The sequence below is a fragment of the Heptranchias perlo genome, chromosome 7, assembly GCF_035084215.1.
Source record: "Heptranchias perlo isolate sHepPer1 chromosome 7, sHepPer1.hap1, whole genome shotgun sequence".
Taxonomy (NCBI): Eukaryota; Metazoa; Chordata; class Chondrichthyes; order Hexanchiformes; family Hexanchidae; genus Heptranchias; species Heptranchias perlo.
In genome coordinates this window covers 95302603-95446781 of record NC_090331.1, presented here as the reverse complement: position 1 = coordinate 95446781, position 144179 = coordinate 95302603, and the positions used below count along the sequence as shown (strand labels likewise).

The 144179-nt window shown below is 49.1% G+C and overlaps 1 protein-coding gene across 1 annotated transcript; it reads left to right on the top strand.

Moving 5' to 3' along the window:
* The first annotated feature begins 36876 nt into the window (after positions 1-36876).
* On the top strand, positions 36877-125124 carry LOC137323413 (cytotoxic T-lymphocyte protein 4-like). The gene is made up of 4 exons (XM_067986889.1): positions 36877-37002; positions 63013-63393; positions 116515-116621; positions 123333-125124. Exons 1-4 carry the CDS (start codon positions 36939-36941, stop codon positions 123369-123371), a joined length of 591 nt encoding a protein of 196 aa, XP_067842990.1. The 5' UTR covers positions 36877-36938; the 3' UTR covers positions 123372-125124.
* Positions 125125-144179: the final 19055 nt, after the last annotated feature.

The window sequence follows — 144179 nt, the reverse complement described above, 5'->3', positions numbered from 1 at the left end:
TACCCGAAGGTCGGTGGCTGAATGTCCATGACTGCTGAAGTGCTCCCCGACTGGGAGGGAACCCTCCTCTTTTGCGATTGTTGCGCGGTGTCCGTTCATCCGTTGTCGCAGTGTCTGCATGGTCTCGCTAATGTACCATGCTCTGGGGCATCCTTTCCTGCAACGTATGAGGTAGACGACGTTGGCCGAGTCACAGGAGTATGAACCATGCACCTGGTGGGTGGTGTCCTCTCGTGTGATGGTGGTATCTGTGTCGATGATCTGGCATGTCTTGCAGAGGTTGCCGTGGCAGGGTTGTGTGGCGTCGTGGACGCTGTTCTCCTGAAAGCTAGGTAATTTGCTGCGAACGATGGTCTGTTTGAGGTTGGGTGGCTGTTTAAAGGCGAGTAGTGGAGGTGTGGGGATGGCCATAGCGAGGTGTTCGTCGTCATTGATGACATGTTGAAGGCTGCGGAGAACATGGTGTAGTTTCTCCGCTCCAGGGAAGTACTGGACGACGAAGGGTACTCTGTTGGTTGCGTCCCGTGTTAGTATTCTGAGGAGGTCTGTGCGATTTTTTGCTGTGGCCCGTCGGAACTGTCGATCGATGAGTCGAGCGTCATATCCCGTTCTTACTAGGGCGTCTTTCAGCGTCTGTAGGTGTCCATCGCGTTCCTCCTCGTCTGAGCAGACCCTGTGTATTCGCAGGGCCTGTCCATAGGGGATGGCCTCTTTGACGTGGTTAGGGTGGAAGCTGGAAAAGTGGAGCATCGTGAGGTTGTCTGTGGGCTTGCGGTAGAGTGAGGTGCTGAGGTGCCCGTCTTTGATGGAGATTCGTGTGTCCAAGAAAGAAACTGATTCTGAGGAGTAGTCCATGGTGAGCTTGATGGTGGGATGGAACTTGTTGATGTTATCGTGTAGTCTCTTCAGTGATTCTTCGCCGTGGGTCCATAGAAAGAAAATGTCGTCGATGTATCTGGTGTATAGTGTTGGTTGGAGGTCTTGTGCAGTGAAGAAGTCCTGCTCGAACTTGTGCATGAAAATGTTGGCGTATTGGGGTGCGAATTTGGTCCCCATGGCTGTTCCGTGTGTTTGGGTAAAGAACTGGTTATCGAAGGTGAAGACATTGTGATCCAGGATGAAGCGGATGAGTTGTAGGATGGCGTCCGGAGATTGGCTGTTGTTGGTGTTGAGTATTGATGCTGTCGCAGCGATGCCGTCATCGTGGGGGATACTGGTGTAGAGTGCCGAGACGTCCATCGTGGTGAGAAGTGTTCCTGGTTCAACTGGTCCGTGGGTACTGAGTTTTTGTAGGAAGTCTGTAGTGTCGCGACAGAAGCTGGGGGTTCCCTGTACGATGGGTTTCAGGATGCCCTCGATGTATCCAGAGAGGTTCTCACACAGGGTTCCGTTGCCTGATACGATAGGACGTCCGGGTGTGTTGGCTTTGTGTATCTTTGGGAGGCAGTAGAAGTCTCCCACGCGGGGAGTACGTGCGATGAGAGTGCGTAGGATGCTTTGAAGGTCTGGATCGAAGGTCTTGATCAGTTTGTTGAGCTGGTGGGTGTGTTCTTTGGTCGGGTCTGCGGGTAACCGTCTGTAGTGTTCCTGGTTGTCCAGTTGTCGGTATGCTTCTTTGCAATAGTCCGTTCTGTTCTGTATGACTATGGCTCCTCCTTTGTCCGCTGGTTTGATGACGATGTTGCGGTTGGTCTTGAGAGCGTTGATGGCGTTGCGTTGTGCTCGGGTGACATTCTGGACTGTCTTCTGAGTGCGGCTGATGAATCTGGCATTGACGCATTTCCTGACAGCTTGAGCATACATGTCCAGCTGAGGGCAGCGACCCTCCGGAGGAGTCCAGTTTGACTCTTTCCTCTTCGGTTGCTGTACTGCGGATCCCTCTGTCTGCTGTTCCGGATCGTCGATTGTCTCATTGGGTTCGCTGCTGAAATTTTGTGGTTTGTGGTAGAATTCCCGGAGCCTCATTCTCCTGATGAATTCCTCTGTGTCTGCCGCGAGACTAGTGGGGTCCATTTTTGTAGTGGGGCAGAAATTGAGCCACTACAAAAATGGACCCCACTAGTCTCGCGGCAGACACAGAGGAATTCATCAGGAGAATGAGGCTCCGGGAATTCTACCACAAACCACAAAATTTCAGCAGCGAACCCAATGAGACAATCGACGATCCGGAACAGCAGACAGAGGGATCCGCAGTACAGCAACCGAAGAGGAAAGAGTCAAACTGGACTCCTCCAGAGGGTCGCTGCCCTCAGCTTGACATGTATGCTCAAGCTGTCAGGAAATGCGTCAATGCCAGATTCATCAGCCGCACTCAGAAGACAGTCCAGAATGTCACCCGAGCACAACGCAACGCCATCAACGCTCTCAAGACCAACCGCAACGTCGTCATCAAACCAGCGGACAAAGGAGGAGCCATAGTCATACAGAACAGAACGGACTATTGCAAAGAAGCATACCGACAACTGGACAACCAGGAACACTACAGACGGTTACCCGCAGACCCGACCAAAGAACACACCCACCAGCTCAACAAACTGATCAAGACCTTCGATCCAGACCTTCAAAGCATCCTACGCACTCTCATCCCACGTACTCCCCGCGTGGGAGACTTCTACTGCCTCCCAAAGATACACAAAGCCAACACACCCGGACGTCCCATCGTATCAGGCAACGGAACCCTGTGTGAGAACCTCTCTGGATACATCGAGGGCATCCTGAAACCCATCGTACAGGGAACCCCCAGCTTCTGTCGCGACACTACAGACTTCCTACAAAAACTCAGTACCCACGGACCAGTTGAACCAGGAACACTTCTCACCACGATGGACGTCTCGGCACTCTACACCAGTATCCCCCACGATGACGGCATCGCTGCGACAGCATCAATACTCAACACCAACAACAGCCAATCTCCGGACGCCATCCTACAACTCATCCGCTTCATCCTGGATCACAATGTCTTCACCTTCGATAACCAGTTCTTTACCCAAACACACGGAACAGCCATGGGGACCAAATTCGCACCCCAATACGCCAACATTTTCATGCACAAGTTCGAGCAGGACTTCTTCACTGCACAAGACCTCCAACCAACACTATACACCAGATACATCGACGACATTTTCTTTCTATGGACCCACGGCGAAGAATCACTGAAGAGACTACACGATAACATCAACAAGTTCCATCCCACCATCAAGCTCACCATGGACTACTCCTCAGAATCAGTTTCTTTCTTGGACACACGAATCTCCATCAAAGACGGGCACCTCAGCACCTCACTCTACCGCAAGCCCACGGACAACCTCACGATGCTCCACTTTTCCAGCTTCCACCCTAACCACGTCAAAGAGGCCATCCCCTATGGACAGGCCCTGCGAATACACAGGGTCTGCTCAGACGAGGAGGAACGCGATGGACACCTACAGACGCTGAAAGACGCCCTAGTAAGAACGGGATATGACGCTCGACTCATCGATCGACAGTTCCGACGGGCCACAGCAAAAAATCGCATAGACCTCCTCAGAATACTAACACGGGACGCAACCAACAGAGTACCCTTCGTCGTCCAGTACTTCCCCGGAGCGGAGAAACTACGCCATGTTCTCCGCAGCCTTCAACATGTCATCAATGACGACGAACACCTCGCTATGGCCATCCCCACACCTCCACTACTCGCCTTTAAACAGCCACCCAACCTCAAACAGACCATCGTTCGCAGCAAATTACCTAGCTTTCAAGAGAACAGCGTCCACGACACCACACAACCCTGCCACGGTAACCTCTGCAAGACATGCCAGATCATCGACACAGATACCACCATCACACGAGAGGACACCACCCACCAGGTGCATGGTTCATACTCCTGTGACTCGGCCAACGTTGTCTACCTCATACGTTGCAGGAAAGGATGCCCCAGAGCATGGTACATTGGCGAGACCATGCAGACGCTGCGACAACGGATGAACGGACACCGCGCAACAATCGCCAAACAGGAGGGTTCCCTCCCAGTCGGGGAGCACTTCAGCAGTCAAGGACATTCAGCCACCGACCTTCGGGTAAGCGTACTCCAAGGCGGCCTTCGAGACACACGACAACGTAAAATCGTCGAGCAGAAATTGATAGCCAAGTTCCGCACCCATGAGGACGGCCTCAACCGGGATCTTGGGTTCATGTCACGCTACACGTTACCCCACCAGCGAACAAATGTTATCTGTTTTTAATATAACGGGTCAGTTGCTGTCTTTTCTATGTTTCTACCTCTCTATCTCTGTTTTTTGGTTTTTTTTTGTTTGTTGTTTTTTTTTGGTGATTTGTATATTCGGAGACCTTGCAGGTAACACCTGTCTGTCTGCACACTGATTGCCTTGGCAACGGGCAGTTGAAAAAACTGTCTGTAATCACCAAGCATTGTTCTGTGAATTATAAATGCGACTTCATTTCGAGGACTTCATTTCCACATCGTTCACCTGAGGAAGGAGGTAGCCTCCGAAAGCTTGTGAATTTAAAATAAAATTGCTGGACTATAACTTGGTGTTGTAAAATTGTTTACAATTGTTGAATAGGGCAGAGCTTGCAGTGGGGGAGGGGCTGACTGGACAGCTTCCAGCAGCTGTGCGGTTGTGCACCAGAATGACTCAAACCCCCGAGAGGAGAACCACGGTAAAGATTTACCTGAGGCCTACCAGACTAGCACTGGGTCGGGGTCGGAGGGAGGGCGCACTGGACATGAGCCTGCTGACTAGGCTGTGACACCTGCAGTGGGTTTCTGAAAGACTTGCAAGTGCTGATAGTCGACCTTGGCACACAAAGACCTCAAAGTCACCTTTGCATCTCTTTGAAGTAAAAACTAACAACAGTCGTTGCAAAGTGTGAAATGCAAGGATATGGCACCAGGCTTGTGGTTAGTTTGTTTAGAGATTGACAATCATCCAATCAAATAATCGTTCGTATCTCAAGCACAGCAACAAGCCATTGACTCATCATTTCACACCTTTCACAGTGAGCCAAGTGTCCTCACACAAAACAGCCTCAGTGGATATCTCTCTCGCCTCTGAGTCAGAGGTTTGTGGGTTCGTAGCCCCACTCCAGAGACCTGAGCATATAATCCAGGCTGACAGTGCTGCACTGTCGGAGGGGCTGTCTGTTATGATCAAATAAATGCTCAAGCTGGCAACGTAATGGCTGCTTTTGTTTCTGACTCTGGAACATTGTCCCCAAGATATCTTGGGGTTGAGATTGAGCCTGGCTGTGCCTGCCTTACGGGCTTCAAATGGGCACAATGTAGCCCAATTTTGGGGACCGATGTCTTGCACACCAAGAACGCCGAAAAATCATCCTACCCGAAACTGAGCCAGGCCCCCTCGCTGACATTGGTCTGAGGTGAGCCGGGGCCCATGTGGGGCTTCTACGCTCAGGTGTGTTCAATGACACCGATCAAAAGCATTTCTATTAATGATTTTAAGAAAAATTTCCATGGAGCCAGGAGGAGAGAGAGAGTGAGACAGAGAAAGACAGAGAGAGACACACAGAGATAGGGAGAGTGAGACAGAGAGAGACACACAGAGATAGAGAGAGTGAGACAGAGAAAGACAGAGAGAGACACACAGAGACAGAGTGAGAGAGTGAGACAGAGAAAGACAGAGAGACACACAGAGACAGAGACAGAGAGTGAGACAGAGAGAGACACACAGAGACAGAGAGAGAGCGTGAGACAGAGAGAGACACACAGAGATAGAGAGAGGGACAGAGAGAGACAGAGAGATGCACAGAGATAGAGTGAGACAGAGAGAGACACACAGACAGAGAGAGTGAGACAGAGAAAGACAGAGAGAGACAGAGAGAGAGAGAGTGAGACAGAGAACGACAGAGAGAGAGAGTGAGACAGCAAAAGACAGAGAGAGACACACAGAGATGGAAAGAGTGAGACAGAAAGACAGAGAGAGACACACAGAGACAAAGAGGGAGAGTGAGACAGAGAAAGACCGAGAGAGACACACAGAGATAGAGAGAGTGAGAGTGAGGCAGAGAAAGATAGACAGAGAGAGACTGAGACACACAGAGACAGAGATAGAGAGCGACACACAGAGATAGAGAGAGAGCGACACACAGAGACAGAGAGAGACACATCGAGACAGAGAGACACAACAGAGACAGAGAGAGTGAGAGACACATACAGACAGAGACACACAGAGACAGAGAGAGACACACAGAGACAGAGAGAGACAGAGAGAGAAACACAGACACAGAGAAAGAGTGAGACACACAGAGACAGAGAGAGATAGAGAGAGTGAGACAGAGAGAGACACAGAGAGAGAGAGAGAATGAGACAGAGAAAGACCGAGAGAGACACACAGAGATAGAGAGAGAGTGAGACAGAGACACACAGAGATAGAGAGCGTGAGACAGAGAAAGACAGAGAGAGACACACAGAGATAGAGAGAGTGAGAGTGAGACAGAGAGAGACTGAGACACACAGAGATAGAAAAAAACACAGAGACAGAGATAGAGAACGACACACAGAGATAGAGAGAGAGACACACACACGGAGACAGAGATAGACGCACACAGAGATAGAGAGAGAGCGACACACAGAGACAGAGAGAGAGAGCGACAGAGAGAAAGAAAGGGACATACACACAGACAGGAAGAGACACACCGAGACAGAGAGAGAGAGACAGAGAGAGACACACAGAGATCGAGAGAGTGAGACTGAGAAAGACAAAGAGAGACACACAGAGACAGAGAGAGAGAGTGAGACAGAGAGAAACACAGAGACAGAGAGTGAGACAGAGAGAGACACACAGAGATAGAGAAAGAGAGAGAGAGTGAGACAGAGAGAGACACACAGAGACAGACATAGAGAGTGAGACAGAGAAAGACAGAGAGAGACACACAGAGACAGAGACAGGGTGAGACAGAGAAAGACAGAGAGAGAGAGAGAGAGCGAGAGACCCACAGAGATAGAGAGAATGAGACAAAGAAAAACAGAGAGAGACACAGAGATAGAGAGAGAGAATGAGACAGAGACAGAAAGAGACACACAGAGACAGAGAGAGTGAGACAGAGAGAGACACAGAGATAGAGAGAGTGAGATAGAGAAACACAGAGAGAGACAGAGAGAGAGAGTGAGACAGCAAAAGACAGAGAGAGACTCACAGAGATAGAGAAAGTGAGACAGAAAGACAGAGAGAGACACACAGAGACAGAGAGAGTGAGACAGAGAAAGACAGAGAGAGACACAGAGATAGAGAGAGTGAGATAGAGAAACACAGAGAGAGACAGAGAGAGAGAGTGAGACAGCAAAAGACAGAGAGAGACTCACAGAGATAGAGAAATTGAGACAGAAAGACAGAGAGAGACACACAGAGACAGAGAGGGAGAGTGAGACAGAGAAAGACAGAGAGAGACACACAGAGATAGAGAGAGTGTGAGTGAGACAGAGAAAGACAGAGGGAGATAGACTGAGACACACAGAGACAGAGATAGAGAGCGACACACAGAGACAGAGAGAGATACACACAGAGATAGAGAGAGAGCGACACACAGAGACAGAGAGGGACACACAGAGACAGAGAGAGCGACATACAGAAACAGAGAGAGAGAGTGACAGAGAGACACACACTGACAGGGAGAGACACATCAAGACAGTGAGACACACAAAGAGACAGAGAGAGTGAGAGACAGAGAGAGACACACAGAAGACAGAGACAGAGAGAGAGTGAGACAGAGAGAATCAGAGAGAGACACACAGAGACAGAGACAGAGAGAGCGAGACAGAGAATGACCGAGAGACGCACACAGAGATAGAGAGACAGAGAGAGACACAGAGAGTGAGACAGAGAGAGACACACAGGGATAGAGAGAGTGAGACAGAGAGAGACACACAGAGACAGAGACAGAGAGTGAGACAGAGAAAGACAGAGAGAGACACACAGAGATAGAGAGAGAAAGTGTGACAGAGAGAGACACAGAGAGACAGAGACAGAGAGAGACACACAGAAATAGAGAGACAGAGACAGAGAAAGACAGAGAGAGAGAGACCCACAGAGATAGAGAGAATGAGACAAAGAAAAACAGAGAGAGACACAGAGATAGAGAGAGAGAATGAGACAGAGACAGAAAGAGACACACAGAGACAGAGAGAGCGAGTGAGACAGAGAAAGACAGAGAGAGACACACAGAGACAGAGAGAGAGAGTGAGACAGAGAAAGACAGAGAGTGACACACAGAGACAGAGAGGGAGAGGGAGACTTCGAAAGACAGAGAATGACACACAGAGAGGGAGAGGGAGACTTCGAAAGACAGAGAGAGACACACAGAGAGAGAGAGTGAGACAGAGAAAGACAGAGAGAGACACACAGAGAGAGAGAGTGAGACAGAGAAAGACAGAGAGAGACACAGAGAGAGAGAGAGTGAGACAGAGAAAGACAGAGAGAGACACAGAGAGAGAGAGAGAGTGAGACAGAGAAAGACAGAGAGAGACACACAGAGACAGAGGGCCCGATGTTACCAGGGCGGCGGGTTCGCGGCGGGGGGGCGATTGGGTGCGTGGGTAACGCACCCGGTGAAATCAGTCTGCCCCGCGTGCAATCGCAGGCTGATTGGATCCACTTACCTGGTCTTCCGGGTTCCCCGCTGCTGATCTGCGCGTCGGGCGGGCTGCGTATGCGCAGTAAGGTCTGTCAGCTGGAGGAGCTCTATTTAAAGGGGCAGTCCTCCACTGACTGATGCTGCAAGAAATAGGAAAAATTACAGCATGGAGCAGCCCAGGGGGAAGGCTGCTCCCAGTTTAATGATGCCTCACTCCAGGTATCATTAGATGGGGTGAGGAGGAGTGGGAGGACAGAGATCTTCCCCCCAGCGGGCGGGAGGAAGCGGCCTGCCTCTGCCACCAGGAAGGCCTGACTCGAGGTGGCAGAGGAGGTCACCTGCACCACCAACATATCGCCCACCTGCATACAGTGCAGGAGGCGCTCCAATGGCCTAAGTAGGTCAGCCAAAGTGAGTACACTTACTCATTCCCCTACACTCCGTCTGCCACATCACCGCCCCCACCCCACATCTCCTTCTGCACTGCCAACACTACTCTGTCACATCACCCCTCATACCCACTCAAAGCTCATCCTCATCTTACCTGCACTTACTCACCTCGCCAGTACTCATCCCGCCACTACCACTCAACCTAATCCTCATACAATCTCATGGCTCTATCTCATACTCACCCTCTCATGCATCTCTTTCACAGTCAGCCTCACTCAACCTGCCACTACCTGTGCTGCAGCCACAGGGCATGCATCAGATATGTGCAATGGGCAGCGTAAGGCAAACGTGTCGTGAGCATGAAGGGGATGCACAAGGGTGTTTGAGGGTTTGTCATGGTTTTTACTTCTATTGATTTCTGACCAACTCACATTACATATTATATTGGCACCACTACTGCCACGCCTTTGCGAATCTTGTCTGGTTTGTGCAATAATGCCCTTTCCTGAGGATCACAATGAAGACCCACAACTGATGCCACCCATTGTATCACTGCAGAGTGGGTGTAGGTGTATTTGCAGGGCTCTTTTGTGGAGACGTCGGCGATGTCCCCGGTGGCACCCTGGAAGGATGCGGAGGAGAAGTTGTTGAGGGCAGTGGTGACTTTGCTGCTCAGAGAGGTTCAGGAAGCTAAGCCTCGGTCTGTGGACCCTGCGGTGAGGGTAGTGCCCTCTGCGACGCATCTCTCTCTGCGGTTGCCCTCTCTCCTGCTGTACAGGTGGATGTGTCACAGCACTCTGTTGTGGAGCTCCACGTGTCAGAGGTGGCTGGCGAGGCTGGTGATGCTGTTCGCCCTCCGAGGAGGTCATGACTGCAGCTACGGCGGCCCCCATCTGCAAGATGTACATCTGAGGGGGTCCGCAAGGTAGGTACATGTCTCTGGACCCCGGGGTAAGTGTGCAAGTTGGTGAATTTTCTTGTCAGGAGGAGGGTGGTGGAGGCCAAACTTTGTCCCAAGTGACAGAGTGGCCTCCTGCAATGAGTGAGGGTCTCCCCCCTCCACCTGTCAAATGGACCTTTGCAGCTGCCACTGGCTGATGGCTGCAACACGTCCATTTGAACTGGGAGTGTTTCCCCCAGTATGGGAAACAGTCCCAATCAGTTGCAAAATCTCATCCCTGCTAAAATAACAGGTCAATCAGGTCTGTAAACAACCTGTAGTACCTGTTCAAGTACTGTAAGTGGCACCGTGCCAGCTTTAATTGCCTGCGGGAGTCCCACATGCGGGGTCTGCGCGCGCATGTCAGCGCGTCACTGGGGAACCCGGAAGTGGGCGGGTTGGAGCAGAGACAGAGAGAGAGTGAGACAGAGATGGACACAGAGAGATAGAGAGAGAGAGAGAGAGAGAATGAGACAAAGACAGAAAGAGACACACAGAGACAGGGAGAGAGTGAGACAGAGATGGACACAGAGAGATAGAGAGAGAGAGAGAGAGTGAGATAGAGAAACACAGAGAGAGACAGAGAGAGAGAGAGTGAGACAGCAAAAGACAGAGAGAGACTCACAGAGATAAAGTGAGACAGAAAGACAGAGAGAGACACACAGAGACAGAGAGGGAGAGTGAGACAGAGAAAGACAGAGAGAGACACACAGAGATAGAGAGAGTGAGAGTGAGACAGAGAAAGACAGAGAGAGACACACAGAGACAGAGACAGGGTGAGACAGAGAGAGACACACAGAGACAGAGAGAGAGAGAGTGAGACAGAGAGAGTCACTCAGAGATAGAGAGAGTGGGACAGAGAGATACGCACAGAGATAGAGTGAGACAGAGATAGACACACAGAGCAGAGAGAGTGAGACAGAGAAAGACAGAGGGAGACACAGAGAGAGAGAATGGGACAGAGAGAGACAGAGAGAGATGCACAGAGATAGAGTGAGACAGAGAGAGACACACACACAGACAGAGAGAGAGTGAGACAGAGAGAATCAGAGAGAGACACACAGAGACAGAGAGAGAGAGAGAGTGAGACAGAGAAAGACCGAGAGACACACACAGAGATAGAGAGACAGAGAGAGACACAGAGAGTGAGACAGAGAGAGATACACAGGGATAGAGAGAGTGAGACGGAGAGAGACACACAGAGACAGAGACAGAGAGTGAGACAGAGAAAGACAGAGAGAGACACACAGAGATAGAGAGAGAAAGTGAGACAGAGAGAGACACAGAGAGACAGAGACAGAGAGGGACACACAGAAATAGAGAGAGAGACAGAGAAAGACAGAGAGAGAGAGAGAGAGACCCACAGAGATAGAGAGAATGAGACAAAGTAAAACAGAGAGAGACACAGAGATAGAGAGAGAGAATGAGACAGAGACAGAAAGAGACACACAGAGACAGCGAGAGAGTGAGACAGAGAAAGACAGAGAGAGACACACAGAGATAGAGAGAGTGAGATAGAGAAACACAGAGAGAGACAGAGAGAGAGAGAGTGAGACAGCAAAAGACAGAGAGAGACTCACAGAGATAGAGAAAGTGAGACAGAAAGACAGAGAGAGACACACAGAGACAGAGAGGGAGAGTGAGACAGAGAAAGACAGAGAGAGACACACAGAGATAGAGAGAGTGAGAGTGAGACAGAGAAAGACAGAGAGAGATAGACTGAGACACACAGAGACAGAGATAGAGAGCGACACACAGAGACAGAGAGAGATACACACAGAGATAGAGAGCGACACACAGAGACAGAGAGGGACACACAGAGACAGAGAGAGCGACACACAGAGACAGAGAGAGAGAGCGACAGAGAGAGAGACACACACTGACAGAGAGAGACACATCAAGACAGTGAGACACACAAAGAGACAGAGAGAGTGAGAGACACACAGAGACAGAGAGAGACACACAGAAGACAGAGACAGAGAGAGAGTGAGACAGAGAGAATCAGAGAGAGACACACAGAGATAGAGAGAGTGAGAGTGAGACAGAGAGAGACACACAGAGATAGAGAAAGAGAGAGAGAGTGAGACAGAGAGAGACGCACAGAGACAGACAGAGAGAGTGAGACAGAGAAAGACAGAGAGAGACACACAGAGACAGAGACAGGGTGAGACAGAGAGAGACACACAGAGACAGAGAGAGAGAGAGTGAGACAGAGAGAGTCACTCAGAGATAGAGAGAGTGGGACAGAGAGATACGCACAGAGATAGAGTGAGACAGAGATAGACACACAGAGCAGAGAGAGTGAGACAGAGAAAGACAGAGGGAGACACAGAGAGAGAGAATGGGACAGAGAGAGACAGAGAGAGATGCACAGAGATAGAGTGAGACAGAGAGAGACACACACACAGACAGAGAGAGAGTGAGACAGAGAGAATCAGAGAGAGACACACAGAGACAGAGAGAGAGAGAGAGTGAGACAGAGAAAGACCGAGAGACACACACAGAGATAGAGAGACAGAGAGAGACACAGAGAGTGAGACAGAGAGAGATACACAGGGATAGAGAGAGTGAGACGGAGAGAGACACACAGAGACAGAGACAGAGAGTGAGACAGAGAAAGACAGAGAGAGACACACAGAGATAGAGAGAGAAAGTGAGACAGAGAGAGACACAGAGAGACAGAGACAGAGAGGGACACACAGAAATAGAGAGAGAGACAGAGAAAGACAGAGAGAGAGAGAGAGAGACCCACAGAGATAGAGAGAATGAGACAAAGTAAAACAGAGAGAGACACAGAGATAGAGAGAGAGAATGAGACAGAGACAGAAAGAGACACACAGAGACAGCGAGAGAGTGAGACAGAGAAAGACAGAGAGAGACACACAGAGATAGAGAGAGTGAGATAGAGAAACACAGAGAGAGACAGAGAGAGAGAGAGTGAGACAGCAAAAGACAGAGAGAGACTCACAGAGATAGAGAAAGTGAGACAGAAAGACAGAGAGAGACACACAGAGACAGAGAGGGAGAGTGAGACAGAGAAAGACAGAGAGAGACACACAGAGATAGAGAGAGTGAGAGTGAGACAGAGAAAGACAGAGAGAGATAGACTGAGACACACAGAGACAGAGATAGAGAGCGACACACAGAGACAGAGAGAGATACACACAGAGATAGAGAGCGACACACAGAGACAGAGAGGGACACACAGAGACAGAGAGAGCGACACACAGAGACAGAGAGAGAGAGCGACAGAGAGAGACACACACACTGACAGAGAGAGACACATCAAGACAGTGAGACACACAAAGAGACAGAGAGAGTGAGAGACACACAGAGACAGAGAGAGACACACAGAAGACAGAGACAGAGAGAGAGTGAGACAGAGAGAATCAGAGAGAGACACACAGAGATAGAGAGAGTGAGAGTGAGACAGAGAAAGACAGAGAGAGATAGACTGAGACACACAGAGACAGAGATAGAGAGCGACACACAGAGACAGAGAGAGATACACACAGAGATAGAGAGCGACACACAGAGACAGAGAGGGACACACAGAGACAGAGAGAGCGACACACAGAGACAGAGAGAGAGAGCGACAGAGAGAGAGACACACACTGACAGAGAGAGACACATCAAGACAGTGAGACACACAAAGAGACAGAGAGAGTGAGAGACACACAGAGACAGAGAGAGACACACAGAAGACAGAGACAGAGAGAGAGTGAGACAGAGAGAATCAGAGAGAGACACACAGAGATAGAGAGAGTGAGAGTGAGACAGAGAAAGACAGAGAGAGATAGACTGAGACACACAGAGACAGAGATAGAGAGCGACACACAGAGACAGAGAGAGATACACACAGAGATAGAGAGCGACACACAGAGACAGAGAGGGACACACAGAGACAGAGAGAGCGACACACAGAGACAGAGAGAGAGGGCGACAGAGAGAGAGACACACACTGACAGAGAGAGACACATCAAGACAGTGAGACACACAAAGAGACAGAGAGAGTGAGAGACACACAGAGACAGAGAGAGACACACAGAAGACAGAGACAGAGAGAGAGTGAGACAGAGAGTATCAGAGAGAGACACACAGAGACAGAGAGAGAGAGAGAGTGAGACAGAGAAAGACCGAGAGACACACACAGAGGTAGAGAGACAGAGAGAGACACAGAGAGTGAGACAGCGAGAGACACACAGGGATAGAGAGAGTGAGACAGAGAGAGACACACAGAGACAGAGAGTGAGACAGAGAAAGACAGAGAGAGACACACAGAGATAGAGAGAGAAAGTGAGACAGAGAGAGACACAGAGAGACAGAGACAGAGACACACAGAAATAGAGAGAGAGAGAGACAGAGAAAGACAGAGAGAGAGAGAGAGAGCGAGAGACCCACAGAGATAGAGAGAATGAGACAAAGAAAAACAGAGAGAGACACAGAGATAGAGAGAGAGAATGAGACAGAGACAGAAAGAGACACACAGAGACAGAGAGAGTGAGACAGAGAAAGACAGAGAGAGACACAGAGATAGAGAGAGTGAGATAGAGAAACACAGAGAGAGACAGAGAGAGAGAGTGAGACAGCAAAAGACAGAGAGAGACTCACAGAGATAGAGAAAGTGAGACAGAAAGACAGAGAGAGACACACAGAGACAGAGAGGGAGAGTGAGACAGAGAAAGACAGAGAGAGACACACAGAGATAGAGAGAGTGTGAGTGAGACAGAGAAAGACAGAGGGAGATAGACTGAGACACACAGAGACAGAGATAGAGAGCGACACACAGAGACAGAGAGAGATACACACAGAGATAGAGAGAGAGTGACACACAGAGACAGAGAGGGACACACAGAGACAGAGAGAGCGACATACAGAAACAGAGAGAGAGAGTGACAGAGAGACACACACTGACAGGGAGAGACACATCAAGACAGTGAGACACACAAAGAGACAGAGAGAGTGAGAGACACACAGAGACAGAGAGAGACACACAGAAGACAGAGACAGAGAGAGAGTGAGACAGAGAGAATCAGAGAGAGACACACAGAGACAGAGACAGAGAGAGCGAGACAGAGAATGACCGAGAGACGCACACAGAGATAGAGAGACAGAGAGAGACACAGAGAGTGAGACAGAGAGAGACACACAGGGATAGAGAGAGTGAGACAGAGAGAGACACACAGAGACAGAGACAGAGAGTGAGACAGAGAAAGACAGAGAGAGACACACAGAGATAGAGAGAGAAAGTGTGACAGAGAGAGACACAGAGAGACAGAGACAGAGAGAGACACACAGAAATAGAGAGACAGAGACAGAGAAAGACAGAGAGAGAGAGAGAGACCCACAGAGATAGAGAGAATGAGACAAAGAAAAACAGAGAGAGACACAGAGATAGAGAGAGAGAATGAGACAGAGACAGAAAGAGACACACAGAGACAGAGAGAGCGAGTGAGACAGAGAAAGACAGAGAGAGACACACAGAGACAGAGAGAGAGAGTGAGACAGAGAAAGACAGAGAGTGACACACAGAGACAGAGAGGGAGAGGGAGACTTCGAAAGACAGAGAATGACACACAGAGAGGGAGAGGGAGACTTCGAAAGACAGAGAGAGACACACAGAGAGAGAGAGTGAGACAGAGAAAGACAGAGAGAGACACACAGAGAGAGAGAGTGAGACAGAGAAAGACAGAGAGAGACACAGAGAGAGAGAGAGTGAGACAGAGAAAGACAGAGAGAGACACACAGAGAGAGAGAGAGTGAGACAGAGAAAGACAGAGAGAGACACACAGAGACAGAGGGCCCGATGTTACCAGGGCGGCGGGTTCCCGGCGGGGGGGCGATTGGGTGCGTGGGTAACGCACCCGGTGAAATCAGTCTGCCCCGCGTGCAATCGCAGGCTGATTGGATCCACTTACCTGGTCTTCCGGGTTCCCCGCTGCTGATCTGCGCATCGGGCGGGCTGCGCATGCGCAGTAAGGTCTGTCAGCTGGAGGAGCCCTATTTAAAGGGGCAGTCCTCCACTGACTGATGCTGCAAGAAATAGGAAAAATTACAGCATGGAGCAGCCCAGGGGGAAGGCTGCTCCCAGTTTAATGATGCCTCACTCCAGGTATCATTAGATGGGGTGAGGAGGAGTGGGAGGACAGAGATCTTCCCACCGGCGGGCGGGAGGAAGCGGCCTATCTCTGCCACCAAGAAGGCCTGGCTCGAGGTGGCAGAGGAGGTCACCTGCACCACCAACATATCGCCCACCTGCATACAGTGCAGGAGGCGCTCCAATGGCCTAAGTAGGTCAGCCAAAGTGAGTACACTTACTCATTCCCCTACACTCCGTCTGCCACATCACCGCCCCCACCCCACATCTCCTTCTGCACTGCCAACACTACTCTGTCACATCACCCCTCATACCCACTCAAAGCTCATCCTCATCTTACCTGCACTTACTCACCTCGCCAGTACTCATCCTGCCACTACCACTCAACTCAATCCTCATACAATCTCATGGCTCTATCTCATACTCACCCTCTCGTGCATCTCTTTCACAGTCAGCCTCACTCAACCTGCCACTACCTGTGCTGCAGCCACAGGGCATGCATCAGATATGTGCAATGGGCAGCGTAAGGCAAACGTGTCGTGAGCATGAAGGGGATGCACAAGGGTGTTTGAGGGTTTGTCATGGTTTTTACTTCTATTGATTTCTGACCAACTCACATTACAGATTATATTGGCACCACGACTGCCACGCCTTTGCGAATCTTGTCTGGTTTGTGCAATAATGCCCTTTCCTGAGGATCACAATGAAGACCCACAACTGATGCCACCCATTGTATCACTGCAGAGTGGGTGTAGGTGTATTTGCAGGGCTCTTTTGTGGAGACGTCGGCGATGTCCCCGGTGGCACCCTGGAAGGATGCGGAGGAGAAGTTGTTGAGGGCAGTGGTGACTTTGCTGCTCAGAGAGGTTCAGGAAGCTAAGCCTCGGTCTGTGGACCCTGCGGTGAGGGTAGTGCCCTCTGCGACGCATCTCTCTCTGCGGTTGCCCTCTCTCCTGCTGTACAGGTGGATGTGTCACAGCACTCTGTTGTGGAGCTCCACGTGTCAGAGGTGGCTGGCGAGGCTGGTGATGCTGTTTGCCCTCCGAGGAGGTCATGACTGCAGCTACGGCGGCCCCCATCTGCAAGATGTACATCTGAGGGGGTCCGCAAGGTAGGTACATGTCTCTGGACCCCGGGGTAAGTGTGCAAGTTGGTGAATTTTCTTGTCAGGAGGAGGGTGGTGGAGGCCAAACTTTGTCCCAAGTGACAGAGTGGCCTCCTGCAATGAGTGAGGGTCTCCCCCCTCCACCTGTCAAATGGACCTTTGCAGCTGCCACTGGCTGATGGCTGCAACACGTCCATTTGAACTGGGAGTGTTTCCCCCAGTATGGGAAACAGTCCCAATCAGTTGCAAAATCTCATCCCTGCTAAAATAACAGGTCAATCAGGTCTGTAAACAACCTGTAGTACCTGTTCAAGTACTGTAAGTGGCACCGTGCCAGCTTTAATTGCCTGCGGGAGTCCCACATGCGGGGTCTGCGCGCGCATGTCAGCGCGTCACTGGGGAACCCGGAAGTGGGCGGGTTGGAGCAGAGACAGAGAGAGAGTGAGACAGAGATGGACACAGAGAGATAGAGAGAGAGAGAGAGAGAGAGAGAATGAGACAAAGACAGAGACACACAGAGACAGGGAGAGAGTGAGACAGAGATGGACACAGAGAGATAGAGAGAGAGAGAGAGAGAGAATGAGACAAAGACAGACAGAGACACACAGAGACAGGGAGAGAGTGAGACAGAGATGGACACAGAGAGATAGAGAGAGAGAGAGAGAGAGAGAATGAGACAAAGACAGACAGAGACACACAGAGACAGAGAAAGAAAGTGAGACAGTGAAAGACACACAGAGACAGAGAGAGAGAGTGAGACAGAGAGAGACAGAGAGAGACACACAGAGATAGAGAGAGAGTGAGACAGAGAAAGACAGAGAGAGACACGCAGAGACAGAGAAAGACAGAGAGAGACACACGGAGACAGAGCGAGAGAGTGAGACAGAGAAAGACAGAGAGAGACACGCAGAGACAGAGCGAGAGAGTGAGACAGAGAAAGACAGAGAGAGACACGCAGAGACAGAGAGAGAGTGAGACAGAGAAAGACAGAGAGAGACACATGGAGACAGAGAGAGACACACAGAGACAGAGAGAGCGAGAGACACACACAGATAGAGAGAGACATACACAGAGAGACAAAGAGAGAGAGACACACACAGAGACAGAGGGAGACACACAGAAACAGAGAGAGACACACAGACTGAAAGAGAGACTCACAGAGACAGAAAGAGAGAGACACATAGAGGCAGAGAGAAAGATACACGGGGACAGAGAGAGGGAGACACACACACACAGACAGAGAGAGACACACAGAGACAGAGAGAGAGGCGCACACACACACAGACAGAGAGTGACAGAGAGAGAGAGAAAGACACACACAGAGACAGAGAGAGTGACACACACAGAGACAGAGAGAGTGACACACACACAGAGACAGAGAGAGCGACACACACACACAGAGACAGAGAGTGACACAGAGACAGAGAGAGCGACACACACAGAAACAGAGAGAGACACACAGACTGAAAGAGAGACTCACAGAGACGGAAAGAGAGAGACACATAGAGGCAGAGAGAAAGATACACGGGGACAGAGAGAGGGAGACACACACAGAGACAGAGAGAGACAGAGAGAGAGAGACACACACAGACAGAGAGAGTGACACACACACAGAGACAGAGAGAAAGATACACACAGAGACAGAGAGAGAAATACACACAGAGACAGAGACACACACAGAGACAGAGAGAGAGACACACACAGAGACAGAGAGAGAGACACACACATAGACAGAGAGACACACAGAAACAAAGAGAGGGATGCACAGAGACAGAGAGACAGAGAGAGACACACAGAAACAGAGACAGAGACAGACACACACACAGACAGAGAAAGTCACACAGAGACTGAGAGAGACAGAGAGAGAGACACACACAGAGACAGAGACACACACAGACAGAGAGAGAGACACACACACAGAGATATAGAGAGACACAGAGAGACAGAGAGAGACACACAGCGACAGAGAGAGACACACAGAGTCAGAGAGAAACACACAGACTGAAAGAGAGACTCACAGAGACAGAAAGAGAGAGACCCATAGAGGCAGAGAGAAAGATACACGGAGACAGAGAGAAGGAGACACACACACACACAGACGGGGAGAGACACACAGAGACAGAGAGAGAGACACACACACAGAGACAGAGAGAGACACACACACACACACAGACAGAGAGTGACACACAAAGAGGGAGACACACACACAGAGACTGAGAGAGAGAGACACACACAGACAAAGAGACACACAGATCGGCCATGATCTTGTTGAATGGCGGAGCAGGCTCGAGGGGCCGATTGGCCCACTCCTGCTCCTATTTCTTATGTTCACAGAGACAAACAGAGAGAAGCACAGAGACAGAGAGAGACACACAGACTAAAAGAGAGACACACAGAGACAGAAAGAGAGAGACACATAGAGACAGAGAGAAAGATACACAGAGACAGAGAGAGAGAGAGAGACATACAGAGACAGAGAGAGGCACACAGACAGAAAGAGAGAGACAGAGGCACACAATGACAGCGAGACACACAGAGACGGAGAGAGAGAAAGAGACAGACAGAGAGAGAGAGAGGGAGGGAAAGGGAAAGAGAGGGACAGAGGGAAACGGAGAGGGAAGAAACCTCAGAAAAGCGTCTCCTGTGCCAGGTGGAGGGAGGTGGCAGTGAGGTCTACTCTCTGACTCCCAGGTCTACAGTCCAGTATCAGAAAACGTTCAGCGATGTGATGAGGGCTGGCAAGGTGACACAGCGGCCACTCTCCCTAACGGTCCTTGAGCGCCATGAGGGGAGAGTAGGTTGGCTGATGACCATTTTGGAGCTCCTAGCATTGAAGAAAATTGCTGTCACTCATTTGATGTATTTACAGGCTGCAGACTGGCTGGTCTGACAGACATTCCCTGTGGAGGATCGGAAGGACCCATTAGCACAAACATTTAATAATGTGGTGGCCCTCCCAGCCACGGGACGAGGGACGGCCAGTCTACGGTCTGGAGCAAAGGCACAGCTGAGTGACGAGCCTCTCGCCTCAGGTGGTGAAGGTCCCTCAGGCATGGGGAGGTAGGATTGTTGGGGTCTATAAATGCAGGTCCTTTGGTATTGACTGGTTTGGACATAATAAGGGGAGAAATTCGACTTGCCCCCAAAACCAAAGGCAAGTAGGCAGAGCCATTACTCCGTGCGCTGGTCTGTGCTGGCCTGAGGCCTGAGCCAAATTCGCCATCGGTCTTCATTTCAAGGGACGCAGGCAGCCGCAGGTTGAAGGAAACGGTTCAATTCGTGATATTAACTTATCTTTTAAAAGAGTTTCTGTTAGCAATGTCCAGTTAGTAAAAGGGATTTCAATCAGACCGTGTTTTAGCTGATAAGAGGCCACAAAACTGTCTTTGTTTGCTCAGCCTTGAGAGGTACTATAGTTCTCTCAGCAGTGAAATATTGAGAGCTACACCAAATCTCTCAGCAATCAGATAAGAACATAAGAAATAGGAGCAGGAGTAGGCCATTCGGCCCCTCGAGCCTGCTCCGCCATTCACTAAGATCATGGCTGATCTTCAACCTCAACTCCACTTTCCTGCCCGATCCCCATATCCCTTGATTCTCCTAAAATCCAAAATTCTATCGATCTCAATCTTGAATACACTCAATGACTCAGCATCCACAGCCCTCTGGGGTAGAGAATTCCAAAGATTCACAACCCTCTGAGTGAAGAAATTCCTCCTCATCTCAATCTTGAATGGCCGACCCCTTATCCTGTGGCTGTGCCCTCTAGTTCTAGACTCTCCAGTCAGGGGAAACAATCTCTCAGCATCTACCCTGTCAAGCCCCCTCATAATCTTATATGTTTCAATGAGATCACCTCTCATTCTTCTAAACTCCAGAGAAAATAGGCCCATTCTACTCAATCTCTCTTCATAAGATAACCCTCTCATCCCAGGAATCAATCTAGTGAACTTTCGTTGCACCGCCTCCAAGGCAAGTATATCCTTCCTTAGATAAGGAGAACAAAATTTTCAATAATACTTCAGGTGAGGTCTCACCAAAGCCCTGTACAATTGTAGTAAGACTTCCTTACTCTTGTACTCCAACCTCCTTGCATTAAAGGCCAACATGCCATTTGCCTTCCTAATTGCTTGCTATACCTGCAGACTAACTTTTTGTATTTCTTGTACCAGGACACCCGAGTCTCTCTGGACACCAACATTTAATAGTTTCTCACCATCTAAAAAATATTCTGTTTTTCTATTCTTCTATTATCTATTCTTCCTGCTAAAGTGAATAACCTTTGAGAGCTACAATAGATCTCTCAGCAGTGAGACATTGAGAGCTACAATAGATCTCTCAGCAGTGAGATATTGAGAGCTACAATAGATCTCTCAGCAGTGAGACATTGAGAGCTACAATAGATCTCTCAGCAGTGAGACATTGAGAGCTACAATAGATCTCTCAGCAGTGAGACATTGAGAGCTACAATAGATCTCTCAGCAGTGAGATATTGAGAGCTACAATAGATCTCTCAGCAGTGAGACATTGAGAGCTACAATAGATCTCTCAGCAGTGAGACATTGAGAGCTACAATAGATCTCTCAGCAATGAGATATTGATGGACATGTTTGGACCATCAATTGGAGAGTGACCTCTCCAAGGACAGCTCTATGACAGCCCTGTTGGGGGGCCTTTGTTCCCTGTAAGTGTCTCCAGTTGAATGATTTCATTGACAGTTCAATCAAAGTGAAGGCTTGGCAAATGATTCTTGTTAAAACTGAAGCTATTGCAGCTAATTGGATGAGGTAATGTGGAAACATGTGGAATATCACGTAGCCAGAGTGAAAGAATGGTTTAAAAGGTGGGTAATTAGAATAGATTCTTCAGAATTCGACATGGCTTAGGCCAGCACACTCCCTCTCGCTCGAGAACTGTAACATAGTGAATTCTCTGGTATTTTGTATCGTGTCTCAAGTATATGTGTAATTATTATTAATGATAGCTATCATTGTATATGTGTAATTATTGGTAATTACAGATATCGTTGTATACGTGTGATTATTGGTCAACACGGGCATTCTTCTCTTTGTTGATCCGCATCCACCTGAGGGCCGCTTCATCGGTCACCAAGAGAATCTGGCGCCTCTGCAGGAAGTGCCTTAAAGTTTCTAATGCCCATTTAATTGACAGGCACTCCTTCTCTACCGTAGCATCGTTGCTCCCTCGGCAACAGTTTTCTGCTCTGGTAGAGCGTGGGATGTTCCTCTCCCTCAAATCTTTTGAGAAAGTACAGTTCCCAAAACCCACCTCTGAGGCATCGGTCCACAGAACGAACTTTAGCCTAAAGTCTGGGACCGTGAGCACAGGATTATTACACAGCACTTGGTTCAGGTCCCCGAGAGCAGCCTCCGCCTCAGGGTTCCACCGTTCCTGGTTTGGTGTTTTCGCTTTAGTCAGGTCGGTAAGGGGGGGCCAATCGGGGAGCAAAGTCACGAATAACTCGTCGGTAGCAACCGACGGTACCCAAAAAAGGCCCCGACTTGCTGCTCATTCACCGGTCGGAGCCAGGCTTTTACACCTTCAACTTTACTCACCTGACACTTTGCCACCCTGCCCCCGACAGTGTACCCTCGGTATTCGACCTCTGATAACACAATGCGGCACTTCTCTGGATTTGCCGTCAGCCCAAATATCCTCAGGCTGTCTACTGGAGCCTCTACTTTACGTGAATGGGAACCCCAGTCTGTACTATAGGTGATTACATCATCCAGTGCTGCCACATATCAGGCATAAGACCATAAGAGATAAGAGCAGGAGTAGGCCATTCGGCCCCTCGAGCCTGCTTTGCCATTCAATGAGATCATGGCTGATCTGATTTTTACCTCAATTCCACTTTCCCACCTTTTCCCCATATCCTCTGACTCCCTTGCTGATCAAAGATTTGTCTAACTCAGCCTTGAATGGATTCAATGACTCGGCCTCCACAGCTTTTTGGGGTAAAGAATTCCAAAGATTCACGACCCTCTGGGAGAAGAAATTCCTCCTTATTTCCGTCTTAAATGGGCGACCCCTTATTCTGAGACTATGCCCCCTAGTTTTAGATTCCCCCATGAGGGGTAACATCCTCTCAGCATCTCCCCTATCGAGTCCCCTCAGAATCTTGTATGTTTCAATAAGATCTCCTCTCATTCTTCTAAACTCCAATGAGTACAGACCCAACCTGTTCAATCTTTCCTCATAAGACAACCCTTCCATACCCGGAATCAACCTATTGAACCTTCTCTGAACTGCCTCCAATGCAAGTATGTCCTTCCTTAAATAAGGGCGCCAAAACTGTACGCAGTACTCCAGGTGTGGTCTCACCAGCACCCTGTGCAGTTGTAGCATGTCTTCCTTGCTTTTATACCCCATCCCCCTGGAAATAAAGGCCAATATTCCATTTGCCTTCCGGATTACCTGCTGCACCTGTATGTTGACTTTCTGCGTTTCATGTACGAGGACACCCAGATCCCTCTGTACCGCAGCATTTTGTAGTATTTCTCCATTCAAATAATATTTTGCTTTTTTATTTTTCCTCCCAAAGTGGATGACTTCACATTTTCCCATATTACATTTCACCTGCCAAATTTTTGCCCATTCCCTTAACCTGTCAATATCCCTTTGCAGACACTTTGTGTCCTCATCACAACTTGCTGTTCCATCTATCTTTGTATCATCAGCAAATTTGGCCACAATACACTCTGTTCCTTCATCCAAGTCACTGATATATATTGTAAATAGTTGAGGTCCCAGCACTGATCCCTGCGGCACCCCACTAGTTACAGATTGCCATTTTGAAAATGACCCTTTTATCCTGACTCTTTGTTTTCTGTTAGTTAGCCAATCCTCTATCAATGCAGTATATCACCCCCAACACCATGAGCTCTTATCTTGTGCAGTAATCTTTTATGTGGCACCTTATCGAATGCCTTTTGGAAATCCAAACAGACTGCACCCATTGGTTCCCCTTTATCCACCCTGCCCGTTACTTCCTCAAAGTAATGAGCATGAGTCCCGAAGGCTATGTTGCCTGCCCGGGTGCCAGGGTTAAGGACATCTCCTCACAGCTGGAGAAGAACTTGGAGTGGGAGGGGGAGGATCCAGTTGTTATGGTCCACGTAGGTACCAATGACATAGGTAGGACTAAGAAAAAGGTTCTGCTGAGAGAGTTTGAGCAGCTAGGGACTAAATTAAAAAGCAGAACCACAAAGGTAATAATCTCTGGATTATTACCTGAGCCACGAGCAAATTGGCACAGGGTCAATAGGATCAGGGAGATGAATGCGTGGCTCAAAGATTGGTGTGGGAGAAGTGGCTTTTGATTCGTGGGACACTGGCACCAGTACTGGGGAAAGAGAGAGCTGTTCCGTTGGGATGGACTACACCTGAACCATGCTGGGACCAGAGTTCGAGCGAATCGAATAACTAGGGAGGTAGATAGGGCTTTAAAGTAAATAAGTGGGGTGAGGGGGAGGGTCCCGGTGGAGAGAAATCTAGAATACGAAAGAGAAAAGACAAGGAAGCAGTGCAGGAAAGTGACTGGGGTAAGGATAACCAGATTGTGTCAGGAAGGGACAGAGCGTACAAACAGAAGAGTGCACTAATAGGGTCCGGGTAAGAAAAAATGGTAATAAGACAAATAGGGCCATAGTACAAAAAAATGTTAAGATGTCTAAAAATGTTAAAAAGACAAATCTAAAGGCACTGTATCTGAATGCACGAAGCATTTGTAATAAGGTAGACAAATTAACAGCGTAAATAGATGTAAACGGATACAATATAATTGCGATTATGGAGACATGGATGCAGGGTGACCAAGGCTGGGAGCTGAATATCCAAGGGTATTCGATATTTATGAAGGACAGGCAAAAAGGAAAAGGAGGTGGGGTGGCATTGTTAGGAAAGGATGAAATCAGAGCAATAGTGAGAAAGGATATTGGCTCAGAAAATCAAGATGTAGAATCAGTCTGGGTGGAGTTAAGAAGCACCAAGGGGCAGAAAACACTGGTGGGAGTTGTCTATAGGCCTCCAAACAGTAGTAGTAATGTAGGGGATGGCATCAAACAGGAAATTAGAGATGTATATAACAAGGGTACGACAGTAATCATGGGCGACTTTAATCTACATATAGACTGGCCAAACCAAATTAGCAATAATACTGTGGAGGATGAATTCCTCGAGCGTGTACGAGGTGGTTTTTTAGACCAGTACGTTGAGGAGTCAACCAGGGAACAGGCTATCCTAGATTGGGTATTGTGCAATGAGAAGGGGTTAATTAGTAATCCAGTTGTGCGGGATCCTGTAGGGAAGAGTGACCATAACATGATAGAAGTCTTCATTGAGATGGAAAGTGAAGTAGTCCAATCCGAAACTAGGGTCCTAATCTAAACAAGGAAACTATGAAGGTATGAGGAGTGAGTTGGCTGTGATAGATTGGGAAGCTTCATTAAAAGGCATGACGGTGAATAGGCAATGGCTAACATTTAAGGAATGAATGCACGAATTGTAACAATTATACATTCCTTTCTCGCACAAAAACACAAAAGGAAAAGCGGCCCAACCATGGCTAACAAAAGAAATTAAGGATAGCATTAGATTCAAAGAGGAGTCATATAAAGTTGCTAGAAAAAGTAACAAGCCTGAGGATTGGGGACAGTTTAGAATTCAGCAAAAAAGGACCGAGAGATTGATTAAGAGGGGAAAAATAGAGTATGAGAGTAAACTTGCAAGGAACATAAAAGTGGACTGTAAAAGCTTCTACAAGTATGTAAAAAGAAAAAGATTAGTGAAGACAAATGTAGGAACGGAAGAATTTATAATGGGGAACAAGGAAATGGCAGAGCAATTAAACAAATACTTTGGTTCTATCTTCACGGAAGAGGACACAAATAACTTCCCAGAAATGCTCGGGAACCAAGGGACTAGTGAGAAGGAGGAATTAAAGGAAATTAGTATTAGTAAAAAAATAGTGCTGGAGAAATTAATGGGACTGAAAGCCAATAAATCCCCAGGGCCTGATAATTTGCATCCCAGAGTACTAAAAGAGGTAGCCATGGAAATAGTGGATGCATTGGTTGTCATCTTCCAAAATTCTATAGATTATGGAACAGTTCCTGCAGATTGGAGGGTGGCAAATGTAACCCCACTATTTAAAAAAGGAGGGAGAGAGAAAACAGGGAACTACAGACCAGTTAGCCTAACATCAGAAGGGAAAATGCTAGAGTCTATTATAAAGGATGTGATAACAGGACACTTGGAAAATATCAACGGGATTAGACAAAGTCAACATGGATTTATGAAAGGGAAATCATGTTTGACAAACCTACTGGAGTTTTTTGAGGATGTAACTGGTAGAATAGATAAGGGAGAACCAGTAGATGTGGTTTGTTTGGATTTTCAGAAGGCCTTTGATAAAGTCCCACATAAGAGGTTAGTGTGCAAAATTAAAGCACATGGGATTGAGGGTAATATACTGGCATGGATTGAAAATTGGTTAACAGACAGGAAACAGAGAGTAGGAATAAATGGGTCGTTTTCTGGGTGGCAGGCAGTGACTCGTGGGGCACTGCAGGGATCAGTGCTTGGGCCCCAGCTATTCTCAATATATATCAATGATTTGGATGAGGGAACCAAATGTAATATTTCCAAGTTTGCTGATGACACAAAACTAGGTGGGATCATGAGTTGTGAGATGGATGCAAAGAGGCTTCAAGGCAATTTTGACAAGTTGAGTGAGTGGACAAATACATGGCAGATGCAGTATAATGTGGATAAATGTGAAGTTATCCACTTTGGAAGGAAAAACAGAAAGGCAGAGTATTATTTAAATGGTGATAGATTGGGAAATGTTGATGTACAAAGGGACCTGGGTGTCCTTGTACACCAGTCACTGAAAGCAAGCATACAGGTGCAGCAAGCAGTTCGGAAGGCAAATGGTATATTGGGGAGGGTTTAAACTAGCATGGCAGGGGGATGGGAACCAAAGCGCAGGTACAAATAGGGCAAATTCAGGCCAGGAAACGGGAAGTAGAAAAGCAGTTAGCGACGTAGTTAGCGACTCAGAAAGGCAAAAGAAGCAAAGGTTAAATAGTGTTCAGCACAGGAATTTGACGGGGTTAAAGGGTATATACTTCAATGCAAGGAGTATTACAAACAAAGCAGATGAGCTAAGAGCACAGATAGACACATGGCAGCATGATATCATTGCTATAACAGAAACCTGGCTTAAAGAGGGGGATAATTGGCAGCTCAATATCCTTGGATATAGAGTTTTCAGGCAGAATAGAGTGGGTTATAAAAAAGGAGGGGGGGTAGCATTATTGGTTAAAGATTCAATTACAGTTGTGAGAAGGGATGATATGCTAAATGGATCATCAATCGAGGCCATATGGGTTGAGCTAAGAAATAAAAAAAGGGGCAGTCACACTACTAGGAGTGTACTATAGACCCCCGAATAGCAAAAGGGAGATACAAGAACAAATATGTAGGCAAATTTCTGAGTGCAAAAATAAGAGGGCAATAATAGTAGGGGACTTCAACTACCCTAACATCAACTGGGATTCAAACAGTGTGAGGGGCACAGAGGGTGCAAAATTCTTGATCGGTGTCCAGGAGAACTTTTTTAGCCAGTACGTGACAAGCCCAACAAGAGGGGATGCAATTCTAGATTTAGCCCTGGGAAATGAAGATGGGCAAGTGGGTGAAGAGACAGTGGGTGACCATATTGGGGATAGTGGCCACAATTCAGTTAGTTTTAGCATTATTATAGAAAAGTACAGAGTTAAATCAAGAGTAAATGTTTTAAATTGGGGGAAAACAAATTTTACGGAACTAAGAGGTGATTTGGCAGAAGTGGACTGGACACAACTACTTGAGGAGAAATCAGTGGCAAGCCAATGGGAGGCACTAAAAAGTGAAATTCTACGGGTACAATGCAGACACGTCCCCTCAAAGAAAAAGGGCGGCACTGCCAAATCTAGAGTCTAGAAGTATACAGGGCAAGATAAGCAGAAAAAGAAAGCTTATAACTGTCACAGAAAACTAAATACTGCAGAAAGCCTAGAGGAGTATAGAAAGTACAGGGATGACGTAAAACAGGAAATAAGGAAAGCAAAGTCAGGGCATGAAAAAATATTAGCTGGTGAGATTAAAGAAAACCCAAAGATGTTTTATCAGTACATTAAGAACAAGAGGATAAGCTAAGGAAAAGGTGGGACCTATCAGGGATGATAAGGGTAACTTGTGTGTAGAAGCAGAGGATGTGGGTCGGGTTTTAAATGAATATTTTGTCTCCGTATTCACAAGGAAAGGGATGATCCGGACGTAGTAGTTAAAGAGGAGAGGTGTGAAATATTGGATAAGGTAAACATAACGAGAGAGGAAGTACTAGAGGGACTGGAATCCTTGAAAGTTGATAAGTCACCAGGGACGGATGGATTGTTTCCTAGGCTATTGAAGGAAGCCAGGGAGGAAATAGTGGATGCTCTGAGGATCATTTTCCAATCCTCACTAGATACAGCGGAGGTACCGGAGGACTGGAAGACTGCAAACGTAATACCATTGTTTAAAAAGGGTGCGAGGGAAAGGCTGAACAATTATAGGCCGGTCAGTCTTACCTCAATGGTGGGCAAACTATTAGAATCAATACTGAGAGATAGGATAAACTGTCACTTGGAAAGGCATGGTTTAATCAGGGATAGTCAGCATGGATTTGTTCAGGGAAGGTCATGCCTTACAAATCTGATTGAATTATTTGAGGCAATGACAAGGAGGATTGATGAGGGTAGTGCAGTGGATGTTGTCTACATGGATTTTAGTAAGGCATTTGACAAGGTCCCACATGGCAGACTGGTCAGAAAGGTAAAAGCCCATGGGATACAGGGAAATGTGGCGAGTTGGATCCAAAGTTGGCTCAGTAACAGGAAACAAAGGGTAAAAGTCGATGGATGTCTTTGCGAATGGAAATCTGTTTCCAGTGGTGTGCCACAGGGCTCAGTGTTGGGTCCCTTGCTGTTTGTGATATATATTAATGATTTGGACTTGAATGTAGGGGGCATGATTGGCAAATTTGCAGATGACACCAAAAATTGGCCGTGTAGTTGATAGTGAAGAGGATAGTTGTAGACTCCAAGAAGATATCAATGGGTTGGTGGAGTGGGTGGAAAAGTGGCAAATGGAGTTCAACCCTTAGGGAGTAAAAGGGAATACGCAGTAAACGGGAATATATTGAGGGGGTAAAGGAAGTGAGAGACCTTGGAGTGCATGTGCACAGATCCCAGAAGGTGGCAGTAAAGGTAGATGAGGTTGTGAAGAAGGCATACGGAATGCTCTCCGTTATTAGCTGAGGTAGAGAATACAAAAGCAGGGATGTGATGATGGAACTGTATAAAACACTGGTAAGGCCACAGCTGGAGTATTGTGCACAGTTCTGGTCACCACCTTACAGGAAGGATGTAATTGCTCTGGAGAGAGCGCAGAGAAGATTCACAAGAATGTCGCCAGAGCTTGAAAATTGCAGCTACGAGGAGAGATTGGATAGCCTGGGGTTGTTTTCCTTGGAGCAGAGGAAGCTGAGGGGAGACTTGATTGAGGTGTACAAAATTATGAGGGGCCCAGATAGAGTAGACAGGAAGCACCCATTTCCCCCAGCGGAGAGTTCAAGAACTAGAGGACATGGATTTAAGCTGATTGGCAGAAGGATTAGAAGGGACATGAGGAAAATTTATTTTCGTGGCCATCTTTCCCTCCTGCAAGTAAGCTGTGTACCTGCCATTTGAAATGTGCCTGCACCTTTAAGAGGTGCAGGCTGCTGATGACGTGCGCTGTGCATGCCCTATTTCCATCTTCCTCATTCTCCGTGCAGCCTCTCAGCAGTGCGGGTTGCGCTGGCTGCACGGAGGTATCATGTTAAGTAGCAGGCAGCACGAAGTTCATGTACTGCCCCCGTATGGTCCGTCAGGTGTGGGGTGCTAGCGCATCACGCTACCACTGCCCGAAACGGATCCTTATCCAATTTATCCCCCCAAATATTTTACAGACCGAGTGGTGTACAGACCGCACATTGTACAGACTGAGCATTGTACAGATAGAATATTGTACAGACCAAACATTGTACAGACTGAATTTTGTACAGACCAAATATTGTATAGACTGAGCATTGAATGGAGAGGAAATTGAACGGACCGAACATTGTACAGACCGAACATTGTACGGAACGAGCATTGTACAGACTGAACATTGTACGGAATGAGCATTGTACGGACCGAACATTGTACGGAATGAGCATTGTACAGACTGAACATTGTACAGAATGAGCATTGTACAGACTGAACATTGTACGGAATGAGCATTGTACGGACCGAACATTGTACGGAATGAGCATTGTACAGACCGAACATTGTACGGAATGAGCATTGTACAGACTGAACATTGTACGGAATGAGCATTGTACAGACCGAACATTGTACGGAATGAGCATTGTACAGACTGAACATTGTACGGAATGAGCATTGTACAGACCGAACATTGTACGGAACGAACATTGTACAGAATGAGCGTTGTACGGACCGAACATTGTACAGACCGAACATTGTACGGAACGAACGTTGTACGGAACGAGCATTGTACAGAATGAGCGTTGTACAGAATGAGCGTTGTACGGACCGAACATTGTACGGACCGAGCATTGTACGGACCGAGCATTGTACGGACCGAACCTTGTACGGAACGAGCGTTGTACGGACCGAACCTTGTACGGAACGAGCGTTGTACGGACCGAACCTTGTACGGAACGAGCATTGTACGGACCGAACCTTGTACGGAACGAGCATTGTACGGACCGAACCTTGTACGGAACAAGCGTTGTACGGACCGAACCTTGTACGGAACGAGCATTGTACGGACCGAACCTTGTACGGAACGAGCGTTGTACGGACCGAACCTTGTACGGAACGAGCGTTGTACGGAACGAGCGTTGTACGGACCGAATATTGTACAGAACGAGCATTGTACGGAACGAACATTGTACGGACCGAACGTTGTACGGACCGAACCTTGTACGGAACGAGCATTGTACGGACCGAACCTTGTACGGAACGAGCGTTGTACGGAACGAGCGTTGTACGGACTGAACCTTGTACGGACCGAACGTTGTACGGACCGAACCTTGTACGGAACGAGCATTGTACGGACCGAACGTTGTACGGACCGAACGTTGTACTGACCGAACGTTGTACTGACCGAACCTTGTACGGAACGAGCATTGTACGGACCGAACCTTGTACGGAACGAGCGTTGTACGGACCGAACCTTGTACGGAACGAGCGTTGTACGGAACGAGCATTGTACGGACCGAACCTTGTACGGAACGAGCGTTGTACGGAACGAGCATTGTACGGACCGAACCTTGTACGGAACGAGCGTTGTACGGAACGAGCGTTGTACGGACTGAACCTTGTACGGACCGAACGTTGTACGGACCGAGCATTGTACGGAACGAGCATTGTACGGACCGAACGTTGTACGGACCGAACGTTGTACTGACCGAACGTTGTACTGACCGAACCTTGTACGGAACGAGCATTGTACGGACCGAACCTTGTACGGAACGAGCGTTGTACTGACCGAACCTTGTACGGAACGAGCATTGTACGGACCGAACCTTGTACGGAACGAGCGTTGTACGGACCGAACCTTGTACGGAACGAGCATTGTACGGACTGAACCTTGTACGGAACGAGCATTGTACGGACCGAACGTTGTACTGACCGAACGTTGTACGGAACGAGCGTTGTACGGACCGAACGTTGTACGGACCGAACGTTGTACTGACCGAACCTTGTACGGAACGAGCATTGTACGGACCGAACCTTGTACTGACCGAACGTTGTACGGACCGAACCTTGTACGGAACGAGCGTTGTACGGAACGAGCGTTGTACTGACCGAATATTGTACAGACCGAACATTATACGGAATGAGCGTTGTACAGACCGAACATTGTACAGAACGAGCATTGTACAGACTGAACGTTGTACGGAACGAGCATTGTAAAAACTGAACATTGTACAGACTGAGCCGGTCTGTGCTGGCATTAATGCTCCACACAAGCCACCTCCATCTCTCTTCATCTAAACCTATCAGCATATCCTTCTATTCCTTTCCCCCTCATGTGTTTATCTAGCTTCCATTTAAATGCATCTATGCTATTTGCCTCTACTGCTCCTTGGAGTAGCACATTCCTCATTCTAACCACTCTTTAGGTAAAGATGTTTCTCCTGAATTCACTATTGGATTTATTAGTGACTAACTTATATTTATGACCTCTAGCTCTAGACTCCCCCGCAAGTGGAAACATTTTCTCTACGTCTACACTATCAAACCGTTATATCTACACTATTATCTTAAAGACCTCTATCAGCTCGTCCCTCAGTCTTCCCTTTTCTAGAGAAAAAAGCCCCGGGCTTTTCAGCCTTTCGTGATAAGTATATCCTCTCAGTTCTGGTAACATCCTTGTGAATCTTTTTTGCACCTTCACCAATGCCTCTATATCCTTTTTATAAAATGGTGACTAGAACTGTGCACAATATTCCAAGTGTGGTCTAACCAAGGTTCTATACATTGTACAGACCAGACATTGTACAGACCGAGTATTGTATAGACTGAATATTAGACCAAACAATGTACAGACCGAACATTGTACAGACAGAACGGTGTACAGACCGAGCAATGTACCGACTGAACATTGTACAGGCCGAACATTGTACACATCAAACATTGTACACATCAAACATTGTACAGACCGAACATTGTACACATCAAACATTGTACACATCAAACATTGTACACATCAAACATTATACCGACCGAACATTGTACACATCAAACATTATACCGGCCGAACATTATACAGGCCGAACATTATACACATCAAACATTGTACACATCAAACATTATACAGACCGAACATTGTACACATCAAACATTGTACACATCAAACATTGTACACATCAAACATTGTACAGACCGAACATTGTACACATCAAACATTATACAGGCCGAACATTATACAGGCCGAACATTGTACACATCAAACATTGTACACATCAAACATTGTACACATCAAACATTATACAGACCGAATATTGTACAGACCAAACATTGTACAGGCTGTAACATTGTACAGGCTGTAACATTGTACAGACCAAACATTGTACAGACCGAACATTGTACAGACCGAACAGTGTACAGATTGAACATCGTACAGAGCGAACAGTGTACAGACCAAACATTTTACAGAATGTAACATTGTACAGTCCAAACATTAACAGACTGAATATTGTATAAACCAAACATTGTGCAGAGTGAGTGCTGCACAGACCGAACATTGTAAATACCGAACATTGTAAATACCGAACACTGTACAGACCAAGCATCATATAGACCGAACATCGTACAGACCGAACATCGTACAGACCGAGTGGTGTACAGGCTGAACATTGTACAGACTGTAATATTGTACAGACCGAACATTGAACCGGCTGAGCGGTGTAAAGACCAAACATTGTACTAACCGAACATTGTACAAACTGAACATTGTACAGACCAAACATCGTTTGTAACATTGTACAGACTGAACATTATACAGACTGAGCATTGTACAGGCCGAATGCTGTACAGGTCGAACATTGTACAGACTAAACGGTATACTGGCTGAACATTGTACAGACCGAACATTGTGCAGACCGAACGGTATACTGGCTGAACATTGTACAGACCGAACATTGTACAGACTAAACGGTATACTGGCTGAACATTGTACAGACCGAACATTGTACAGACCGAACGGTATACTGGCTGAACATTGTACAGACCGAACATTGTACAGGCTGAACATTGTACAGACTAAACGGTATACTGGCTGAACATTGTACAGACCGAACATTGTGCAGACCGAACGGTATACTGGCTGAACATTGTACAGACCGAACATTGTACAGACCGAACGGTATACTGGCTGAACATTGTACAGACCGAACATTGTACAGGCTGAACATTGTACAGGCTGAGTGTAACAGAGTGAGAGAGGGATGATATGTAAAGCATAGGATGTTGAGAGCTCTGTATCCTAGATAGGAAATCCACTTCAAGAAATTATGATAAAAGGCAGTATCGCTTTAAGAAATTGTTGAACTTAATTGCCTTTAACGAATCCCACCCTGTAAGAATAAAAGGCTGGGGAATGGTTCTGTTGGGGAGGGGAGTTTGAGGAGGAAAGTGCTGTCAATCACTGCACCGAGCGACTCATGCTCACTGGTTTCCACTCGGTGTAGGGTCAGGAATGTCACACAGATCGATCGGTTTGTGGTTTCTCTTGTGGCTGCTCATTTCTATTTGCAGATTAATCTGGTAGGTTTTCCTTTGTGAGCGTGTGACAGTGCCGAGCAGGCTTTTTAAATGTCAGCCCTGCAGCAGGCATGACCAAATGACGGCTTTAACCTTCATAAACTAAGGAGGAGCTGCTCAGCAGGACAGCAACACTGACTGACAGCCTCCTCACTGTGGTGTGGAGAACTCTTCCACTGGACTCAACGGCTCCTGCAACCAACAGTTTAAAGGCAAACTGGAGTCTTGCTCTGCAGTGGGAGAAGCTCTTGGGCTCAATTACCATTGGGTGTTGAGTTAGCCCATCTCCGTGGGGGTGAGGGGTATGAACAAGATCAGACTTGGCTGTGAATTCCCCATACGGTTGGATAAAAAGAGGAATAAAAGACCTGTATCTCTAACCCTACATGACTGAGATTGAAGGGCAGTGACTGATGTGTTATGAGTAGCAGGATCTCACCCGAATAATAGCCACAGAGCAGGTCCCCTGGAGCCACCGCCAGCACAGATCTGGGGGTGGAGAGCATTGGAAGGAAGAGACCAGGAAACGCTCGGTGATCGCTAGTCAGAGCTTTGAACACTTCCCAGTTGGTTTAACGGTACCACTCCCGTCTGAGTCAGAAGATGCAGGTTCAAGCCTCACTCCAGACAGTCTGGAGCTCTAGCTCTGAATTCTGGGCCAATGTCCAGTGAGATGCTCGTGTCCGCTGGGTGTGGGCGCCCTTCCCCATTGCATGGGTTTTGTGAGCCCATAAAACCCTCCTGCCGTCTGGGACTAACCATGCTATGGGCTGGTGTAAGGATGGTTATGGCCTTGGAAGGAGCGGACACGCCACGGCCTGTCGGACTGTTAATCAGCCTGTGAATCCTTCCACTACTTCACACTGTTCTAATCAAGTAGGAGGATAGTAAAGATATCTCTCAGCTTCAAGGAGATGGCTGGTGGAGGCCAATCTTCCAACTCCCAGAGAAGGTCCACTGTCCAACCATTAATGTTGGTTGGCTCTCCAGAGGCAGACCAATCGCAGTAGGTCAGCTGTTGGGTGGTACTGCATGCAGGGTGATCATTGGCCATACCCGCCAAGGTGCCAGCAGCTAACTTAGCAAGTCTCACCTACCTGTTGCTAGGTAAGTCGTAACTACCTGGCAACAGCTGTGAGGCAGTGTTGTCACCTGGTCCGGGGCAGCAAACACCCAAATTGCATGGAGCCTGGCCACCTGCTGCAAAGGGGAGAGGGGGGGGGGGGGGCAGCGACAGTTAAGGTGCCTCACAGGAGAGGGCTGGGTGCGGCCAGGGACAGAGCCGCTCAGCTGCCTCCCCAGACCTCCTTGCTGCAACGTGGACTTATGGAGGTGGTGACATAGACTGACGCAGAGGGCAGCCATCATACCAGTCATTCCATGCTGCACCATCTCCACTTCAGAGCCAACAAGTAGGGTATCAGATGCTGGGCTGCTCTGTCACCTGCCTACAGACTCTGGCCATGAACCGTGACTTTCCTCTCGCCTCTTCATTCTAATCCTTCAGCCTTGGCAAAGGCTCTTTCGTGGGTTGAGATGCCTGTTAAGCTTTTCTAAGGAAGGCCAGAATTGTTGTCGCCCTAATTGTCACTCGTCCCTTTAAATGTCCCCGTCCCTTTGAATTCCACCTCCCCACAATTTTTCATTCTCACCATGAGTGTGCTCTCCTCACCTGTCCAAATAAACCTGCGCCCGGCTCTCTGAATAATTACCCAACAGAGTATTTCAGTGCTATTGACACAACTTCCATTCTGGCAGGATTGACACCAGTTCTTAACCCTTTGAGAGCTGACTCGTACTGAGCCGCTCCACCCGGCCTCTGCATTCGTTTTGCCGTCCAGAGGCTTTCAGCCCAGACAGCGTTTGGAAAGGCAGCCAAAAAAATGCTTGACCCCCTCGCCTTTTAGGTGGGTTGCATCCCTTTCATCCTGCGTTTCAGCCCTTTTAAGGAGCTGCAGGCATGTTCGATCTACCAACCCAATCCTCTTGCCTGGGCAGTTCCTGGGTGGAAGCCCAATCCAGGTCTTGGGTGCTCGTTCGACCTCTTGGAATGAGGGCCGACCCTCTCGGACTATTTGGCAGAGTCCGCCATTCCTGTCGTGGGCCCTCACAACATGCTGGAACATATAACCCCAACAGCGCAAACAGGACTGGGCTGCTTGGGCTTGATGGGAGAGAGAGCCAGGGCTCTGTCCGAACAGGTGACTGGCAGATCTGCCTGAGGGAGTAACGACATGCGCCCTCTCAAACACCCTTAAAATGAGGTTCCCTTTAAAAAGCTTGTTCGCACCAAACGCCAACAGTTCAGACTTACATACGACTGCATCTGCCCACGCAGGCCTCTTCCTGTCTCATCACAGAGGAAACCAAGCGCTTGATAATAAAAAAGTCATGGAGACGAGAAGAAATCTCTGGTTTTTCAGTCTGTGTTTTTCTGCTGTCATCGGACTAGGAGGTAAAACTTTACCATTTCTTCAAGCCTGGTTACTAATGTCTGTGTGAAATTCCCCTGAGCTCAGTCTCTGTGGAGATACAGGAATGGCTGACCTCTGCAGACACGAGTCTCTGTGGAGATACAGGAATGACTGACCTCTGCAGACACGAGTCTCTGTGGAGATACAGGAATGACTGACCTCTGCAGACACGAGTCTCTGTGGAGATACAGGAATGACTGACCTCTGCAGATACGAGTCTCTGTGGAGATACAGGAATGACTGACCTCTGCAGACACGAGTCTCTGTGGAGATACAGGAATGGCTGACCTCTGCAGACACGAGTCTCTGTGGAGATACAGGAATGGCTGACCTCTGCAGACACGAGTCTCTGTGGAGATACAGGAATGACTGACCTCTGCAGACACGAGTCTCTGTGGAGATACAGGAATGACTGACCTCTGCAGATACGAGTCTCTGTGGAGATACAGGAATGGCTGACCTCTGCAGATCCGAGTCTCTGTGGAGATACAGGAATGGCTGACCTCTGCAGACACGAGTCTCTGTGGAGATACAGGAATGGCTGACCTCTGCAGACACGAGTCTCTGTGGAGATACAGGAATGACTGACCTCTGCAGATACGAGTCTCTGTGGAGATACAGGAATGACTGACCTCTGCAGACCCGAGTCTCTGTGGAGATACAGGAATGACTGACCTCTGCAGACACGAGTCTCTGTGGAGATACAGGAATGACTGACCTCTGCAGACCCGAGTCTCTGTGGAGATACAGGAATGGCTGACCTCTGCAGACACGAGTCTCTGTGGAGATACAGGAATGGCTGACCTCTGCAGACACGAGTCTCTGTGGAGATACAGGAATGGCTGACCTCTGCAGACACGAGTCTCTGTGGAGATACAGGAATGGCTGACCTCTGCAGACACGAGTCTCTGGCCAAGGGGATGTGGCTGTGAGGAGGTCTCGATGGGCAATTGGCCATTACCGTGTCGGAATGCCCCTGATTGGTTTTTTCCCATCTCGCATCTTGACCTCGACCTCCCCAGGGTCTGAAGCTCACTCGCCCTGATCGCCTCCTCCTGCCAGTCCCTCCCTATCAGGGACGGGCAGTCTGCACCTCAGCAGCTCCCAGCATGTCCGAATTGGCCTCAGTGCCCCGAACCAGGAAGAAGAAAGTTGAGCAGATTTCCCTGCATCGGAACCTGATTCTCATTCATTAAACACGGAATGGTGTGGGTATTCCCAGACTGTATATAACGGGCTGATGATACATTACTGTACAGGAATGGTGTGGGTATTCCCAGACAGTGTATAACGGGCTGATGATACATTACTGTACAGGAATGGTGTGGGTATTCCCGGACTGTATATAACGGGCTGATGATACATTACTGTACAGGAATGGTGTGGGTATTCCAGGACTGTATATAACGGGCTGATGATACATTACAGGAATGGTGTGGGTATTCCCGGACTGTATATAACGGGCTGATGATACATTACTGTACAGGAATGGTGTGGGTATTCCCGGACTGTATATAACGGGCTGATGATACATTACTGTACAGGAATGGTGTGGGTATTCCAGGACTGTGTATAACGGGCTGATGATACATTACTGTACAGGAATGGTGTGGGTATTCCAGGACTGTATATAACGGGCTGATGATACATTACTGTACAGGAATGGTGTGGGTATTCCAGGACTGTGTATAACGGGCTGATGATACATTACTGTACAGGAATGGTGTGGGTATTCCCAGACTGTATATAACGGGCTGATGATACATTACTGTACAGGAATGGTGTGGGTATTCCCGGACTGTATATAACGGGCTGATGATACATTACTGTACAGGAATGGTGTGGGTATTCCCGGACTGTATATAACGGGCTGATGATACATTACTGTACAGGAATGGTGTGGGTATTCCCGGACTGTATATAACGGGCTGATGATACATTACTGTACAGGAATGGTGTGGGTATTCCCGGACTGTATATAACGGGCTGATTATATATTACTGTAGAGGAATGGTGTGTTTTTTATTCGTTCACGGGATGTGGGCTTCACTGGCGAGGCCGGCATTTATTGCCCATCCCTAATTGCCCTTGAGAAGGTGGTGGTGAGCCGCCTTGAACCGCTGCAGTCCGTGTGGTGAAGGTTCTCCCACAGTGCTGTTAGGAAGGGAGTTTGAGGATTTTGACCAGTGCTGAAAACCCACTCAACAGCGCAGCTAGTGTTGGCTGCACACAGAAATCAAGGAGATGATCCGGCAGCACAAATCTCACGTGCCGCCCGCATCTCAACGCCCACGCACGGATTAATCGCGCACCGCGACCCCCGCGCCCAGATTCGGGTGTTATCCAATTTAACCCCCCCCCATCTCGGGGCTACAAATAATAGGAATTTTAATCCTTTTAAAGCAAACAATTGGAAGTCACCTCAACATCATGTCACATTTTATTTAATTTGCTCTTGGGAAGGATTTATTTCTCACTATTTATTACCCATCCCCAGTTGCCCTGAGGGCATTAATGGTCAGCCATGTAGCGTGGGACTGGAGGCCAGACCTTGTATAGATAGCAGGTTCCCTTCCCTTTGGGACATTAGAACTCGTTGGGTTTTTTAATCACAATCTGGCAGTTTTCATGACCATTCTTTCTGGTGCTGGCCCACAGATTACCAGATTCACTGAATTCAGTTTCAACGTCTTGCCCTGGCAGGATTTGAACTCACAGCCTCTGGGTTTACTGCTTCAGGAGCAGTATCCCAAGGCTACCTACTGTAGTCAACATTTACTTGTAATTTTATTGTGACAAAACGATGCCAGCTTCCCCTTGAAACAAACAAAAGACTCCTCTTTTTAACTCAAAGTGCTTTCTTTAACTTTGGGCTTGATCTTGTGGTTTTCAAAAGGCATTCAATAAGGTGCCTCATAAAAGATTGTTACACAAGATAAGGGCTCATGGGGTTGGGGGTAATATATTAGCATGGATAGAGGATTGGTTAACGGACAGAAAACAGAGTAGGGATAAATGGGTCGTTTTCAGGTTGGTAGGTTGCAACTAGTGGGGTACCACAAGGATCAGTGCTTGGGCCTCAGCTATTTACCATCTATATTAATGACTTAGTTGAAGGGACCGAGTGTAATGTATCCAAGTTTGATGATGATACAAAGCTAGGTGGGAAAGTAAGCTATGAGGAGGACACAGGGAGACTGCAAAGGGATATAGACAGGTTAAGTGAGTGGGCAAGAAGATGGCAGATGGAGTATAATGTGGGGAAATGTAAGCTTATTCACTTTGGTAGGAAAAATAGAAAAACAGAATATTTTTTAAATGGCGAGAAACTATTAAATAGAATCATAGAATCATAGAAGTTTACAACACGGAAACAGGCCCTTTGGCCCAACATGTCCATGTCGCCCAGTTTATACCACTAAGCTAGTCCCAATTGCCTGCACTTGGCCCATATCCCTCTATACCCATCTTACCCATGTAACTGTCCAAATGCTTTTTAAAAGACAAAATTGTACCCGCCTCTACTACTGCCTCTGGCAGCTCGTTCCAGACACTCACCACCCTTTGAGTGAAAAAATTGCCCCTCTGGACCCTTTTGTATCTCTCCCCTCTCACCTTAAATCTATGTCCCCTCGTTATAGACTCCCCTACCTTTGGGAAAAGATTTTGACTATCTACCTTATCTATGCCCCTCATTATTTTATAGACTTCTATAAGATCACCCCTAAACCTCCTACTCTCCAGGGGAAAAAGTCCCAGTCTATCTAACCTCTCCCTATAAGTCAAACCATCAAGTCCCGGTAGCATCCTAGTAAATCTTTTCTGCACTCTTTCTAGTTTAATAATATCCTTTCTATAATAGGGTGACCAGAACTGTACACAGTATTCCAAGTGTGGCCTTACTAATGTTGGTGTTCAGAAAAATTTGGGTATCCTTGTACATGAAGCACAGAATGTTAACATGCAGGTACAGCAAGCAATTAGGAAGGCAAATGGCCTTTATTGCAAGGGGGTTGGAGTATGAGTAAGGAAGTCTTACTACAATTATATAGGGGTCTGGTGAGACCACACCTGGAATACTGTGTACAGTTTTGGTCTCCTTTCCTAAGGAAGGATATGCTTGCCTTAGAGGCTGTGCAACAAAGGTTTACTGGATTGATTCCTGGGATGAGAGGGTTGTTCTATGAGGAGAGGTTGAGTAGAATGGGTCTATGCTCTTTTGGAGTTTAGAAGAATGAGAGGTAATCTCATTGAAACTTATAAGATTCTAAGAGGGTTTGACAGCATAGATGCTGTGAGGCTGTTTCCTCTGGCTGGAGAATCTAGAACTAGGGGGCATAGTCTCGGGATAAGGGGTCGGCCGTTTAGGACAGGGATGAGGAGGAATTTCTTGACTCAGAGGTTTGTGAATCTTCGGAATTCTTTACCCCAGGGGGCTGTGCATGCTCAGTCATTGAGTACATTCAAGGCTGAGATCGATAGATTTTAGGAGTCTAAGGGCATCAAGGGATATGGGGACCAGGCAGGAAAGTAGAGTTGAGGTCAAAGATCAGCCATAATCTTATTGAATGGTGGAGCAGGTTCGAGGGTTGTGTGGCCTACTCTTGCACCTATTTCTTATGTTTCCAAATGTTGTCTGTTAATCTATTGACTAAACCTTACCTTTTATTGCTTCCTCTACACATCTGCTGCCGAAACCCTCATCCATACTTTTGTTACCTCCAGACTTGACTATTCCAATGCTCTCCTGGGCTGGCCTCCCATCTTCCAACCTGCGTAAACTTGAGCTCATCCAAAACTCTGCTGCCCGTATCCTAACTCCCACCAAGTCCTTTTCACCCATCACCCCCGTGCTCGCTGACCGACACTGGCTCCCGGTCTGACAACACCTCCTTTTTAAAATTCTCATCCTCATGTTGAAATCCCTCAATGGCCTCGCCCCTCCCTATCCCTCTAACCTCCTCCAGCCCTACAACCCTCCGAGATCTCTGCGTTCCTCCAACCCTGGCGCCTTGTGCATCCTCCACTTCCTTCACCCCACCAATGGCAGCCGTGCCTTCAGCCACCCACGAGAACAACAATTTGCATTTATATAGTGCCTTTAACGTAGAAAAACGTCCCAAAGCACGTCACAGGAGTGTTAGCAAACAAAATTTGACACGAGCCACACAAGGACAGGTGACCAAAAGCTTGGTAAAGGAGGTAGGTTTTAAGGAGCGTCTTTTTTTTTATTCGTTCATGGGATGTGGGCGTCGCTGGCGAGGCCGGCATTTATTGCCCATCCCTAATTGCCCTTGAGAAGGTGGTGGTGAGCCACCTTCTTGAACCGCTGCAGTCCGTGTGGTGAAGGTTCTCCCACTGTGCTGTTCGGAAGGGAGTTCCAGGATTTTGACCCAGCGACGATGAAGGAACGGCGATATATTTCCAAGTCGGGATGGTGTGTGACTTGGAGGGGAATGTGCAGGTGGTGTTGTTCCCATGTGCCTGCTGCTCTTGTCCTTCTAGGTGGTAGAGGTCGCGGGTTTGGGAGGTGCTGTTGAAGAAGCCTTGGCGAGTTGCTGCAGTGCATCCTGTGGATGGTACACACTGCAACCACAGTGCGCCGGTGGTGAAGGGAGTGAATGTTTAGGGTGGTGGATGGGGTGCCAATCAAGCGGGCTGCTTTATCTTGGATGGTGTTGAGCTTCTTGAGTGTTGTTGGAGCTGCACTCATCCAAGCAAGTGGAGAGTATTCCATCACACTCCTGACTTGTGCCTTGTAGATGGTGGAAAGGCTTTGGGGAGTCAGGAGGAGAGTCACTCGCCGCAGAATATCCAGCCTCTGTCTTAAAGGAGGAGAGAGAGGCAGAGAGGTTTAGGGAGGGAATTCCAGAGCTTAGGCCTAGGCAGCTGAAGGCACGGCTGCCGATGGTGGAAGGAAGAAAATTGGGGATGTGCCGGAATTGGAGTGCAGAAATCCGAGGGTTGTAGGGCTGGAGGTGGTTAGAGGTAGGGAGGGGCGAGGCCCTGGAGGAATTTGAAAACAAGGTGTTGCCGGACTGGGAGCCAATGTAGGTCAGCAAGCAAAGGGGTGATGGGTGAACGGGACTTGGTGCGAGTTAGGATACGGGCAGCAGAGTTTTGGATGACCTCAAGTTTATGGAGGGTGGAAGATGGGAGGCCGGCCAGGAGAGCATTGGAATAGTCAAGAGGCAACAAAGGCATGAATGAGGGTCTCAGCAAATGATAAGCTGAGGCAGGGGCAGAGACGGGCGATGTTACGGAGGTGGAAGTAGGTGGTCTTGGTGATGGAGCGAATATTGGGCAGGAAGCTCAGCTCAGGGTCAACGGGACGCCAAGGTTACGAACAGTCTGGTTCAGTCTCAGACAGTGGCCAGGGAGAGGAATGGAGTCGGTGGCTGGGGAACGGAGATTTGTGGTGGGAACCAAAGACAGTGGCTTCGATCGTCCCAATATTTAGTCGGAGGAAATTTCTGTTCATCCAATATTGGATGTTGGACAAGCAGCGTAACAAATCCGAGGCAGTGGAGAGGTTGAGAGAGCGGCCTAGGTCCTAAGATCTGGAATTCTTTCCCTAGACCTATCCATCTATCTACCTGTCTCTGCTCCTTTAAGACCCTCCTTAAAACCTACCTCTTTGACCACCTGTCCTAATGTCTCCTCCTTTTGCTCAGTGTCAATTTTTATCTGATCACACTCCTGTGAAGCGCCTTGGGATCATTTATTACATTAAAGGTGCTATGTAAATACAGGACATCCGAAAATGCCTCACAGCCAATTAAGTACTTTGAAGAACAGAACCACAAACAGCAATGAGATAATGACCAGATAATCTGATGTTGATTGAGGCATATATATTGGCCAGGACACCATGGAGATCTCCCCTGCTCTCCTTCGAAATAGTGTCATGGGATCTTTAACGTCCACCTGAGAGGGCAGATGGGGGGTCTCAGTTTAACGTCTCATCCGAACAGTGCAGCACTCCCTCAGTACTACACTGTAGTGTTAGTCTAGATTATGTGTTCATGTATCTGGAGTATGGCCTGAATCCATGACCTTCTAACTCAGAGGCGAGATACCATTGATCCAATGTTTACACTTGCACATGACTTTGGGGGAGCAAATTTATTGCAGCTGATTGAAGCCCTTAGCATTCAGAGACAGAGATCCAGTCACCGCTCTCCGGGCTAACAGTCTCCTCCGGGCTCTTTTACCGTAAAACTAGGGCATTCAGGTTATTTTCAGCCTCCTAAAGGAGTTGGTCAGTTAGTTCAATCACACTGGCATGAGGGGAACAGATTGTCAGGTACTAATCTAAGGAAGAGCAAAATCAGACAATTGGCAAAGATCTGGAGAAAGAAAGGAACAGCAGCTCAATACTCATAGCCTTAGTATACAGAGCTGCACACTCCAGTGAAACAGTCTGGGCACTGAGCAGCTACTAATTGCCCGGTTAAATAAGCCATTTTGAATACAAGAAAATAGTTAGTTCTAGGAACAGGAGTAGGCCATTCAGCCCCTTGTGTCTGTTCCGCCTTCAATTAGATCATGGCTGATCTGTATTTTAACTCCATCTACCTGCCATTGATCCATATCCCTTGATACTCTACCTATCCCCTGTACCTCTGATATTAATAGAATACACACTCCAACATAAAGAAATGTTTACAAACTAGAGAAAGGAACGAGCATCTAGAAACTTTAGTCACGAGCAAACAGCGTTGCAGTGCTTTGTTTGGACCATACGCTGGCACCATCTCCTTCAGTATGAGTGTCTTTTTGAATAAAGTTCTAACATGTATGGATTAAAACAGGCAGACGGTGCAGCATTAACTCATTCATGGAGCTGTTGCCATTTTGTAACTGACTGGTGGATCTCCCGTGGCGGTGCTCGCTGTAAGTCGTGTAATACTTTTCAATAACTGGAGTTTTATACAATTATACAATGTATTATTCTGCTGCTAAGGAGGAGCCTGACCCTTCAAGAGCACAAAGACTCATAGCTGTAAACATCTTGATGTCAATTGCGGGCTAATGGCCATTTGCTCGGGGAAGTTTGCAGATTGTTAGATGTTGGTAAATTCCCAGCTCCATGTCGGTGTAGAAACTTCCCAAAAGCTACAGCAGCTAATGTCAGCATGAAATGACCGCCTTTTCTTTACATACTTTTATATATACTTTTCACACTTTGACTGTCTCGAGTTTGATATCCAGAGTGTGACATCTGAAATATGATGTCTGGAGCGTGACATAAAATCAAAGAAAGACTTGCTTTTATATTGTGCTTTTCACCACCTCAGGACGTCCCAAAGCGCTTTACAGCCAATGAAGTACTTTTGAAGTGTAGTCACTGTTGCAATGTAGGAAACGAGGCAGCCAATTTACACACAGCAAAATCCCACTAACAGCAATGTGATAATGACCAGATCATCTGTTCGTTTTGACTTTGGTAAAGGGATAAATATTGGCCAGGACGCCAACAATAACTTCCCTGCTCTTCGAATAGTGGCCATGGGATCTTTTACATCCACCTGAGAGGGCAGACAGGGCCTTAGTTTAACATCTCATCTGAATAATGAAACCTCCAACAGTGCAGCACTCTCTCAGTACTACACTGGAGTGTCAGCCTGGATTTTGTGCTCAAGTCTCTGAAGTGGGACTTGAACCCACAACCTTCTGACTCAGAGGCAGGAGAGTCACCCACTGAGTCACAGCAGGCAGCTGAAATGTGATATCTGAAGTGTGGGTCCCGATATTTAGGGTGATGGTGAGGCCGAAAGAAGAACCCGGCAAGGTCGGGGACACGGAGGTCTCGCTGAACTTAACGGCAGGACCTCATTAACATTTTTTAGTTCCATTTCCTGGCCAGCAGCTGGAAAAATGGACAGCCTGGCCGGCAGGAGGAAGGAAGGGAACAAGAGGCAGGAAGACACACCTTTTTTTTTTTATTCGTTCACGGGATGTGGGCGTCGCTGGCAAGGCCGGCATTTATTGCCCATCCCTAATTGCCCTCGAGAAGGTGGTGGTGAGCCGCCTTCTTGAACCGCTGCAGTCCGTGTGGTGACGGTTCTCCCACAGTGCTGTTAGGAAGGGAGTTCCAGGATTTTGACCCAGCGACAATGAAGGAACGGCGATATATTTCCAAGTCGGGATGGTGTGTGACTTGGAGGGGAACGTGCAGGTGGTGTTGTTCCCATGCGCCTGCTGCTCTTGTCCTTCTAGGTGGTAGAGGTCGCGGGTTTGGGAGGTGCTGTCGAAGAAGCCTTGGCGAGTTGCTGCAGTGCATCCTGTGGATGGTGCACACTGCAGCCACAGTGCGCCGGTGGTGAAGGGAGTGAATGTTTAGGGTGGTGGATGGGGTGCCAATCAAGCGGGCTGCTTTATCTTGGATGGTGTCGAGCTTCTTGACTGTTGTTGGAGCTGCACTCATCCAGGCAAGTGGAGAGTATTCCATCACACTCCTGACTTGTGCCTTGTAGATGGTGGAAAGGCTTTGGGGAGTCAGGAGGTGAGTCACTCGCCGCAGAATACCCAGCCTCTGACCTGCTCTCGTAGCCACAGTATTTATATGGCTGGTCCAGTTAAGTTTCTGGTCAATGGTGACCCCCAGGATGTTGATGGTGGGGGATTCGGCGATGGTAATGCCGTTGAATGTCAAGGGGAGGTGGTTAGACTCTCTCTTGTTGGAAATGGTCATTGCCTGGCACTTATCTGGCGCGAATGTTACTTGCCACTTATGAGCCCAAGCCTGGATGTTGTCCAGGTCTTGCTGCATGCAGGCTCGGACTGCTTCATTATCTGAGGGGTTGCGAATGGAACTGAAAACTGTGCAGTCATCAGCGAACATCCCCATTTCTGACCTTATGATGGAGGGAAGGTCATTGATGAAGCAGTTGAAGATGGTTGGGCCTAGGACACTGCCCTGAGGAACTCCTGCAGCAATGCCCTGGGGCTGAGATGCTTGGCCTCCAACAACCACTACCATCTTCCTTTGTGCTAGGTATGACTCCAGCCACTGGAGAGTTTTCCCCTTGATTCCCATTGACTTCAATTTTACTAGGGCTCCTTGGTGCCACACTCGGTCAAATGCTGCCTTGATGTCAAGGGCAGTCACTCTCACCTCACCTCTGGAATTCAGCTCTTTTGTCCATGTTTGGACCAAGGCTGTAATGAGGTCTGGAGCCGAGTGGTCCTGGCGGAACCCAAACTGAGCATCGGTGAGCAGGTTATTGGTGAGTAAGTGCCGCTTGATAGCACTGTCGACGACACCTTCCATCACTTTTCTGATGATTGAGAGTAGACTGATGGGGCGGTAATTGGCCGGATTGGATTTGTCCTGCTTTTTGTGGACAGGACATACCTGGGCAATTTTCCACATTGTCGGGTAGATGCCAGTGTTGTAGCTGTACTGGACCAGCTTGGCTAGAGGCGCAGCTAGTTCTGGAGCACAAGTCTTCAGCACTACAGCTGGGATGTTGTCGGGGCCCATAGCCTTTGCTGTATCCAGTGCACTCAGCCGTTTCTTGATATCACGTGGAGTGAATCGAATTGGCCGAAGATTGGCTTCCGTGATGGTGGGGATATCGGGAGGAGGCTGAGATGGATCATCCACTCGGCACTTCTGGCTGAAGATGGTTGCAAACGCTTCAGCCTTGTCTTTTGCACTCACGTGCTGGACTCCGCCATCATTGAGAATGGGGATGTTTGCAGAGCCTCCTCCTCCCGTTAGTTGTTTAATTGTCCACCATCATTCACGACTGGATGTGGCAGGACTGCAGAGCTTTGATCTGATCCGTTGGTTGTGGAATCGCTTAGCTCTGTCTATAGCATGTTGCTTCCGCTGTTTAGCATGCATGTAGTCCTGAGTTGTAGCTTCACCAGGTTGGCACCTCATTTTTAGGTACGCCTGGTGCTGCTCCTGGCATGCTCTTCTACACTCCTCATTGTACCAGGGTTGATCCCCTGGCTTGTTGGTAATGGTAGAGTGAGGAATATGCCGGGCCATGAGGTTACAGATTGTGCTGGAATACAATTCTGCTGCTGCTGATGGCCCACAGCGCCTCATGGATGCCCAGTTTTGAGCTGCTAGATCTGTTCTGAATCTATCCCATTTAGCACGGTGGTAGTGCCACACGACACGTTGAATGGTGTCCTCAGTGCGAAGACGGGACTTCATCTCCACGAGGACTGTGCGGTGGTCACTTCTACCAATACTGTCATGGACAGATGCATTTGCGACAGGTAGATTGGTGAGGACGAGGTCAAGTAAGTTTTTCCCTCGTGTTGGTTCGCTCACCACCTGCCGCAGGCCCAGTCTAGCAGCTGTGTCCTTCAGGACTCGGCCAGCTCGGTCAGTAGTGGTGCTACCAAGCCACTCTTGGTGATGGACATTGAAGTCCCCCACCCAGAGTACATTTTGTGCCCTTGCTACCCTCAGTGCTTCCTCCAAGTGGAGCTCAACATGGAGGAGGACTGATTCATCAGCTGAGGGAGGGCGGTAGGTGGTAATCAGCAGGAGGTTTCCTTGCCCATGTTTGACCTGATGCCATGAGATTTCATGGGGTCCAGAGTCAATGTTGAGGACTTCCACGGCCACTCCCTCCTGACTGTATATCACTGTACCGCCACCTCTGGTGGGTCTGTCCTGCCGGTGGGGGGCAGGCAACCTTGGACCTGGTCCTGTGTAATGAGTCAGGATTAATTAATAATGTCCTAGTTAAGGATCCCCTTGGAACGAGCGACCACAACATGGTTGAATTCCATATCCAATTAGAGGGTGAGAAGGTTGATTCTCAAACAAGCGTACTGAGCTTGAATAAAGGAGACTATGATGGTATGAGAGCGGAATTGATTAAAGTGGACTGGGAAAATAGATTAAAGGGTAAGACGGTACATGAGCAGTGGTGTTCATTTAGGGAGTTATTTTACAACTTTCAAAATAAATATATTCCACTGAGGAAAAAAGGGTGTAAAAGAAATGACAGCCATCCGTGGCTAAGTAAAGAAATCAAGGATAGTATCCGACTAAAAACAAGGACATATAAGGTAGCCAAACTTAGTGGGAGGATAGAAGATTGGGAATTCTTCAAAAGACAGCAAAAAGTAACTAAAGGATTGATTAAGAAAGGGAAGTTAGATTATGAAAAGAAATTAGCAAAAAATATAAAAACAGATAGCAAGAGTTTCTATAGTTATATAAAAAGAAAAAGGGTGGCTAAGGCAAACGCAGGTCCCTTAGAGGATGAGACCGGGAAATTAATGGTGGGAAACATGGAGATGGCAAAAATGCTGAACAAATATTTTGTTTCAGTCTTTACAGTAGAGGACACTAAGAATATCCCAACACTGGACAAACAGGGGGCTCTAGGGGGGGAGGAGCTAAATACGATTAAAATCACTCAGGAGATGGTACTCAGTAAAATAATGGGACTCAAAGCGGATAAATCCCCTGGACCTGATGGCTTCCATCCTAGGGTCTTGAGGGAAGTGGCAGTAGGGATTGTGGATACTTTGGTGATAGTTTTCCAAAATTCCCTGGACTCAGGAGAGGTCCCGGCAGATTGGAAAACTGCTAATGTAACACCGTTATTTAAAAAGGGTAGTAGGCAGAAGGCTGGAAATTATAGACCAGTTAGCTTAACATCTGTGGTGGGTAAAATTTTGGAGTCTATTATTAAGGAGACAGTAACGGAACATTTAGATAAGCATAATTTAATAGGACAAAGTCAGCATGGCTTTATGAAGGGGAAGTCATGTCTGACAAATTTGCTTGAGTTCTTTGAGGACATAACGTACAGGGTGGATAAAGGGGAACCAGTGGACATAGTGTATTTAGACTTCCAGAAGGCATTCAACAAGGTGCCACATAAAAGATTATTACTTAAGATAAAAAATCACGGGATTGGGGGTAACATTCTGGCATGGGTGGAGGATTGGTTATCGAACAGGAAGCAGAGAGTTGGGATAAATGGTTCATTTTCGGACTGGCAACCAGTAACCAGTGGTGTTCCACAGGGGTCGGTGCTGGGTCCCCAACTCTTTACAATCTATATTAACGATTTGGAGGAGGGGACCGAGTGCAACATATCAAAATTTGCAGATGATACAAAGATGGGAGGGAAAGTAGAGAGTGAGGAGGACATAAAAAACCTGCACGGGGATATAGACAAGCTGGGTGAGTGGGCGGAGATTTGGCAGATGCAATATAATATTGGAAAATGTGAGGTTATGCACTTTGGCAGGAAAAATCAGAGAGCAAGTTATTTTCTTAATGGCGAGAGACTGGAAAGTACTGCAGTACAAAGGGATCTGGGGGTCCTAGTGCAAGAAAATCAAAAAGTTCGTATGCAGGTGCAGCAGGTGATCAAGAAAGCCAACGGAATGTTGGCTTTTATTGCTAGGGGGATACAATATAAAAACAGGGAGGTATTGCTGCAGTTATATCGGGTATTGGTGAGACCGCACCTGTAATACTGCATACAGTTTTGGTCTCCATACTTAAGAAAAGACATACTTGCTCTCGAGGCAGTACAAAGAAGGTTCACTCGGTTAATCCCGGGGATGAGGGGGCGGACATATGAGGAGAGGTTGAGTCGATTGGGACTCTGCTCATTGGAGTTCAGAAGAATGAGAGGCGATCTTATTGAAACATATAAGATTGTGAAGGGGCTTGATCGGGTGGATGCAGTAAGGATGTTCCCAAAGATGGGTGAAACTAGAACTAGGGGGCATAATCTTAGAATAAGGTGCTGCTCTTTCAAAACTGAGATGAGGAGAAACTTCTTCACTCAGAGGGTGGTAGGTCTGTGGAATTTGCTGCCCCAGGAAGCTGTGGAAGCAACATCATTAGATCCATTTAAAACAGAAATAGACAGTTTTCTGGAAGTAAAGGGAATTAGGGGTTATGGGGAGCGGGCAGGAAATTGGACATGAAGCTGAGTTCGGATCGGTCAATGCCCTGTGGGTGGCGGAGAGGGCCCAGGGGCTGTGTGGCCGGGTCCTGCTCCTACTTCTTGTGTTCTTTAGATTTGTGGTTGGGATCAGATCAGCCATGATCTTATTGAATGGCGGAGCAGGCTCGAGGGGCCGATTGGCCTCCTCCTGCTCCAATTTCTTATGTTCTTATGACATACCCAGGGATGGTGATGGAAGAGTCTGGGACGTTGGCTGAAAGATATGATTCTGTCAGTGTGGCTATGTCAGGCTGTTGCTTGACTGGTCTGTGGGACAGCTCTCCCAATTTTTGCACAAGTCCCCAGATGTTAGTAAGGAGGACCTTGCAGGGTCGACTGGGCTTGGTGTTTTGCCGTTGTCGTGTCCGGTGCCTAGTGGTCCGATGCCGGGTGGTCCGTCCGGTTTTATTCTTATTATGACTTTTCATAGCGAGATTTTACAACTGAGTGGCTTGCTAGGCCATTTCAGAGGGCAATTAAGAATCAACCACATTGCTGTGGGTCTGGAGTCACATTTCGGCCAGACTGGGTAAGGGCGGCAGGTTTCCTTCCCTAAAGGACATTAGTGAACCAGATGGGTTTTTACGACAATCCGGTAGTTTCATGGCCATCATTACTGATACTGGTATTTTAATTCCAGATTTTTATTTAATTAATTGAATTTAATTAATTAATTGAATTTTAAATTCGCCAGCTGCCGTGGCGGGATTTGAACTCATGACTTTGGATTTTAGTCCAGGCCTCTGGATTACTAGCCCAGTAACATAACCACTATGCTACCGTACCCAGGAGTCCTTTGGGACGGTCGGGAGAGTACCCGTGATTGGTGGGTGGAGAGAGTACCCGTGATCAGGAGGAGGGGGGAGGGGTGTGTACCTGTGATCGGGGAGAGGGGGGAGGAGTGTGTACCTGCGATCGGGGGGAGGGGTGAGAGTACCTGCGATCGGGGGGGGAGGGGGAGGGGAGAGAGTACCCATGATTGGGGGGAGGGGAGAGAGTACCCGCGATTGGGGGGAGGGGAGGGAGTACCCGCGATTGGGGGGAGGGGAGAGAGTACCCACGATTGGGGGCGGGGGGAGGGGAGAGAGTACCCGCGATTGGGGGGAGGGGAGAGAGTACCCGCGATTGGGGGGAGGGGAGGGAGTACCCGCGATTGGGGGGGAGGGGAGAGAGTACCCGCGATTGGGGGGGAGGGGAGAGAGTACCCACGATTGGGGGCGGGGGGAGGGGAGAGAGTACCCGCGATTGGGGGGAGGGGAGAGAGTACCCGCGATTGGGGGGGAGGGGAGAGAGTACCCACGATTGGGGGGAGGGGAGAGAGTACCCACGATTGGGGGGAGGGGAGAGAGTACCCACGATTGGGGGGAGGGGAGAGAGTACCCGCGATTGGGGGGAGGGGAGAGAGTACCCGCGATTGGGGGCGGGGGGAGGGGAGAGAGTACCCGCGATTGGGGGGAGGGGAGAGAGTACCCGCGATTGGGGGGGATTGGAGAGAGTACCCGCGATTGGGGGGAGGGGAGAGAGTACCCGCGATTGGGGGGGAGGGGAGAGAGTACCCGCGATTGGGGGGGAGGGGAGAGAGTACCCGCGATTGGGGGGGAGGGGAGAGAGTACCCGCGATTGGGGGGGAGGGGAGGGAGTACCTGCGATTGGGGGGGAGGGGAGAGAGTACCCGCGATTGGGGGGGAGGGGAGAGAGTACCCGCGATTGGGGGGGAGGGGAGGGAGTACCTGCGATTGGGGGGGAGGGGAGAGAGTACCCGCGATTGGGGGGGAGGGGAGAGAGTACCCGCGATTGGGGGGGAGGGGAGAGAGTACCCGCGATTGGGGGGAGGGGAGAGAGTACCCGCGATTGGGGGGGAGGGGAGAGAGTACCCGCGATTGGGGGGGAGGGGAGAGAGTACCCGCGATTGGGGGGAGGGGAGAGAGTACCCGCGATTGGGGGGGAGGGGAGAGAGTACCCGCGATTGGGGGGAGGGGAGAGAGTACCCGCGATTGGGGGGGAGGGGAGGGAGTACCTGCGATTGGGGGGGAGGGGAGAGAGTACCCGCGATTGGGGGGGAGGGGAGAGAGTACCCGCGATTGGGGGGGAGGGGAGAGAGTACCCGCGATTGGGGGGGAGGGGAGAGAGTACCCGCGATTGGGGGGGAGGGGAGAGAGTACCCGCGATTGGGGGGAGGGGAGAGAGTACCCGCGATTGGGGGGGAGGGGAGAGAGTACCCGCGATTGGGGGGAGGGGAGAGAGTACCCGCGATTGGGGGGAGGGGAGAGAGTACCCGCGATTGGGGGGGAGGGGAGAGAGTACCCGCGATTGGGGGGGAGGGGAGAGAGTACCTGCGATTGGGGTCGGGGGGAGGGGAGAGAGTACCCGCGATTGGGGGGGGAGGGGGAGGGGAGAGAGTACCCGCGATTGGGGGGGGAGGGGAGTGAGAGTACCGGCGATTGGGGGGAGGGGGAGGGGGGAGAGAGTACCCACGATTGGGGGGGAGGGGGGAGAGAGTACCCGCGATTGGGGGGGGAGGGGGAGGGGAGAGAGTACTAGCAATTGGGGGCGGGGGGGGAGGGGAGTGAGAGTACCCGCGATTGGGGGGGGAGGGGAGTGAGAGTACCGGCGATTGGGGGGAGGGGGAGGGGGGAGAGAGTACCCACGATTGGGGGGGAGGGGGGAGAGAGTACCCGCGATTGGGGGGGAGGGGGGAGAGAGTACCCGCGATTGGGGGGGAGGGGGAGGGGGAGGGGGGAGAGAGTACCCGCGATTGGGGGGAGGGGGGAGAGAGTACCTGCGATTGGGGGGGAGGGGGAGGGGGGTGAGAGTACCCGCGATTGGGGGGGAGGGGGAGGGGTGAGGGGGAGGGGGGAGAGAGTACCCGCGATTGGGGGGGAGGGGGAGGGGGGAGAGAGTACCCACGATTGGGAGGGGAGGGGAGGGGAGAGAGTGCCCGCGATTGGGAGAGGTGGGGGAGGGGAGAGATTGCCCGCGATTGGGGGAGGAGAGGGAGGGGAGAGAGTGCCCACGATTGGGAGGGGAGAGAGTGCCCGCCTGGTCTATAGTTAACTGGTTTAACCGTTTCTACCTCTTGGAACAGAGGGACAGAACATAGTCCCAGGCATAAGCCGGTATAGGGCAGTGGTCTGGTCCCACCTGGAGCACAGTGCACAATGCTGGGAACATCCCGGAGACAGGATAGAAGCAGGTGACTGAAACGGATAGCTGAGTTACGAGGAGAGACTAAGGGAGCTGGGAATGATTACGCCAAAGAGGGCTGCAGATAAACTGAACCCTAATAAACCATTTAACATCACCACAAACTCTGCAACGGGGGACACAAACTCAAACTCGGAAGAGACTAGGATTGTGCCCACTGGTGCCCTCCAGCACTGAGCCCACCCGAGTTTGCAGGTTCTGATGGAGGGGAGGGGAGGGCACCTCATTTGCACAAGGCTGGTGGGTGTAAGTGCAGTTACAGGAGCACCTCAGGCACCAGCCTGCACTAAACTGCTGGGATACCCAGTGTAAGGGGCCCCGCATTGACCAAGAAATAATAATTGACCACTTGTCAGACTTTGGGGGTCCAAGCCATTTCCCTGGAGCCCTCCGCCCATCTTTAGTGCTATTGGGTAACTTAGAATCATAGAATCATAGAAGTTTACAACATGGAAACAGGCCCTTCGGCCCAACATGTCCATGTCGCCCAGTTTATACCACTAAGCTAGTCCCAGTTGCCTGCACTTGGCCCATATCCCTCTATACCCATCTTACCCATGTAACTGTCCAAATGCTTTTTAAAAGACAAAATTGTACCCGCCTCTACTACTGCCTCTGGCAGCTCGTTCCAGACACTCACCACCCTTTGAGTGAAAAAATTGCCCCTCTGGACCCTTTTGTATCTCTCCCCTCTCACCTTAAATCTATGCCCCCTCGTTATAGACTCCCCTACCTTTGGGAAAAGATTTTGACTATCGACCTTATCTATGCCCCTCATTATTTTATAGACTTCTATAAGATCACCCCTCAACCTCCTACTCTCCAGGGAAAAAAGTCTCAGTCTATCCAACCTCTCCCTATAAGTCAAACCATCAAGTCCCGGTAGCATCCTAGTAAATCTTTTCTGCACTCTTTCTAGTTTAATAATATCCTTTCTATAATAGGGTGACCAGAACTGTACACAGTATTCCAAGTGTGGCCTTACTAATGTCTTGTACAACTTCAACAAGACATCCCAACTCCTGTATTCAATGTTCTGACCAATGAAACCAAGCATGCCGAATGCCTTCTTCACCACCCTATCCACCTGTGACTCCACTTTCAAGGAGCTATGAGCCTGTACTCCTTGGTGAGATTCAGTTCCCAGCGCAGACCTCACTCGACATGAGTGTCAAATCACAACACACAAGTCAGAGCTGCCGATTTTCCAGTCATTAAAACTAATAATGGCTCCAAATAAAGGGTCAGAAAACAACATTTCCAGCGAGGTGGGGGGCAAGATTCGTCTACAGTTGTAGGTCCCCTCAGGTTGCAGTGTACTTTAGTGGGTTTTCCTTCAATTTGAGAGCTGGAATGTTGGCTATATCTGCAGCTTCGGCTAGAGCCAGCCTGTGCCCCCCATGCACTTGCTGTATCATCACTTGCTTTTACATGTTGTGGGCTCACCTTCAGAACCAAAGTTAAGTTGCCAGCTGTTTTTGAACCCATTGTCCCCCTTGCCTTGTCCGTCAGCTGTACAGAAGCAGATGTCAATTTCTTCAGGGGGAAGGGGAATCTGAAACATTGTTTTTTGAAAATGAAAAGTGGTTTTATATCCGTACAGTCACCTCTCCCTTTGAAATGCGTAGGCTGCAGTCAACTCAAAGATTCAGAATGTTTACCTCAAACAAACATATCTTATCTCCTCCCAGAACAGTTCATCAAATGTGGGCCGCCAGCCAGTGGAAATATCATGAGGTAAAGCACCCCCTCCAACGCTTTCTACATCAAAAGGGCATTAACACCTCCAATCGAGCCTTTCTCGTCTTTTATGCGTGTGGATTTTCTGAAGATGGGGATTGGAAAACACAGAGTGTGACTATCAAACACTCCCAGGGCAGGTACAGCACGGGTTAGATACAGAGTAAAGCTCCCTCTACACTGTCCCATCAAACACTCCCAGGGCGGGTACAGCACGGGTTAGATACAGAGTAAAGCTCCCTCTACACTGTCCCATCAAACACTCCCAGGGCAGGTACAGCACGGGTTAGGTACAGAGTAAAGCTCCCTCTACACTGTCCCATCAAACACTCCCAGGGCGGGTACAGCACGGGTTAGATACAGAGTAAAGCTCACTCTACACTGTCCTGTCAAACACTCCCAGGGCAGGTACAGCACGGGTTAGGTACAGAGTAAAGCTCACTCTACACTGTCCCATCAAACACTCCCAGGGCGGGTACAGCAAGGGTTAGATACAGAGTAAAGCTCACTCTACACTGTCCCATCAAACACTCCCAGGGCAGGTACAGCACGGGTTAGGTACAGAGTAAAGCTCCCTCTACACTGTCCCATCAAACACTCCCAGGGCAGGTACAGTACGGGTTAGATACAGAGTAAAGCTCCCTCCACACTGTCCCATCAAACACTCCCAGGGCAGGTACAGTACGGGTTAGATACAGAGTAAAGCTCCCTCCACACTGTCCCATCAAACACTCCCAGGGCAGGTACAGCACGGGTTAGATACAGAGTAAAGCTCCCTCTACCCTGTCCCATCAAACACTCCCAGGGCAGGTACAGGGTTAGATACAGAGTAAAGCTCCCTCTACACTGTCCCATCAAACACTCCCAGGGCAGGTACAGCACGGGTTAGATACAGAGTAAAGCTCCCTCTACACTGTCCCATCAAACACTCCCAGGGCAGGTACAGGGTTAGATACAGAGTAAAGCTCCCTCTACACTGTCCCATCAAACACTCCCAGGGATGAGGGACCTCATTGTACCTCCTATTTTAACATTGTCTTCAAATTTGGACACCAGTCCCTCTAGCCCTATATTCAAATCACTGGTGTACACAGTGTACGCTCCCAGAACAGAACCATGTGGGACACCACTACCCCTTTCCAACCACTCTGAGAGACTGCCTAACTCCTAACTCTCTCCTTCCTCTCTTCTAACCAATTAAATCTGATTTGCTACCCCAGCCCATAATATCCATACCCCTTAATCTTCTCCAATAGTCTCCTGTGTGCTATCTGCTCAACAGCTTTCTGAAAATCCATGTAAACCACATCCATTGCATTCCCCATCCAGTATATCTGTCACCTCCTCAAAAAACTCTATCAGCTCGATCTTCCTTTCTGAAATCCATGTTGGCTGCTTCTGATTACTTATATGTGGTCGGAAGCTCAGCTCAGGGTCAAATAGGACGCCGAGGTTGCAAACAGTCTGGTTCAACCTCAGACAATGTCCGAGGAGGGGGATGGAATTGGTGATATGGGAATGGAGTTCGTGGTGGGGGCCGAAGATGATAGCTTCAGTCTTCCCAATGTTTTAGCTGAAGGAAATTGTGGCTCCTCCAGGATTGGATGTCGGGCAAGCAGCATGGAAAAAAAAGAGGCAGTAGAGGGGTCAAGAGAGGGTGGTAAGGTAGAGCTGGTTGTCATCAGTGCACATGTGGAACCTGACGTCGAGTCTTTGGATGATGCCACACAGGGGCAGCATGTAGATGAGGAAGAGGAGACAACCAAGGATAGATCTTTGGGGGACTCCAGAGACACCAATGTGAGGACGGGAAGAGAAACCATTGCTGGTGATTCTCTATCTATGACTGAATAGGTAAAAGTGGAACAAGGCGAAGGCAGTCCGACTTAGCTGGGCAGCAGAGGAGAGGCAACACGCCTGTCCTGTTCAAGGTATCAGATTACTGAGATATCAGAGGAGGATGCAGACAGGTTGAGAAGGATGAGGAGGGATAGTGCACCATGTTCACAGTCGCATGTCATTTGTGATTTTGATTAGGGCTGTTTCAGTGCTGTGGCGGGGGTGGAAACCAGATTGGAGGGATTCAAACATGGAGTTGCGGGAAAGATGGACACTGAATTGGGAGGCAACAACACCTTCAAGGATTTTGGAGAGGAAAGGGAGGTTAGAGATGGGACGGAAGATTGTGAGGACAGAGGGGTCGAGGGTGATTTTTTTTTTTGAAAACGGGCTGATGACGGTGCTTTGAATAAACCTAAACTCTTTCACCCCCCTTGACCCACTCACACTCGTTCCCTTTCTCCATTCACTCTATTCAGTTCCCAACTGACACACTTGTCTAACGAGCCCGTCAGCTGGCACCCTGCAGGGAGCCTAGCCGAAGACTAAGCTCATTACACAACAACCGCGATCAGGGCTTGGTTCTAAAGTCTTGTCCTGAGTTGTTTCTTGCGAGAGGTGGCCAGGAGACTGTGAAACCACAGCCACAAACCGCCACAAACCGCCACAACGAGCCCGAGAGCTGACAATGTTAGAAAGGAAACATCGATGTGTGTACTCGGCTGAGACGAAGGCAGTGATGAGCTTCCTGTTTACAGTCCTGTTGCTTGTTATTTTATGGTAGACATTTCAGTCAGAGTTCTGAGACCAGGGAGTGTTGATGAGTCCTCTCCTATATCAGATCACGGGCAGTCCGCTCAACAATTGCTGTCAGTCCCGCCAAATGCATCGATTTTAAAAACCACCTCCAGAATTTCCCAACTCGTTGGCGTTTACGCAAAACCTGAAACATTGCTAACCCTCCTGGAGTCTCTGGGAATTAATGACACTCCTGCAAGCAACCCAGGAGAGGAATCGTAGGGGGCCCGTCTGGCTCCGACCCGACTCGCATCAACGAGCAGGAACGCAGTGCGGCCCTGGAGCGCACACATGCTCCAACCACGCGGTGGGCAGAGCGATTTCTGGAGTGCAGAAGATTGTAGATATTGTAGCCGCCATTATCGAGCGATTGCCGTGAGGATTGATGCGTTGGGTGACCAATGGCGGGACGTGGGGGCGGAGGCCATGTGCTGAAACCGCCTGGAATACGGTCCAACCCTGTGCCAAACCCATCAATGAACTAGGTTGGTTGGTCAAACATCAACATTGCTGCACGCCTGTCCTGTTCAAGATATCAGATTACTGAGACCTCCACAGGGAGGGGTTAACTCAGCTTCAATCTCCCATGCGTCATCAGGGAACTATCTTGATCCCAAAGGGGCACTTGTCTGCCCCTTACACTCCAATGGAGGACAGTTGACAACTGACCCATGCTGGTTTGAGCCCTTGCTAGATCGGAGCCCCTCACAAGGAGCACAACTTAACATAAGACATACGTTGAGTACATTGTCTCCATCCTCCTGATCGCAGCACGGACACATCAAATGGCAGTTCCACCAAGTGGAGTTGCTTAGCTCTCTGCAATTCAAACATGATGTGGAGATGCCAATGATGGACTGGGGTGGACAAATGTAAGGAGTCTTACAACACCAGGACTATAACCTGGTGTTGTAAGACTCCTTACAATTCAAACATGGCAGGCACCAAGCCCCAGATAAATGAATGTCCAGCCACCCCTTGGCCTCCAGCTGATGATCTCCAGCAGCTGCCATGCCAAGCCCCAGAGTTCCCCCATCAACTCTACAGTAGGGATTTACCTAGGGTCCCCTACCCTCCAGGATTGTCCTGGACACTCCAGGAATTGAAGATTAATCTCCAGGTCACTGCTGTGAGTAGCCCGGGAGAAAAATCGCTGGAGCTTTAAATTAAACTTGTATTGCTTTTTTTTGGATTTTCTTTGAACACTTTTGTTTATTAGTTATAAAAATCTAGGAGTTGGGAATAAAGGGCCGTTTGACAGTCAAGAATTATCCAGTTGAGTCATGTTGTGCTTTTTCCAATTGGCGTGGGAAGATGGTGTGCTACGAGGGTGGACGTGTTGGGCAACCAATGGCGGGAGCGTGGAGGTGGGGTTAGTGGGAGGTGGGACGTCATGTAACGAAACCTCCAGGAATGTATACAACCAGATTTGGCAATGCTAGATTTACCGTCGGTGTGGTAGAAGAATCTAGGCAGGACACCTTGCCAACTTGATTTTCTAGACACTCAGGTCTAGTGCCAGACCTACCCATCAGCAGCTGCTGAATCCAGGTCTTTGTGTGAGATGTTGGCAAAAAAGGGCGATTCTCCCCAGGGCGCAGAGTGACAGGTCAGTGTAGGCTGCTGCCCTCCGTCCCTGCAACCACTTCCCGTCTCTGGTAAAACCCACCTTAAGGCTTGGACCTGAATCTCACCAAAGGAAACTCTCAGCAGCGGAGCAGAGACACTTGTTTCTAAAATTAAGGATTAACGTTTATGGGAAAGACTTGTTTTAGAAATATCAGTGAGGCAGTGGTATGGGATTACCGGGGACCCACACTGAAAGGAAGAGGCGTTCGAGGGTTCGAATGTTGGGGTTACAGGCTCGTTAAAGAGAAGGGAAATCGGGCAGTAATTTTTTACACAAAAGGCAACCAGCTTGTAATTCTGCTCTGCCACTCAGGCGCTTCCTGTTTTAAGGTGATCTGTTCCGGCCTTCAATGTTCACCTGCTGCTGATACCTGCTGGGCTTCTGGGCTTGAATCCAGCTTGGAATACAGAGAAGTTACAACACGGAAACAGGCCACTCCGCCCAACCAGTCCGTGTTGGCATTTACCCTCCGCACAGATAGTGTGAATGATATCTACCCACCCTTTCCCATAGCCCTTCAGCCCCTTTTCCTCAGCCACCTATCTGATCTAATCTCGAATGTTGACATAATTTCTGCCTCACCCACTAATTCTGGAATTGAATTCCACATCCTCACAGCTCTAAGCTTTACTCTGCTGCCGTACAGACATTCGCTTTCTCCTGGCCGACTTCCATTTCTTCGCTGCCACTCTCGACTGAGCCTGTACTCTCCACTGTAACTGCCTCTGTTTCAGTACCTGGCCTGTTTACAAAAAAACGAAATTGAGGGGCAGGAAAAGACCAGCTGGTCCATCAACCCTGCCCCACACCATGATGGTTGGACCATCTCTGACCCCCCTCAGGCGATCGAAATGCAAACCAGTCCAGGAGATCACATGGACCAAGTGTTATCTGTACAGACACTTGCCTTCTGTGTGATGCGATCTCTGCCCCAGTTAAGAACCGGTTCAGCTCCCCCTTGAAGGTGTGCAAAGAGTCAGCACCCACCACCCATGCATTCCAGAGGCTCACAATTCTCTGGGAAAAGAAGGACCCCCTGATATCCAGTCTATTCCTGCTCTGCAGACTCAGATTTCTGCTCCTTTGCTGGGACTTCTCACTCCACATTGAGCTAGCTCCGATCCATTCCTGCCGGTTCCCACCCTGCTCTGTATTCTGCTCCTGTGCTGATGAATGATTGCTGCTTTGCTGCTCTCCATTTGCTTTGATGCCATTAACTCTGCTCGACTCCAATAGTTGTTCAGAAGTCCCTGATTACCACCACCTGAGCTCCCATTACCTACTCTCCTCTGATTTCACTAACCTCCCTAAACCTCTCACTCCGTATAAACTCTCTTATCTATATGCACGGCCACCCCATCGACCCTGCTTTCTCATGTGGCCTCCTTATTTTTTTTAATTCGTTCATGAGATGTGGGCGTCGCTGGCGAGGCCGGCATTTATTGCCCCATCCCTAATTGCCCTTGAGAAGGTGGTGATGAGCCGCCTTCTTGAACCGCTGCAGTCCGTGTGGTGAAGGTTCTCCCACAGTGCTGTTAGGAAGGGAGTTCCAGGATTTTGACCCAGCGACGATGAAGGAACGGCGATATATTTCCAAGTCAAGATGGTGTGTGACTTGGAGGGGAACGTGCAGGTGGTGTTGTTCCCATGTGCCTGCTGCTCTTGTCCTTCTAGGTGGTAGAGGTCGTGGGTTTGGGAGGTGCTGTCGAAGAAGCCTTGGTGAGTTGCTGCAGTGCATCCTGTGGATGGTATACACTGCAGCCACAGTGCGCCGGTGGTGAAGGGAGTGAATGTTTAGGGTGGTGGATGGGGTACCAATCAAGCGGGCTGCTGTGTCCTGGATGGTGTCGAGCTTCTTGAGTGTTGTTGGAGCTGCACTCATCCAGGCAAGTGGAGAGTATTCCATCACACTCCTGACTTGTGCCTTCTGGATGGTGGAAAGGAGTCAGGAGGTGAGTCACTCGCCACAGAATACCCAGCCTCTGACCTGCTCTTGTAGCCACATTATTTGTATGGCTGGTCCAGTTAAATTTCTGGTCAATGGTGACCCCCAGGATGTTGATGGTGGGGGATTCGGCGATGGTAATGCCGTTGAATGTCAAGGGGAGGTGGTTAGATTCTCTCTTTTTGGAGATGGTCATTGCCTGGCACTTGTCTGGCACGACCTGTGGTCCCAATCACTGACAAGGTCACCTCTGACCACTTCCCTGTATCCCTCACCCCCATATCACCCCAACCTTCTTCTGTTACCCCAAGTAATTTAAAACTGCAGTTTCAAACTCTGAGCTTCAGCCTTCCATTCACCACAAAATTTCTGCAGCCGCAGTTCATCACAATCCAGAACAATGCAGTCCTCTTTATCGGCATCACATCCACTGGTTTAAACATCCACTGCCTCCATCACTGGCGCACCATGGCTGCAGTGTGTACTATCTACAGGAGGCACTGCAGCAACTCGCCAAGGCTTCTTCGACAGCACCTCCCAAACCCGCGACCTCTACCACTTAGAAGGACAAGAGCAGCAGGTACATGGGAACAACACCACCTGCACGTTCCCCTCCAAGTCACACATCATCCCGACTTGGAAATATATCGCCGTTCCTTCATCGTCGCTGGGTCAAAATCCTGGAACTCCCTTCCTAACAGCACTGTGGGAGAACCTTCACCACACGGACTGCAGCGGTTCAAGAAGGCGGCTCACCACCACCTTCTCAAGGGGCAATTAGGGATGGGCAATAAATGACAGCCTTTCCAGCAATGCTCACATCCTGAGAATGAGTATACAAAGAGAGTTTTCAATAATGAAACTTCTTCACTTTATTTCACAGGGCCAAACATGATCCTCACCCAACCCCGCTTTGTGAGGGCCAACCAAAATGGAGAGGCCAGCTTCGTGTGTGGGTTTAACAGCACAGAGATTGGTGAAGAGTTCCAAGTCATCGTGCACAAGGGCCACATTATTAAAAACACAGAGGTCTGCAGTGCTTCTTTCACCAACCATACAATGAAACCCTTGGAGAAAAAAAGTCTGTTGCACTGCCTGGTTTGGCCGAGCAAGGAAAACGTGTCGATAACCATCTGGGGCCTCAACGTGACTGACACGGATCTTTACATCTGCCGGATCTCAAGGATGCACCCTCCGCCTTACAAGGAAAGCACTGGGCGAGGGACTGTCATCTACGTCAACCGAGCAGCCAGCTATTCCAGAGGTGAGCGCAAAGGTTGACCTGCTTCCTCAGTCCTTTCACCTCAGAGACTCTTTGCCAGGTGACCGACGCCCCTATCAAATGTCGGATGGCTCGGTGAGTGAGTGCACGGCCCTGAGTCCGACAGGCACAGGTTCCCAGGTCCAATTCCCAGTCTGTGGTGAGCTCGCAAGTTTCAGGCAGGCTGCAGTTACCCTCAGTGCACCTGGGCTACAGAGGGGAAACAATCAAACTGAGATCCAGCCCCAATCAAGTTATGAGTGAGCAGCAACAGAGGGAGACTGACTTTAAGAGGGAACTTGGGTTTGAAAGGGTAGAACTTACATTTCTATCGTGCCTTTGAAACTTCAGGACGTCCCAAAGTCCTTTGGTCAGTGAAGTACTTTTGAAGTGCGGACATTGTTGTAATATAGGGCACCAATTTGTGCACAGCAAGGCCCCACAAACACCAATGAGATAAATGACTGTTTTAGTGATGTTGTTTGAGGGATAAATATTGGCCAAGACACCAGGAGAACTCCCCTGTTCTTCTTCCAATATTGCCACGGGATCCTTCACATCCACCTGAGAGAGCAAACGGGGCCTCGGTTTAACGTCTCATCCAAAAGACGGCATCTCCGACACTGCAGCACTCCCTCAGTATTGAGCTGGAGTGTCAGCCTGGATGATGTGCTCAAGTCTCTGGATTGTGGCTTGAACCCACAACCCTCTGACTCAGAGGTGAGCATGCTACCAACTGAGCCACGGCTGCCCAGCTAGGAGAATGGGGCTAGTGAAGTACACAGGGAATTGGTCAGAGAGAGCCTTGCCACTGATTGTCAGAAGGGGTGGTGTCATAACTGAAAGGGAAACATATACAAATTTGTGATGACAGGAGGTAAGGTTTGTGGAGACGAAGTATGTGCCTAATCAGGATATATATAGATGGAAACTACACTGAAGGACCGCAGAGGGCATCAGGCACTAAGTTGTAAAAAGCATCATCAGGAACAAAGATGGAAAGTTCTACATTTCAATAGTTTTTTCATTCGTTCCTGGGATGTGGGCGTCGCTGGCGAGGCCGGCATTTACTGCCCATCCCTAATTGCCTTTGAGAAGGTGGTGGTGAGCCGCCTTCTTGAACCGCTGCAGTCCGTGTGGTGAAGGTTCTCCCACAGTGCTGTTAGGAAGGGAGTTCCATGATTTTGACCCAGTGACGATGAAGTAACGTATCAAAATCTCTGAAAGACATCTGACAGTGCTTCACGCACTATTCATTACTATGTGGGTACAGTAATAGTTGTACAAAGGTACATAGAAACAGGAGGAACGTCGGAACGGGAGGGACGTCGGAACGGGAGGGACGTCGGAACGGGAGGAACGTAGGAACGGGAGGGACGTAGGAACGGGAGGAAGATAAGAAGAGGAAGAACATAGGAACAGTAGGAACATTGGAACAGGAGGAACATAGGAACAGGAGGAGTATAGGAACAGGAGGAATATAGGAACAGGCGGAAGATAAGAACAGGAGGAACATAGGAACAGGAAGAACAAAGGAACGGGATGGCCATAGGAAGAGTAGAAACATAAGAACAGGAGGAACAGGATGACCATAGGAACAGGAGGAACAGTAGGAACAAAAAACTGTTATCAGTAATGGTGGCCATGAAACTACCGGATTATCGTAAAAACCCATCTGGTTCACGAATGTCCTTCAGGGAAGGAAACCTGCCGCCCTTACCCGGTCTGGCCTATATGTGACTCCAGACCCACAGCAATGTGGTTGATTCTTAATCGCCCACTGAAATGGCCTAGTAAGCCATTCAGTTGTACAATCTCACCATAGAAAGTCACAATAAGAATAAAACCTGACAGACCATCCAGCATCGGACCACCTGGCATCGGACACGATAACGGCAAACCAAGTCCAGTCAACCCTGCAAAGTCCTCCCCACTAACATCTGGGGACTTGTGCCAAAATTGGGAGAGCTGACCTACAGACTAGTCAAGCAACAGCCTGACATAGCCATACTCACAGAATCATATCTTTCAGACAATGTCCCAGACTCTTCCATCACCATCCCTGGGTATGTCCTGTCCCACCGGCAGGACAGACCCACCAAAGGTAGCGGTACAGTGATATACAGTCAGGAGGGAGTGGTCCTGGGAGTCCTCAACATTGACTCCGGACCCCATGAAATCTCATGGCATCAGGTCAAACATGGGCAAGGAAACCTCCTGCTGATTACCACCGACCACCCTCCCTCAGCTGATGAATCAGTCCTCCTCCATGTTGAGCACCACTTGGAGGAAGCACTGAGGGTAGCAAGGGCACAGAATGTACTCTGGGTGGGGAACTTCAATGTCCATCACCAAGAGTGACTCGGTAGCACCGCTACTGACTGAGTTGGTTGAATCCTGAAGGACATAGCTGCCAGACGGGACCTGCGGCAAGTGGTGAGCAAACCAACACGAGGGAAAAACCTACTTGACCTCATCTACCTGCTTGCAGATGCATCTGTCCATGACAGTATTGGTAGGAGTGACCACCGCACAGTCCTTGTGGAGATGAAGTCCCGTCTTCATACTGAGGACACCATCCAACATGTTGTGTGGCACTACCACTGTGCTAAATGGGATAGATTCAGAACAGATCTAGCAGCTCAAAACTGGGCATCGATGAGGAGCTGTGGGCCATCAGCAGCAGCAGAATTGTATTCCAGCACAATCTGTAACCTCATGGCCCGGCATATTCCTCACTCTACCATTACCAACAAGCCAGGGGATAAACCATGGTTCAATGAGGAGTGTAGAAGAGCATGCCAGGAGCAGCACCAGGTGTACCTAAAAATGAGGTGCCAACCTGGTGAAGCTACAACACAGGACAACATGCATGCTAAACAGCAGAAGCAACATGCTATAGACAGAGCTAAGCGATTCCACAACAAACGGATCAGATCAAAGCTCTGCAGTCCTGCCACATCCAGTCGTGAATGGTGGTGGACAATTAAACAACTAACGGGAGGAGGAGGCTCTGCAAACATCCCCATTCTCAACTATGGCGGAGACCAGCGCGTGAGTGCAAAAGACAAGGCTGAAGCGTTTGCAACCATCTTCAGCCAGAAGTGCTGAGTGGATGGTCCATCTCGGCCTCCTCCCGATATCCCCACCATCACAGAAGCCAATCTTCAGCCAATTTGATTCACTCCACGTGATATCAAGAAACATCTGAGTGCACTGGATACAGCAAAGGCTGACAACATCCCGGCTGTAGTGCTGAAGACTTGTGCTCCAGAACTAGCTGCGCCTCTAACCAAGCTGTTCCAGTACAGCTACAACACTGGCATCTACCCGACAATGTGGAAAATTGCCCAGATATGTCCTGTCAACAAAAAGCAGGACAAATCCAATCCGGCCAATTACCGCCCCATCAGTCCACTCTCAATCATCAGCAAAGTGATGGAAGGTGTCGTCGACAGTGCTATCAAGTGGCACTTATTCACCAATAATCTGCTCACCGATGCTCAGTATGGATTCCGCCAGGACCACTCGGCTCCAGACCTCATTACAGCCATGGTCCAAACATGGACAAAAGAGCTGAATTCCAGAGGTGAGGTGAGAGTGACTGCCCTTGACATCAAGGCAGCATTTGACCGAGTGTGGCACCAAGGAGCCCTAGTAAAATTGAAGTCAATGGGAATCAGGGGGAAATCTCTCCAGTGGCTGGAGTCATCCCTAGCACAAAGGTAGATGGTAGTGGTTGTTGGAGGCCAATCATCTCAGCCCCAGGACATTGCTGCAGGAGTTCCTCAGGGCAGTGTCCTAGGTCCAACCATCTTCAGCTGCTTCATCAATGACCTCTCCATCATAGGGTCAGAAATGGGGATGTTCGCTGATGATTGCACGGTGTTCAGTTCCACTCGCTAACCCTCAAATAACGAAACAGTCCGTGCTCGCATGCAGCAAAATCTGGCCAACATCCAGGCTTGGGCTGATAAGTGGCAAGTAACATCCGTGCCAGATAAGTGCCAGGCAATGATCATCTCCAACAAAAGTGAGTCTGACCACCTCCCCTTGACATTCAACGGCATTACCATCATCGAATCCCCCACCATCACCATTCTAGGGGTCACCATTGACCAGAAACTTAAATGGACCAGCCATATAAATACTGTGGCTACAAGAGCAGGTCAGAGACTGGGTATTCTGCGGCGAGTGACTCACCTCCTGACTCCCCAAAGCCTTTCCACCACCTATAAGGCACAAGTCAGGAGTGTGATGGAATACTGTCCACTTGACTGGATGAGTGCAGCTCCAACAACACTCAAGAAGCTCAACACTATCCAGGACAAAGCAGCCTGCTTGATTGGCACCCCAACCACCACCCTAAACATTTACTCCCTTCACCAATGGCGCACCGTGCCTGCAGTGTGTACCATCCACAGGATGCAGTGCAGCAACTCACCAAGGCTTCTTCGAAAGCACCTCCCAAACCCGCGACCTCTACCACCTAGAAGGACAAGATCAGCAGGCACATGGGAACAACACCTGCATGTTCCCCTCCAAGTCACACACCATTCCCGACTTGGAAATATATCGCCGTTCCTTCATCGTCACTGGGTCAAAATCCTGGAGCTCCCTTCCTAACAGCACTGTGGGAGAACCTTCACCACATGGACTGCAGCAATTCAGGAAGGTGGCTCACCACCACCTTTTCAAGGTTAATTAGGGATGGGCAATTAATCCTGGCCTTGTCAGCGATGCCCATATCCCATGAATAAATAAAAAAAGAACAGCAGGAGCAGATGAACATGAGGAACGTAGGAAGAGGAGGAACATAGGCACAGTAGGAACATTGAAACAGTAGGAACATCGGAATTGGAGGAACAAAGGGACAGGTGGAACTCAGGAACAGGAGGAACGTTGGGACAGTAGGAACATAATATCAGTAGGAACAAAGGAACATATGGAACTTAGGCACAGTTGGAACTTAAGAACAGCAGGAATATAGGAACAGGAGGAACAGGAGGAATGTAGGAACAGGAGGAATATAGGAACTGGAGGAACAAAGGAACAGTAGGAATGTAGGAACAAGAGGACCATGGGATTAGGAGGAACATAGGAACAGGTGCAACAAAGAAACTGGTGGAACGTAGGAACATGTGGAACGTAGGAACATGTGGAATGTGGGAACAAGAGGACCATAGGAATAGGAGGAACAAAGGAACAGAAGAAACATAGGAACAGGAGGAAAGAAAGAACAGTAGCAACATAGGAACAGTGGGAACAAAGGTAGATAGGAACAGGAGGAACGTAGGAACAGGAGGAACGTAGGAACAGGAGGAACGTAGGAACAGGAGGAACGTAGGAACAGGAGGAACAGGATGACCATCGGAATACGAGGAAGATAGGAACAGTAGGAACATAGGAACAGGTGGAACATAGGAACAGGAGAAACAGGAGGAATTTAGCAACATAAGGAACATATGAACAGGAGGAATTTAGGAACAGTAGGAACACAGGAACCCTAGGATCATAGGAGCAGGAGGAACGTAGGAACAGGAGGAACGTAGGAACAGGAGGAACGTATGAACAGGAGGAACATAGGAATTGGAAGAACATGAGGAACAAAGGAACAGGAGGAACAAAGAAACAGGAGGAAAGAAAGAACAGTAGCAACATAGGAACAGTGGGATCAAAGGTAGATAGGAACGGAGGAACATGGGAACAGGAGGAACATAGGAACAGGAGGAACATGGGTTCAGGAGGAAGATAGGAACAGGAGGAACATGGGTTCAGGAGGAAGATAGGAACAGGTTCAACAAAGGAACAGGTGGAACGTTGGAACGTAGGAACATGAGGAACGTAGGAACATGAGGAACGTAGGAACATGAGGAACGTAGGAACAAGAGAACCATAGGAATAGGAGGAACAAAGGAACAGAAGAAACATAGGAACTGGAGGAAAGAAAGAATAGTGGGAACAGAGGAACAGAGGAACAAAGGGAACAGAGGAACAGGAGGAACAAAGGAACAGGAGGAACATAGGAACAGGAGGAACAAAGGAACAGGAGGAACAAAGGAACAGGAGGAACATGGGAATAGGAGGAACAAAGGAAGAGGAGGAACATAGGAACAGGAGGAACAAAGGAACAGGAGGAACAAAGGAACAGGAGGAACATGGGAATAGGAGGAACAAAGGAAGAGGAGGAACATAGGAAGAGGAGGAACATGGGAATAGGAGGAACATAGGAACAGTGGGAACAAAGGACAATGAGGATCGTAGGGACAGGAGGAATATAGGCACAGATGAAACATGGGAACAGGAGGGATATAGGAACTGGAGCAACATAGGAACGGAGGAACAAAGTAACATGAGGAACATCGGAATTGGAAAAAATGTTGGAGCAGTGGGAACATAGGAACAGTAGGTAGAAAGGAACATGAGGAACGTAGGAAAAGGTGGATCATAGGAACAGTAAGAACAGGATGACGATAGGAGCAGTAGGAAGATAGGAACAGAGGGAACATAGGAACATGAGGAATGTAGGAATTGGAGGAACATAGGAACAGGAAGAACATGGGAAGAGAAGGAATATAGTCACGGAGGAACATAGGTACAGTAGGAACAGTAAGAAGATAGGAACAGTAGGATCATAGTAACTGTAGGAACAAAGGAACATAGGAACAAGAGCAACATAGGAATAGGAGGAAGATAGGAACACGAGAAACATAGGAACATAAGAACAGGAGGAACATAAGAACAGGAGGAAGAGTAGGAACAAAGGAACAGGAGGAAGATAGGAACAGGTGGAAGTCTCGGAACAAGGGAACAGCAGGAAGATAGGAACAGTAGGAAGAATTGGAATAGGAGGAACAAAGGAACAGAAGAAACAAATGAACAGGAGGAATATATGAACAGGAGGAAAGTAAGAATAGTAGCAACACAGGAACAGTGGGAACACAGGAACAGGAGAAACAAAGCAACAGGAGGAACATTAGGAACATAGGAACAAGAGCAACATAGGGATAGGAGGAAGATAGGTAAATGAGTAACATAGGAACAGGAGGAACATCACAACATGAGAAAAGGAGGAACAGGAGGAATGTAGCAACAGAAGGAAGATAGGAAGAGGAGGAACAAAGGAACAGGAGGAACAAAGGAACAGGAGGAATATAGGAACAGGAGGAACATAGGAACAGGAGGGACATCAGAATTGGAAGAACATGAGGAACAAAGGAACAAGAGGAATGTAGGAACAGGAGGAACATAAGAACAGGAGGAAAGAAAGAACAGTAGCAACATAGGAACAGTAGGAACAAAGGTAGATAGGAACGGAGGAACATGGGAACAGGAGGAATGTAGAAACAGGAGGAACATAGGGACAAGAGGAACATCGGAATTGGAAGAACATAGCAATAAAGGAACATAAGGAACGTAGTTACAGTAGGAACATGGGAACATAGGAATAGTAGGAACATAGGATGGAGGAACATAGGAGCAGTAGGAAAAGGATAACCATAGGAATAGTAGGAAGATAGGAACAGGAGGAACATAGTACCACAAGTAACAAAGGAACACGGGTAAAGTAGGAACAGGAGGAACATCGGAAAATGAGGAACAAAAGAACAGGAGGAACGTAGGAACAGTAGGAACGTAGTAACAGGAGGAACAAAGGAACAGGAGGAACGTAGGAAAAGGAGAATCATAGGAACAGTAAGAACAGGATGATCATAGGAAGATAGGAACAGAAGCAACATAGGAACAGGAGGAACATAGGAACAAGAGGAACATAGGAACAGGAGGAACATAGGAATTGGAGGAACATAGGAACAGGAAGAACATGGGAAGAGAAGGAATATAGTCACGGAGGAACATAGGTACAGTAGGAACACAGAAACATGTGGAACAAAGGAACAGGATGGACATAGAAACCCTAGAAAGATAGGAATGGAGGAACACAGGAACAGGAGTAACATCAGAATTGGAAGAACATTGGACAGTGGGAACAAAGGAACACGAGGATCGTAGCAGCAGTAGGAATAGGATGACCATAGGAATAGGAGGAAGATAGGAACAGTAGGAACATAGTAACAGTAGGAACAAAGGAACATGAGAAAAGGAGGAACAGGAGGAATGTAGTAACAGAAGGAAGATAGGAAGAGGAGGAACAAGAGGAACAGGATCATCGTAGGAACAGGAGGAACAAAGGAACAGGGGGAACATCGGAATAGGAGGAACATAGGAGCAAGAGGAAAGAAAGTACAGTAGCAAATAGGAACAGTGGGAACGCAGAAGGTACAGGAGGAACATAGGAACATGAGGAACAGGAGGAACGTAGGAAAAGGAGAATCATAGGAACATTAAAAACAGGATGACCATAGGAAGATAGGAACAGAAGCAACATAGGAACAGGAGGAACATAGGAATTGGAGGAACATAGGAATTGGAGGAACATAGGAACTGGAGGAACATAGGAACAGGAGGAACATAGGAACAGGAGGAACATAGGAATTGGAGGAACATAGGAACAGGAAGAACTCAAGCAACATAGGAATAGAAGAAATACAGTAACAGAGGAACATAGGAACAGGATGACTATAGCGACAGTGGAAACATAAGAACAGTAGAAACATTGGAATTGAGGAACGTAGGAACAGGAGGAACGTAGGAACAGGAGGAACATAGGAATAGGAGGAACAAAGGTACAGGAGGAATGTAGGAACACTGGGAACATCGGAACAGGTGGAATGTAGGAACAGGAGGAACATAGAACATACGAAAAATAGGAACAGCAGGAACTTAGGAACAGGAAGCACATAGGGACTGGAGCAACATAGGAACTGTAGGAACAGGATGAACATAGCAAGAGGAGAACATAAGAACAAGCGAACATAGGAACATGGAGATCGTAGGAACAGGAGGAACAAAGGAACAGATGAAACATAGGAACAGTAGAAACATAGGAACAGGAGGAACATAGGAACAGTAGAAACATAGGAGTGGAGGAACAAAGGAACAGGAGCAACATAGAAATAGTAGGAACATGTGAACAAGAGGAACATAGGAACATGAGGATTGTGTGAACAGGAGCAACATAGCAACAGGTGAAACAAAGGAACAGAAGGAACATGAGGAATGTGGCAATAGGTAGAGCATAGGAACAGGTGGGATATAAGAACAGGAGGAATGTAGGATGAGTAGGAACAAAGGAACGGAGGAACGGAGCAACAGTGGCAAAAAAGGAACATGAGGAATGTAGGAACAGGAGGATCATAGGAATAGGAGGAACATAGTAACAGAAGGAATGTAGGAACGGGAGGAACATAGAACCAACGAAACATAGGAACAGGAGGCACAGAGGGACTGGAGGATCATAGAAACAGGAGGAGCATAGGAACAGTAGGAAGATAGAACAGATGAAACATAGGAACAGGAGGGACATAAGAACAGGAGGGACATGGGAACAGTAGGATTACTATGAACACAGGAACAGGGGGAACATAGGAACAGAAAAAAACAAAGGAAAAGGAGGAACAAAGAAACTGAGGTACATGGGAACAATAGGAACGTAGGAACAATAGGAGCATCGGAACAGTGGGAACATAGGAACAGGAGGAACATAGGAACATGAGAAATATAGGAACAGGAGGAACATCAGAACAGAGGATCATAGGAACATTAGGAACATCAGAATTGGAAGAACATAGGAACAAAAGAACATGAGGAACGTAAGAACTGGAGGAACTTAGGAACATGAGAAAAGGAGGATCATAGGAACAGGAGGAACATAGGAACAGGTGGAATGTAGGAACAGGAGGAAGATAGAACAGATGAAACTTAGGAACAAGAGGGACATAGGAACAGGAGAAACATAGGAACTGGAGCAACATATGAACAGTAGGACTATAGTAACAGAGGAACATACAAACCGTAGGAACAGGATAACCATAGGAACAGTAGAAACATGGGAACAGAGGAACATAGGAACAGGAGGAACATAGGAAGAGGAGGAACATAGGAACAGGAGGAACGTAAGAAGAGGAGGAACATAGGAACAGTAAGAACAAAGGAACGTGAGGATTGTAGGAACTGGAGGAACATAGGAACAGTAAGAACATAGAAACAGGAGGAATATCGGAACAGAATGAACATTGGAACAAGAGGAACATAGGAACATGAGGATCGTAGAAACAGGAGGAACATAGGAACAGGTGGAATGTAGGAACAGGAGGAAAATAGAACAGAAGGAACACAGGAACAGGGGGGACAAAGGAACTGGAGCAACATAGGAACAGTAGGACTATAGTAACGGAGGAATATAGGATCAGTAGGAACAGGAAAATAGAGGAACAATAGAAACATAGGAACTGAGGAACAAAGGAACAGGAGGAACATAGAAATAGTAGGAACATAGGAACAGGAAGAACATAGGAACAGGTTGAATATAAGTATAGGAGGAACATAGGAACAGCTGGAAAAGAAGAACAGGTGGAACATAGGATGAGTAGGAACATAGGAACGGAGGAACGGAGGAACAGTAACAATATAGTAACAGTAGGAACAAAGGAACAGGAGGAACATAGGAACAGCTGAAACATCGGAATTGGTTGAACATAGGAACAGAGGAACAAAGGAACATTAATAACGTAGGAACAGAGGAACATAGGAACAAATGGAATATAGTAACAGTAGGAACAAAGGAACATGAGGGATGTAGGAACAGAAGGAACACAGGAATAGGAGGAATATAGGAACAGGAGGAAAAAAAGGAACAGAAGGAACGTAGGAAAAGGAGGTACATAGGAAAAGGAGGAACATCGGAATAGGAGGAACATAGGAAAAGGAGGAACAAAGGAAAAGGAGGAACATAGAAAAGGAGGAACATAGGAACAGAAGGTACAAAGGAAAAGGTGGAACATAGGAATTGGAGGAATTTAGGAACAGAAGAAACAAAGGAAAAGAAGGAGCATAGGAACAAGAGAAAAGTAGAAACAGGAGGAACATAGGAACAGGTGGAATGTAGCAACAGGAGGGACATAGGAAATGGAACAACATAGGAACATTAGGAATATAGTAACGAAGGAACATAGGAACAGTAGGCACAGGATGACCATAGGAACAGTAGGCACAGGATGACCATAGGAACAGTAGGCACAGGATGACCATAGGAACAGTAGGCACAGGATGACCATAGGAACAGTAGGCACAGGATGACCATAGGAACAGTAGGCACAGGATGACCATAGGAACAGTAGGCACAGGATGACCATAGGAACAGTAGGCACAGGATGACCATAGGAACAGTAGGCACAGGATGACCATAGGAACAGTAGGCACAGGATGACCATAGGAACAGTAGGCACAGGATGACCATAGGAACAGTAGGCACAGGATGACCATAGGAACAGTAGGCACAGGATGACCATAGGAACAGTAGGCACAGGATGACCATAGGAACAGTAGGCACAGGATGACCATAGGAACAGTAGGCACAGGATGACCATAGGAACAGTAGGCACAGGATGACCATAGGAACAGTAGGCACAGGATGACCATAGGAACAGTAGGCACAGGATGACCATAGGAACAGTAGGCACAGGATGACCATAGGAACAGTAGGCACAGGATGACCATAGGAACAGTAGGCACAGGATGACCATAGGAACAGTAGGCACAGGATGACCATAGGAACAGTAGGCACAGGATGACCATAGGAACAGTAGGCACAGGATGACCATAGGAACAGTAGGCACAGGATGACCATAGGAACAGTAGGCACAGGATGACCATAGGAACAGTAGGCACAGGATGACCATAGGAACAGTAGGCACAGGATGACCATAGGAACAGTAGGCACAGGATGACCATAGGAACAGTAGAAACATAGGGACAGAGGAACATAAGAACAAATGAAACATAGTAACAGTAGGAGCAAAGGAATATGAGGGATGTAGGAACAGAAGAAACAAAGGAAAAGGAGGAACATAGCAACAGGAGGAATATAGGAACAGGAGGAATATAGGAACAGGAGGAACATCGGAACAGGAGGAACATCGGAACAGGAGGAACATAGGAGCAGGAGGCAGGGAGAACAGACTAAATATAGGAACAGGAGAGACAAAGGAATTGGAGCAACATTGGCATAGTAGGAATATAGTAATGGAGGAACATAGAAACAGCAGGTACATAGAAATAGTAGGAACATAGAAACAGCTGAAACATCGGAATTGGATGAACATAGGAACAGTAGGAACAAAGGAACAGTAGGAACAAAGGAACATGAGGAATGTAGGAACAGGAGGAACATAGGAATAGGAGGAATGTAGGAACAGGAGGAACATAGGAATAGGAGGAATGTAGGAACAGGAGGAACAAAGGAACATGAGGAATGTAGGAACATTAGGAATATAGGAACAGGAGGAATATAGGAATAGGAGGAAAGTAAGAACAGTAGAAACATAGGAACCGTTGGAACACAGGACCAGTAGGTTAATAGGAACGGAGGAACATAGAAACAGCTGAAACATCAGAATTGGATGAACATATGAACAGTAGGAACAAAGGAACATGAGGAACAAAGGAACAGTAGGAGCATAGGAATGGAGAAACATCGGAACAGGAGAAAGATAGGAACAGAAGGAACATTGGAAAAGTAGGAACACATGAACACAGGATCATTGGAACGGGACAACATAGAAACGGGATGAAAGGAGGAACATAGGAACTGGAGGAAGATAAGAACAGGAGGAATATAGAAACAGGTGGAACATAAGACAGGAGGAAATTAAGAACAGAAGGAACACAGGAACAAGAGGAACATAGGAACAGAGGGAAGATAAGAATAGTTGGAACATAGGAACAGGAGGAAGATAAGAACAGGAGGAACATAGGAAAAGGAGGAACAAAGGAGCAGGAGGAACATAGGAACAGGAGGAACATAGGAACAGGAGGAATATAGGAACAGGAGGAATGTAGGAACAGGAGGAATGTAGGAACAGGAGGAATGTAGGAACAGGAGGAACAAAGGAACACAGGAGCCCTAGGATCCATTCGGAGAACCATTAGAACAGGGGAACATAGGAATAGGAGGAAAGTAAGAACAGTAGAAACATAGGAACCGTGGGAACAACGGACCAGTAGGTTAATAGGAACGAAGGAACATGGAAACAGCTGAAACATCAGAATTGGATGAACATATGAACAGTAGGAACAAAGGAACATGAGGAACAAAGGAACAGTAGGAGCATAGGAATGGAGAAACATCGGAACAGGAGAAAGATAGGAACAGAAGGAACATTGGAAATGTAGGAACACAGGAACACAGGATCATAGGAATGGGACAACATAGAAACGGGATGACAGGAGGAACATAGGAATTGGAGGAAGATAAGAACAGGAGGAATGTAGGAAAGGAGGAATGTAGGAACAGGAGGAATGTAGGAACAGGAGGAATACAGGAACAGGAGGAATGTAGGGACAGGAGGAATGTAGGAACAGGAGGAATGTAGGGACAGGAGCAATACAGGAACAGGAGGAATGTAGGAACAGGAGGAATGTAGGAACAGGAGGAATACAGGAACAGGAGGAATGTAGGAACAGGAGGAATGTAGGAACAGGAGGAATACAGGAACAGGAGGAATGTAGGGACAGGAGGAAGATAGGAACAGGAGGAATGTAGGAACAGGAAGAATGTAGGGACAGGAGGAATATAGGAACAGGAGGAATACAGGAACAGGAGGAATGTAGGGACAGGAGGAATATAGGAACAGGAGGAATGTAGGAACAGGAGGAATGTAAGGACAGGAGGAATATAGGAACAGGAGGAATGTAGGGACAGGAGGAATACAGGAACAGGAGGAATACAGGAACAGGAGGAATGTAGGAACAGGAAGAATGTAGGGACAGGAGGAATATAGGAACAGGAGGAATACAGGAACAGGAGGAATGTAGGGACAGGAGGAATATAGGAACAGGAGGAATGTAGGAACAGGAGGAATGTAAGGACAGGAGGAATATAGGAACAGGAGGAATGTAGGGACAGGAGGAATACAGGAACAGGAGGAATATAGGAACAGGAGGGATGTAGGGACAGGAGGAATATAGGAACAGGAGGAATGTAGGAACAGGAGGAATACAGGAACAGGAGGAATGTAGGGACGGGAGGAATATAGGAACAGGAGGAATGTAGGGACGGGAGGAATATAGGAACAGGAGGAATGTAGGAACAGGAGGAATATAGGAACAGGAGGAATGTAGGAACAGGAGGAATGTAGGGACAGGAGGAATACAGGAACAGGAGGAATGTAGGAACAGGAGCAATATAGGAACAGGAGCAATATAGGAACAGGAGGAATGTAGGAACAGGAGGAATATAGGAACAGGAGGAATATAGGAACAGGAGGAATGTAGGAACAGGAGCAATATAGGAACAGGAGGAATGTAGGAACAGGAGGAATATAGGAACAGGAGGAATGTAGGAACAGGTGGAATACAGGAAAAGGAGGAATACAGGAACAGGAGGAATGTAGGAACAGGAGCAATACAGGAACAGGAGGAATGTAGGAACAGGAGGAATATAGGAACAGGAGGAATGTAGGAACAGGTGGAATACAGGAAAAGGAGGAATACAGGAACAGGAGGAATGTAGGAACAGGAGCAATACAGGAACAGGAGGAATGTAGGAACAGGAGGAATGTAGGAACAGGAGGAATGTAGGAACATGAGGAATACAGGAACAGGAGGAATGTAGGAACAGGAGGAATACAGAAACAGGAGCAATACAGGAACAGGAGGAATGTAGGAACAGGAGGAATGTAGGAACAGGAGGAATGTAGGAACATGAGGAATACAGGAACAGGAGGAATGTAGGAACAGGAGGAATACAGGAACAGGAGCAATATAGGAACAGGAGCAATACAGGAACAGGAGGAATGTAGGAACAGGAGGAATGTAGGAACAGGAGCAATGTAGGAACAGGAGGATTGTAGGAACAGGAGGAACATGGGAACAGGAGGAATGTTGGAACAGGAGGAATGTAGGAACAGGAGGAATGTAGGAACAGGAGCAACGTAGGAACAGGAGAGACAAAGGAATTGGAGCAACATTGGTATCGTAGGAATACAGTAACAGAGGAACATAGAAATAGTAGGAACATAGAAACAGCTGAAACATCAGAATTGGATGAACATAGGAACAGTAGGAACAAAGGAACATGAGGAATGTAGGAACAGGAGGAATATAGGAAACGGAGGAACACAGGAGCCGTAAGATCCATTAGGAGAACCATTAGAACAGGAGAACATAGGAATAGGAGGAAAGTAAGAACAGTAGAAACACGGGAACCGTGGGAACACCGGACCAGTAGGTTAATAGGAACGGAGGAACATAGAAACAGCTGAAACATCAGAATTGGATGAACATATGAACAGTAGGAACAAAGGAGCATGAGGAACAAAGGAACATGAGGAACATAGGAACATGAGGAACATAGGAACATGAGGAACATCGGAACAGTAGGAGAATAGGAATGGAGAAACATCGGAACAGGAGGAAGATAGGAACAGAAGGAACATTGGAAATGTAGGAACACAGGAACACAGGATCATAGGAATGGGACAACATAGAAACTGGATGAAAGGAGGAACAGGAGGAACATAGGAACTGGTGGAACACATGACAGGAGGAAATTAGGAACAAGAGAAACACAGGAATAGGAGGAACATAGCAACAGTAGGAACATAGCAACAGGAGGAAAATAGGAACAGTAAGAACATAGGATCAGAAGGAACATTGAAACAGAAGGAACAATAGGAACACAGGAACAATAGGAACACAGGAACAATAGGAACACAGGAACATGAGTAACATAGGAACAGGCGGAACATGGGAATAGGAGGAACAAAGGAATAGTAGGAATATAAGAACAGAGGAATATAAGAACAGGAGAAACATAGGAACTGGAGCAACATAGGAACTGGAGGAATATAGTAGCGGAGGAACATCGGAGCAGTAGGAGCATAGGAACATGAGGAATGTAGGAACAGGAAGAACATAGGAAACGGAGGAATATAGGAAACGGAGGAACAAAGGAACAGGAGGAACATAGAAATAGTAGGAATATAAGAACAGGAGGAACATAGGAACAGGAGGAAAATAGAAGCAGTAGGAATGGAGGATCAGAGGAACAAAGGAACATGAGGAATGTAGAAATAGTAGGAACAATTGAAATATCGGAATTGGTTGAACATAGGAACAGAGAAACAAAGGAACAGATGGAACATAGTAACAGGAACATGAGGGCCGTAGGAACAGGAGGAACAAAGGAACATGAGGGACACAGGATCAGGAGGAATATAGGAACAGGAGGAATGTAGGAACAGGAGGAATATAGGAACAGAGGAACAGGAGGAATATAGGAACAGGAGGAATGTAGGAACAGGAGGAATATAGGAACAGAGGAACAGGAGGAATATAGGAACAGGAAGAATGTAGGAACAGGAGGAATGTAGGAACAGGAGGAATATAGGAACAGGAGGAATACAGGAACAGGAGGAATATAGGAACAGGAGGAATGTAGGATCAGGAGGAGGAGGAATGTAGGAACAGGAGGAATGTAGGAACAGGAGGAATGTAGGAACAGGAGGAAGATAGGAACAGGAGGAATGTAGGAACAGGAGGAATGTAGGATCAGGAGGAAGATAGGAACAGGAGGAATATAGGAACAGGAGGAATGTAGGATCAGGAGGAAGATAGGAACAGGAGGAATATAGGAACAGAAGGAATGTAGGAACAGGAGGAAGATAGGAACAGGAGGAATGTAGGAACAGGAGGAATATAGGAACAGGAGGAATGTAGGAACAGGAGGAATATAGGAACAGGAGGAATATAGGAACAGGAGGAATGTAGGAACAGGAGGAAGATAGGAACAGGAGGAATATAGGAACAGGAGGAATGTAGGAACAGGAGGAAGATAGGAACAGGAGGAATGTAGGAACAGGAGGAATGTCGGATCAGGAGGAGGAGGAATGTAGGAACAGGAGGAATATAGGAACAGGAGGAATGTAGGAACAGGAGGAAGATAGGAACAGGAGGAATATAGGAACAGGAAGAATGTAGGAACAGGAGGAATATAGGAACAGGAGGAATGTAGGGACGGGAGGAATATAGGAACAGGAGGAATGTAGGAACAGGAGGAATATAGGAACAGGAGGAATGTAGGAACAGGAGGAATGTAGGGACAGGAGGAATACAGGAACAGGAGGAATGTAGGAACAGGAGCAATATAGGAACAGGAGCAATATAGGAACAGGAGGAATGTAGGAACAGGAGGAATATAGGAACAGGAGGAATATAGGAACAGGAGGAATGTAGGAACAGGAGCAATATAGGAACAGGAGGAATGTAGGAACAGGAGGAATATAGGAACAGGAGGAATGTAGGAACAGGAGGAATATAGGAACAGGAGGAATGTAGGAACAGGTGGAATACAGGAAAAGGAGGAATACAGGAACAGGAGGAATGTAGGAACAGGAGCAATACAGGAACAGGAGGAATGTAGGAACAGGAGGAATATAGGAACAGGAGGAATGTAGGAACAGGTGGAATACAGGAAAAGGAGGAATACAGGAACAGGAGGAATGTAGGAACAGGAGCAATACAGGAACAGGAGGAATGTAGGAACAGGAGGAATGTAGGAACAGGAGGAATGTAGGAACATGAGGAATACAGGAACAGGAGGAATGTAGGAACAGGAGGAATACAGAAACAGGAGCAATACAGGAACAGGAGGAATGTAGGAACAGGAGGAATGTAGGAACAGGAGGAATGTAGGAACATGAGGAATACAGGAACAGGAGGAATGTAGGAACAGGAGGAATACAGGAACAGGAGCAATATAGGAACAGGAGCAATACAGGAACAGGAGGAATGTAGGAACAGGAGGAATGTAGGAACAGGAGCAATGTAGGAACAGGAGGATTGTAGGAACAGGAGGAACATGGGAACAGGAGGAATGTTGGAACAGGAGGAATGTAGGAACAGGAGGAATGTAGGAACAGGAGCAACGTAGGAACAGGAGAGACAAAGGAATTGGAGCAGCATTGGTATCGTAGGAATACAGTAACAGAGGAACATAGAAATAGTAGGAACATAGAAACAGCTGAAACATCAGAATTGGATGAACATAGGAACAGTAGGAACAAAGGAACATGAGGAATGTAGGAACAGGAGGAATATAGGAAACGGAGGAACACAGGAGCCGTAAGATCCATTAGGAGAACCATTAGAACAGGAGAACATAGGAATAGGAGGAAAGTAAGAACAGTAGAAACACGGGAACCGTGGGAACACCAGACCAGTAGGTTAATAGGAACGGAGGAACATAGAAACAGCTGAAACATCAGAATTGGATGAACATATGAACAGTAGGAACAAAGGAGCATGAGGAACAAAGGAACATGAGGAACATAGGAACATGAGGAACATAGGAACATGAGGAACATCGGAACAGTAGGAGAATAGGAATGGAGAAACATCGGAACAGGAGGAAGATAGGAACAGAAGGAACATTGGAAATGTAGGAACACAGGAACACAGGATCATAGGAATGGGACAACATAGAAACTGGATGAAAGGAGGAACAGGAGGAACATAGGAACTGGTGGAACACATGACAGGAGGAAATTAGGAACAAGAGAAACACAGGAATAGGAGGAACATAGCAACAGTAGGAACATAGCAACAGGAGGAAAATAGGAACAGTAAGAACATAGGATCAGAAGGAACATTGAAACAGAAGGAACAATAGGAACACAGGAACAATAGGAACACAGGAACAATAGGAACACAGGAACATGAGTAACATAGGAACAGGCGGAACATGGGAATAGGAGGAACAAAGGAATAGTAGGAATATAAGAACAGAGGAATATAAGAACAGGAGAAACATAGGAACTGGAGCAACATAGGAACTGGAGGAATATAGTAGCGGAGGAACATCGGAGCAGTAGGAGCATAGGAACATGAGGAATGTAGGAACAGGAAGAACATAGGAAACGGAGGAATATAGGAAACGGAGGAACAAAGGAACAGGAGGAACATAGAAATAGTAGGAATATAAGAACAGGAGGAACATAGGAACAGGAGGAAAATAGAAGCAGTAGGAATGGAGGATCAGAGGAACAAAGGAACATGAGGAATGTAGAAATAGTAGGAACAATTGAAATATCGGAATTGGTTGAACATAGGAACAGAGAAACAAAGGAACAGATGGAACATAGTAACAGGAACATGAGGGCCGTAGGAACAGGAGGAACAAAGGAACATGAGGGACACAGGATCAGGAGGAATATAGGAACAGGAGGAATGTAGGAACAGGAGGAATATAGGAACAGAGGAACAGGAGGAATATAGGAACAGGAGGAATGTAGGAACAGGAGGAATATAGGAACAGAGGAACAGGAGGAATATAGGAACAGGAAGAATGTAGGAACAGGAGGAATGTAGGAACAGGAGGAATATAGGAACAGGAGGAATACAGGAACAGGAGGAATATAGGAACAGGAGGAATGTAGGATCAGGAGGAGGAGGAATGTAGGAACAGGAGGAATGTAGGAACAGGAGGAATGTAGGAACAGGAGGAAGATAGGAACAGGAGGAATGTAGGAACAGGAGGAATGTAGGATCAGGAGGAAGATAGGAACAGGAGGAATATAGGAACAGGAGGAATGTAGGATCAGGAGGAATGTAGGATCAGGAGGAAGATAGGAACAGGAGGAATATAGGAACAGGAGGAATGTAGGATCAGGAGGAAGATAGGAACAGGAGGAATATAGGAACAGAAGGAATGTAGGATCAGGAGGAAGATAGGAACAGGAGGAATATAGGAACAGAAGGAATGTAGGAACAGGAGGAAGATAGGAACAGGAGGAATGTAGGAACAGGAGGAATGTAGGATCAGGAGGAAGATAGGAACAGGAGGAATATAGGAACAGGAGGAATGTAGGATCAGGAGGAAGATAGGAACAGGAGGAATATAGGAACAGAAGGAATGTAGGAACAGGAGGAAGATAGGAACAGGAGGAATGTAGGAACAGGAGGAATATAGGAACAGGAGGAATGTAGGAACAGGAGGAATATAGGAACAGGAGGAATATAGGAACAGGAGGAATGTAGGAACAGGAGGAAGATAGGAACAGGAGGAATGTAGGAACAGGAGGAATGTCGGATCAGGAGGAGGAGGAATGTAGGAACAGGAGGAATATAGGAACAGGAGGAATGTAGGAACAGGAGGAAGATAGGAACAGGAGGAATATAGGAACAGGAAGAATGTAGGAACAGGAGGAATGTAGGATCAGGAGGAGGAGGAATGTAGGAACAGGAGGAATATAGGAACACGAGGAATGTAGGAACAGGAGGAAGATACGAACAGGAGGAATGTAGGAACAGGAGGAATGTAGGAACAGGAGGAAGATAGGAACAGGAGGAATGTAGCAACAGGAGGAATGTAGGATCAGGAGGAGGAGGAATGTAGGAACAGGAGGAATATCGGAACAGGAGGAATGTAGGATCAGGAGGAATATAGGAACAGGAGGAATGTAGGATCAGGAGGAGGAGGAATGTAGGAACAGGAGGAATATAGGAACAGGAGGAATATCGGAACAGGAGGAATGTAGGATCAGGAGGAATATAGGAACAGGAGGAATATAGGAACAGGAGGAATATAGGAACAGAGGAACAGGAGGAATGTAGGAACAGGAGGAATATAGGAACAGGAGGAATGTAGGAACAGGAGGAATATCGGAATTGGATGAACATAGGAACAGTAGCAACAAAGGAACATGAGGAATGTAGGAATAGGAGGAACACAGGAGCCCTAGGATCCATTAGGAGGACCATTAGAACAAGGGAACATAGGAATAGGAGGAAAGTAAGAACAGTAGAAACACGGGAACCGTGGGAACACCGGACCAGGAGGTTAATAGGAACGGAGGAACATAGAAACAGCTGAATCATCAGAATTGGATGAACATATGAACAGTAGGAACATAGTAACAGTAGGAACAAAGGAGCATGAGGAACATAGGAACAGTAGGAGCATAGGAACAGTAGGAGAATAGGAACAGAAGGAACATTGGAAATGTAGGACCACAGGAACACAGGATCATAGGAACGGGACAACATAGAAACTGGATGAAAGGAGGAACATGGGAACTGGAGGAAGATAAGAACAGGAGGAACATAGGAACAGGTGGAATATAGGAACAGGTGGAACACAGGACAGGAGGAAATTAGGAACAAGAGAAACACAGGAACAGGAGGAACATAGCAACAGTAGGAAAATAGGAACAGTAGGAACATAGGATCAGAAGGTACATTGAAACAGAAGGAACAATAGGAACACAGGAACAGGAGTAACATAGGAACAGGCGGAACATAGGAATAGGAAGAACATGGGAATGGTAGGAACATAGGAACAGAGGAACAAGTGGAATATAGGAACAGTAGGAACATGGGAACAGGAAGAAAATAGGAACAGCAGGAATATAGGAACAGGAGGAACATGGTAGCACAGGAACTGAAGGAACATAGGAACAGGAGAAGCATAGAAACGGGAGGAAGATAGGAACAGAAGGAACAGGAGTAACATAGGAACAGATAGAACATAGGGACAGGTGGAACATAGGGACAGGTGGAACATAGGAACAGGAGTAGCATAGGATCAGATGAAATTTGATGAGTCCCTGGTGCTTGTCATCAAATACACTCCCTCCCCAGCCACATGCTTGAGCTGAACACAGCCGTCCACAACCTGAGCTTCAAACCCCGAATCCTCTCCCTCATCCAGACCTCCAATTTCCTCCTCCGTACCCTCACCCATCTCCAACCCTGCCTCAGCCCCTCCGCCACTGGAACCCTCATCCATGCTCTTGTCTCCTCCGGACTGATTATTCTCCTTCCTGTCTCCCGCTCTCCATAAACTCCAATTTGTCCATAACACAGGCACCTGTATCCAAACTCACATCAACGCCCGCTCACCCATCAGCCCTGTGCTCGCTCTCTTACATTGGCTATTGGTCCAGCAACGTCTCCAATTTAAAATTCTCATTCTCGTGTTTAAATCCTTTCATGGCCTCACCCCTCCCTGTCTCTGTAACCTCCTCTAGCCCAGCAAGGCCCTCCTGCACCCTTCGATCCTCCATCTGCAGCCTCCTATGCATCCACCCCTCCCTTTGCCCCACCATGGGTGGAAGAGTTTTCAATTGCCTTGGCCCTACTCCCCGGAACTCCCTCCCTAAAGCCCTCGTCCTCTCGACTTCTCGCTCCTCCTCGAGAAACCTCCTTATTTTTTCAGCCTAGCCTTCAGTCACCTCAGCTCGCCCTCGCTCCCTTAGCTCAGTGTCCATTCCCCCTTATTATTTCCCTCTGAGGTGTGTGGGAGTTTTTTGCACAATGAAGGTACTCTGTATAACACCAAGCTACCGGTGTCATTGAACGAACCTTCACACAGCTTGCTGAGGGCCTCTGGTGACAAGTTAGAAATACTGCATCAGTGTACCCAATGTACAGGAAAAGTACTGAAATCCGGAACAGGGTAGGAGATATACAGCTGCTCCTCGACCTTCTCACCCACTGTTCCCAACTCCATGTGGGGGGTCTCCCACTCCATGTGGAGGGTCTCTCACTCCATGTGAAGCATAAGACGATTCTTTCAAAGTTTAGATATTTCACACACCTGCTGAATGTCACTATCTCCATTTGGTTCTTGCATTTTATCAGAGTGAATGACGAAGTCAGTTAAGTTCATGAAACTCCGTCTATTTCTATCCAACTCCCCACCCTCTCACACACACACTGTACCCCATCCAACTCCCCACCCTCTCACACACACACTGTACCCCATCCAACTCCCCACCCTTTCACACAGACACTGTACCCCATCCAACTCCCCACCCTTTCACACACACACTGTACCCCATCCAACTCCCCACCCTTTCACACAGACACTGTACCCCATCCAACTCCCCACCCTCTCACACACACACTGTTCCCCATCCAACTCCCCACCCTCTCACACCGACACTGTACCCCATCCAACTCCCCACCCTTTCACACACACACACTGTACCCCATCCAACTCCCCACCCTTTCACACACACACACTGTACCCCATCCAACTCCCCACCCTCTCACACCGACACTGTACCCCATCCAACTCCCCACCCTTTCACACACACACACTGTACCCCATCCAACTCCCCACCCTCTCACACACACACTGTACCCCATCCAACTCCCCACCCTCTCACACACACACTGTACCCCATCCAACTCCCCACCCTTTCACACACACACTGTACGCCATCCAACTCCCCACCCTTTCACACAGACACTGTACCCCATCCAACTCCCCACCCTTTCACACACACACTGTACCCCATCCAACTCCCCACCCTCTCACACACACACTGTACCCCATCCAACTCCCCACCCTTTCACACACACACTGTACCCCATCCAACTCCCCACCCTTTCACACACACACTGTACCCCATCCAACTCCCCACCCTTTCACACACACACTGTACCCCATCCAACTCCCCACCCTCTCACACACACACTGTACCCCATCCAACTCCCCACCCTCTCACACACACACTGTACCCCATCCAACTCCCCACCCTTTCACACAGACACTGTACCCCATCCAACTCCCCACCCTCACACACACACTGTACCCCATCCAACTCCCCACCCTCTCACACAGACACTGTACCCCATCCAACACCCCACCCTCTCACACAGACACTGTACCCCATCCAACTCCCCACCCTTTCACACAGACACTGTACCCCATCCAACTCCCCACCCTCACACACACACTGTACCCATCCAACTCCCCACCCTCTCACACAGACACTGTACCCCATCCAACTCCCCACCCTCTCACACACACACTGTACCCCATCCAACTCCCCACCCTTTCACACAGACACTGTACCCCATCCAACTCCCCACCCTCACACACACACTGTACCCCATCCAACTCCCCACCCTCTCACACACACACTGTACCCCATCCAACTCCCCACCCTTTCACACAGACACTGTACCCCATCCAACTCCCCACCCTCACACACACACTGTACCCCATCCAACTCCCCACCCTCTCACACACACACTGTACCCCATCCAACTCCCCACCCTTTCACACACACACTGTACCCCATCCAACTCCCCACCCTCTCACAAACACACTGTACCCCATCCAACTCCCCACCCTCTCACACACACTGTACCCCATCCAACTCCCCACCCTTTCACACAGACACTGTACCCCATCCAACTCCCCACCCTTTCACACAGACACTGTACCCCATCCAACTCCCCACCCTTTCACACAGACACTGTACCCCATCCAACTCCCCACCCTCTCTCACACACACTGTACCCCATCCAACTCCCCACCCTTTCTCACACACACTGTACCCCATCCAACTCCCCACCCTCTCACACACACACTGTACCCCATCCAACTCCCCACCCTCTCTCACACACTGTACCCCATCCAACTCCCCACCCTTTCACACAGACACTGTACCCCATCCAACTCCCCACCCTCTCTCACACACTGTACCCCATCCAACTCCCCACCCTCTCACACACACACTGTACCCCATCCAACTCCCCACCCTTTCACACACACACTGTACCCCATCCAACTCCCCACCCTCACACACACACTGTACCCCATCCAACTCCCCACCCTCTCACACACACACTGTACCCCATCCAACTCCCCACCCTCTCACACACACTGTACCCCATCCAACTCCCCACCCTCTCACACACACACTGTACCCCATCCAACTCCCCACCCTCTCACACAGACACTGTACCCCATCCAACTCCCCACCCTTTCACACAGACACTGTACCCCATCCAACTCCCCACCCTCACACACACACTGTACCCCATCCAACTCCCCACCCTCTCACACACACACTGTACCCCATCCAACTCCCCACCCTTTCACACAGACACTGTACCCCATCCAACTCCCCACCCTCTCACACACACTGTACCCCATCCAACTCCCCACCCTCTCTCACACACACTGTACCCCATCCAACTCCCCACCCTCTCACACAGACACTGTACCCCATCCAACTCCCCACCCTCTCACACACAGGCACTGTACCCCATCCAACTCCCCACCCTTTCACACAGACACTGTACCCCATCCAACTCCCCACCCTCTCACACACAGACACTGTACCCCATCCAACTCCCCACCCTTTCACACACACACTGTACCCCATCCAACTCCCCACCCTTTCACACAGACACTGTACCCCATCCAACTCCCCACCCTTTCACACACACACTGTACCCCATCCAACTCCCCACCCTTTCACACAGACACTGTACCCCATCCAACTCCCCACCCTATCACAGAGACACTGTACCCCATCCAACTCCCCACCCTCTGACACACACACTGTACCCCATCCAACTCCCCACCCTCTCACACACACACTGTACCCCATCCAACTCCCCACCCTTTCACACAGACACTGTACCCCATCCAACTCCCCACCCTCTCACACACACTGTACCCCATCCAACTCCCCACCCTCTCTCACACACACTGTACCCCATCCAACTCCCCACCCTCTCACACAGACACTGTACCCCATCCAACTCCCCACCCTCTCACACACAGGCACTGTACCCCATCCAACTCCCCACCCTTTCACACAGACACTGTACCCCATCCAACTCCCCACCCTCTCACACACAGACACTGTACCCCATCCAACTCCCCACCCTTTCACACAGACACTGTACCCCATCCAACTCCCCACCCTATCACAGAGACACTGTACCCCATCCAACTCCCCACCCTCTGACACACACACTGTACCCCATCCAACTCCCCACCCTCTCACACACACACTGTACCCCATCCAACTCCCCACCCTATCACAGAGACACTGTACCCCATCCAACTCCCCACCCTTTCACACAGACACTGTACCCCATCCAACTCCCCACCCTCTCACACACAGACACTGTACCCCATCCAACTCCCCACCCTCTCACACACGCACTGTACCCCATCCAACTCCCCACCCTTTCACACACACACTGTACCCCATCCAACTCCCCACCCTCTCACACAGACACTGTACCCCATCCAACTCCCCACCCTCTCACACACACACTGTACCCCATCCAACTCCCCACCCTTTCACACACACACTGTACCCCATCCAACTCCCCACCCTTTCACACAGACACTGTACCCCATCCAACTCCCCACCCTTTCACACACACACTGTACCCCATCCAACTCCCCACCCTCTCACACACACACTGTACCCCATCCAACTCCCCACCCTTTCACACACACACTGTACCCCATCCAACTCCCAACCCTTTCACACACACACTGTACCCCATCCAACTCCCCACCCTCTCACACACGCACTGTACCCCATCCAACTCCCCACCCTCTCACACAGACACTGTACCCCATCCAACTCCCCACTCTTTCACACAGACACTGTACCCCATCCAACTCCCCACCCTTTCACACACAGACACTGTACCCCATCCCACTCCCCACCCTTTCACACAGACACTGTACCCCATCCCACTCCCCACCCTCTCACACAGGCACTGTACCCCATCCAACTCCCCACCCTTTCACCCACACACTGTACCCCATCCAACTCCCCACCCTCTCACACACACACTGTACCCCATCCAACTCCCCACCCTTTCACACAGACACTGTACCCCATCCAACTCCCCACCCTTTCACACACACACTGTACCCCATCCAACTCCCCACCCTTTCACACAGACACTGTACCCCATCCAACTCCCCACCCTCTCACACACACACTGTTCCCCATCCAACTCCCCACCCTCTCACACCGACACTGTACCCCATCCAACTCCCCACCCTTTCACACACACACACTGTACCCCATCCAACTCCCCACCCTTTCACACACACACTGTTCCCCATCCAACTCCCCACCCTCTCACACCGACACTGTACCCCATCCAACTCCCCACCCTCTCACACACAGACACTGTACCCCATCCAACTCCCCACCCTCTCACACCGACACTGTACCCCATCCAACTCCCCACCCTTTCACACACACACACTGTACCCCATCCAACTCCCCACCCTCTCACACAGACACTGTACCCCATCCAACTCCCCACCCTCTCACACAGACACTGTACCCCATCCAACTCCCCACCCTCTCACACAGACACTGTACCCCATCCAACTCCCCACCCTCTCACACACACACTGTACCCCATCCAACTCCCCACCCTCTCACACAGACACTGTACCCCATCCAACTCCCCACCCTTTCACACAGACACTGTACCCCATCCAGCTCCCCACCCTTTCACACACACACTGTACCCCATCCAACTCCCCACCCTTTCACACACACACTGTACCCCATCCAACTCCCCACCCTCTCACACACACACTGTACCCCATCCAACTCCCCACCCTTTCACACACACACTGTACGCCATCCAACTCCCCACCCTTTCACACAGACACTGTACCCCATCCAACTCCCCACCCTTTCACACACACACTGTACCCCATCCAACTCCCCACCCTCTCACACAGACACTGTACGCCATCCAACTCCCCACCCTTTCACACACACACTGTACCCCATCCAACTCCCCACCCTCTCACACACACACTGTACCCCATCCAACTCCCCACCCTTTCACACACACACTGTACCCCATCCAACTCCCCACCCTTTCACACACACACTGTACCCCATCCAACTCCCCACCCTTTCACACACACACTGTACCCCATCCAACTCCCCACCCTCTCACACACACACTGTACCCCATCCAACTCCCCACCCTCTCACACACACACTGTACCCCATCCAACTCCCCACCCTTTCACACAGACACTGTACCCCATCCAACTCCCCACCCTCACACACACACTGTACCCCATCCAACTCCCCACCCTCTCACACAGACACTGTACCCCATCCAACTCCCCACCCTCTCACACAGACACTGTACCCCATCCAACTCCCCACCCTTTCACACAGACACTGTACCCCATCCAACTCCCCACCCTCACACACACACTGTACCCATCCAACTCCCCACCCTCTCACACAGACACTGTACCCCATCCAACTCCCCACCCTCTCACACACACACTGTACCCCATCCAACTCCCCACCCTTTCACACAGACACTGTACCCCATCCAACTCCCCACCCTCACACACACACTGTACCCCATCCAACTCCCCACCCTCTCACACACACACTGTACCCCATCCAACTCCCCACCCTTTCACACAGACACTGTACCCCATCCAACTCCCCACCCTCACACACACACTGTACCCCATCCAACTCCCCACCCTCTCACACACACACTGTACCCCATCCAACTCCCCACCCTTTCACACACACACTGTACCCCATCCAACTCCCCACCCTCTCACAAACACACTGTACCCCATCCAACTCCCCACCCTCTCACACACACTGTACCCCATCCAACTCCCCACCCTTTCACACAGACACTGTACCCCATCCAACTCCCCACCCTTTCACACAGACACTGTACCCCATCCAACTCCCCACCCTTTCACACAGACACTGTACCCCATCCAACTCCCCACCCTCTCTCACACACACTGTACCCCATCCAACTCCCCACCCTTTCTCACACACACTGTACCCCATCCAACTCCCCACCCTCTCACACACACACTGTACCCCATCCAACTCCCCACCCTCTCTCACACACTGTACCCCATCCAACTCCCCACCCTTTCACACAGACACTGTACCCCATCCAACTCCCCACCCTCTCTCACACACTGTACCCCATCCAACTCCCCACCCTCTCACACACACACTGTACCCCATCCAACTCCCCACCCTTTCACACACACACTGTACCCCATCCAACTCCCCACCCTCACACACACACTGTACCCCATCCAACTCCCCACCCTCTCACACACACACTGTACCCCATCCAACTCCCCACCCTCTCACACACACTGTACCCCATCCAACTCCCCACCCTCTCACACACACACTGTACCCCATCCAACTCCCCACCCTCTCACACAGACACTGTACCCCATCCAACTCCCCACCCTTTCACACAGACACTGTACCCCATCCAACTCCCCACCCTCACACACACACTGTACCCCATCCAACTCCCCACCCTCTCACACACACACTGTACCCCATCCAACTCCCCACCCTTTCACACAGACACTGTACCCCATCCAACTCCCCACCCTCTCACACACACTGTACCCCATCCAACTCCCCACCCTCTCTCACACACACTGTACCCCATCCAACTCCCCACCCTCTCACACAGACACTGTACCCCATCCAACTCCCCACCCTCTCACACACAGGCACTGTACCCCATCCAACTCCCCACCCTTTCACACAGACACTGTACCCCATCCAACTCCCCACCCTCTCACACACAGACACTGTACCCCATCCAACTCCCCACCCTTTCACACACACACTGTACCCCATCCAACTCCCCACCCTTTCACACAGACACTGTACCCCATCCAACTCCCCACCCTTTCACACACACACTGTACCCCATCCAACTCCCCACCCTTTCACACAGACACTGTACCCCATCCAACTCCCCACCCTATCACAGAGACACTGTACCCCATCCAACTCCCCACCCTCTGACACACACACTGTACCCCATCCAACTCCCCACCCTCTCACACACACACTGTACCCCATCCAACTCCCCACCCTTTCACACAGACACTGTACCCCATCCAACTCCCCACCCTCTCACACACACTGTACCCCATCCAACTCCCCACCCTCTCTCACACACACTGTACCCCATCCAACTCCCCACCCTCTCACACAGACACTGTACCCCATCCAACTCCCCACCCTCTCACACACAGACACTGTACCCCATCCAACTCCCCACCCTTTCACACAGACACTGTACCCCATCCAACTCCCCACCCTCTCACACACAGACACTGTACCCCATCCAACTCCCCACCCTTTCACACAGACACTGTACCCCATCCAACTCCCCACCCTATCACAGAGACACTGTACCCCATCCAACTCCCCACCCTCTGACACACACACTGTACCCCATCCAACTCCCCACCCTCTCACACACACACTGTACCCCATCCAACTCCCCACCCTTTCACACAGACACTGTACCCCATCCAACTCCCCACCCTCTCACACACAGACACTGTACCCCATCCAACTCCCCACCCTCTCACACACGCACTGTACCCCATCCAACTCCCCACCCTTTCACACACACACTGTACCCCATCCAACTCCCCACCCTCTCACACAGACACTGTACCCCATCCAACTCCCCACCCTCTCACACACACACTGTACCCCATCCAACTCCCCACCCTTTCACACACACACTGTACCCCATCCAACTCCCCACCCTTTCACACAGACACTGTACCCCATCCAACTCCCCACCCTTTCACACACACACTGTACCCCATCCAACTCCCCACCCTCTCACACACACACTGTACCCCATCCAACTCCCCACCCTTTCACACACACACTGTACCCCATCCAACTCCCAACCCTTTCACACACACACTGTACCCCATCCAACTCCCCACCCTCTCACACACGCACTGTACCCCATCCAACTCCCCACCCTCTCACACAGACACTGTACCCCATCCAACTCCCCACTCTTTCACACAGACACTGTACCCCATCCAACTCCCCACCCTTTCACACACAGACACTGTACCCCATCCCACTCCCCACCCTTTCACACAGACACTGTACCCCATCCCACTCCCCACCCTCTCACACAGGCACTGTACCCCATCCAACTCCCCACCCTTTCACCCACACACTGTACCCCATCCAACTCCCCACCCTCTCACACACACACTGTACCCCATCCCACTCCCCACCCTTTCACACAGACACTGTTCCCCATCCAACTCCCCACCCTCTCACACACACACTGTACCCCATCCAACTCCCCACCCTTTCACACAGACACTGTACCCCATCCAACTCCCCACTCTTTCACACAGACACTGTACCCCATCCAACTCCCCACCCTTTCACACACAGACACTGTACCCCATCCCACTCCCCACCCTTTCACACAGACACTGTACCCCATCCCACTCCCCACCCTCTCACACAGGCACTGTACCCCATCCAACTCCCCACCCTTTCACCCACACACTGTACCCCATCCAACTCCCCACCCTCTCACACAGACACTGTACCCCATCCAACTCCCCACCCTTTCACCCACACACTGTACCCCATCCAACTCCCCACCCTCTCACACAGACACTGTACCCCATCCAACTCCCCACCCTTTCACACACACACACTGTACCCCATCCAACTCCCCACCCTCTCACACAGACACTGTACCCCATCCAACTCCCCACCCTCTCACACACAGACACTGTACCCCATCCAACTCCCCACCCTCTCACACAGACACTGTACCCCATCCAACTCCCCACCCTTTCACACACACACTGTATCCCATCCAACTCCCCACCCTCTCACACACACACTGTTCCCCATCCAACTCCCCACCATCTCACACAGACACTGTACCCCATCCAACTCCCCACCCTCTCACACACACACTGTACCCCATCCCACTCCCCACCCTTTCACACAGACACTGTTCCCCATCCAACTCCCCACCCTCTCACACACACACTGTACCCCATCCAACTCCCCACCCTTTCACACAGACACTGTTCCCCATCCAACTCCCCACCCTTTCACACACACACTGTACCCCATCTAACTCCCCACCCTCTCACACAGACACTGTACCCCATCCAACTCCCCACCCTCTCACACACACACTGTACCCCATCCAACTCCCCACCCTTTCACACACACACTGTACCCCATCCAACTCCCCACCCTTTCACACAGACACTGTTCCCCATCCAACTCCCCACCCTCTCACACACACACTGTACCCCATCCAACTCCCCACCCTCTCACACACACACTGTTCCCCATCCAACTCCCCACCCTCTCACACACACACTGTTCCCCATCCAACTCCCCACCCTCTCACACACACACTGTACCCCATCCAACTCCCCACCCTCTCACACACACACACTGTACCCCATCCAATTCCCCACCCTCTCACACACACACTGTACCCCATCCAACTCCCCACCCTCTCACACAGACACTGTACCCCATCCAACTCCCCACCCTTTCACACAGACACTGTACCCCATCCAACTCCCCACCCTTTCACACACACACTGTTCCCCATCCAACTCCCCACCCTCTCACACAGACACTGTACCCCATCCAACTCCCCACCCTTTCACACAGACACTGTACCCCATCCAACTCCCCACCCTTTCACACACACACTGTACCCCATCCAACTCCCCACCCTTTCACACACAGACACTGTACCCCATCCAACTCCCCACCCTCTCACACAGACACTGTACCCCATCCAACTCCCCACCCTCTCACACAGACACTGTACCCCATCCAACTCCCCACCCTTTCACACAGACACTGTACCCCATCCAACTCCCCACCCTTTCACACAGACACTGTACCCCATCCAACTCCCCACCCTTTCACACAGACACTGTACCCCATCCAACTCCCCACCCTCACACACACACTGTACCCCATCCAACTCCCCACCCTCTCACACAGACACTGTACCCCATCCAACTCCCCACCCTTTCACACACACACTGTACCCCATCCAACTCCCCACCCTTTCACACACAGACACTGTACCCCATCCAACTCCCCACCCTCTCACACAGACACTGTACCCCATCCAACTCCCCACCCTCTCACACAGACACCGTACCCCATCCAACTCCCCACCCTTTCACACAGACACTGTACCCCATCCAACTCCCCACCCTTTCACACAGACACTGTACCCCATCCAACTCCCCACCCTTTCACACACACACTGTACCCCATCCAACTCCCCACCCTTTCACACACACACACTGTACCCCATCCAACTCCCCACCCTCTCACACACAGACACTGTACCCCATCCAACTCCCCACCCTTTCACACAGACACTGTACCCCATCCAACTCCCCACCCTTTCACACAGACACTGTACCCCATCCAACTCCCCACCCTTTCACACACACACTGTACCCCATCCAACTCCCCACCCTTTCACACAGACACTGTACCCCATCCAACTCCCCACCCTCTCACACACACACTGTACCCCATCCAACTCCCCACCCTCTCACACACACACACACTGTACCCCATCCAACTCCCCACCCTCTCACACACACACTGTACCCCATCCAACTCCCCACCCTTTCACACACACACTGTACCCCATCCAACTCCCCACCCTTTCACACACACACACTGTACCCCATCCAACTCCCCACCCTTTCACACAGACACTGTACCCCATCCAACTCCCCACCCTCTCACACAGACACTGTACCCCATCCAACTCCCCACCCTTTCACACAGACACTGTACCCCATCCAACTCCCCACCCTTTCACACACACACACTGTACCCCATCCAACTCCCCACCCTTTCACACAGACACTGTACCCCATCCAACTCCCCACCCTTTCACACACACACTGTACCCCATCCAACTCCCCACCCTTTCACACACACACACTGTACCCCATCCAACTCCCCACTCTTTCACACAGACACTGTACCCCATCCAACTCCCCACCCTTTCACACACAGACACTGTACCCCATCCCACTCCCCACCCTTTCACACAGACACTGTACCCCATCCGACTCCCCACCCTCTCACACAGACACTGTACCCCATCCCACTCCCCACCCTTTCACACAGACACTGTACCCCATCCGACTCCCCACCCTTTCACACAGACACTGTACCCCATCCAACTCCCCACCCTTTCACCCACACACTGTACCCCATCCAACTCCCCACCCTCTCACACAGACACTGTACCCCATCCAACTCCCCACCCTTTCACCCACACACTGTACCCCATCCAACTCCCCACCCTCTCACACAGACACTGTACCCCATCCAACTCCCCACCCTTTCACACACACACACTGTACCCCATCCAACTCCCCACCCTCTCACACACACACTGTACCCCATCCAGCTCCCCACCCTTTCACACAGACACTGTACCCCATCCAACTCCCCACCCTCTCACACAGACACTGTACCCCATCCAACTCCCCACCCTCTCACACACAGACACTGTACCCCATCCAACTCCCCACCCTCTCACACAGACACTGTACCCCATCCAACTCCCCACCCTCTCACACACACACTGTACCCCATCCAACTCCCCACCCTTTCACACACACTGTTCCCCATCCAACTCCCCACCATCTCACACAGACACTGTACCCCATCCAACTCCCCACCCTCTCACACACACACTGTACCCCATCCCACTCCCCACCCTTTCACACAGACACTGTTCCCCATCCAACTCCCCACCCTTTCACACACACACTGTACCCCATCCAACTCCCCACCCTCTCACACAGACACTGTACCCCATCCAACTCCCCACCCTCTCACACACACACTGTACCCCATCCAACTCCCCACCCTTTCACACACACACTGTACCCCATCCAACTCCCCACCCTTTCACACACACACTGTACCCCATCCAACTCCCCACCCTCTCACACACACACTGTACCCCATCCAACTCCCCACCCTTTCACACAGACACTGTTCCCCATCCAACTCCCCACCCTCTCACACACACACTGTACCCCATCCAACTCCCCACCCTCTCACACACACACTGTTCCCCATCCAACTCCCCACCCTCTCACACACACACTGTTCCCCATCCAACTCCCCACCCTCTCACACACACACTGTTCCCCATCCAACTCCCCACCCTCTCACACACACACTGTTCCCCATCCAACTCCCCACCCTCTCACACACACACTGTACCCCATCCAACTCCCCACCCTCTCACACACACACACTGTACCCCATCCAATTCCCCACCCTCTCACACAGACACTGTACCCCATCCAACTCCCCACCCTTTCACACAGACACTGTACCCCATCCAACTCCCCACCCTTTCACACACACACTGTTCCCCATCCAACTCCCCACCCTCTCACACAGACACTGTACCCCATCCAACTCCCCACCCTTTCACACAGACACTGTACCCCATCCAACTCCCCACCCTTTCACACACACACTGTACCCCATCCAACTCCCCACCCTTTCACACACAGACACTGTACCCCATCCAACTCCCCACCCTCTCACACAGACACTGTACCCCATCCAACTCCCCACCCTCTCACACAGACACTGTACCCCATCCAACTCCCCACCCTTTCACACAGACACTGTACCCCATCCAACTCCCCACCCTCTCACACACACACTGTACCCCATCCAACTCCCCACCCTTTCACACAGACACTGTACCCCATCCAACTCCCCACCCTCACACACACACTGTACCCCATCCAACTCCCCACCCTCTCACACACACACTGTACCCCATCCAACTCCCCACCCTTTCACACACAGACACTGTACCCCATCCAACTCCCCACCCTCTCACACACACACTGTACCCCATCCAACTCCCCACCCTTTCACACACACACTGTACCCCATCCAACTCCCCACCCTTTCACACACACACTGTACCCCATCCAACTCCCCACCCTCTCACACACACACTGTACCCCATCCAACTCCCCACCCTTTCACACAGACACTGTTCCCCATCCAACTCCCCACCCTCTCACACACACACTGTACCCCATCCAACTCCCCACCCTCTCACACACACACTGTTCCCCATCCAACTCCCCACCCTCTCACACACACACTGTACCCCATCCAACTCCCCACCCTCTCACACACACACTGTACCCCATCCAGCTCCCCACCCTTTCACACAGACACTGTACCCCATCCAACTCCCCACCCTCTCACACAGACACTGTACCCCATCCAACTCCCCACCCTCTCACACACAGACACTGTACCCCATCCAACTCCCCACCCTCTCACACAGACACTGTACCCCATCCAACTCCCCACCCTCTCACACACACACTGTACCCCATCCAACTCCCCACCCTTTCACACACACTGTTCCCCATCCAACTCCCCACCATCTCACACAGACACTGTACCCCATCCAACTCCCCACCCTCTCACACACACACTGTACCCCATCCCACTCCCCACCCTTTCACACAGACACTGTTCCCCATCCAACTCCCCACCCTTTCACACACACACTGTACCCCATCCAACTCCCCACCCTCTCACACAGACACTGTACCCCATCCAACGCCCCACCCTCTCACACACACACTGTACCCCATCCAACTCCCCACCCTTTCACACACACACTGTACCCCATCCAACTCCCCACCCTTTCACACACACACTGTACCCCATCCAACTCCCCACCCTCTCACACACACACTGTACCCCATCCAACTCCCCACCCTTTCACACAGACACTGTTCCCCATCCAACTCCCCACCCTCTCACACACACACTGTACCCCATCCAACTCCCCACCCTCTCACACACACACTGTTCCCCATCCAACTCCCCACCCTCTCACACACACACTGTTCCCCATCCAACTCCCCACCCTCTCACACACACACTGTTCCCCATCCAACTCCCCACCCTCTCACACACACACTGTTCCCCATCCAACTCCCCACCCTCTCACACACACACTGTACCCCATCCAACTCCCCACCCTCTCACACACACACACTGTACCCCATCCAATTCCCCACCCTCTCACACAGACACTGTACCCCATCCAACTCCCCACCCTTTCACACAGACACTGTACCCCATCCAACTCCCCACCCTTTCACACACACACTGTTCCCCATCCAACTCCCCACCCTCTCACACAGACACTGTACCCCATCCAACTCCCCACCCTTTCACACAGACACTGTACCCCATCCAACTCCCCACCCTTTCACACACACACTGTACCCCATCCAACTCCCCACCCTTTCACACACAGACACTGTACCCCATCCAACTCCCCACCCTCTCACACAGACACTGTACCCCATCCAACTCCCCACCCTCTCACACAGACACTGTACCCCATCCAACTCCCCACCCTTTCACACAGACACTGTACCCCATCCAACTCCCCACCCTTTCACACAGACACTGTACCCCATCCAACTCCCCACCCTTTCTCACAGACACTGTACCCCATCCAACTCCCCACCCTCACACACACACTGTACCCCATCCAACTCCCCACCCTCTCACACACACACTGTACCCCATCCAACTCCCCACCCTTTCACACACAGACACTGTACCCCATCCAACTCCCCACCCTCTCACACACACACTGTACCCCATCCAACTCCCCACCCTTTCACACACACACTGTACCCCATCCAACTCCCCACCCTTTCACACACACACTGTACCCCATCCAACTCCCCACCCTCTCACACACACACTGTACCCCATCCAACTCCCCACCCTTTCACACAGACACTGTTCCCCATCCAACTCCCCACCCTCTCACACACACACTGTACCCCATCCAACTCCCCACCCTCTCACACACACACTGTTCCCCATCCAACTCCCCACCCTCTCACACACACACTGTTCCCCATCCAACTCCCCACCCTCTCACACACACACTGTTCCCCATCCAACTCCCCACCCTCTCACACACACACTGTTCCCCATCCAACTCCCCACCCTCTCACACACACACTGTACCCCATCCAACTCCCCACCCTCTCACACACACACACTGTACCCCATCCAATTCCCCACCCTCTCACACAGACACTGTACCCCATCCAACTCCCCACCCTTTCACACAGACACTGTACCCCATCCAACTCCCCACCCTTTCACACACACACTGTTCCCCATCCAACTCCCCACCCTCTCACACAGACACTGTACCCCATCCAACTCCCCACCCTTTCACACAGACACTGTACCCCATCCAACTCCCCACCCTTTCACACACACACTGTACCCCATCCAACTCCCCACCCTTTCACACACAGACACTGTACCCCATCCAACTCCCCACCCTCTCACACAGACACTGTACCCCATCCAACTCCCCACCCTCTCACACAGACACTGTACCCCATCCAACTCCCCACCCTTTCACACAGACACTGTACCCCATCCAACTCCCCACCCTTTCACACAGACACTGTACCCCATCCAACTCCCCACCCTTTCACACAGACACTGTACCCCATCCAACTCCCCACCCTCACACACACACTGTACCCCATCCAACTCCCCACCCTCTCACACACACACTGTACCCCATCCAACTCCCCACCCTTTCACACACAGACACTGTACCCCATCCAACTCCCCACCCTCTCACACAGACACTGTACCCCATCCAACTCCCCACCCTCTCACACAGACACTGTACCCCATCCAACTCCCCACCCTTTCACACAGACACTGTACCCCATCCAACTCCCCACCCTTTCACACAGACACTGTACCCCATCCAACTCCCCACCCTTTCACACACACACTGTACCCCATCCAACTCCCCACCCTTTCACACACACACACTGTACCCCATCCAACTCCCCACCCTCTCACACACAGACACTGTACCCCATCCAACTCCCCACCCTTTCACACAGACACTGTACCCCATCCAACTCCCCACCCTTTCACACAGACACTGTACCCCATCCAACTCCCCACCCTTTCACACAGACACTGTACCCCATCCAACTCCCCACCATTTCACACAGACACTGTACCCCATCCAGCTCCCCACCCTTTCACACAGACACTGTACCCCATCCAACTCCCCACCCTTTCACACACACACTGTACCCCATCCAACTCCCCACCCTTTCACACAGACACTGTACCCCATCCAACTCCCCACCCTCTCACACACACACTGTACCCCATCCAACTCCCCACCCTCTCACACACACACACTGTACCCCATCCAACTCCCCACCCTCTCACACACACACTGTACCCCATCCAACTCCCCACCCTTTCACACACACACACTGTACCCCATCCAACTCCCCACCCTTTCACACACACACTGTACCCCATCCAACTCCCCACCCTTTCACACACACACACTGTACCCCATCCAACTCCCCACCCTCTCACACACACACTGTACCCCATCCAACTCCCCACCCTTTCACACACACACTGTACCCCATCCAACTCCCCACCCTCTCACACAGACACTGTACCCCATCCAACTCCCCACCCTTTCACACACAGACACTGTACCCCATCCAACTCCCCACCCTCTCACACACACACTGTACCCCATCCAACTCCCCACCCTCTCACACAGACACTGTACCCCATCCAACTCCCCACCTTTTCACACACAGACACTGTACCCCATCCAACTCCCCACCCTCTCACACACACACTGTACCCCATCCAACTCCCCACCCTCTCACACACACACACTGTACCCCATCCAACTCCCCACCCTCTCACACACACACTGTACCCCATCCAACTCCCCACCCTTTCACACACACACACTGTACCCCATCCAACTCCCCACCCTTTCACACACACACTGTACCCCATCCAACTCCCCACCCTTTCACACACACACACTGTACCCCATCCAACTCCCCACCCTCTCACACACACACTGTACCCCATCCAACTCCCCACCCTTTCACACACACACTGTACCCCATCCAACTCCCCACCCTCTCACACAGACACTGTACCCCATCCAACTCCCCACCCTTTCACACACAGACACTGTACCCCATCCAACTCCCCACCCTTTCACACACACACTGTACCCCATCCAACTCCCCACCCTTTCACACAGACACTGTACCCCATCCAACTCCCCACCCTCTCACACACACACTGTACCCCATCCAACTCCCCACCCTCTCACACACACACTGTACCCCATCCAACTCCCCACCCTCTCACACAGACACTGTACCCCATCCAACTCCCCACCTTTTCACACACAGACACTGTACCCCATCCAACTCCCCACCCTTTCACACACACACTGTACCCCATCCAACTCCCCACCCTCTCACACACACACTGTAGCCCATCCAACTCCCCACCCTCTCACACAGACACTGTACCCCATCCAACTCCCCACCCTCTCACACACACACTGTACCCCATCCAACTCCCCACCCTTTCACACACACACACTGTACCCCATCCAACTCCCCACCCTTTCACACACAGACACTGTACCCCATCCAACTCCCCACCCTTTCACACACAGACACTGCACCACATCCAACTCCCCACCCTTTCACACACACACTGTACCCCATCCAACTCCCCACCCTCTCACAGAGACACTGTACCCCATCCAACTCCCCACCCTCTCACACACACTGTACCCCATCCAACTCCCCACCCTTTCACACAGACACTGTACCCCATCCAGCTCCCCACCCTCTCACACACACACTGTACCCCATCCAACTCCCCACCCTCTCACACACACTGTACCCCATCCAACTCCCCACCCTCTCACACACACACTGTACCCCATCCAACTCCCCACCCTCTCACACACACACTGTACCCCATCCAACTCCCCACCCTCTCACACACACACTGTACCCCATCCAACCCCCCACCCTTTCACACACACTGTACCCCATCCAACTCCCCACCCTCTCACACACACACTGTACCCCATCCAACTCCCCACCCTTTCACACAGACACTGTACCCCATCCAACTCCCCACCCTCTCACACAGACACTGTACCCCATCCAACTCCCCACCCTCTCACACACACTGTACCCCATCCAACTCCCCACCCTCTCACACACACACTGTACCCCATCCAACTCCCCACCCTTTCACACACACACTGTACCCCATCCAACTCCCCACCCTCTCACACACACACTGTACCCCATCCAACTCCCCACCCTTTCACACAGACACTGTACCCCATCCAACTCCCCACCCTCTCACACAGACACTGTACCCCATCCAACTCCCCACCCTCTCACACACACTGTACCCCATCCAACTCCCCACCCTCTCACACACACACTGTACCCCATCCAACTCCCCACCCTTTCACACACACACTGTACCCCATCCAACTCCCCACCCTCTCACACACACACTGTACCCCATCCAACTCCCCACCCTTTCACACACACACTGTACCCCATCCAACTCCCCACCCTTTCACACAGACACTGTACCCCATCCAACTCCCCACCCTTTCACACAGACACTGTACCCCATCCAACTCCCCACCCTTTCACACACACACTGTACCCCATCCAACTCCCCACCCTTTCACACAGACACTGTACCCCATCCAACTCCCCACCCTCTCACACACACACTGTACCCCATCCAACTCCCCACCCTCTCACACACACACACTGTACCCCATCCAACTCCCCACCCTCTCACACACACACTGTACCCCATCCAACTCCCCACCCTTTCACACACACACACTGTACCCCATCCAACTCCCCACCCTTTCACACAGACACTGTACCCCATCCAACTCCCCACCCTTTCACACACACACACTGTACCCCATCCAACTCCCCACCCTCTCACACACACACTGTACCCCATCCAACTCCCCACCCTTTCACACACACACTGTACCCCATCCAACTCCCCACCCTTTCACACACACACACTGTACCCCATCCAACTCCCCACCCTCTCACACACACACTGTACCCCATCCAACTCCCCACCCTTTCACACACACACACTGTACCCCATCCAACTCCCCACCCTCTCACACAGACACTGTACCCCATCCAACTCCCCACCCTTTCACACAGACACTGTACCCCATCCAACTCCCCACCCTTTCACACACACACTGTACCCCATCCAACTCCCCACCCTTTCACACACAGACACTGTACCCCATCCAACTCCCCACCCTCTCACACAGACACTGTACCCCATCCAACTCCCCACCCTCTCACACAGACACTGTACCCCATCCAACTCCCCACCCTTTCACACAGACACTGTACCCCATCCAACTCCCCACCCTTTCACACAGACACTGTACCCCATCCAACTCCCCACCCTTTCACACACACACTGTACCCCATCCAACTCCCCACCCTTTCACACACACACACTGTACCCCATCCAACTCCCCACCCTCTCACACACAGACACTGTACCCCATCCAACTCCCCACCCTTTCACACAGACACTGTACCCCATCCAACTCCCCACCCTTTCACACAGACACTGTACCCCATCCAACTCCCCACCCTTTCACACACACACTGTACCCCATCCAACTCCCCACCCTTTCACACAGACACTGTACCCCATCCAACTCCCCACCCTCTCACACACACACTGTACCCCATCCAACTCCCCACCCTCTCACACACACACACTGTACCCCATCCAACTCCCCACCCTCTCACACACACACTGTACCCCATCCAACTCCCCACCCTTTCACACACACACACTGTACCCCATCCAACTCCCCACCCTCTCACACACACACTGTACCCCATCCAACTCCCCACCCTTTCACACACACACACTGTACCCCATCCAACTCCCCACCCTTTCACACACACACACTGTACCCCATCCAACTCCCCACCCTTTCACACACACACTGTACCCCATCCAACTCCCCACCCTTTCACACAGACACTGTACCCCATCCAACTCCCCACCCTTTCACACACACACTGTACCCCATCCAACTCCCCACCCTCTCACACAGACACTGTACCCCATCCAACTCCCCACCCTTTCACACACACACTGTACCCCATCCAACTCCCCACCCTCTCACACAGACACTGTACCCCATCCAACTCCCCACCCTTTCACACACAGACACTGTACCCCATCCAACTCCCCACCCTTTCACACACACACTGTACCCCATCCAACTCCCCACCCTTTCACACACACACACTGTACCCCATCCAACTCCCCACCCTTTCACACAGACACTGTACCCCATCCAACTCCCCACCCTTTCACACACACACTGTACCCCATCCAACTCCCCACCCTTTCACACAGACACTGTACCCCATCCAACTCCCCACCCTCTCACACACACACTGTACCCCATCCAACTCCCCACCCTCTCACACACACACTGTACCCCATCCAACTCCCCACCCTCTCACACAGACACTGTACCCCATCCAACTCCCCACCTTTTCACACACAGACACTGTACCCCATCCAACTCCCCACCCTTTCACACACACACTGTACCCCATCCAACTCCCCACCCTCTCACACAGACACTGTACCCCATCCAACTCCCCACCCTTTCACACACAGACACTGTACCCCATCCAACTCCCCACCCTTTCACACACAGACACTGTACCACATCCAACTCCCCACCCTTTCACACACACACTGTACCCCATCCAACTCCCCACCCTCTCACAGAGACACTGTACCCCATCCAACTCCCCACCCTCTCACACACACTGTACCCCATCCAACTCCCCACCCTTTCACACAGACACTGTACCCCATCCAGCTCCCCACCCTCTCACACACACACTGTACCCCATCCAACTCCCCACCCTCTCACACACACTTTACCCCATCCAACTCCCCACCCTCTCACACACACACTGTACCCCATCCAACTCCCCACCCTCTCACACACACACTGTACCCCATCCAACTCCCCACCCTCTCACACAGACACTGTACCCCATCCAACCCCCCACCCTTTCACACACACTGTACCCCATCCAACTCCCCACCCTCTCACACACACACTGTACCCCATCCAACTCCCCACCCTCTCACACACACTGTACCCCATCCAACTCCCCACCCTCTCACACACACACTGTACCCCATCCAACTCCCCACCCTCTCACACACACACTGTACCCCATCCAACTCCCCACCCTTTCACACAGACACTGTACCCCATCCAACTCCCCACCCTCTCACACAGACACTGTACCCCATCCAACTCCCCACCCTCTCACACACACTGTACCCCATCCAACTCCCCACCCTCTCACACACACACTGTACCCCATCCAACTCCCCACCCTTTCACACACACACTGTACCCCATCCAACTCCCCACCCTCTCACACACACACTGTACCCCATCCAACTCCCCACCCTTTCACACAGACACTGTACCCCATCCAACTCCCCACCCTTTCACACAGACACTGTACCCCATCCAACTCCCCACCCTTTCACACACACACTGTACCCCATCCAACTCCCCACCCTTTCACACAGACACTGTACCCCATCCAACTCCCCACCCTCTCACACACACACTGTACCCCATCCAACTCCCCACCCTCTCACACACACACACTGTACCCCATCCAACTCCCCACCCTCTCACACACACACTGTACCCCATCCAACTCCCCACCCTTTCACACACACACACTGTACCCCATCCAACTCCCCACCCTTTCACACACACACTGTACCCCATCCAACTCCCCACCCTTTCACACACACACACTGTACCCCATCCAACTCCCCACCCTCTCACACACACACTGTACCCCATCCAACTCCCCACCCTTTCACACACACACACTGTACCCCATCCAACTCCCCACCCTCTCACACACACACTGTACCCCATCCAACTCCCCACCCTCTCACACAGACACTGTACCCCATCCAACTCCCCACCCTTTCACACACACACTGTACCCCATCCAACTCCCCACCCTCTCACACAGACACTGTACCCCATCCAACTCCCCACCCTTTCACACACAGACACTGTACCCCATCCAACTCCCCACCCTTTCACACACACACTGTACCCCATCCAACTCCCCACCCTTTCACACAGACACTGTACCCCATCCAACTCCCCACCCTCTCACACACACACTGTACCCCATCCAACTCCCCACCCTCTCACACACACACTGTACCCCATCCAACTCCCCACCCTCTCACACAGACACTGTACCCCATCCAACTCCCCACCCTTTCACACACAGACACTGTACCCCATCCAACTCCCCACCCTCTCACACACACACTGTACCCCATCCAACTCCCCACCCTCTCACACACACACTGTACCCCATCCAACTCCCCACCCTCTCACACAGACACTGTACCCCATCCAACTCCCCACCTTTTCACACACAGACACTGTACCCCATCCAACTCCCCACCCTTTCACACACACACTGTACCCCATCCAACTCCCCACCCTCTCACACACACACTGTACCCCATCCAACTCCCCACCCTCTCACACAGACACTGTACCCCATCCAACTCCCCACCCTTTCACACACAGACACTGTACCCCATCCAACTCCCCACCCTTTCACACACAGACACTGTACCACATCCAACTCCCCACCCTTTCACACACACACTGTACCCCATCCAACTCCCCACCCTCTCACAGAGACACTGTACCCCATCCAACTCCCCACCCTCTCACACACACTGTACCCCATCCAACTCCCCACCCTTTCACACAGACACTGTACCCCATCCAGCTCCCCACCCTCTCACACACACACTGTACCCCATCCAACTCCCCACCCTCTCACACACACTGTACCCCATCCAACTCCCCACCCTCTCACACACACACTGTACCCCATCCAACTCCCCACCCTCTCACACACACACTGTACCCCATCCAACTCCCCACCCTCTCACACAGACACTGTACCCCATCCAACCCCCCACCCTTTCACACACACTGTACCCCATCCAACTCCCCACCCTCTCACACACACACTGTACCCCATCCAACTCCCCACCCTTTCACACACACACTGTACCCCATCCAACTCCCCACCCTCTCACACACACACTGTACCCCATCCAACTCCCCACCCTTTCACACAGACACTGTACCCCATCCAACTCCCCACCCTCTCAAACAGACACAGTACCCCATCCAACTCCCCACCCTCTCACACACACTGTACCCCATCCAACTCCCCACCCTCTCACACACACACTGTACCCCATCCAACTCCCCATCCTCTCACACAGACACTGTACCCCATCCAACTCCCCACCCTTTCACACACACACTGTACCCCATCCAACTCCCCACCCTTTCACACACACACTGTACCCCATCCAACTCCCCACCCTCTCACACACACACTGTACCCCATCCAACTCCCCACCCTCTCACACACACTGTACCCCATCCAACTCCCCACCCTCTCACACACACACTGTACCCCATCCAACTCCCCACCCTTTCACACACACACTGTACCCCATCCAACTCCCCACCCTTTCACACAGACACTGAACCCCATCCAACTCCCCACCCTTTCACACACACACTGAACCCCATCCAACTCCCCACCCTTTCACACACACACTGTACCCCATCCAACTCCCCACCCTTCACACACACACTGTACCCCATCCAACTCCCCACCCTTCACACACACACTGTACCCCATCCAACTCCCCACCCTTCACACACACACTGTACCCCATCCAACTCCCCACCCTCTCACACACACACTGTACCCCATCCAGCTCCCCACCCTCTCACACACAGGCACTGTACCCCATCCAGCTCCCCACCCTCTCACACACACACTGTACCCCATCCAACTCCCCACCCTTTCACAGAGACACTGTACCCCATCCAACTCCCCACCCTCTCACACAGACACTGTACCCCATCCAACTCCCCACTCTTTCACACAGACACTGTACCACATCCAACTCCCCACCCTCTCACACACACACTGTACCCCATCCAACTCCCCACCCTCTCACACACACACTGTACCCCATCCAACTCCCCACCCTTTCACACACACACTGTACCCCATCCAACTCCCCACCCTTTCACACACACACTGTACCCCATCCAACTCCCCACCCTTTCACACACACACTGTACCCCATCCAACTCCCCACCCTCTCACACACACACTGTACCCCATCCAACTCCCCACCCTTTCACACACACACTGTACCCCATCCAGCTCCCCACCCTCTCACACACACACTGTACCCCATCCAACTCCCCACCCTCTCACACACACTGTACCCCATCCAGCTCCCCACCCTTTCACACACACACTGTACCCCATCCAACTCCCCACCCTTTCACACAGACACTGTACCCCATCCAACTCCCCACCCTTTCACACACAGACACTGTACCCCATCCAACTCCCCACCCTCTCACAGAGACACTGTACACCATCCAACTCCCCACCCTTTCACACACAGACACTGTACCCCATCCAGCTCCCCACCCTTTCACACACAGACACTGTACCCCATCCAACTCCCCACCCTCTCACAGAGACACTGTACCCCATCCAACTCCCCACCCTTTCACACACAGACACTGTACCCCATCCAACTCCCCACCCTCTCACAGAGACACTGTACCCCATCCAACTCCCCACCCTTTCACACACACACTGTACCCCATCCAACTCCCCACCCTTTCACACACACACTGTACCCCATCCAACTCCCCACCCTCTCACACACAGACACTGTACCCCATCCAACTCCCCACCCTCTCACACACAGACACTGTACCCCATCCAACTCCCCACCCTTTCACACACAGACACTGTACCCCATCCAACTCCCCACCCTCTCACACAGACACTGTACCCCATCCAACTCCCCACCCTTTCACACACACACTGTACCCCATCCAACTCCCCATCCTTTCACACACACACTGTACCCCATCCAACTCCCCACCCTCTCACACAGACACTGTACCCCATCCAACTCCCCACCCTTTCACACACAGACACTTTACCCCATCCAACTCCCCACCCTCTCACACACACACTGTACCCCATCCAACTCCCCACCCTCTCACACACACACTGTACCCCATCCAACTCCCCACCCTCTCACACACACACTGTACCCCATCCAACTCCCCACCCTCTCACACACACACTGTACCACATCCAACTCCCCACCCTCACACACACACTGTACCCCATCCAACTCCCCACCCTCACACACACACACTGTACCCCATCCAACTCCCCACTCTCACACACACACTGTACCCCATCCAACTCCCCACCCTCTCACACACACACTGTACCCCATCCAACTCCCCACCCTCACACACACACTGTACCCCATCCAACTCCCCACCCTTTCACACACACACTGTACCCCATCCAACTCCCCACCCTCTCACACAGACACTGTACCCCATCCAACTCCCCACCCTCTCACACACACTGTACCCCATCCAACTCCCCACCCTCTCACACACACACTGTACCCCATCCAACTCCCCACCCTTTCACACACACACTGTACCCCATCCAACTCCCCACCCTCTCACACAGACACTGTACCCCATCCAACTCCCCACCCACTCACACACACTGTACCCCATCCAACTCCCCACCCTTGCACACACACACTGTACCCCATCCAACTCCCCACCCTCTCACAAAGACACTGTACCCCATCCAACTCCCCACCCTTGCACACACACACTGTACCCCATCCAACTCCCCACCCTCTCACACACACACTGTACCCCATCCAACTCCCCACCCTTGCACACAGACACTGTACCCCATCCAACTCCCCACCCTCTCACACACACAGTGTACCCCATCCAACTCCCCACCCTTGCACACAGACACTGTACCCCATCCAACTCCCCACCCTCTCACACACACACTGTACCCCATCCAACTCCCCACCCTCTCACACACACACTGTACCCCATCCAACTCCCCACCCTCTCACACACACACTGTACCCCATCCAACTCCCCACCCTCTCACACAGACACTGTACCCCATCCAACTCCCCACCCTTGCACACACACACTGTACCCCATCCAACTCCCCACCCTCTCACACACACACTGTACCCCATCCAACTCCCCACCCTTTCACACAGACACTGTACCCCATCCAACTCCCCACCCTTTCACACACACACTGTACCCCATCCAACTCCCCACCCTCTCACACAGACACTGTACCCCATCCAACTCCCCACCCTCTCACACACACACTGTACCCCATCCAACTCCCCACCCTCTCACACAGACACTGTACCCCATCCAACTCCCCACCCTCTCACACAGACACTGTACCCCATCCAACTCCCCACCCTTTCACACACACACTGTACCCCATCCAACTCCCCACCCTCTCACACACACACTGTACCCCATCCAACTCCCCACCCTCTCACACACACACTGTACCCCATCCCACTCCCCACCCTTTCACACACAGACACTGTACCCCATCCAACTCCCCACCCTTTCACACACAGACACTGTACCCCATCCAACTCCCCACCCTTTCACACACACACTGTACCCCATCCAACTCCCCACCCTTTCACACACACACTGTACCCCATCCAACTCCCCACCCTTTCACACAGACACTGTACCCCATCCAACTCCCCACCCTTTCACACACACACTGTACCCCATCCAACTCCCCACCCTCTCACACACACACTGTACCCCATCCAACTCCCCACCCTTTCACACACACACTGTACCCCATCCAACTCCCCACCCTCTCACACACACACTGTACCCCATCCAACTCCCCACCCTCTCACACAGACACTGTACCCCATCCAACTCCCCACCCTCTCACACACACTGTACCCCATCCAACTCCCCAACCTCTCACACACACACTGTACCCCATCCAACTCCCCACCCTCTCACACACAAACTGTACCCCATCCAACTCCCCACCCTCTCACACACACTGTACCCCATCCAACTCCCCACCCTCTCACACACACTGTACCCCATCCAACTCCCCACCCTCTCACACACACTGTACCCCATCCAACTCCCCACCCTTTCACACACACACTGTACCCCATCCAACTCCCCACCCTCTCACACAGACACTGGACCCCATCCAACTCCCCACCCTCTCACACACACTGTACCCCATCCAACTCCCCACCCTTTCACACACACACTGTACCCCATCCAACTCCCCACCCTCTCACACAGACACTGGACCCCATCCAGCTCCCCACCCTTTCACACACACACTGTACCCCATCCAACTCCCCACCCTCTCACACAGACACTGTACCCCATCCAACTCCCCACCCTTTCACACACACACTGTACCCCATCCAACTCCCCACCCTTTCACACACACTGTACCCCATCCAACTCCCCACCCTTTCACACACACACTGTACCCCATCCAACTCCCCACCCTTTCACACAGACACTGTACCCCATCCAACTCCCCACCCTTTCACACACACACTGTACCCCATCCAACTCCCCACCCTCTCACACACACTGTACCCCATCCAACTCCCCACCCTTTCACACAGACACTCTACCCCATCCAACTCCCCACCCTCTCACACACACTGTACCCCATCCAACTCCCCACCCTTTCACACAGACACTGTACCCCATCCAACTCCCCACCCTCTCACACAGACACTGTACCCCATCCAACTCCCCACCCTTTCACACACACACTGTACCCCATCCAACTCCCCACCCTTTCACACAGACACTGTACCCCATCCCACTCCCCACCCTTTCACACACACTGTACCCCATCCAACTCCCCACCCTCTCACACACACACTGTACCCCATCCCACTCCCCACCCTTTCACACACACTGTACCCCATCCAACTCCCCACCCTCTCACACACACTGTACCCCATCCAACTCCCCACCCTCTCACACACACACTGTACTCCATCCAACTCCCCACCCTCTCACACACACACTGTACCCCATCCAACTCCCCACCCTTTCACACAGACACTGTACCCCATCCAACTCCCCACCCTCTCACACACACACTGTACCCCATCCAACTCCCCACCCTCTCACACACACACTGTACCCCATCCCACTCCCCACCCTTTCACACACACTGTACCCCATCCAACTCCCCACCCTCTCACACACACACTGTACTCCATCCAACTCCCCACCCTCTCACACACACACTGTACCCCATCCAACTCCCCACCCTTTCACACAGACACTGTACCCCATCCAACTCCCCACCCTTTCACACACAGTCACTGTACCCCATCCAACTCCCCACCCTCTCACACACACACTGTACCCCATCCAACTCCCCACCCTCTCACACAGACACTGTACCCCATCCAACTCCCCACCCTCACACACACACTGTACCCCATCCAACTCCCCACCCTTTCACACACACACTGTACCCCATCCAACTCCCCACCCTCTCACACACACACTGTACCCCATCCAACTCCCCACCCTTTCACACACACACTGTTCCCCATCCCACTCCCCACCCTTTCACACAGACACTGTACCCCATCCAACTCCCCACCCTCTCACACACACACTGTACCCCATCCCACTCCCCACCCTTTCACACACACTGTACCCCATCCAACTCCCCACCCTCTCACACACACACTGTACTCCATCCAACTCCCCACCCTCTCACACACACACTGTACCCCATCCAACTCCCCACCCTTTCACACAGACACTGTACCCCATCCAACTCCCCACCCTTTCACACACACACTGTACCCCATCCAACTCCCCACCCTCTCACACACACACTGTACCCCATCCAACTCCCCACCCTCTCACACAGACACTGTACCCCATCCAACTCCCCACCCTTTCACACAGACACTGTACCCCATCCAACTCCCCACCCTCTCACACAGACACTGTACCCCATCCAACTCCCCACCCTTTCACACACACACTGTACCCCATCCAACTCCCCACCCTTTCACACAGACACTGTACCCCATCCAACTCCCCACCCTTTCACACACACACTGTACCCCATCCAACTCCCCACCCTTTCACACACACACTGTACCCCATCCAACTCCCCACCCTTTCACACAGACACTGTACCCCATCCAACTCCCCACCCTCTCACACAGACACTGTACCCCATCCAACTCCCCACCCTTTCACACACACACTGTACCCCATCCAACTCCCCACCCTTTCACACAGACACTGTACCCCATCCAACTCCCCACCCTTTCACACACACACTGTACCCCATCCAACTCCCCACCCTTTCACACACACACTGTACCCCATCCAACTCCCCACCCTTTCACACAGACACTGTACCCCATCCCACTCCCCACCCTTTCACACACACTGTACCCCATCCAACTCCCCACCCTCTCACACACACACTGTACCCCATCCCACTCCCCACCCTTTCACACACACTGTACCCCATCCAACTCCCCACCCTCTCACACACACTGTACCCCATCCAACTCCCCACCCTCTCACACACACACTGTACTCCATCCAACTCCCCACCCTCTCACACACACACTGTACCCCATCCAACTCCCCACCCTTTCACACAGACACTGTACCCCATCCAACTCCCCACCCTCTCACACACACACTGTACCCCATCCAACTCCCCACCCTCTCACACACACACTGTACCCCATCCCACTCCCCACCCTTTCACACACACTGTACCCCATCCAACTCCCCACCCTCTCACACACACACTGTACTCCATCCAACTCCCCACCCTCTCACACACACACTGTACCCCATCCAACTCCCCACCCTTTCACACAGACACTGTACCCCATCCAACTCCCCACCCTTTCACACACAGTCACTGTACCCCATCCAACTCCCCACCCTCTCACACACACACTGTACCCCATCCAACTCCCCACCCTCTCACACAGACACTGTACCCCATCCAACTCCCCACCCTCACACACACACTGTACCCCATCCAACTCCCCACCCTTTCACACACACACTGTACCCCATCCAACTCCCCACCCTTTCACACACACACTGTACCCCATCCAACTCCCCACCCTCTCACACACACACTGTACCCCATCCAACTCCCCACCCTTTCACACACAGACACTGTACCCCATCCCCATGGGGAATCCTGGATTCCTCTGGATTATTCTGCGACGTTTTCTCTTGCAGATCAAGAGGCTGATGCCGGGTTTCTGCTGACTGCTGTTCTCACCGTGCTGGCTACACTTCTGTTCCTATACAGCATATCCATAACGGTGGTGTACTGCAAACACAAGGTACGTGCCTGTGCAATTTTTGGAGATTGTGATGTTGAATATTCCGCAATGGTCCGGGCCGCGACAGCAGCCCTTCACTGGCTGCTGGTACTCTGTATTTTAGCACCCTCTGGCCCCCCTCCCCCCATTGAAGCTCCCAGTGCATCACATGCAAGCATCAAGGAGTTTCTGAAAAATAATAAAGTGAGCTCACAGTCTGGTGTGTGTTGAGCTCATCTGGGCACTGGGCCCCTCCATGTTTTAAAGACACCGGGCACGACCTTGGTCCAACCAGCGTGGCAAGGCTGTCCGCACATCCTGTGGACAACGGCTATGAATAAACTTACCTTGTGCTCTCCGATGTCCACTTGCTCCCTTTTCAATTTCTTCTCAGTTGTGCGCTGTGATTTCAGTGTAGGTTCCTTTGTGTCGATGGAGACTGTGGAAGTGAAAGCCCAGCCCACAGAATCTGCCAGGAAGAGAAGTCCCACCCACAAGCCGGGAAGTAAAACTCATTTATTTAAAGTAAACTTCTGTATGTTAGTTTAAATAAAAATTTAACGTATCTTATTAAAAACCAAGCAAATGATTTAATTTAATGAAACTTACAGAAGTTAAAAGTAAAAAATAGTTTTTTTTTATTTTAATTTTATTTTAATGATCAAAAAATATTAAAATAAGAGTCATTTCACATTTCACATTTTCAAAATTTAATTTTTTGTTGTTTCGCAGTCATCGCGCTTTTAAAAAGTAGTGTAGTGCTGGTATTTTCCAGCGTACCTTTTGGTGGCACAGTATCTTCGTTCCAGCTGGGCAGATGGGTAAGTTTACGAAGGGTTAATGATTTCTATGATTTTAGCGTGCCATGTCCCTTTAATTCGGAACTGTCAAACTGCCGGTGAACCAATGGGAGCAAGTTTGCGATTTCGAGGTTTTGCGGCACACGTGCGCATTCGCAATCTTACACAATTAATTTGCCGGCTGAGAGGTAGGAGGCCATTCGGGGGCGGTGAGTCATTTCTGGGCCATTGAAAGTGCTGAGTCTACTGTTAATCCCAGGTCCCTCTCACAGTCTCCCGGTGCTAATTCTTCCCTTCATCGTACACCTTCCTCACTCATTCTTTCTTCCAATATGTAGCCCTTTGACATTTGTCGGGATCAAATCGTTTGCCATTGACCTGTCCAATTGCACGACAGCTCTGAGACAGCCTGCACATTGTTAACTGGGACCTCTCCTCTCCTCTGTCTGTGAATCTGACAAAGTTTACCGGTGGTTTCTGTATCAATCGTAGGTGGTGCATAGACTCATTGAGTTAACCCCCTTCATGCCTGTACTTCCTAACCAACTAAGACCATCAGGGGAGCAGCCTTCCTCCTTGTACATGAGCAGTTACTGATTGAAGCTGCAGAGCGCAAACTATTGCGACCATTGTACTCCTTGGACTCCATTCCCACAAAATTGCTGACCACCCAACTTCCCTTCCTGGCCCCCATGCCAGCTGAGATTGTAAATGGTTCCCTCTCCTCAGGGTGTTGTCCCCCTCCCATCGTCATCACCCCCTCTTCAAAAACCCCACCCTTGACTTTTCTGTCCTTGCAAAATACCACCCCATCTCCAACCTCTCTTTCCTCTCCAGAGTTCTTGACCACGTTGCTCCCTTCCGGATCCATGCCCACCTCTCCTGCAACTCCCTGTTTGAATCTCTCCAAAGAGGTTTCTGCTTCTCTCACAGCACCAAAACAAGCCTAAACAAAGTCATCATTAATGTTCTCTCTGACTGTGACCATGGTGCATTATCCATCTCACCTTCCTTGACTTTTCTGAAGCCTTTAACACGGTTGCCCACACCATCCTTCTCCAACCCCTCTCCTCTGCTGTCCAGCTAAGTGGCACTTACCTCATCTGGTTGCCCTGTTACCTATCCAATTGTAGCCAGAGCATCTCTACTAGTGGCATCTCTTCCCATCCCAGCACTTCTGGATTCCCCCAGTAATCTATCCTTGGACTATATGCTGCCCCTCATCTATATGCTGCCCCTTAGCAGTGTCATTCGCAAGCACCCAGCTCTATCTCACCACCACCCCTCTTTGACCCCTTCACTGCCTCTGTGTTGTTAGGCCGCTTGCCTGACATCCAGTCCTGGATAAGCCACAAGTTCCTCCAGTTAAACACAGGGAAGACTGAAGCCATTGTCTTCGGTCCCCGCCACAAACTCCGTTCCCTCGCCACTGATTCCATCCCTCTGCCTGACCACTGTTTGAGGCTGAACCAGACTGTTTGCAACTTTGACGTCCTATTTGACCCTGAGCTGAGCTTCCGACCCCATATCCACTCCATCACCAAGACCGCCTACTTCCACCTCCATAACATTGCCCGTCACAGCCCCCGCCTCAGCTCATCTGCTGCCGAAACCCCCATCCATGCCTTTGTTACCTCTAGACTGGACTATTCCAATGCTCCCCTGGCTGGCCTCCCATCTTCCACCCTCCATAAACTTGAGCTCATCCAAAGTCCCGTTCATCCATCATCCCTGTGCTCACTGACCTACTTTGGCTCCCGGCCCCCAACTCCCCCAATTTAAAAACTCATTCTTATGTTAAAATCCCTCCATGGGATCATCCCTCCATATCTTTGTAACCTCTTTCAGTCACACCACCATCCCCAAACTCCATGTTCCTCTGACTCCAGGTTCTAATGCATCCCCCTCCTTTTGCCCCAGCATTGGCGGCCATGCTGTTAGCTGCCGAGGCCCCTCTCTGGAATTCCCTTCTGAAATCTCTCTGCCTCTCCACCTCCATCTCCTCCTTTAAGACCCTCCATAAAACCCGCCTTTTGGACAAGCTTTTCACCTCCCATTCAGTCCTGTTACCTACTATTCCATTGGACAGATCACCTCCCATTTAGTCTTGTTACATGTCATTCCATTGGACAGATCTCCTCCCATTCCGTCCTGTTACGTACTATTCCATTGGACAAATCACCTCCCATTCAGTCCTGTTACATGTCATTCCATTGGACAAATCACCTCCCATTCAGTCCTGTTACGTACTATTCCATTGGACAAATCTCCTCCCATTCAGTCCTGTTATGTACTATTCCATTGGACAAATCTCCTCCCATTCAGTCCTGTTATGTACTATTCCATTGGACAAATCACCTCCCATTCAGTCCTGTTACGTACTATTCCATTGGACAAATCACCTCCCATTCAGTCCTGTTACATGCCATTCCATTGGACAAATCACCTCCCATTCAGTCCTGTTACGTACTATTCCATTGGACAAATCTCCTCCCATTCAGTCCTGTTATGTACTATTCCATTGGACAAATCACCTCCCATTCAGTCCTGTTACGTACTATTCCATTGGACAAATCACCTCCCATTCAGTCCTGTTACATGCCATTCCATTGGACAAATCTCCTCCCATTCAGTCCTGTTATGTACTATTCCATTGGACAAATCTCCTCCCATTCAGTCCTGTTATGTACTATTCCATTGGACAAATCTCCTCCCATTCAGTCCTGTTACGTACTATTCCATTGGACAAATCTCCTCCCATTCAGTCCTGTTACGTACTATTCCATTGGACAAATCACCTCCTATTCAGTCCTGTTACATGCCATTCCATTGGACAAATCACCTCCTATTCAGTCCTGTTACATGCCATTCCATTGGACAAATCACCTCCCATTCAGTCCTGTTATGTACTATTCCATTGGACAAATCTCCTCCCATTCAGTCCTGTTACGTACTATTCCATTGGACAAATCTCCTCCCATTCAGTCCTGTTACGTACTATTCCATTGGACAAATCACCTCCTATTCAGTCCTGTTACATGCCATTCCATTGGACAAATCACCTCCTATTCAGTCCTGTTACATGCCATTCCATTGGACAAATCACCTCCCATTCAGTCCTGTTACATGCCATTCCATTGGACCAAATCACCTCCCATTCAGTCCTGTTACATGCCATTCTATTGGACCAAATCTCCTCCCATTCAGTCCTGTTACGTACTATTCCATTGGACAAATCACCTCCCATTCAGTCCTGTTACATGCCATTCCATTGGACAAATCTCCTCCCATTCAGTCCTGTTACGTACTATTCCATTGGACAAATCTCCTCCCATTCAGTCCTGTTACGTACTATTCCATTGGACAAATCACCTCCTATTCAGTCCTGTTACATGCCATTCCATTGGACCAAATCACCTCCTATTCAGTCCTGTTACATGCCATTCCATTGGACAAATCACCTCCCATTCAGTCCTGTTACATGCCATTCCATTGGACCAAATCACCTCCCATTCAGTCCTGTTACATGCCATTCTATTGGACCAAATCTCCTCCCATTCAGTCCTGTTACGTACTATTCCATTGGACAAATCACCTCCCATTCAATCCTGTTATGTACTATTCCATTGGACAAATCACCTCCCATTCAATCCTGTTACATGTCATTCCATTGGACCAAATCAACTCCCATTCAGTCCTGTTACGTACTATTCCATTGGACAAATCACCTCCCATTCAGTCCTGTTACATGTCATTCCATTGGACAAATCACCTCCCATTCAGTCCTGTTACATGCCATTCCATTGGACAAATCACCTCCCATTCAATCCTGTTACATGCCATTCTATTGGACCAAATCTCCTCCCATTCAGTCCTGTTACGTACTATTCCATTGGACAAATCACCTCCCATTCAGTCCTGTTACATGCCATTCCATTGGACAAATCACCTCCCATTCAATCCTGTTACATGCCATTCTATTGGACCAAATCACCTCCCATTCAATCCTGTTACATGCCATTCCATTGGATAAATCACCTCCCATTCAATCCTGTTACATGCCATTCCATTTGCCTCAATTGTATTGACTCCTCACATCCCATTCACCCTCAGTCAACAATTCAAATATTTAAAAGGAAGGAAGTTAAATGTTCGTTTGGTTTTAGCCAAGTGGGATGTTGGAATAGCGTTGGGGCAAAGGCTAAAATCCCCCTCTACCTCAATCTCACCTCTAGCCTCCATCGCAACACCTCTTGTCTCTCTTTTATTGACTTCACTTGAGGAATGGAGAGTGGCAAATGTGACTCCCCTCTTCAAAAAAAGCGACAGAAATAGGCCAAGGAATTACAGGCCTGTTTGTCCTGTTTCAATTATCGATAGATTACCCGGGGCCGGTCTTCACAAAGTTAACGTTCTGTGTACGCCAGATAAAAGGGGTGGAATGTCACAGTGAAAAGGGCACTAGTTGAAGAAGATCAGAGAGCTCTCCCCGGTGTCCTGGCCAATGTTTCTCCCTCAACCAACACCAATGTGGAATTATCCACTTTGGTAGGAAGAATAGAAAAGCAGGATATTTTTTAAAAGGTGAGAGACTAAGAAATGTTGGTAGGCAGAGGAATTTAGGGGTCCTTGTACATGAATCACAGAAAGTTAACATGAAGGTACAACATGCAATTAGGAAGGCAAATGGTATGTTGGCCTTTATTGCAAGGGGGTTGGAGTATAAGAGTAAGGAAGTCTTGCTGCAATTATATAGGGCTCTGGTGAGACCACACCTGGAGTACTGTGTACAGTTTTGGTCTCCTTACCTATAGAAGGATCTACTTGCCTTAGAGGGGGTGCAACGAAGGTTCACTAGATTGATTCCTGGGATGAGAGGTTGTTCTAGAAGGAGAGATTGAGTAGAATGGGCCTATATTCTCTGCAGTTTAGAAGAATGAGAGGTGATCTCATTGAAACATATAAGATTCTAAGAGAGCTAGACAGCGTCGATGCTGAGAGGCTGTTTCCCCTAGCTGGAGAGTCTAGAACTAGGGGGCATAGGCTCAGGATAAGAGGTCGGCCATTTAGGACTGAGATGAGGAGAAATTTCTTCACTTAGAGGGTTGTGAATCTTTGGAATTCTCTACCAAGAGGGCTGTGGTGCTCAGTCGTTGAGTATATTCAAGGCTGAGATCGATAAATTTTTGGACATTAAGGGATCAAGGGATATGGGGATCGGGCGGGAAAGTGGAGTTGAGGTCAAAGATCAGCCATGATCTGAGTGAATGGCGGAGCAGGCTCGAGAGGCCGTCTGGCCTACTCCTGCTCCTATTTCTTATGTTCTTATGTGACCACCACAAAAAGAATAACTGGTCATTTATTTAATTGCTATTTGTGGGACCTTGCTGTGCACAAATTGGCTACCACAGTTCATAAATTACAATAGTGACTACACTTCAAAAGTACTTCAATGGCTGTAAAGTGCTTTGGGACATCCTGAGGACCTGAAAGGAGTGATATAAATACAAGTTCTTTCTCTCTTGGTGTTTGCTAACCTCTGTGAGCTGATTTACCTCTATTCTCTCCTACTCTTTTTAACCTTAGTGATGTCCTACACTATGAACATTGACCTTCACTCCCTTTTCTTTCTCTCCCTCCTTTTCCCCCTCTCTCCCCATCTAGCTCACTCTCTCTCCCTGTTTTTCTCTCTCTGTCTTTCTTTCTCTGCCTTCCTTTCCATCTGCCTCTTCCTCTCTCTCTCTCTACTTATCTTTTAATTTTATCAGTGTCACAGCCCAGTCTTTGATCTTACAATCTGAGAAACTTTGAACCCATGCCTTCCTCAATGTAACAGATGTGAAGCAACAGTGCTTTCATTGACTACAGGTCAAACCCTTGCTTTGTGTTTGAATATTAACTGATTGACAATACTTTTCTTCTTACTTTTCAGATGAAGGATGACACTATTTACATTAATGTAAGAAAATAACAACATTCTGGAGGGGGAGAGTCCATTTGGCCCATCAACCCCATTCCATCCAGAGTACGTGTGACAATTCTATCACCTCCCCCATACCACCTGCGGATGTCCTACTTTAAGGACCACTAGGTCCCTTCCCTTACCTCCCCTGAAAAGAATCTGACAGTGCTATTGATGTCTCAGTAACACTCAATTCCCGCACTCAACCAATATCAACACATGTAAAGAACTGAGTCACAACAACCCAACAGACACTGGGCCTGGACATGGACATCTGGCCAACTGATGTGGCTTAAATATTGAACTACACTCCAACTACAATGATTCTCAGCCACCACTCGAGGCTCTGAGAGCTCTGTGCCACTACACAATCGGATGACCAAAACCGGATGGGAACCAATTCAGTGTACTAATTGTTTAAACTACAAGGTGTCACCAGGGAAACCACACTTTCACTCATTTCCACATCTGTGCTCCTAATTCTCATGAACCCAATGGGTAACCATTAGATGTTTGGTCAACACATCCCTCAAGACAACCGATATATCCAGGTCCAACGTAATCCATTCCCCTCCAAAGAGTACTAAGTAAATGAATAGAATGGAGCCCCATCAGCATGAAAGATGGAGTGTGACGTGAATGTGCCGGGTTTCAATTCAGATTTTATTGTTTATTTGGGAGTGGGAGCCCCCCCACCACCTCTCTTCAGCCTTCCTTGGAACATGAATCATCCTGCAGTTGAGAGACTGGGGTGGGAGCAGACATCCTGGCTATTCCTGCGTCAAGGAACCCAATGAAAGTCCTGAAGACTTGCTCCTATCTTCCATCCTTTGACCTTAGATGCACTGTCCTCCATTCAGGCACGGTCCATTCAGTTAGCTGTCCTACCAGTTTATATGAATTTTACTTTAGTACATAAGGAAATGTGAAGCTAAAAATGGCTGTTTACCCGTTCAAGACCATTACAATGGACTGTGTACAATTTGAATTGTCACGGTTCAGGTAAAACTTCCAAGGAGCCAGGACCACAAGCTTCTTCCAAACAATGTTGCGATATGCTGAATAACGTGCCTCAATACTCCATAACAAGGTTGACAATCCTGGGACACTAGCAAAAGGCCCCAAAATCCTGGGATTGACAGGTTTAACCTCCCAGGAATTCAGGATTGTGGAAATGATGCAAGAATAATACAACAAAATTCTCCAAACCAAACCAAACATTTTCTTGTCACTACTGTGGGTGATGTTCTCACACAACGAAGACCAGTCCAGAGCGAAGGTTCCTCGTGGACAAAGATTATTGATGGCTGCACCTGCTTCGTTTGAAGGATACAAGGGATACAAGAGAGAAGAATGGACTGCTGGTCCAGGGCAAATTGTGCTCCGAGAAAATGCGCAACAAATGTTGAAGACAACTGGCGGCTCTATCAAAGGGTCAAGCTTACAACTTAAGGCCACGCACAACATTGTACAAAGGAAAGAACATCAAATGTACTCTCACCTGCTGCTGCACCAAGCCCAGTGGCAACACTGTAAAGACTTCAACTGGTACTGAGGACAAGCACATAACTGAGAAATCATAGAATCATAGAATCATAGAAGTTACAACATGGAAACAGGCCCTTCGGCCCAACATGTCCATGTCGCCCAGTTTATACCACTAAGCTAGTCCCAATTGCCTGCACTTGGCCCATATCCCTCGATACCCATCTTCCCCATGTAACTGTCCAAATGCTTTTTAAAAGACAAAATTGTACCCGCCTCTACTACTGCCTCTGGCAGCTCGTTCCAGACACTCACCACCCTTTGAGTGAAAAAATTGCCCCTCTGGATCCTTTTGTATCTCTCCCCTCTCACCTTAAATCTGTGCCCCCTCGTTATAGACTCCCCTACCTTTGGGAAAAGATTTTGACTATCGACCTTATCTATGCCCCTCATTATTTTATAGACTTCTATAAGATCACCCCTTAACCTCCTACTCTCCAGGGAATAAAGTCCCAGTCTGTCTAACCTCTCCCTGTAAGTCAAACCATCAAGTCCCGGTAGCATCCTAGTAAATCTTTTCTGCACTCTTTCTAGTTTAATAATATCCTTTCTATAATAGGGTGACCAGAACTGTACACAGTACTCCAAGTGTGGCCTCACCAATGCCCTGTACAACTTCAACAAGACATCCCAACTCCTGCATTCAATGTTCTGACCAATGAAACCAAGCATGCTGAATGCCTTCTTCACCACCCTATCCACCTGTGACTCCACTTTCAAGGAGGTATGAATCTGTACTCCTAGATCTCTTTGTTCTATAACTCTCCCCAACGCCCTACCATTAACGGAGTAGGTCCTGGCCCGATTCGATCTACCAAAATGCATCACCTCACATTTATCTAAATTAAACTCCATCTGCCATTCATCGGCCCACTGGCCCAATTTATCAAGATCCCGTTGCAATCCTAGATAACCTTCTTCACTGTCCACAATGCCACCAATCTTGGTGTCATCTGCAAACTTACTAACCATGCCTCCTAAATTCTCATCCAAATCATTAATATAAATAACAAATAACAGCGGACCCAGCACCGATCCCTGAGGCACACCGCTGGACACAGGCATCCAGTTTGAAAAACAACCCTCGACAACCACCCTCTGTCTTCTGTCGTCAAGCCAATTTTGTATCCAATTGGCTACCTCACCTTGGATCCCATGAGATTTAACCTTATGTAACAACCTACCATGCGGTACCTTGTCAAATGCTTTGCTGAAGTCCATGTAGACCACGTCTACTGCACAGCCCTCATCTATCTTCTTGGTTACCCCTTCAAAAAACTCAATCAAATTCGTGAGACATGATTTTCCTCTCACAAAACCATGCTGACTGTTCCTAATTAGTCCCTGCCTCTCCAAATGCCTGTAGATTCTGTCCCTCAGAATACCCTCTAACAACTTACCCACTACAGATGTCAGGCTCACTGGTCTGTAGTTCCCAGGCTTTTCCCTGCCGCCCTTCTTAAACAAAGGCACAACATTTGCTGCCCTCCAATCTTCAGGCACCTCACCTGTAGCGGTGGATGATTCAAATATCTCTGCTAGGGGACCCGCAATTTCCTCCCTAACCTCCCATAACGTCCTGGGATACATTTCATCAGTTCCCGGAGATTTATCTACCTTGATGCGCGTTAAGACTTCCAGCACCTCCCTCTCTGTAATATGTACACTCCTCAAGACATCACTATTTATTTCCCCAAGTTCCCTAACATCCATGCCTTTCTCAACCGTAAATACCGATGTGAAATATTCATTCAGGATCTCACCCATCTCTTGTGGTTCCGCACATAGATGACCTTGTTGATCCTTAAGAGGCCCTACTCTCTCCCTAGTTACCCTTTTGCCCTTTATGTATTTGTAGAAGCTCTTTGGATTCACCTTTGCCTGATCTGCCAAAGCAATCTCATATCCCCTTTTTGCCCTCCTGATTTCTCTCTTAACTCTACTCCGGCAATCTCTATACTCTTCAAGGGATCCACTTGATCCCAGCTGCCTATGCATGTCATATGCCTCCTTCTTCTTTTTGACTAGTGCCTCAATCTCCCGAGTCATCCAAGGTTCCCTACTTCTACCAGCCTTGCCCTTCACTTTATAAGGAATGTGCTTACCCTGAACCCTGGTTAACACACTTTTGAAAGCCTCCCACTTACCAGACGTCCCTTTGCCTGCCAACAGACTCTCCCAATCAACTTCTGAAAGTTCCTGTCTAATACCATCAAAATTGGCCTTTCCCCAATTTAGAATTTTAACTTTTGGGCCAGACCTATCCTTCTCCATAGCTATCTTAAAACTAATGGAATTATGATCACTGGTCCCAAAGTGATCCCTCACTAACACTTCTGTCACCTGCCCTTCCTTATTTCCCAAGAGGAGGTCAAGTTTTGCCCCCTCTCTAGTCGGGCCATCCACATACTGAATGAGAAATTCCTCCTGAATACACTCAACAAATTTCTCTCCATCCAAGCCCCTAATGCTATGGCTGTCCCAGTCAATGTTGGGAAAGTTAAAGTCCCCTACTATTACCACCCTATTTTTCTTGCAGCTGTCTGTAATCTCCTTACATATTTGCTCCTCAATTTCCCGTTGACTATTTGGGGGTCTGTAGTACAATCCTATCAAAGTGATCTCTCCCTTCTTATTTTTCAGTTCTACCCATATGGACTCAGTGGGCGAACCCTCGGATATATCCCCTCTCACTACTGCCGTGATGTTCTCCCTAATCAAGAACGCAACTCCCCCTCCTCTCTTACCTCCTGCTCTATCTTTCCTATAGCATCTGTACCCTGGAACATTGAGCTGCCAGTCCTGCCCCTCCCTTAGCCATGTTTCAGTAATAGCTATAACATCCCAGTCCCATGTACCCATCCATGCCCTGAGTTCATCTGCCTTGCCCATCAGACTTCTTGCATTGAAATAAATGCAGTTTAATCTAGACTTCCCTTGGTCTTTGCCCTGCTTTCTCAGACCATCTGTCCGGTCATGTTCTGTACACTCTCCCTTACTGCCATGGGAGAACCATTCACAGGGCTACAAGATATGGTTCAGGGTGTTCTGTTCCTAACTCCATTGTGGAAGCACCATCACCACAAGGACTGCTGCGGTTCAAGGAGCAGGTCCAACACCGCCTTATCAGGGAAAATAGAGATGGGCAATAAATGCGACTTTGCCAGTGTCGCCCATATTCCAAAGACACTTAAAAAAAAAATATAGCCTTCAACAGGCAGTACAATTTCAAGGATTCATTTTGAAACGGGCCAGTAAAGATAAAAGAAAGTAATGATGGGTGATGGCCAGACAGTGAGATCTTTCATAATGAGTCACGAGCTGGCTCACAGAGTGAAAAGTGGAAAGTTCAGCATGACTTAGACAAAATGGACTTCAAGACAAAAGAGACAGCATGGGAACAGAAATGTCCGTGGAGAGGGTGGAGAGGTTGGAGCCTTGGATCGATTTGAGTTCACAGTTCACTACCAGCGGCCAGATATGAAACTCAGATCATACGCTCTCGCACCGATCACTTACTCATGCATCACGACTGGTGCCTGCTGTATGATGGTATAAAGTGCAGCACTGATACTTGCACGCAATCCAATGGCAGTGCTGGGCGCACTGTACAAAGAGCCTGCCCCCTTCCACAGCCCATTCCCCAGTTGTCCAATGCTTCCCTCCGTAGGGAAGGAGAAGTAAAGAGATGTGGCAGTGAGCTGGGCGTTGATAGCGTGATCATTGAGGGTCAGGATGGCAGTGTTGACCATCCAGCACAGGCTGAGTGAACATTGTCAGCAGCTGGAAACATTTCTATAAAAGCCCCTTCTGATCTTGGACACCCGCTGGTTTCTGAGTAACTTTTACACTTGTGCAAAATGTACAGGCGTGAAGAGCCTGTGTCACGTTCATCGATGGTTGAATCTTAGCTCTAATGTTTAAATTTGAAAGGTGGGTGGGGGGGCTACTAGGTATTGTTACTGATTGTGAGTGCTATGGGGGAGGGGTACAGGGTGTGTTACTGATTGTGAGTGCTATGGGGGAGGGTTACTGAGATTGTTACTGATTGTGAGTGCTATGGGGGAGGGGTACAGGGTGTGTTACTGATTGTGAGTGCTATGGGGGAGGGTTACTGAGATTGTTACTGACTGTGAGTACTATGGGGGAGGGTTACTGAGATTGTTACCAAGGATAAGTGCTATGGGGGAGGGTCACTGGGTGTGTTACTGACTGTGAGTGCTATGGGGGAGGGGGGTTATTGGGTATTATTACTGACTGTGAGTGCTATGGGGGAGGGTTACTGAGATTGTTACTGACTGTGAGTACTATGGGGGAGGGTTACTGAGATTGTTACCAAGGATAAGTGCTATGGGGGGGGGTTACTGGGTGTGTCACTGATTGTGAGTGCTATGGGGGAGGGTTACAGGGTGTGTTACTGATTGTGAGTGCTATGGGGGAGGGGTACAGGGTGTGTTACTGATTGTGAGTACTATGGGGGAGGGGTACAGGGTGTGTCACTGATTGTGAGTACTATGGGGGAGGGGTACAGGGTGTGTTACTGATTGTGAGTGCTATGGGGGAGGGGTACAGGGTGTGTCACTGATTGTGAGTGCTATGGGGGAGGGGTACAGGGTGTGTTACTGATTGTGAGCACTATGGGGGAGGGGTACAGGGTGTGTCACTGATTGTGAGTACTATGGGGGAGGGGTACAGGGTGTGTTACTGATTGTGAGTGCTATGGGGGAGGGGTACAGGGTGTGTTACTGATTGTGAGTGCTATGGGGGAGGGGTACAGGGTGTGTTACTGATTGTGAGTGCTATGGGGGAGGGTTACTGGGTGTGTTACTGATTGTGAGTGCTATGGGGGAGGGTTACTGGGTGTGTCACTGATTGTGAGTGCTATGGGGGAGGGGTACAGGGTGTGTCACTGATTGTGAGTGCTATGGGGGAGGGTTACTGGGTGTGTCACTGATTGTGAGTGCTATGGGGGAGGGGTACAGGGTGTGTCACTGATTGTGAGTGCTATGGGGGAGGGTTACTGGGTGTGTCACTGATTGTGAGTGCTATGGGGGAGGGGTACAGGGTGTGTCACTGATTGTGAGTGCTATGGGGGAGGGTTACTGGGTGTGTCACTGATTGTGAGTGCTATGGGGGAGGGTTACTGGGTGTGTCACTGATTGTGAGTGCTATGGGGGAGGGGTACAGGGTGTGTTACTGATTGTGAGTGCTATGGGGGAGGGGTACAGGGTGTGTTACTGATTGTGAGTGCTATGGGGGAGGGGTACAGGGTGTGTCACTGATTGTGAGTGCTATGGGGGAGGGGTACAGGGTGTGTTACTGATTGTGAGTGCTATGGGGGGGGTACAGGGTGTGTTACTGATTGTGAGTGCTATGGGGGAGGGTTACTGGGTGTGTTACTGATTGTGAGTGCTATGGGGGAGGGTTACTGGGTGTGTTACTGATGGTGAGTGCTATGGGGGAGGGGTACAGGGTGTGTTACTGATTGTGAGTGCTATGGGGGAGGGGTACAGGGTGTGTTACTGATGGTGAGTGCTATGGGGGAGGGGTACAGGGTGTGTTACTGATTGTGAGTGCTATGGGGGAGGGGTACAGGGTGTGTTACTGATTGTGAGTGCTATGGGGGAGGGGTACAGGGTGTGTTACTGATTGTGAGTGCTATGGGGGAGGGGTACTGGGTGTGTTACTGATGGTGAGTGCTATGGGGGAGGGGTACAGGGTGTGTTACTGATTGTGAGTGCTATGGGGGAGGGGTACAGGGTGTGTTACTGATTGTGAGTGCTATGGGGGAGGGGTACAGGGTGTGTTACTGATTGTGAGTGCTATGGGGGAGGGTTACAGGGTGTGTTACTGATTGTGAATGCTATGGGGGAGGGGTACAGGGTGTGTTACTGATTGTGAGTGCTATGGGGGAGGGGTACAGGGTGTGTTACTGATTGTGAGTGCTATGGGGGAGGGGTACAGGGTGTGTCACTGATTGTGAGTGCTATGGGGGAGGGGTACAGGGTGTGTTACTGATTGTGAGTGCTATGGGGGAGGGGTACAGGGTGTGTTACTGATTGTGAGTGCTATGGGGGAGGGGTACAGGGTGTGTTACTGATTGTGAGTACTATGGGGGAGGGGTACAGGGTGTGTTACTGATTGTGAGTACTATGGGGGAGGGGTACAGGGTGTGTCACTGATTGTGAGTGCTATGGGGGAGGGTTACAGGGTGTGTTACTGATTGTGAGTGCTATGGGGGAGGGGTACAGGGTGTGTCACTGATTGTGAGTGCTATGGGGGAGGGGTACAGGGTGTGTTACTGATTGTGAGTACTATGGGGGAGGGGTACAGGGTGTGTTACTGATTGTGAGTACTATGGGGGAGGGGTACAGGGTGTGTCACTGATTGTGAGTGCTATGGGGGAGGGGTACAGGGTGTGTTACTGATTGTGAGTGCTATGGGGGAGGGGTACAGGGTGTGTTACTGATTGTGAGTGCTATGGGGGAGGGGTACAGGGTGTGTTACTGATTGTGAGTGCTATGGGGGAGGGGTACAGGGTGTGTTACTGATTGTGAGTACTATGGGGGAGGGGTACAGGGTGTGTTACTGATTGTGAGTGCTATGGGGGAGGGGTACAGGGTGTGTCACTGATTGTGAGTGCTATGGGGGAGGGGTACAGGGTGTGTTACTGATTGTGAGTGCTATGGGGGAGGGGTACAGGGTGTGTTACTGATTGTGAGTACTATGGGGGAGGGGTACAGGGTGTGTTACTGATTGTGAGTACTATGGGGGAGGGGTACAGGGTGTGTTACTGATTGTGAGTGCTATGGGGGAGGGTTACTGGGTGTGTTACTGATTGTGAGTGCTATGGGGGAGGGGTACAGGGTGTGTTACTGATTGTGAGTGCTATGGGGGAGGGTTACTGGGTGTGTTACTGATTGTGAGTGCTATGGGGGAGGGGTACAGGGTGTGTTACTGATTGTGAGTACTATGGGGGAGGGTTACTGGGTGTGTTACTGATTGTGAGTACTATGGGGGAGGGTTACTGGGTGTGTTACTGATTGTGAGTGCTATGGGGGAGGGGTACAGGGTGTGTTACTGATTGTGAGTGCTATGGGGGAGGGGTACAGGGTGTGTTACTGATTGTGAGTGCTATGGGGGGGGTTACTGGGTGTGTTACTGATTGTGAGTGCTATGGGGGAGGGTTACTGGGTGTGTTACTGATTGTGAGTACTATGGGGGAGGGGTACAGGGTGTGTCACTGATTGTGTGTGCTATGGGGGAGGGGTACAGGGTGTGTTACTGATTGTGAGTACTATGGGGGAGGGGTACAGGGTGTGTTACTGATTGTGAGTACTATGGGGGAGGGGTACAGGGTGTGTTATTGATTGTGAGTGCTATGGGGGAGGGGTACAGGGTGTGTTACTGATTGTGAGTGCTATGGGGGAGGGGTACAGGGTGTGTTACTGATTGTGAGTGCTATGGGGGAGGGGTACAGGGTGTGTTACTGATTGTGAATGCTATGGGGGAGGGGTACAGGGTGTGTTACTGATTGTGAGTGCTATGGGGGAGGGGTACAGGGTGTGTTACTGATTGTGAGTGCTATGGGGGAGGGGTACAGGGTGTGTTACTGATTGTGAGTGCTATGGGGGAGGGGTACAGGGTGTGTTACTGATTGTGAGTGCTATGGGGGAGGGGTACAGGGTGTGTTACTGATTGTGAGTGCTATGGGGGAGGGGTACAGGGTGTGTTACTGATTGTGAGTACTATGGGGGAGGGGTACAGGGTGTGTTACTGATTGTGAATGTTATACAGATGTAAGGAAATGGTTAAATTCTTTGTATTAACTTTAACTTTTAAGTGAGTTTCTGTTAACAATGTTCAGTTAGTGAAAGAGATTCCAGTCAGACGGTATTTTAACTGATAAGGAGAAGCCTCAAAACTGTCTCTGTTGTTCTATCTTTGAAAAGTCACCTGCCATAGAGCTGGAAATTAGGGAGTTGGTGTGAGGCTTGGGGAGTTATTCTTGTTAAAATTGAAATTCATTAGGTGAATAACGGGATGAGGTAATCCTTTGATAACATATGAATCTGCACCAGAGGAAGAAATATATAAACAGGGGTGTTAGATTGGATACTTCAGAATTCAACAAGGTTTGCCCAAACAATCCCCTCGAGCTTTTCCGGTACATTGTAACGCAAGTGTCTCAAGTATACATGTGATTATTGTCAGTAATGGTTGTCATTGTATATTTATGATTATTATCAGTAATGGTTATCGTTGTATATGTGTGATTATTGGTAACAATAGTTATCATTGTATATGTGTGATTATTGGTAATAATGGTTATCATTGTATATCTGTGATTATTGGTAATAATGGGTATCGTTGTATATGTGTGATTATTGGTAATAATGGTTATCGTTGTATGTGTGTGATTATTGGTAATAATAGTTATCGTTGTATATGTGTGATTATTGGTAATAATGGTTATCGTTGTATATGTGTGATTATTGGTAATAATGGTTATCGTTGTATATGTGTGATTATTGGTAATAATGGTTATCGTTGTATATGTGTGATTATTGGTAATAATGGTTATCGTTGTATATGTGTGATTATTGGTAATAATGGTTATCGTTGTATATGTGTGATTATTGGTAATAATGGTTATCGTTGTATATGTGTGATTATTGGTAATAGTAGTTATCATCGTATATGTGTGATTATTGGTAACAATAGTTATCATTTTATGCTTAATTCCTATGAAAGCCAATAAATGCCTTTGAAACCTATTATCTTTTGGAACAACTTATAAATCTATAAGTAAGAACATCCATTCCCTAACAATTAGCACACTCAAATGAAGGGGGCAAAATTGTTGGCATATTTCGTAAGCCAGAAATGATAGGATCACGACCTGTATTTCTCTGGCTTTTAACACTGCCGTGTCACAGTAAATTATTCTGCCATGGCCATTATCAAACTCTAAACTAGACGAGAGTTTAGAGAAACTTACCCTTGCACTTCAAGGATCACAATTTACGTTTGACACGGTGGGACACGCATTAAATGTCTTAGAGCTGCCTTTGATGAGGGGTCTAAGGCAAAACAGGGCCTAATTGTCCGTGAGTTACTTATAACTTGCCAAGTCTTGATACAGTGCTCAACACTGTGTAATAAATTCAGTGAGGTGTGTAGACAAAATTTGCAATGTGGGATGGTTTTCGGATTGGAACCACCAGTGACAGATGCAGTAATCTGGGACTGTCGATTGGTGCTCCGCTGCCACGATCCACCTGTATTCTGCGTCAGTACACCCCTCCCTTTGTCCAAAGTTAGAATGAAAAGAGAGAGGTTAAAACCTTACAGTAAACACAGAAAGTAAAGTTGTTGTGAGGAGAAAGTAGTGCAAGGAAAAGGCTGCAGGCAAGTTTGTTTTGCTTTCCGTGGACTGTATCTTTAAAAAGCCTGTGTGTGTGATGAACGGTTTCTGTGGGAAGCTCCGCCCCCCCTGTTAACTCTTTCTGTGTAAGAATGTTACAAAGATTTTGTTTAGCTGTGAAGGCTAACTTTTTGTTCAGTTATATTCAGTATTTTTTTACAGTCATTTGAAAATGTGCCTGAAGAAAGAACAAGAAGACAATGTAACTTTCTGGGTGTTTGCTGTTTTGTATTGCATTAAGTTTAAGATATTGCTGAATTAAATTAGAGTTAATGAGGTTAACTAACCTATTAAATTGTGAAAACCAAACTTTTATTGTGGCCACGGTGAAATTCTAGTTATTGTAAATTATGTGAAAAATCTCCAGTTCCGGACATGAGATTTTCATATTGAAATAAAAGTGGCATTTTTGAATTTCTCACCCATGCCAAGGACTCAGTGACCTAAGGTGGATAAGGAATTAATGTTGAGTGTAATTAATGTGACTGGAGTTGTGCTAAGTTTCGGACCTAAGGAGACTAATTCAGTACAAGGCATCTCGGTTGTACTGAAATGTATTAGCTGTTAGCAAACTGACAGCACCCTTTGATCCTGTGATTGACTGTGGTCAAAAAAAGGATCCGGGGATCTCCAGCCATCTCTATGGCAACAATCTGGAGACATTTTGTGGTTGGACTGTACTAACTACCAAAGAGTTTATAATGTAAGAGGTACTGAACACCTCTTAAATAAAGGTCAAGGGTGGTTCCAAGAACTCCAGGGAACCTTGGATGTCAGGGGATATACGAGAATGGATTAGGAAAAAAAGGAGGGCTTTTGGCAGATACAAAAGGCTAAAGACGGAGGAAGCCCTAGAGGAGTACAAAAAGTGCAGGGGGATACTTAAAAAAGAAATTAGGAGATCAAGGAGGGGCCATGAAATAACACTGGCGAGCAAAATAAAGGAAAATCCTAAGATGTTTTATAAGTATATTAAGGGTAAGAGGATGACTAGGGAAAAAATAGGGCCCATTAGGGACAAAAATGGCAATCTGTGTGTGGAGCCGGCAGATGTAGGAGGGGTTCTAAATGAATTTTTTGCATCTGTTTTCACTATGGAGAAGGACGATGTAGACATAGAAATACGGCAGGGGGACTGTGATATACTCGAACATATTAACATCGAGCGGGAGGAGGTATTGGCGGTTTTAGCAGGCCTAAAAATGGATAAATCCCCAGGCCCGGACGAAATGTATCCCAGGCTACTGTGTGAGGCAAAGGAGGAGATTGCGGGGGCTCTGACACATATATTCAGAACCTCTCTGGCCACAGGGGATGTGCCAGAGGACTGGAGAACCGCTAATGTAATACCATTATTCAAGAAGGGGAGTAGGGAAAAACCGGGGAACTACAGGCCAGTGAGCCTAACATCAGTGGTAGGAAAATTATTGGAAAAAATTCTGAAGGACAAAATTAGTCTCCACTTGGAGAAGCAAGGATTAATCAGGGATAGTCAACATGGCTTTGTCAAGGGAAGATCATGAATTTTTTGAGGGGGTGACTAGGCGTGTGGATGAGGGTAACGCAGTGGATGTGGTATACATGGATTTCAGTAAGGCCTTCGATAAAGTCCCCCACAGGAGACTGGTCAAGAAGGTACGAGCCCATGGAATCCAGGGTGCCTTGGCACTTTGGATACAAAACTGGCTTAGTGGCAGAAGGCAGAGGGTGATGGTCGAAGGTTGTTTTTGTGACTGGAAGCCTGTGGCCAGTGGGGTACCACAGGGATCGGTGCTGGGTCCCTTGCTGTTTGTGGTCTACATTAATGACTTGGATATGAATATAAAAGGTATGATCAGTAAGTTCGCTGATGATACAAAAATTGGTAGGGTGGTAAATAGCGAGGAGGATAGCCTCAGTCTGCAGGACGATATAGATGGGTTGGTCAGATGGGCGGAACAGTGGCAAATGGAATTTAACCCGGAAAAGTGCGAGGTGATGCACTTTGGAGGGACAAACAAGGCAAGGGAATACACAATGAATGGGAGGACCCTAGGCAAGACAGAGGGTCAGAGGGATCTTGGTGTGCAAGTTCACAGATCCCTGAAGGCGGCGGAACAGGTAGATAAGGTGGTAAAGAAGGCATATGGGATACTTGCCTTTATTAGCCGAGGCATAGAATATAAGAGCAAGGAGGTTATGATGGAGCTGTATAAAACACTGGTTAGGCCACAGCTGGAGTACTGTGTGCAGTTCTGGTCGCCACACTACAGGAAGGATGTGATCGCTTTGGAGAGGGTGCAGAGGAGATTCACCAGGATGTTACCAGGGCTGGAGCGCTTCAGCTATGAAGAGAGACTGGGAAGATTGGGTTTGTTTTCCTTGGAGCAGAGGAGGCTGAGGGGGGACATGATTGAGGTGTACAAAATTATGAGGGGCACAGATAGGATGGATACTAAGGAGCTTTTTCCCTTCGTTGAGGGTTCTATAACAAGGGGACATAGATTCAAGGTAAAAGGCGGGAGGTTTAGAGGGGATTTGAGAAAGAACTTTTTCACCCAGAGGGTGGTTGGAGTCTGGAACTCACTGCCTGAAAGGGTTGTGGAGGCAGGAACCCTCACAACATTCAAGAATTGTAAACAATTTTACAACACCAAGTTATAGTCCAGCAATTTTATTTTAAATTCACAAGCTTTCGGAGACTTCCTCCTTCCTCAGGTAAATGTTTTTTAAATGTTTTAAAACATTTACCTGAGGAAGGAGGAAGTCTCCGAAAGCTTGTGAATTTAAAATAAAATTGCTGGACTATAACTTGGTGTTGTAAAATTGTTTACAATTGTCAACCCCAGTCCATCACCGGCATCTCCACATCAGAACATTCAAGAAGCATTTGGATGAGCACTTGAAATGCCATAGCATACAAGGCTACGGACCAAATGCTGGAATATGGGATTAGAGTAGACAGGGCTGATGGCCGGCGCGGACACGATGGGCCGAAGGGCCTCTATCCGTGCTGTATAACTCTATGACTCTATGACTCTATTGATAAGATTTGGGGTTTAATCTAAATTGTAGGTACAAGGCCAGGAACAACCTACTCTTTTTAAGTTGGACTATAACTTGGTGTTGTAAAATTGTTTACAATTGTCAACCCCAGTCCATCACCAGCATCTCCACATCATTTTTAAATTGAGATGAACAAACTAAAATGCTTCTTCCCTGACAGAAATGTGTTTGAAGTTAATAGTGATGTTACTAATGATTTCTGCTTGTTTTAACAGGATTTCAATTCCTAAGGATGCAAAAATAGAGTTTTGTTCATTTTTATTCAGCAAAGTTTCTTTAAAGTTTACTTAAAATTTCTTGTGTGTGACGATATCTGGCTCTGCCTTCTTTTCACAGCAAAGAAGTTAACCCCTTCCACAGGCAACTGATTTGATTTTTTCTAGTATCAGGCTTAAATGTTTACTGAGCAATAACTTTTGCATTGCTGAATGTAAAGATATATCAGGCATTATTAAATATTAAGTTTCTTAATTTGAGTGGATATCAGGAATTGACAAGTGCATGTTATGCAATTAACCCATTGTGCTCTCAAGAACAGCCACAGTGGACTTTCTGTTTCTCATTTAAACAGGTGACCAGGTTTTTGGAACCGCATCAGTGGTGATGATGCAGGATTACCGAGAGTATTGCTTTGACATGAAAGTAGCTTCACAGAGTTACGGAGCAGCCTTAGCTGGAAAGGTGTTGGTACAAGAAGGAGATGCAGTCGTGTGAAGAATCATCAAATGCCACAGCGCGGTGACAAATTGAACTAAGCCTTTGCCTATCAATGGATTGGATTTAACCCATTTAGGGTCACCTGTTACCTTCCGAGTCAGTGTGCTCGAGGCGGGGTGGGGGGGGGGTGGGGAGACATAGAAGTTACCTCCAAAAGTGATAGCAAGCACCCCTGCCCCTCCTGTAAAACCACCAAGCGTGGGCATCATTTGTATTTTGAAACTGAGAAGATAAACTGATATGAGTTGCTCTTCAAGCACTCGAAAAGGGAAAATTTACCTGCGGGTTTAACAGGATAATCATTTTTTTTTTAAAAGAACAGTCCAGTCTAGGTGCTTCCTGCCCAATGCTGTGCATCAAGGAAGAAGGAGTTTTTTTTAAATAAAATTAAACAATGACAAGTCCTGTCAGACCAACAATACCAGTCATGTATGAACCTATTCCTGGTGTCGAGGGGGGTGGGTGGAGACTGTTGTATTAAAGGTAATAAATTTCCCTTCCCTTGCAGACTGGATTGCCTTCTGAAATTGGGATCATTTTTTAAAAAATAAAATGGATTCAGGCACAATATAGCGGGATATTTTGGAGAGAAAAAAGAGCTCCAAGAAGAGTTTAAGTAAAAGAAACAAAAATGTGTTGATAACTTGGACCAAGTTGGGAAGTTTTAATCTACATTTTAAGGGGAAATGATTTTTAGTGTATTTAGTGACAGTAAAGTTCCTCCAGGGCTCATGAATGAGATGAAATGGTAATATAATGGGATGTGTAAAATTGGATGAGGATACAAGATAGAAACAGGAAAATTATACCACCAAATGGGGTCTAAGGTCATCGCCCGAGGTGATTATGGGCGAATTTCAGGAACCGAACTGAAGGGTTAGGGAAAGATATGCGAGTGCGTCCATGAGTAACATAAATCACCTGGGCATGGTTCACCGAAAGATATCAATCTGGTATAAATGTACAATCTAGTGAAAGTCAGGAAGGTGTGATTCAGAAAAGCTAATTAATAGCATTCTCTTAGAGATGTTTGAGTCCTTGCCTATACCGAACAGTTAAAAAAATAATGCATTTGATAGCCTGGCCACTACCCGAGACATGCAAGGGGAGATGAGCAAAGACCTCCAGACACCCCCCCAATCTATTGATAAGACAGACTGAAAGCGCAGAATGGCTTGTATCTGATGTCACATGTGGCATGATCTTGGGTGTGTGTGTGTCAGTGTGATATGTTGTGCGTGAGGCAGCGAGTATGTGGAATGCATGATGGAAATGCACTGAGGAGCAGGTCTCATACATGCTCGGTCACACTGACAACAGCGTGACATGAAATGGTTGATGTGGCCCCAGGAGAGTGAGAAAACCTGTTAATCAAGGCCCTGACACATGCTCCATAGAGAAACTGACGTTCTAATGAAACGATCAGGATAGGGATAAAGACCTATCAGAGGGATGGAAATTCAAGTAGAGAAAGATGTTACATTGGAAATCCCATTTCAAGGTGAACCCCCAAAATTGAAATTAAAAATGATCCACAATATTGATAACAGTAAAAGAGGACAGAAGAATATTTTACATCCAGGAGATGATTTTTGGATATATAGGCGAACTTGGGGAGAAATATGCTTTAAGGCTTTGCTTGTCATTCAATGTGTGATGATGTTAATAATATTTTTGATGATATACTATGTTAAACAAATGGGTAGAAATTTGCGTGATAGAACAGATTGAGATAGATAATTGATGCTAATGAAATAATGTTTAGTGACGGCCAAATTACATATATTATGACCGTCAAGGTGGGGATTGTAAGAAAACAGTTAAATTCTTTGTATTAACTTTAACTTTTAAGTGAGTTTCTCTTAACAATGTTCAGTTAGTAAAAGGGATTCCAGTCAGACGGTATTTTAGCCGATAAGGTGAAGCCTCAAAACTGTCTCTGTTGTTCCAGCTTTGAAAAGTCACCTGCCATAGAGCTGGAAAATTAGGGAGTGGGTGTGAGGTTTGGGGAGTTATTCTCGTTAAAACTAAAATTCATTCGGTGAATAACGGGATGAGGTAATCCTTTGATAACATATGAATCTGCACCAGAGGAACAGATACTTCAGAATTCGACAAGACTTGGGCCAGCCAATCCCCTCGAGCTCAACAACTGTAATGTGTGAATTCTCTGGTACCGAGTACGTGTGAACCTGAATATACATGTGATTATTATCGGTAATGGTGTGTATATGTGTGATTATTATTAATATTGGTTATCATTGTATATGTATAATTATTGGTAATAATAGTTATCACTGTATATTTGTGATTATTGGTAATAATAGTTATCATTGTATATGTGTGATTATTGGTAATAATAGTTATCGTTGTATAGGTGTGATTATTGGTAATAATAGTTATCATTGTATATGTGTGATTATTGGTAATAATAGTTATCGTTGTATATGTATAATTATTGGTAATAATAGTTATCATTGTATATGTGTGATTATTGGTAATAATAGTTATCATTGTATATTTGTGATTATTGGTAATAATAGTTATCATTGTATATGTGTGATTATTGGTAATAATAGTTATCGTTGTATATGTATAATTATTGGTAATAATAGTTATCATTGTATATGTGTGATTATTGGTAATAATAGTTATCATTGTATATTTGTGATTATTGGTAATAATAGTTATCATTGTATATGTGTGATTATTGGTAATAATAGTTATCGTTGTATATGTATAATTATTGGTAATAATAGTTATCATTGTATATGTGTGATTATTGGTAATAATAGTTATCATTGTATATGTGTGATTATTGGTAGTAATAGTTATCATTGTATATGTGTGATTATTGGTAATAATAGTTATCATTGTATATGTGTGATTATTGGTAATAATAGTTATCATTGTATATGTGTGATTATTGGTAATAATGGTTATCATTGTATATGTGTGATTATTGGTAATAATGGTTATCATTGTATATGTGTGATTATTGGTAATGATAGTTATCATTGTATATGTGTGATTATTGGTAATAATGGTTATCATTGTATGCTTAATTCCTATGAAAACCAATAAATGCCTTTGAACCTATCATCTTGAGGAATAACTGATCAATTTACAAGTGAGAACATCCATTTTCTAACAGGGAGTGGGTTACTGGGTTGTTACTGAAGATCAGTGCTAAGGGGGAGAGTTACTTGGTTGTTACTGATGATTAATGCTATGGGGGAGTGTTACTGGGTGTGTGACTGAGGGTGAGTGCTATGAGGGAGGGTTACTGGGTATGTTACTGTAGGTATGTGCTGTAAGGGAAGAGTTACTAGGATTGTTACTGGGGGTGAATGCATTGGGGGAGGGTTACTGGCTGTTACGGAATGTGAGTGCTATGGGGAGGGTTACTGAGTGTATTGCTGACAGTGAGTGCTATGGGGAGGGTTACTGGGTGTATTGCTGACAGTGAGTGCAATGCAGGAAGGTTACTGGAAGTGTTACTAAAGGTGAGTGCTAAGGTGGAGTGTTACTGGGATTGTTACTGAAAGTGAGTGCTATGAGGGAGGGTTACTGGCTGTGTTACTGATCATGCTATGGGGTGAAGATTACTGTGAACGTTACTGAAAATAAGTGCCGTGGGGAAGGGTTACTGAGATTGTTGCTAAAGGTGAGTGCTATGCGGAGGGTTAACATCAGTAGTGGGGAAAATTCTAGAGTCTATTATAAAATATGTGATAACAGAACACTTGGAGGGCATTAACTGGATTGGACAAAGCCAGCATGGGTTTATGAAAGGGAAATCATGCTTAACAAATCTACTGGAGTTTTTTGAGGATGTAACTAGTAGAATAGATGGGGGAGAACCAGTGGATTTGGTGTACTTGGATTTTCAGAAGGCTTTTGATAAGGTCCCACACAAGAGGTTAGTGTGCAAAATTAAAGCACATGGGATTGGGGGGAATATACTGGCATGGATTGAGAATTGGTTGACAGACAGGAAACAGAGAGTAGGAATAAACGGGTCTTTTACCGGGTGGCAGGCAGTGACCAGTGGGGTACCGCAGGGATCAGTGCTTGGGCCCCAGCTATTCACAATACATATCAATGATTTGGATGAGGGAACTAAATGTAACATTTCCAAGTTTGCAGACGACACAAAGCTGGGTTGGAATGTGAGCTGTGAGGAGGATGCAAAGAGGCTCCAATGTGATTTAGACAAGTTGGGTGAGTGGGCAAGAACATGGCAGATGCAGTAGAACGTGGATAAATGTGAGGTTATCCACTTTGGATCTAAAAACAGAAAGGCAGATTATTATCTGAATGGTGATAGATTGGGAAAAGGGGAGGTGCAACGAGACCTGGGTGTCCTTGTACACCAGTCGCTGAAAGTGAGCATTCAGGAGCAGCAAGCAGTTAAGAAGGCAAATGGTATGTTGGCCTTCATGCAAGAGGATTTGAGTACAGGAGCAGGGATGTCTTACTGCAGTTATACAAGGCCTTGGTGAGACCACATCTGGAGTATTGTGTGCAGTTCTGATCTCCTTATCTGAGGAAGGATGTCCTTGCCATGGAGGGAGTGCAACAAAGGTTTACCAGACTGATTCGTGGGATGGCAGGACTGATGTATGAGGAGAGATTGGGAAGACTAGGCCTGTATTCACGAGAGTTTAGAAGAATGAGAGGTGATCTCATCGAAACATATAAAATTCTAACAGGACTAGACAGACTGGATGCAGGGAGGATGTTCCCGATGGCTGGGGAGTCCAGAACCAGGGGTCACAGTCTCAGGATACGGGGTATGCCATTTAGAACCGAGATGAGGAGAAATTTCTTCACTCAGAGGGTGGTGAACCTATGGAATTCTCTACCACAGAAGGCAGTGGAGGGCAAGTCATTAGATGTATTCAAGGAGGAGACAGATATATTTCTTAATGCTAAAGGGATCAAGGGATATGGGGAAAGAGCGGGAACAGGGTACTGAGTTAGACGATCAGCCATGATCATTTTGAAAGGCGGAGCAGGCCCGAAGGGGTGAATGGCCTACTCTTGCTCCTATTTTCTATGTTTCTACGTTTACTAGGATTGTTACTGAAGGTGAGTGCTATGGGGAGGGTTTGTGGGTGTGTTACTGAAGGTGAGTAATATGGGGAGGGTTTGTGGGTGTGTTACCGAAGGTGAGTAATATGGGGAGGGTTCGTGGGTGTGTTACTGAAGGTGAGTAATATGGGGAGGGTTTGTGGGTGTGTTACTGAAGGTGAGTAATATGGGGAGGGTTTGTGGGTGTGTTACAGAAGGTGAGTAATATGGGGAGGGTTTGTGGGTGTGTTACTGAAGGTGAGTAATATGGGGAGAGTTTGTGGGTGTGTTACTGAAGGTGAGTAATATGGGGAGGGTTGGTGGGTGTGTTACTGAAGGTGAGTAATATGGGGAGGGTTTGTGGGTGTGTTACTGAAGGTGAGTAATATGGGGAGGGTTTGTGGGTGTGTTACTGAAGGTGAGTAATATGGGGAGAGTTTGTGGGTGTGTTACTGAAGGTGAGTAATATGGGGAGGGTTTGTGGGTGTGTTACTGAAGGTGAGTAATATGGGGAGGGTTTGTGGGTGTGTTACTGAAGGTGAGTAATATGGGGAGGGTTGGTGGGTGTGTCACTGAAGGTGAGTAATATGGGGAGGGTTGGTGGGTGTGTCACTGAAGGTGAGTAATATGGGGAGGGTTTGTGGTTGTGTTACCGAAGGTGAGTAATATGGGGAGGGTTGGTGGGTGTGTTACTGAAGGTGAGTAATATGGGGAGGGTTTGTGGGTGTGTTACTGAAGGTGAGTAATATGGGGAGGGTTTGTGGTTGTGTTACCGAAGGTGAGTAATATGGGGAGGGTTGGTGGGTGTGTTACTGAAGGTGAGTAATATGGGGAGGGTTTGTGGGTGTGTTACTGAAGGTGAGTAATATGGGGAGGGTTTGTGGGTGTGTTACCGAAGGTGAGTAATATGGGGAGGGTTTGTGGGTGTGTTACTGAAGGTGAGTAATATGGGGAGGGTTTGTGGGTGTGTTACCGAAGGTGAGTAATATGGGGAGGGTTTGTGGGTG

Excerpts from the sequence above, each read along its gene's own strand:
- LOC137323413 (XM_067986889.1), top strand. The coding sequence starts at position 36,939 with ATGGAGACGAGAAGAAATCTCTGGTTTTTCAGTCTGTGTTTTTCTGCT. Across the intron at positions 37,003-63,012 it reads TGCTGTCATCGGACTAGGAG|GGCCAAACATGATCCTCACC; the intron begins GTAAAACTTTAC and ends TTTATTTCACAG. Across the intron at positions 116,622-123,332 it reads TGGTGTACTGCAAACACAAG|ATGAAGGATGACACTATTTA; the intron begins GTACGTGCCTGT and ends CTTACTTTTCAG.